The sequence below is a fragment of the Sebastes fasciatus genome, chromosome 2 (genome assembly GCF_043250625.1).
Source record: "Sebastes fasciatus isolate fSebFas1 chromosome 2, fSebFas1.pri, whole genome shotgun sequence".
NCBI lineage: Eukaryota > Metazoa > Chordata > Actinopteri > Perciformes > Sebastidae > Sebastes > Sebastes fasciatus.
The window spans coordinates 18549279-18693457 of NC_133796.1; the positions used below are offsets into that span (position 1 = coordinate 18549279).

Sequence of the window (144179 nt, forward strand, 5' to 3'; positions counted from 1 at the left end):
ATCTGGTAACTGCCTGGTAACTGTTAACTGGTAACTGCCTGGTAACTAACTGTTAACTGGTAGCTAACTGGTAACTGCCTGGTAACTGGTAACTGCCTGGTAATTGGTAACTAACTGGTAACTGGTAAATGGTAACTAACTGGTAACTGGTAGCTAACTGGTAACTGGTAACTAACGGGTAACTGGTAACTAACTGGTAACTGGTAGCTAACTGGTAACTGCCTGGTAACTGGTAGCTAACTGGTAACTGGTAATTGGTAGCTAACCGGTAACTGGTAACTAACGGGTAACTGGTAACTAACTGGTAACTGGTAGCTAACTAGTAACTAACTGGTAACTGCCTGCTAACTGGTAAGTGGTAACTTACTGGTAACTGGTAACTTACTGGTAACTGGTAACTAATTGGTAACTAACTTGTACGTAACTGGCAACTGGTAACTAACTGGTAACTAACTGGCAACTCACTGGTAAATAACTGGCAACTGGAAACTAACTGGTAACTAACGGGTAACTAACGGGTAACTAACTGGTAACTAACGGGTAACTAACTGGTAACTAACGGGTAACTAACTGGTAACTAACGGGTAACTAACGGGTAACTAACTGGTAACTAACGGGTAACTAACTGGTAACTAACGGGTAACTAACTGGTAACTAACGGGTAACTAACGGGTAACTAACTGGTAACTAACGGGTAACTAACTGGTAACTAACGAGTAACTAATGGGTAACTAACTGGTAACTAACGGGTAACTAACGGGTAACTAACTGGTAACTAACGGGTAACTAACGGGTAACTAACTGGTAACTAACGGGTAACTAACTGGTAACTAACGAGTAACTAATGGGTAACTAACTGGTAACTAACGGGTAACTAACTGGTAACTAACGGGTAACTAACGGGTAACTAACTGGTAACTAACGAGTAACTAATGGGTAACTAACTGGTAACTAACGGGTAACTAACGGGTAACTAACTGGTAACTAACGGGTAACTAACGGGTAACTAACGGGTAACTGGTAGTTAGTAGTGATAACTAATAGGTTTGATAAAAAGCTTGGCATGTTAACGTTAACAGTAGATGATTGTGGGATCAGCTTGGTCGCTATCGTTACGGTTGAAGCCTGTGCTGATTTAACGTTGACAGGCTTGTAACGTCAGTGATTCATCAGACTGCTGGTAAACGGTTGAATAGCTGGAGCTAATGCTAACGACTGTCCGGTAATACCTGACTCTAGCTAGCTGAACAGCGAGCTAACACTACGGAGACACTAGCTAACTAACGTGAGCTAACGTTAGCTGAGTGAGAGCAGACACATCTGGCCAGCGGAGAAAACCTCTCACACACAGCTTCATTTGCTGTACAGGAAAAGATGCTGCCTTTCAAATCCTTAGCTAGACCTTTTACAACTCCTGCGACACGAAGCAGTGGACCGGTACTCACGTCTGAACGGGGTGTCTGGATGATAGGAGACCGAGCATCGGACTGCTGCTCTGGGGATGTTGTTGTAGTGACTGTAGGTGTTACCGACAGACAGGCAGGGGGTTGTTGCTATCGCTGCTGTCATCAGGCCTGCACTGAGAGCTGCTGGTGGGCGGAGGGTGCACTGTCGCCATCTGCTGTTTCTACACCGTCACTACACGTCAGGAACATTTACTGCAAACCATTTAAAGGTCCCATATCATGCTCATTTTCAGGTTCATGCTTGTATTGTGTGTTTCTACTAAAAAATGTTTACATGCTGTAATGTTAAAAAAACAACTTTATTTTCCTCATAATGTCTGTCTGAATATGCCTGTATTTAGCCTCTGTCTGAAAAGCTCCGTTTTGACGGAATTGCAACAGAATTGCGTTGCTAGGCAACAGCTTGGGTCCATGTGTACTTCCTGTCAGCTGATGACATTCACATAGGTAGATAGATAGATAGATAGATAGATAGTAACTTTATTGATCCCGAGGGAAATTCAATTTTCCAGCATCAGAGTTCCATAGCGCAAAAACATGTTAGTAAAAAGGCAGTAAAAGAAGTTAGTAGTGCAAAGTAAAAACTACAAAAAAATATACCAGATATAAAAATACCAGGAGATGAAGAAAATTGTTAAAACTGAGTATAGTGCAGGGTAAAGGCTGTGTTACAAGATTTTTAAAAAAGTGAATATAGTGCAGAAGAGACGGTTAAAAATGAGTATAGTGCAGGGTAACTCCAGTAGCTTAGTCTATGAAAGTGCACTGTGTGCATTATTATCTGTCCTGGTTACATACACTGCAACCAGGAATAAACTGGAACACATTTAGAATGTTTGCGTTTAAAATTGTGTAAAGGGTCTAAATATTGTATATTCGTGACATCACGAATGGGCAGAAATCCTGACAGCTTGTTTCAAATGCAGAATTTCTGAATACGGGCTGTGTGTATTTCCCTGTGGATTGAATGTTCCAATACTTTCACAGTATTTATATAGGACTTAAGCCTGCTTTATAATAAAAAAACATGAAAATCTCACTTTTTTCTCTTTAAACTTGCAGTAAACAGAATATGTTTGGCATCATTAGGCTAAAAAATCCATAATAACCTTTCAGCATATTGTGATTCAAGTGCTCTGAGAGAAAACTAGACTTCTGCACCTCCTCATGGCTCTGTTTTCAGGCTTTAAAAATCTAGCCCGGGAGACTTTGGCCAATCACAGGTCATTTCAGAGAGAGAGCGTTCCTATTGGCTGTGCTCCGGATCGTGGGCGGTGCTTGGTAGTTCTTCAACTGATCAACATGGCTCACAAACTTTCTCATTTTACAGCTAAACAGTACACTACAAGATGTTTCTGAAAACATCTGAAGAGAGAAATAGGCATTACAGTAACAGAATATTGATTCATATTTGATCAGCGCTGCCTAGTTTGACCGTTTTTTAATCAGAGTTTGAGAGTGATTGACAGCTGCTCAGAGAAAGCAAGGCTCCAGCTCTTGCAGATGCCCGTCTCATGCATTACTGTCAGGATATAGTGACCGTTTTATAAAAATAACTTTCAATCTTATTTGCTCCATTTTTATCCACTGCAGCTTTAATCCAGTGTTCTCTAAAATGACCTATTTTCACTTTATGGTGTTGGTAAAGCCAATGTTTACAGTGCATTGGGGACAGTTGGATGAATTGAGATATGAAAAGCTTCACAAAATACTATGTGGAGAGTGGACTCCTCCAAGCAACCTTTCTCCAAAACCCTGTATTAATTGAAAAAAGGCAGACAATCAGATCTACCACATGGTCTTTACAGTAAAATAATTTATTCGAGAACCTATATTTTTGTTCAGATGTATTATTGCTTTGCACGTATGACATGAAGTCAGATAAATCAAGCTTTCATGACCTATATATGGGCACACCGTTCCAAAAATAGAAATATTTCAAAAGCATATGACCAACCTACTAAATCACCATGTTTTCAATGTATGCAATCAGGGAAGAAAAGTAGGCCATTACACCCAGACTCATCAAAATTAAGAGCATCGATGGTGCGAGCACTTAGTAAAACTGAAATCAATTTCTCCTCACACTACATATCAAAATTCTGATTTAATGATTTCTTTAAAAATCATATTACACACACACACAGCTTACACAATCCATAAGACATACAAGACATTTAAAGCTTATGCACGCACAATGGATGTACAAAAATATACAAAGACTTACAGTGAAAAAAATCATTCTTCCTGAACTGCTACGCTCGGTTTGGAAAATTATGCAATACAAGATACACGGACGATTGTGTTGTGACACCGCGGTCACAGTATACTGCGGTCACAGTATACTGCATCAGCAAAACTACAGTTATATTCATAATTTGAGTATATGCACATTTCTGAATTATAATATAATTTGCATGACCTAGTGCATCTATGAGGCATTTTTATTCAGCCCCCTTGGACATGCTGCTGTTGTCTTCATGCAGGGATTTTTCTTTTACAGAATGAAACTAAATCATAAGACCTTTATTCTACAACACATTTTGAATTTTTTTTACTGCAGAAACTCAACTTTTCTCCTCAAAAAGAACCATTTCTACTTCTGAGATTTTGTCTTAAATATCAACTCATGGGAATCCCAGTTCAGGACAACACAGAGGCTCATTTGAAGTCATTCCTCTTTTGACCTAAAGTACAGTAAGTCACAAACAGTTCAGTCACTCAAGTTATTCTGCTGCGTCCATTTCATGAACATTTACCTTATTATTACTATTTTGTGTGTTTCTGTATGTACGTATGCATCTTCGTATGTTCGTACGTATGTGTCCCCCCGTTTTACTACATCAAACATTATATTATTCTTATTACATTATTATACATGTGTTTTTGTATTTCATTTCTATAAAAACTATACACATGACCTGTATGTCTATAATTTAGCCCCAACCCTGCCTCTGTGTGTTCTCCAAAATCTCTTCATAAAGCCAGCTCTGTTTGAAGTCCTGACTCTTGTCCATCAGCTGGAACAGTCGAAGATACTCCTCTGGAAATACATGGCCTGTTAGTATGTCATCCGGGATGCCCAACTCCGATAACAGCTTACTCCCACTGTCTGGAGACCACAGACTAGGAAAAAAAACAAAGGAGAGGAGGAATAAGCAAGAGGAGAATAAGGTCAGAAGATCTGGACTGGAACAGCCTATAATACTACTATAGTATGGATGTACTTAGTGGAACACTTGCAGACACAGTGTAATGTGTTGACTACAGGTCTGACTCAATAGCTGTGTGTGTGTTGCTTACTTGAGCCTGTCTATGAGCTTGATCTTCTTCTTTGCCAGACACTGTTTGATCATCATCAGCAGCGTTGAAGCATTAGAAGGCGTGAGGCCTGCGGAGAACAGATCAGCCCGCGGACGCAGACGCACCAGGCACATGTGGTCGTTGGGAAGCTAAGGGGGGACGGAGGCAGAGGACGAGAGGAGACATTTTATTAATTAGACAAATTCCAATCAACTTTACATTGCGGTTATTGAGTCTGCTCTCTTCCTTACCCTGCTCTTAGGGATGGGTGCTCTCGATTTTGAAGACCTCACAAATGACTCCCAGGGCTCCTGCAGACAGAGAGGAGGAGGTTGACAACTAGAAGAGTCTTTCAATCAGATTTACCCTCTTTATGTTGAAAATGTGTGCAAATACAGAAGCTTTAATAGCACAATCCCGGCATTAGCTTCAAAGAAATATAAAAAAAAAAGAGAAACGCTGGCTATTTCCGAAATCATTCACTACTCACTATATAGTGAACTACAGTATATAGTCACTATATAGTGGACTATACAGTCAGATCACCATTTTGTAGTGCTGTCCGAATGTATATTGAGAATTATAATACCCTATATAATGGACTCAAAGTATCCCACAATGCATCATGAAAGGTAGTGGACAACGATAGTCACTAACCGAGCACTATATACCATCATGCGTTGCTCTGAAGTAAAAAAGGCAGGCGCGATTGAGACAAATCCATGAGTTGTGGCGCGAAAATAATATGATTAATGTGAGAAGAGCAGCGCATAACAGAGCAAACAGCCACAAAGTACTTTGTATTTATTAAATTTGGGAAAATACGCTTATTGCCCCCACTTTGACAATGGCTGTTCTTACCTTTCACAATAAACACATATGCGATGTTGATCTGGCATGTTTTAATTGTACGACAGCAATGACGTAATTAACGGCGCAGAGAAAATTACCTGCGTAGTGTCTGAAAGCGTTTTTTTAATTTTGCCAATGTTCTCACTATATCATCCTCTACATAGAACTCCCTGGATAGTGAGTAGGGACTGGGAGTAGTGAATGAGTGAATGATTTAAGACACAGCCTCTAACATGCTTTTAACTTAACTTAAAAATACTTTTTAGTTTTTTTGCTGTAAACAACTGCAACAATGTCAACCTTACTGGTTTTTATACATTTGCATAATCACTAGGGCTGTCAATCGATTCAAATATTTAATCACGATTGTCCAGTTAATTGCAAATTAATCCCACATTTTTTATCTGTTCAAAATGTACCTTAAAGGGAGATTTGTCAAGTATTTAATACTCTTATCAACATGGGAGTGGACAAATATGCTTGCTGTATGCAAATGTATGTACGGTATATATTTTTTATTGGAAATCAATGAACACAGAACAATGATAAATATTGTCCAGAAAAACCCTCACAGGTACTGCATTTAGCATTAAAAATATGCTCAAATCATTGAGGTCAGAGGTCAAAGGACCCCTTTGAAAATGGCCATGACAGTTTTTCCTCATCAAAATTTAGCGCACGTTTGGAGCGTTATTTAGCCTCATTCATATCAATCTAGCATGACATGGTTGGTATCAATGGATTCCTTTTGTTTTATAGTTTCATATGATGCCAGTGTCTCCAACTTTTGACAGCCCTAGTTTAAATGTCAACCTTACTGTTTTTAATATATTTGCATAATCAACTAAATGTTCTCTGTCACCCTCCCTCATACTGTACCTTGTGCAGTAGTTCGATATCACAGGCCATCTGCCAGAGGACACTGAATGCTATGTAGTTCATCATGTCACCTGGAGGTGACACCATTTTCTGTTGGAGAAATAATCAAATCATTTAAGTAACCAGACTTTAGTCTCTCCCAGCTTTCAACTAGTGACTGTGTTGTCAGCATGGATATCATCAGCAATTTTCAGGGCAGATCTCCAAAGCTGATGTTTATACTGAGAGGTGCAGCAGTAACTAAGTATAGATTGGAGCTGGTTTAAAGCCGTCTCAAATGAAAACAAGGGGTGTGAGCATGGGTGTAACCTGCTCCATCCTCATACAAAACAAACACATACCGGGTTATATGCTGTGATCAAACTGGTTCTCATTTCTACAAATGTGGAGAGGTTAAAATGCTCTTGTTCCTTTACCAGGTATTCCTTCTCGCTTATGAAGAGGTTGAGCTCGATTCTTCCGTATCTGTAGATGGACAGCCGTTCAAACAAAGCGTAAACCATCCTCAGCAGCATGCCACGCTCATTTCGCAGAGGCAGGATACCCACCACCTTCACTGGGACGTCTAGAGAGACACACACACACATGAACACATGGCACACGATACAATGCATAGTGTTCAATCAGTTTAAGTGTGTTATTGTGTAAAAGCTACATACCAAGTTATTACACTGACGCAATGTGATTTTTGATTCTAAAAACATTTAACTTAAAATGTTTGAAACCTGTGAGAAGATGGAAAAATTCCACCAATCAAATGGTTTTGGTACGTTCAAGGTTAGGACTCATGGAAAGCGTAAGAAAAATACTGTATGAACGAGTTGGGATTTGTTTGCAGCCAGAGAGGCTCAATTAAAAGGAGCGAAAAACCCTTTGTGTTTATGTTTGTGTGAGAGATTGATTTGCAGCATAGCTCACCATCAGTCCAGTTAGCCTCCGATATTCCCAGGTCAGTGAATAATTTGTCAGTGAACATGGCAGGTGGTCTAATGCTTCCAGTGCCAATGGGGTCCAGTTTAAAGTAGTCACAGTGAACCACTTCCAGCTGACCATCAAGACGACCTTCCAACTCCTACAACATGAAAACATTGTTTATTGGCTGCATAATGGAAAATGTATTAATTGTAGAAATTACATCGAAATGAAATAATAGCGTTATGGATACAAAATGTCATTTGACGCGTAGAGATTATTGTGTTACCTGTAGATCATGTAGGAAGAACTTATCCCCTTCAAGAGCCACAACCCTCTGAGCTCCAGCATTTAGCAGAGTCTTAGTCAACACCCCAGGACCTAAGAGAGACAGACACAAGCACAGCCCATCAATTCATTGTTGTTTCATGGACAAGACTTATATACTGTGCACAAACTTTAATTAGAGATGTTCTGATACCATTTTGTCATTCCTGATACTGATTCCGAAACGTGAACTTGCAATATCTGCCAATACCAGTACATACTGTACATAACGCTGTTTAACTTGTTGGATTTTCCACTGTGAAATATTGCCAAATGGCTGATATTTTCCTCACTCTGACTACGGTTACCGTTACACTCTCCACTAGTTGTTGTTTGCTATCGTCACGTAACAAACTACCTGCAATCAGTTCTTCTTTGCTGCTCTAAAACAGTAGTGGCCAGTGGCAGACATGATACATCCAGGACGACGACACAGTGAAGGCTACTGTTTTGGAGTGACGAAGAAGAACTGATTTCCGGTTGAAACAAGTTTTTCTGGGACAATAAATGATGGTATCGGATCGGTGCATAGACTGGCGTACTCGCCAATACCTGATACTGAATTTTGGGCAGTATCTGACACATTTCCAATACTGGTATTGGAACAAGTCTAACTTTAATACACATATTTTTCTTTATTTCAACCAAGTCAAAAATAAATTGTTTAGTTTGTCAATGTTTGTGCCAAATTATATTGAAGTTACACACCAAATGCACTCGCAAAAGTTTCGCACTGACTTTGACTGAAATTATACAAAATACATACCCGGATTACATTCGAAGATAACAGTTTTAGCATCCTCAGGTCCTACATGCTGTGCTACCAGTTCAGCCAGGTCTGGGTCCACTATGAAGTGTCGGATCTTTTTACAGGCCTGAGCAAGGCGTACGTTCTCCTCTACCTCCCCAAGGTCCAGGAAGTCATACCGGCAAAGAGGACGACATTGGCCCTGGAGAAAGACAAAAATGCACAGAGAGTGAAAACATTGATATCATATGTGAAAAAGCTCATAGTATATTGGGAACTACGGTCAATGTTTTTCGCTATTATTTTTTTAGTTTACTGCACAAATTCAAGATTTCTATCAATACTCTAATTTTCTCGTCACACAAAGTGGTTCAAGTAGCCAGGAAAACCTCGAGAATTACACAGTGTATTATGATAAAACCATAGAAATTGAAAAGTTATCATCCCTGAGGCAGAATTTAAGCATTGCAGCTGCAGACAGTAACAGAATACAGCTAACTAGAAAACAAAAGTGTCAACTTCCAGGCTAACCACTGTTGTTTGGGGTAAAACTTTTGGGCTGGGTGCAGGGTCAGAGCACATCTACAGTATGTGTTGCGCACCTCAACAATCCAGGAAAAACAGCTGCATAATGCAGGAGCAGATTCAACCACACAACTGCAACCAACACAAATGACTTGAAAATGGTGGATTAGCTGGACCATATGTGAAAATACAACATGCACATACCACAAAGACATTTGCCATAGTTACAAAATTCCTTAAAAGTGGAAATTTCCCCATAATTTCACATTAATGGGTACAGACTGGGGATGGGACGATATAAGATTTTATCACAGATCATGATTAAAAACACTCAAAATACTGTAAGTTGATTGTGTGAATCTACATTATCGGAATAATCGTTAATATCCTCAAAAGTGAATTGAAAAGGCTGTCTAGCTCACCGTCGTGGTAGACAAGTGAGCCCAACACAATGTTTAGCCTTTATTTATGCAGGGGACTTTATGATTTATGACTGTCTTATTTAAGATTGTTTCATTGATTATTTTTCACTAAAAAAAGATGTGTGTCCCATCTGTGATGCAATAAAAATATCTGTTCCTTAACTAAACGTAAGGTAAAGCAGACAAGTATCTCATTAGAACTTCACATACACTAGGCTGCAGTGGAAGACTAGTGTCTAAAATGAAGGAAAGCCAAAGACAACTGCCCACCTGTACAGTCACAGCAGACAGGTTCCTGTGTGTGAGCGCTAAGGAGGGCGATGTCCTCTCTGCACGAGGCTGCTGGGAGCTTGTAGGCCGACCAGGACCCGAAGAGAGAGAATCCAGGCTGTAGGCCCTTCTATGAAGCACAGGAGCCCCAGGGACACAGAGGCCAGAATAACCCACAGGGGCCAACACTGCCTTGTGCAAACAGGATCTTCTTCTGATGTTCTGGCAGCAGGCAGAGCGCGTCATCAGCTCCACCACTCTACAGATCTGGGTGGACATGGTGAACCAGTGGATCTGTAACTACAGAGGAGGAAGGGGGAGGGAGATTGGGGGACCTCCTCAAGAGGTCATTGTCTAGAGGGAATGGGGAGGAAGAGGGACAAGCGATGTTAAGATGAATAACAGACGTTGAGTGACACTAATTTAGATTTAAACATGTACTATCATTAAATGGTTAACCTGGTGTTTAACTAACGCATCTAAAAGGGTAGACACAGTGGATACAATTGTAAATGACTGGCTTCTTTTCTTAAAGCTGACTTGGTGTAAACTGCTCAGAATTCCAATGTACTTATATTGGGTGCAAATGGCAAATAAAACTCTTAAATCTTGAAAAAGACATGTGTGCCAAAGTGAGTACATTATGTTATACTAGCACGTGGGGAGGTAAACTACTTCTCCCTAACATGTGATGGCTTCACTGGAGAGCTATTCACTGTCCTTCAGCCTGTAGATTCACACACTTTGCTCATCGGATCACCACAAAGAGGAACAATATAACCTCACACACAGTCTGCTACAGGAAGAACAGTTTGATGATACAGACAGAATCAGAGTTGCTAGCCGTATGCTAACGTCGCTTACAACTAAAATGCTTTTAATGTCGCTTTATCTGGAGAAACACAGACATACCTTTTTGAAGATTATCCCAACTATATCCAAACAAACGACATTGGTTATTTAAGAGTGTCTCTTCTCTCTCTGTTGGCTGGTAAACCTCTGTGACATTGAGCCTCGTTGTTGTCGACCCCAGCACTTGTTTTGTGTAACTCACGTCGTGCTGCAGGCGCATCTGATTGCCGTCATTGACAAGCGACTACTGCGAGGACCAATCAGAAGCTTGAGGAGGTTGTCACGGTAACACCATGGCTACCATGGAAATGATAAAATAAAATATAATAATTATAATATATATATATTTTTATGTTGGTTTTGTTTCATTTCTGTTGTCTTTTTGTTTGGCACAGCTCTTTGTTTATGTTTTCGCTATACTTCTTTTGTATGTAAATGTTTTTAATGTTTTATGCTGTTACTATAAAAACTGTCATTTCAATATAATAATAATAAAAATAAAATTATTATTATTATTATATTATTCTTATATTATTTTATGATAAATGGTTTAAATAAATACTTGTGAGTCAGTTGTTTAATAGAGAAGAACTACTTTATAATTACTCAGAATTTCTCGCCAGGTACTAAATACCAATAACCCCAAAATCATTTTCTATAGTTTTTGATGCTATCCCATCTGGTTTGTACATGTTATTGAAGAATGCTGACCACTCTCCCCCCCTGACCCAATTCAATCTCCATCAGCTAAAGTCTGTTTCTCTGTTAATAGAGGTATGAACTCCAGGATCAGGGCCTTGTTTCAGAGCAGCATGGTTTATATTCTGGCAGCAACATTTTATTGGAGTAATCTTGTTAGTGATATTGACTTGAAGTAAGTTTGGTCCTTACCGCAAAAGTTCCTTCTAACAAATCAGGTAAAAGAGGTGTCATTTAAGTTAATCCACAGATTCTATCCAGTGAAACATTTTTTACAAAAGTTAAAGAGTGACATATAGATGTAAATTGTTCCTTCTGCGAATCACATCTTGAAACTTGCTCTCCTTTATTCTGATCCTGTAAATATACATTTGAATTGTGGAAAGATGTCAATAATTTTATACTTGTTAACATTTTCTCAGATTTTACACTGTACTAGAGAAATATTATATTTGGTTGCTATGGTTACAGTGACAAAGACAGTAATGCATTTTTTTCTTATTAATTTAATTTTAATTCTCGCAAAGTTCCACATTCAGTGTAAATTTACCCAAAAAAAGCCTAATTTCTTTGTATTTATGAAAGAAATGGATCTATATCTGTCAACAATTTCTTCCTCACAAAACAAAAAAGCAATGAAAACATGAATGTTTTTAAGTTTTTAAGTGAAATTATTGTCATACTCTCCTGTGGTCTTTTTTTATTTTATGTTGATTTTGTTTCATTTCTGTTGTCCTTTTATGTGTGGCACAGCTCTTTGTTTATGTTTTCGCTATGCTTCTTCTGTTTTTAATGTTTTCTGCTGTTATTATGTATACTGTCATTTTGAAAGAAAAAAAAAGAAGAAAAAACAGAGCCATGAGAAGGTGCAGAAGTTATCTCTCAGAACACCTTTGTAAATGAATTATCTTCAATACAAAAAAATAAATAAAAAATAAAAGAAATAAATAAAATAAAAGAAAGAAATAAATAAAAAATTTTTTTTAAATAAAACTTAAAAAAAAAAAAAAAATAGATAAAAAAAAATGTAATTTGCTATAGGTCACAAATTACTAGAAATAAAACATATAAATAAAGAAAAATTAAAAAAATAAACGTAATTTTCTATTGGTCACAAATTACTAGAAATACAAAAAAATAAAGAAAAAGAAAAAAATTTAATAAATTAAAAAATAATTACAACTTAAAAATAAATGTAAACAAAATTAAAAATTTAAATAAATTTAAAATTTAAAAAATAAATTAATGAATAAATAAAATAAATTTAAAAAGAATAAATAAATAAATAATAATAAAAAAAAACTTAAAAATAAATGAAAAAAAATAGATAAAAAAAAGAAAACGTCATTTGCTAGAGGTCACAAATTACTAGAAATACAAAAAAAGACTCAAAAACACACACTTAACGCAACATACTTCCTTTAAGTGTTGTATTAAGTGTTAAGTATGTAGCATAATAAAACTACCTCTGTTGTTAAATCAGTTAGCTTATTAGCATAATGTTGCTACGGAACCATTGCGCATCTGATTGTTGTCATTGACAAGCGACTACTGCGAGGACCAATCAGAAGAGGACGTTGTCGTCACGGTAACACCATGGCTAACATATAAATGCTAAAAAAAATAAAATAAACGTAATTTGCTATAAGTCACAAATCACTATAAATGCAAAAATTACTCAAAACACACACTTAACGCTACATACGTTCTTTAATGGTTTATCTAGCTCAAATGCTGTTGTTAAATCAGTTAGCATATTAGCATAATGTTGCTACGGAAGTAGCAGCAGAGAGCGCTGTCAAAGCTGCACGCCGCGCTGCAGCTCTCCTCTGTCAGTCTGTCAGTCTGTCAGAGAGGTGAAGGTAGCATCGCACTGAGCTCCTCCAGCCTTCTTCTGCTGTCACTATGGCTCGTGTTGAGACATCCACTAGCAGGCCGTACCACCTGGTGATCTTCGGAGCCTCCGGCTTCACGGGTCAGTTCGTGGTGGAGGAGGTGGCCCGGACCGTGTCCGAGGGGCCGAAGGGGGACCTGAAGTGGGCCGTGGCCGGCAGGAGCAAGCAGAAGCTGGAGAAAGTTCTGGAGCAGGCCGCCGGAGTGCTCGGTATGTATCTCAACTATGCATGTTAAATGTGTTTCTAATGCAGCAGGGATACAGCCTCTCAGCTCATCTGAGCAGCAACGTCTCTAATGCAAGGATATGTTGTGTTTGTTTAGCTTTTATCTGATTTTACTAGAGTACTTTGTATTTCTGAGGCAGAGGGAAATTGCTTAACTCCGACTCAGGAGGACTAATCTATCTAAGTAGGCTCGCTGATAGTTTGACATGACTTTGACCCTAAATCCTCTGACTGAACTCCAAAGTACAAGCGACGTTGCAACAAAAAGTTAACCATTTAATTTAAGCTATTGTTGTTATTATTATTATTATTATTAGGGGGCGCAGTTAATGGTGAAGTCATATCAACTAACCATAATGATTAAATCCATCCTTTACCCTGTTAAATGTAAAATATATATATAATATATATATAATATATATATATACATATATATATTTAACATTTAACAGGGTAAAGGTTGGATTTAATCAGGGGTGTATGTCTAGACAGTACTTGCTTACTTAGTCTAACCAGCTGGCAAAAAATCATGACATTGAATTGAGTATCTACTGTAGCAAGTTACTATTTGCTTTGGTAAAACAGTAACCAGGAAATGGTTTATATTTACACCCTGATACTGTAAATTATTAAACATTTAGTCAATATATTTTCTGATGTTTAGCTTTAACAGTAATAATTGTATTTGATTACCCCAAAGACAGAAATTAGGGCTGCCACTAATGATTAGTTTCATTATTGATTAATATCTTGATAATATTTTAAATTAATTTATTGATTTATCTATTTGTTGCTTGAAAATGGCAACAAAAAAAATGCCCATCACAACTACTCCATTAGAGTCCATGTTGACGAATAATTAGGGCTGCACAATTAATCAAAATTTTATCAATATCGCAATATGGCCCACTGCAATTTTCAAAATCGCAGGATGACGAGGAAATCACAATATTTGTTAAAGGTAAGGCAAAATACCATTTTAAATTAAATATTGTGGTGCTGCAGAGATATCCTCGCTTACAAATCACATTCTACAGACTTAAGAAAACATCTTTGTTTGATACAGATCCCCGCAAAATCACACCATAATCATTTTAATATGTTTTTCAATGAAAATGAGAATAATGATGTAAAAAGGACCAAACCCTTTAATATCGCAAATCATATCGCAGTTTCAATATCAGTCAAAATAATCGCAATTAGATATTTTTTCAAAGTCATGCAGCCCTACGAATAATTTCAGCTCTAACAGAAACATAAATATAATTCACCTGAATGCAATTACTATGTGGAATGTGTAACAAATATTTATTATTTATATTATTTACAGAATATATTTAGTATGCCAGTTATTATCCAAGTTGATGATTTGTATCCATGCAACACTCTAAACATGGAAAATTAAGTGACTAGATAAAGACCAGGGAGCTATTCTGCTGTCATGATAGTAATGTGAGTTTCCAGAGAGGATTAGATAGTTATTCAGTTTTCCCTCCTCGGGGAGTGAACAACAGCTGATGGAACAAACCTGCTCACTGTACAATCCCCCATCCATGACAGCACACATGCCTTTTCGCCCACAAGCCCCTATCAGTTAGTAGCACATTTAAAAACAGCTTGTATAGTTTTTGCATTGCAAAAGCTTCAGTACGTTATCTGTGTTCTTGGAGCCTATGTTGTGTTAGTCTCCATAATAGCCATTTCACATAATGGCTTTTTTTTTTACTCAGGAGGAACAACATCATCACACATGAATACAATTGGACTCATTGGATCCACAAGAGTCTCAGTGTTCCAGTGATACCCAATTTATGCAATTCCAAGACGGTTTAGGGACCCCAGTAAATGTCTGTAAAGGGGAGACTCGTGGGTACCCATAGAACCCATTTTCATTCACATATCTTGAAGTCAAGGGACCTATTTTTCCTGGCCAAAATTTAGCATAACTTTGAAGCGTTATTTATCCTATTATTTAACAGAATATCGCGATACTCGTGTGTATCGATATTTTCTTACACCCCTAAAATATACTGTAGCACCTATCCTTACAGAGTGTGCGTGTGTCTGTGTGTGTGCAGGTAAGCCCGAGCTGAGGTCAGAGGTGGACATCATCGTGGCAGATGTGGAAGAACCAGACTCCCTGGCCGCCATGTGCAAACAGGCTGTGATTGTTCTCAACTGCGTGGGGCCTGTAAGTAGTAGATGATTCCACAGACATTATTTTTCTTTAACACACAGAACAGAACTTGCTCCGTCTCATGATACCAACTATTTTTTCCTCACATCATCTCACAACATTGGCATGTTGGCATCTCCCTCTGGCATCGGTGTAGCTCAACCCATCCCTGTTTTTCTCTGTCTCTCTCTCTTCATCAGTCTCTCTCTCTCTCACTCTCACACACACACACACACACACACACACAGACACACACACACAGACACAAAGCAGCCTTCATTTACACAATGAAGGCTGCTGCGTTTCAGCACACAATAAGCGGTATTGTATTTAAGTCAGAATGTAAAATAGGTTTCCAGCACTGCTTTGCATCATGTGCATCATTCAGGTTCCTGTTTCAAACCAAATTCTTGTAATTCAGTATCCCACTATTATTGCACACAGCAGCAACACTTTCTTGGTTAAAATGGAGGCACACAGTTGAAGCCAAAATGAGATGGACCGGCTTGTCTTTCTTTTCAATTTCAGTGTTTTTATCTTGACATCACAAAGTCACTCCTTTTTCCCTGTATGAGTATGAATGTAATAAATCTGCATACCAGGGTGAGGAAGACAACTAGTATTCTGTAAAGCACACATCTTGCATAATAGTGTTAAGAACAGAAACAAGGAGTGTTGAGTAGGAAAAATGTACCTCGCTCTGCAAGTTGGTCTGCGTAGTATAACTTGAGTCAGCCGTGTACCGACCACAAAGACCACAAACAGAAATCATATGATGTACATGTAATATTGAACATGTATATAATATGAAACGCATGGCAGCACAATGAACAAGTTTAACAAGATTGGTCTAGAGAGAGCTAGGTCCTACAGCTGCATGGTTTCTGTGGGGGAAGCCAGTGAGGGCTCATAACTTGTTGCTGCACTGGCAACATTGTGTGAATCGAGATGGTTAACGTAGATACTGGCTTGTGGTAGAAAAATGAATTGGGCATTGTCGTGGTTTCGTAATCAAAAGGACCTCATACAACCTTCACACTTGGCCGACTGTGTGTGTGTGTGTGTGTGTGTGTGTGTGTGGAGGATTAGGCTGTCCGGTAGTAATGATAAGTGAAAAGACCTTTGAGGTGTCCAGTTGTCCTGTGATATGCAAGAGAAGAAACAGGTTTCAACCGTTTTATGACATGGTTACCCAAGACATTGTAGATATAAGCTGAGACTGAGTTCCTTTAAGGTCTCGACGTGTCGATGCATGCATGCTGTACCGTTTGCTTCTCTTGTATCACATAGTGCTGAATGAGCATATAATCAAACAAGTCAACGAAGGCTGATCGAGTTTTGCAAGTCTTCTTCAGATGAAAATAAGGCAACTCCCCCACCGCAGAGATTTAGCAGTGACAAGAACTACATTTTATGGGGAATAAGCCATCAACCACATTAGGAGAGAAAGGGGGAATAATTGAAACATTAATTAATTTGTGTATGTATCTGTCTGTGTGTGTATAGTACAGGTTCTATGGCGAGCAAATGGTCAAAGCCTGTGTGGAGAACGGAGCCCACCATATTGACATCAGTGGGGAGCCTCAGGTAAGTCCATAGTGCTGTATTATGTCTTTACTATAGTGTGTGCACAACATTAATCATTGCAAATACTGTAAGAGCATTATACTACACTAGCTGATTTAAAAAAACAAAAAAAAAAAAAACATACTCTTTTGAGGGCCTAAATCTTACACTCATGAACACGACAGATGCTTTTAATTTAATAATGCATGTTAAAGTTACTGTGAGGAACTTTTAAGTGGTTATTAAACAGTCTCGATTTAATACTGATGCCTCTATATGACCCACATAAGTAAACAAGACCCTCAGGGAGAAGACTGGCTATTTCTATATAGTTCTTCTTAATGCGTGTCATCAGAACCACAACCAGAACCACAACCAGGTCTGAGCGGGGCAGACGGTCGGACCCTGCTGCAGTAAAATGAGAGGTTTTCTAAAGGGACACTGGTGTTAGGGACGCACCGATACCCACACTGGATTGGATATCATGCCGATACTGACTCAAATTGCTGGATCGGGTATTGGTGACAATGAGGCCGATCTATTCAATTCAATTCTATGTTTGTATACAATATGATTATATCCTGGAATTTTTAAGTTTTGACCAATTTGTTGCTGCTTTAAAAAGGTATATATTTCGGACTTTAATCCCATTGCTAAGTAATAATTTAACTCTTGTGTCTCTATCTGCGTGTTATCAGTGGACATTGCATTGATCTTATCATGCAGATGTCCTAACAGTCAGACTGCGTGTTTGAATTAAATGGGAGACGTGTTGCGTGTCTCTGACTTGGCAGCATGACAGCAGTTTTCCCTCGTCATCGAATGCCGTTCTGTTTAATGCGTAGACACTCTGACAGCCTAACTTGAGGTTGTGTTTTGAGGCAGTCTCGGTTCCTAAAGGCTCTCAGAAAGCTACACAAAGCTACGCCGCCTTCACCACACCAGGACACAACATTAACAGGCATGTGCTTCTACACATTGGTGTGTTTCTGTCTGGCTTTATGCAGTTTCTGGAGGGCATGCAGTTGAACTACAACAGCCAGGCAGCGGAAAAAGGTGTGTACATCATAGGGAGCTGTGGATTCGACTCCATACCTGCGGACATGGGAGTCCTCTACACCAGGGAGCAGTTCAAGGGTATGCACACACTGAAAAATCCCCCCTCCTCCCCCCTCTGACACTGATGTGCAGTGGTCCACTCACTCTTTCTATTAATGATTTATTCATTATTATTATTAGCTTCTGTGCCAAAACATGGTGTATGTGTGTTCATCCACAGGCACGCTGACCGCCGTGGAGAGCTTCCTGACTGTCGGCGCAGGAGATGAAGTATGTGGCTACGTTACCAATAAGTCCAACTTTTCTCCTCATCTTCCCCATTTCTGTACACTCATTTCTTATATTTATGTGGTATCACATATTTTTCTCCTTATCTCAACGTGTCTTGTTTTTCCCCTTTCTCCTTGTTTATGTTCATCTCCCTCATTCATTTCATGCTCTCTTCACTTTCTCTTCCACATTTTCTCCCTTTGTGTGTCTATCTCCCTCTTATCAGGGCGGATGTATCCATGATGGCACTTGGCAGTCAGCCATCTACGGTTTTTCCGATGGCCACAAGCTCCAGAGTCTCAGGAGGAAGTTTAATCACAAACCTCTCCCTACTGTTGGCTCTAAACTGAAACGCAGGTACGTAGAGTAGGGATGCCTTTTACCTTTCTTCAAATTAAAGCAAATCCTTGATAAATCAATATTATATAGTAGACAGTATGTTTACATTCAGAATTTTTTTTGGGCTAATCTACACATTTGAAAACCCCTTTGGAGACAGCAAAGTCTTGAAAAAAGTCTTTAGTCTCTCTTAAAACAACAACAGTACGGAAACTCTGAGAAACACAAAGGGGACATTGAGCTGGAAATTTTACAGTTGAAAAACAAACTTGCCAGTGCTCTCTGGTGGACAAACCATGGAGTGGCAACACACTCTAAATTACCTCAAACATTTCTCTGGTATTTTGGTTACAATTTCTTGTTCCTTATCAGCCGACATACACGCTACAAACAAAAATGCTACAATAATGGCCCCATAAGAAACATCATTTTATCTGGGGTTAAAGCAGGGAACTTCAGTCCACTGAAGAACATGTACTACAGTTTGCCCCACACGTTTTTACGTCGTTGAAAATGTTCTCAGCGTGTATTTCTTTGTGTGTGTATTTGTAGGGGAAATTTGTTCTACAGTAATGAGATCCAGCAGTATACGGTGCCGTTTATGGGCTCCGATCCCTCCGTTGTGAAGAGAACTCAGCGCTTTCTGGTGGAGGAATATCAGGACAAACCGGTGAGTCTTTCATTTTAGTTTTCTCCACTCACACTTTCTGTGTGTTCATTTTCCTCTGATGATTCACACATTCTTGTAGAGGAGCATCATGGAGACCCTAGTGGGTTTAACTTCAGATCACAGATGTGACCAATGATGATTTTAGGTTTTTGGGCAAAGCTGGTTTTGAACTTGGGATTAGTGACAAACATGCTGCTATCTTGTTCCAAATTTTTTGGGCTTCGATGAGTAATATTCAAAGGTATTCGAAGCTCTGCGGCGCATCATAATGTATTTGTTGATTATATTATTATTATGAATCTGCAAAGTAACTTAAGTAATTAAATACATGCAGTAGAGTTAAAGAGTCAAATATTTACCTCTGCGATGTAGTTTAATAGAAGTAAAAAGTAGCATAAAATGAAAATACTCAAGTACAAGTACTTCAAAATTGCACTTTAGTAAAGTACTTGAGTAAATGTACTTAATTACATTCCACCACTATTAACATAAATTACATTTAATAACTGTTTTTCCAACTCTAATCAATAAATGTGATAGCAGTTGTACTCAATAGGCTACTAATACTAATTACTAACAACTACTAGGCCTAATACTGGAAGTAAACTGTTTTTGTGGTACATATTAAAAATCTTTCAATGATTAAGACATGCACATGTACTTTGAATGTAAACAAGGTGCCAGAGTGCATATAAAAGCATTAAAATAGAATTTGTTTATCGAAAAAAGTTTGATCCCTCTTACTGAGGTCCAGGCTAAACCCTGAATGTCTTGAAATGTATTGTAATATGCCTTGCTGTCAAACCAATAGCCATCTGGGGACAAAAATAAAGTTGAATGCACTCCGTCTCTATACTATGATATTTTTTATGGCATACTATAGCATGACTTTTTAATAAAATACTGTACTATGACATTTTATGCCGAGGCAATTATATTTTCGGGGTGTCTGTCCGTCCGTACCATTCTCGTGAATGCGATATCTCAGGAGCGCCTGAAGGGAATGTCTTCAAATTTGAACTGATTTAGATTTTGGTGATCGAAGGTCAAGGTCACTGTGACCTCACGTCCATCCCATTCTCATGAACGCGATATCTCAGGAGTGCCTTGAGGGAATTTCTTCAACTTGTTAGTTCTTAATTACGACCTTAAGAGTGATCACGGTGTTGGAACACTTCCTCAACAGTCTTGTTTTCAGGTTAAGATGGCACCAACATGGACGCAGCGTGTATATTACTGCCTCTGCTATGTTTTTCATCAAATAACCTGTTGTTGTTTACTGTAGGTCCAGTATGGCGCGTATGCAGGAATAGGAGGTATCGGCAACATTGTCAAGCTGATGTTTGCTGGCATGATGTTCTGGTTCTTAGTCAAGTTCAGTTTTGGACGCAACCTGCTCATCAAGGTAAACAAACATGGCACACGTTATATAATTCAATTTACATTTCACAACTGGCTATAACGGGACAGCTTTTATTGAAACAAAGAAGTCAGAGTACGCATGCTGTGTGCTGGGAAATGTTTAGATGCTTATCTGTCTGTCTGCTGTTTGTTCCCACCTTCTCAGCACCCAGAGTTCTTCTCCTTTGGACTCTTCTCCAAGGCTGGACCAACTAGAAAGCAGGTAAAGTGTTTATGCATTTAGTTAATACTCTCCTGTAGTTCTGTTCATGCGTATGCAAACAAATCCATTCAGTTTAGGTAGTAAAGTATGCTAAGAAGAGGACGCTCTGTTTTCTGATACGTGTTGTGTGTGTGTGTCCATGTGTGTATTAGATGGAGGCTTCATCCTTCCAGTTTGCTTTCTATGGAGAGGGCTACACAGAGGGACAGGACCCCTCCCACGGAAAACCTAACACCAAGATCCGCACACTGGTTCAGGGACCAGGTAACTAAAAATCCGGATCTGTGCTTGATGTCACAAAGAGATACTTGGGTTTCCTTTATAAAAGACTAGAAATGTTTTAAACCATCCATGAATGCAGAAATTAAACGTGAAAACAGTAATCTGAACATCAGCCATGTTAGTCGTATTCAATAGACCGTTTTAACTGCATTGCGAAGCAACAGCTTGGGTCCATGTTTACTTCCTGTCAGCTGATGTCATTCACATAGGCTTCGTCAGAAATTGCATACTATGCACTACATACTTAACAGGTGTACTATCGTTCAACATACTTCTGTGTGAATAAACAGTAGTATGGATCTTTTCGGATGCACTGAGCAGTAATTTACGTCATCACTTCCTGAGAGCCTTTGTGCCGGTTGGAGACGTGTAACCATGGTCTGAATTAATTTCAAATATATAATACGCCTAGTAAAGTGAAATCTTATACTTACAGTTAAATTGTCCTGTCCGCCATTGTCTGTTATGAAAGTTGTCACTACTACCGCATTGCATTGTGGGATATTAATGCCGCCGTAGTGTTCAGCATTGCATACTGTAATGTTTCACCGGAAATAGTATGCAATTTGCGTTCTATTGGTTTCATACTATGGTTTTGGACATACTTAAAAATCTCGCATACTGTTTTAGCGTACTAAATAGCATGTTAGTTTGGAATTTCGGACACAACCATACACTACAACAGGAAATAAACTGGGACACATTTGTATATATGTCTACAACTGTTAAGTGGTCTATAAATGGTTTCTGTCCAGGCTGGGTAATGAGGCATATTAGCCCAGGTACCCAGTCAACACCCTCTTTGTTGTGTCTAATGGTTATTTAATTGTGTTTCTGTTATTACTCAGAGTGTGGATATGTGGCCACGCCCATCACCATGGTACAGGCTGCCCTAACAATCCTCAACGAACCAACAGCCTTGCCCAAGACGTGAGTTATCACACCCCAAATCTAATGCCCGACATGGAAATGACTTTACACACAAATATAGCACACAAGATGAACTATTAAATCAATTTGTTACTTTGCACAATTCCCTGCTCCTCCCAAGTTAATCTCTATTTACTCGTACAATTCTCCGGGATGAGCCAATGTGGGACTTGACGCTGGGGCCACACATTTAGATGATTGAAATATCAAAGGTCCAGTCCACATGTTTGGTTTCCAGGTTTTTTATGAGAATGAGGTTATTCAATCCATCTATCCAGTCCATGTAAACGGGCACTTACCCTTAGTCCCGCAGGAATTTGGTGATTGATAATCTATGATAAACCAGATGGCAATTTAATGCGTTTAATTACGACGGCGTATTAGAGCCATTGTAGGTAAAAAAAAACAAATAATTAAAAATATATATAATTAATAATTAAGTCATAAATTTATGTAAAAAAAAGAATATTCTGAGATTAAAGTGGCTAAAATTTACAAGAAAGAACTCACAAATTTGCCGGATTATAAAGTCATAAATTTCCGAGAATACAAAAAATAGGAGTTCCTCGGAATATTACCCCCCTTCCCCGGCTCCGTAATTATTATATTAATTAATATAATAATATATTAATTATATATAATTTATTATTATATAAATATATATTATTTGTTAATTTTAATAGAGTTAAAACAGAAGATGTAGTACTGTGAAATAACATAACATAAAAGTTCCTTTAGGAAGTGAGGGTGAGTTTACCTGGGAACATTTTTGATCACCAAGTAGCAAATATAGCTACAGCACACAGCTATTGAGTTTTTATCATAATTTATATATTTATTTAATTTAATACATTTTATGAATTTAATATAATATGTATATAATATTTCATATATATATATTATATGTAAAATATATATTATTTTATATAATATATATATATATATATATATATATATATATATATATATATATATATATATATATATAATATAATATTTGTTTATATATTTTTTCTTATGTCAATTAATACACAAGCCAGAGAAACGATTTCTTGTTTTAACATCCATGGAATCCAAGAATGTCACTTAATAAAAATTCCTGAGACTTGGATATGAAATTATTTTTTTATCCTTAATTTCCAGGGGAGGAGTTTATACTCCAGGAGCTGCTTTCGCAAAAACCACACTGACGGACCGCCTCAACAAACACGGCATCCAGTTCTCTGTCATCTAAAGTCTGTCGTCCTCCCTGATGCCATACTCCAGGTTTCTCTCAGCACTTACTAACCTGCATAATAACAACTGGGAAGTTTCCAACTAGAAGAAAGAGCGCTATTTCATCACGAGAGCCTTGACTAGGGATGGAGCGCACTTTCAGATTAAGTTCTAACACCATTTTTGATGGCACTTTCTGCATTTATCTTTTTCATTTGGTCAGAAACTTGCCCGTCTCCCTTTGGCTTGAATGTACTATTAACCCTCCGCTTATAAGACAAATGGCACAGCTGCAGCAGCGTTTCCCAGCCAAGGACAGTAAAAAAAACACTTGTGTGTAAATGGGTTTTACATGGCCTTCTACTAACATGATTATAGCTAATGAAAGGAGAATTTGGTTCACTTAATGTAATTGTTATTCACATTTGTACCTAATTGGACAGTAAATGGTTTATTATCAGTCTCTCTACCACTATACACTAAAACCTGTAGATGGCCCTTTTATCATACCAAAGATTGGTTAGTGACATTTTGTACGGAAAGAAATTAAGTTATGATCCAACTTCATCAAATGGTGTATCCACATCATGTGGATAAAAATACTCACTCTCTCTTTTGCCACATCTTTAGGTGTTGATAGTTCGACAACAAATCAAATGTTCTCTTGACGCCCCCTGTTATTAAATAGCAACAGTACAGCAGGCTGATGGCTTCTAAATGTAATGATCCTGGACAATATTTCCCATGGCAGGATGTGAGGATTAGTAAAGTAGGTTGAAGTCAGTGCTACAGATGTAACGAACTGTATTAAAAACTGTCAGCTTTAACTGTGTAAGAAAAGTAAACCACAATCTTTATAAGTGTTGTCCTTGTGACATACAGTAGCTTCACATGCACTAGGTCATTACTCACTAAGTAGCACTAACATGGTAGCTGTACGTGTGCTGTTCTGGTTCAGTGGAGTAAAGCTGTCGACAGAGTAGAAACCTTCTGTATGTGTGTGTGTGCACGTACATGCTTGCCTGTTCTGGCCTGTTAGCTAAAAAATCCTGATTGCTTTGTGTTTTACAGTTACTAGTTGGACTATCACTAAATCATCCTACTTTCTTCAATCTTCTTTTGTAGCTGAATGTTGCAACAATTCACCTATCCGAACGTTTACTTTTGAGCCTTGTCAGAGAATGCATCCAGTTGTTTGTTTGTGCACAAAATGGCATGAGTTACTCCATGAGATTGAACGGATCCTCTCTGCTGTTCGTGAGTTAGGGTTAGTGTGTGATTTTCCTATTAGTTTTTTCGTTCTTATGGACTGGAATTGTTTTATCCACAAAGTGATAATGTTGATCCCAGTCCTTGTTTTCATGTTTTGAGTGTTTCAGCATTATGTGCACGTGACAAGAAATGTTTTGGGGTTTTGTTTTGTTGTGCTTTGCTTTGTATGGGCTTCATAAATAAAAAACAATTCCTGCTAATAGAAAGAAGTCTTTTGTCTTTCACTCACCGATTTATGGAAACATTTGCATAACGCATTTCCTGTGAAGTGGAGGAGGTTTTCAAGATCAGTGATTTACATTTATAAAGACTAGGGCTGTCAATCGATTAAAATATTTAAACGCGATTAATCTCATGATTGTCTATAGTTAATCATGATTAATTGCACATTTTTTATCTCTTCAAAATGTACCTTAAAGGAGATTTGTCAAGTATTTAATACTCATCAACATGGGAGTGGGCAAATATGCTTTCTTTATGCAAATGTATGTATATATTTATTACTGGAAATCAATTAACAACACAAAACAATGACAAATATTGTCCATAAACCCTCACAGGTACTGCATTTAGCATTAAAAATATGCTAAAATCATAACATGGCAAACTCAAGCCCAACAGGCAACAACAGCTGTCAGTGTGCTGACTTGACTATGACTTGCCCCAAACTGCATGTGATTATCATAAAGTGGGCATGTCTGTAAAGGGGAGACTCATGGGTACCCATAGAACCCATTTTCATTCACATATCTAGAGGTCAGAGGTCAAGGGACCCCTTTCAAAATACCATGACAGTTTTTCCTCACCAAAATTTAGTGCATGTTTGGACATGACATGGTTGGTACCAATGGATTCCTTAGATTTGATTCACTTTAGCTTTAAAACTGAGCCCACTACAACCTCGGAAAAATCATTTGCGTTAAAGAAATTAGTGGCGTTAAAACGAATTTGCGTTAACGCATTATCGCGTTAACTTTGACAACCCTAATAAAAACATATTTTGAAAGTCGACTAGTTATTTTACATCATTGCTGAATTTTAGAGGGAGAGGTTGTCATACAAGTTAGTTTATGATCTATTAGACAACTGTCTTGCATCAACTGTCATGCATCAGTGGTACGTCACCATGTACTATTGCAAGAAAATCACAGTACGTACTTTGTAAGGGCAGCTGCAGTACGTGCCAGAAGTAAAAAGAAAAAGTATGCGATTAGGAACATAGCCCCCATCTTTCATTTCCTGACATTGTTCTACTGTCATCTCTATAATAAAAGGTCCCTAATATATGAAAACAACAACAACAAAAAAAGACTGAAAAGCGAATGTCAATATTTGCTATATACAGTACCTTCAAATATATAGCACTGTGATGAAAGTCCTTAATTTTAGATAATTTAATCAAAGTATCTTCACTGAATGCTCCCTCTGAGTGTCTGGCAGCAGCAGACTTATCAGGCATTTATATGTTGGAAAGTAAGTTGTGCCTTTTATTTTTAAAATATTGATAATATAAATAATAGAGGTTAGTTGTAAAAAATGACAAATGAGTCATGAATGGCTATAAAATTAGGGAAAATCATTCATGCGTTCATGCAAATATTTTTTGTTTACACACAGCTTTCCACTAAAAACAGTCAAATCAAACTATTTGCATGCTACTGATTTGTTTTGGAGTGTGCAGCCAGAGAGTGAAGGGGCAAGTGGCACGCTATACTGGTTAAATGAGGTGAGCGCTGCCATAGAAGGAGATTTTGAGAGCACAAGTTGTCGAGACACCTCAATCGTTTTCACTACAATATCTGGACGTTCTACATCGACCTGAGGAACCGCAAAGAAAATGTCCACAACTCATCTCAACGGCTCTCTCTACTCAAGATGTGTATTCATGCTCGAAGATGATACACCAGCTGGTCTTTCTATTATCTCTGTCTTCCTGCTTGGTAACTTTATGGTGGGACTCCCAGCAAATGTGTGGGTGCTTTGGCTCATTTGTCATAGAAGCAGAGCGGTGTTTGCTTCAGAAATCTATCTCCTAAACCTTGCTGTTTGTGAGATACATTTCTGTTTGGGACTGCCAGGACAGCTGTACTGTATGTACAGCTTTGGGCACATCAGTAATGGCCTTGCAACCCTGTTGTATGAGCTGTGGACGCTGGTGGTGGTCGCCCGGCCCCTGTTCCTGAGCTGTGTCTGTGTGGAGCGCTACATTGCAGTGGTCCACCCTTTGATCTTCATCAGGTAAATATTTGAACAGATCTTCTACAGTCTTAAAAGTCAGACCTGTGACAATAAGTCATATTTTGTGCTGTGTTTCCATTCTCAGGTTCAAGCCCCTGAAGTACAGGGTGGCACAGTGTGCGCTGACCTGGTGTGTCTACTCTTTGACCACTACGCTTATGATGATGTTCCCAGAATCAAAGATTCGATTCATCAATGTTACCACGTTGTGCCTGCTTTTTTTCTGCTGCTTCTCAATTCTGCGTTCTCTGAAGCAGCCCGGTCCAGGAGAGAGGGAGGGCGAAGGGAGGAGAAGAGGTGACAAGATGAAAAGAAGAGCCTTTAACATCATTTTGTTTCACCTGGCATGCTTTTTGGTCAATTGCCTACCCTTTCTGACAGTTAAAGTTTTGAAAGAACTAATTAATATTCCAGGTATTGTTGAGGATCTCACATTGTGTCTGGTAGTAGTTTATGGCCTCGTCCAACCCTTATTTTACCTGCACAGGGCTGGGAAGACCTGAAGGTTAAATCAATGTATGGTAGATGTACAGAGAAACAATAATTCTTCTGACCCATCCTCTGTTAGACTTTAACTCTGACTTTGTATTTGTTGATGGAAATACCTGCCTCAGTCCATGTAACTGGAAATGTTGTCTTTACTGGTGTGTGTGTGTGTGTGTGTGTGTGTGTGTGTGTGTGTGTGTGTGTGTGTGTGTGTGTGTGTGTGTGTGTGTGTGTGTGTGTGTGTGTGTGTGTGTGTGTGTGTGTGTGTGTGTGTGTGTGTGTGTGTGTGTGTGTGTGTGTGTGTGTGTGTGTGTGTGTGTGTGTGTGTGTGTGTGTGTGTGTGTGTGTGTGTGTGTGTGTGTGTGTGTGTGTGTGTGTGTGTGTGTGTGTGTGTGTGTGTGTGTGTGAGTGTGAGAAACAAAACAAACACTAACTCAGGTTACCCCTGTGATAATTTGCCTTTGTGATGGGTAGTAAAATGATTTTGTATTAGTAAAATCACTTGTCACTGTATCGTCATGGTGTGATGACAAGCTGAGTTGCTGAATTTGTTGGACTTTTAGACCCTTTTGGGGTAAATTGTGTAAATAACAGAATATTAACTTGAAGTAGTTAGTCAAAGCAGAATATTTTCTACTGCTGAGATTAAAGATTTTCACGCGAAAATCTATCTAATCTCATCCATCTCCTATCCAGATCATGATAACAGTGATATCCTATCCTTTAATGCCAATAACTCCACCTCTTCTATGACTGTGCCATTAGAGTTGACTTAAATAAGATACTGGTTCATAATGCTTTGTCTTAACCTAAAAGAGCTGAACTGCCTTGTTGGTTTCCATGGTGACAGGGGCTATAACCATTTTACTTGTATATATAAAGAACATATTAAAAAAAGTTGCTGTGCCGTGACCTTGTTTTCAAAGTGAGATTATAATGTATATATTATAGGACTGTTAAAGTTAATGCGATAGTATCGCCTTAACGCAGCATTTTGCCCACTCCCATGTTGATAAGAACATTAAATACGTGACAAATCTCCCTTTAAGGTACATTTTGAACAGATAGAAAATTTTGCTATTAATTTGCGATAAATAAATGTTTGTGTAAATGTGTAAATAGCCTTTGACATGGCAGGAAGTAGAATTTAAATAAAACAATATATATTTTAACAAAATTCAAATATTTATTCATAAAAATACAGTGATTTGTACAAAACAGACAGGAAATTGTTCATGACTAAAAAATGGCAGGAAGGTGAATTATTTTCCCCACGCAATTTTTCTTGGCAGTTTCCTTTGTTAAACAAGAAATTTTTACCATTTGTTGGCTCCACACACACTATTATATACAGTACTGTATCCATTGTTTTCATTCTGTGTTTTGGCCAAAGAGCTGGTCTGATTAGCAGTGGCTATCCACCATAAGACATAATGGCTTTTCCTATGTGTGATTTAGTTCACACTAGTACAGTCTTTGACAATTGCTTTCAAAATAACAGTGTACTACTATGTTTGCCATTTGATTCACCATCCATCCCACAGCGTCTGTTTTTCATACGATCTCTTGGTTCAGCAGCTGGTGAGAGTAGATGGCATCTTCATAGTGGTATTTCTCTGCTATCGCCATGATGGAGTCATTGCACCGGATTCTACTCAAAATCTGCAGCACTTCAACCACAGAAGACCTACAGTAGACGGGGGGGGGGGCACACAAGAGAGTTAGAGAGTTGTGTGTTGGTATAAATGTTTGAAGAAAAATCGTGATATCTGCATGAATTTATGAAGACAACCACTAAATTAATTCTGTCACATTTTGTCACCTGTGTCACTGAAGCTGCAGATAGATGCACCGATACCAGATCGGATACCGGGCCAATACTGACTCAAATAGCTGTATCGGGTATCGGTGAATGGGGCCGATCTATTCAATTCAATTCTATGTTTATATACTATATACATTATATACTGGAGTTTTAATTCCTGTTTAAGTTTTGAGCAATATATAATTGAATAAATAAAAATAAATAAAAACTTTTGTACCAAGTTGCTGGTGCACGATTTATTATTTTAATAATAAATAACAATTCACTAATATTATATCTATGTATTTATTTGTTATATTTTGTTTTACAAAGTTAAGAAAGCAATGTTTAAGTCAAGCCGGATGTTGCCTTAGACATAAAGAATGATCCCAGTCACTTCCACACAGTGAGGCATACAGATTATTAATTAACGACTGGTATCGGATCGGTACTCGGTATCGGCTGATACCCAAAGCCCAGGTATCGCTATCGGTATCGAGACTGAAAAAGTCGGATCGGTGCATCCCTAGCTGCAGATGTCACAGGATGGGGCAATAGGGAGTCAGCTTTTATGTCCAACTGCTGGTGCATCGTCATGTATCCATAAACATACAATTTACAATAAATAAAAGTATCAAAAGTAAGATTTTGGATTTTAGCAGTTACTTAGCGGTTTAAAGATAAACTTAATGACATGGTACAAAACAAAGGAGACTTTTTTTTCCATTTTACTGTGACCAAGTTGACCTTACAACAATTCACAAATCTTTTTCTTTCTTACGGAAATGTGTTGTTTTTATTACCTGGTGTTTGGATCTTCAGCAGGCTGCTGTTTGCAGAAGGTGTGAACTTTCTGAACTAGGTGGTTCCTGAAATTCTGGAGCTGAGGCAAACAGGTATCCTCTCCTTTGAACCAAGAGAGCGGCAGACTATCTGCTATCTGGAGGAAGAGGGACAGAGAGACAAGTAGTGTGAGGTTAAGCAAGAAAATGTGAAGTAGTCACGCACATCCAAAACCAGAGTAGGTCGGTGCTGGACCAGTAGAAGACAGCAATGAAAACTGTAAAAGAAGGTCCGCACACTGTATTGGCACATCTTAGTAAGGGACGTTTCGAACAGATGCTCTTCTTCAGACTTAATAAATCTGCACAGAAACAACATCTTAAAAGTAAACCCAGATATCCCACATATAATCACAGGTAATGTTACATGTATATTAAGAAAAACACATACAGTACATACATAATATACAACAATATATACAAAAATACATATACAAACATTTATCAATCAATAATATAAGAACCTCACAGCTCATACGAATAACATCAAGCCGAGCGTTTACTTTTTAAGATGGCGTCTCTGCACAGATTTATTAAGTCTGAAAAAGAGCATCTGCTCGAAACATCGTTAACTAAGATGTGCCAGTAAATTGCACTTAAAGAGAGCTACAGTGTGCGGACCTTCTTCTACATTTTTCATAGACGACAAACAGCCAGACCATTATCAAGATCAAGCATAGAGGGGTACCAAAAATGCACATTCAACATTAAAAATGATCAATTTAAACACCTTTCTGCATGCATGGACAGCATTGTGGTCGAGTGTCTGACTGCACGCGGTGATCATCAGGTATCGGTTCAGCAGTTTGTCCAACATCAGTTCCTTCAATTCAGACTCAGGAAGCAGCAAATCCCATTTTCCCATGTTACCTAGTAGCTAATATAAACACAAAACAACAATGATTAACAAACAGCAGCCTGGAAAAATGTAACTCCCCACTTGGAGAGACTGAAACAATATCAGGCACAGAAGTGTTTTTTAAAAAACAAATTTGTAAGAGAGCAGTACTTTTATGGCCGTCCAGAACTGTTGATCCCTGAAGCGACACTGAGGAGACAACCTGTCTTCTAGGAGCCTGGTTAGAAAAACAAACAGCATAAATAATAGATTGAAAATACCATTATAAAGTAATTTGACACCCTTTTGATTGACCTGATCTTTGAAGAATATATCAAAGTTAAAGGTCGACAATTTGATCTAATGATTAAGCAGAAACACACTGATAGTCTGTACTGTATGCAGGGAAAAGAAGAGACTTCATTGTAGTAAACGTGTAAGAGCATGGGCTAGTGGATAGAGAAACGTCCTCAACAAGGATGACACAGGGGTGAAGTCATACCTGCTTTCTCCTGGTTATTCATTCAAATAATAACTTAATGTTTAAACTAAAAGATGCAAGAAAAGAAACTGACTTTTTGGGGTACAGAGGGATGAAGACATCTTCATCTACGCAGCTCCTCAGTCGGCCGATCAAAGCCTCTTTCAATGCCTGCATGGGACATAAATATACATCGTTAACACAGACATTTTCATACGCTGTGTATTTGACATGCACGTTATTGTATTTTTATACATATTGTATGTTAACGTTTTTCATATTATATGTTAATTGTTAGATGTTAGGGTTTCTAAAATCACTGTAGAGCTTGGGGCTTATTGTTTGAGTGTTTGACAGCTATGTGTCAGTGTTGGCCTTACCTTGACCGGTTTACTCTGCTCTCCTTCAAAGATGGAATAGTCCTCCTTCAGTCTGTGACAAACATCAGAGAGACAGACTGACTGATGGCGGGACATGGGATCCCACACCAGCTCCACGTAGGCTAAGCAAAGACAGAGCAAAAAAAGAAAAGAGAATGTGATGTTTCTGTAGTTTGACACATGTGTGGCCTAAACTGACTGATGAGGTTCAAACATGATAAATCACTAAGAAGAACGGGATGCTAGCCTGCTTTCCATTGTGGAGAAGCACCCTGTTACTTGAACAGGCAGCGGAAGAGCAGGAAGCAGAGGGGATGAGGGAGATAAGAAACATGTTGCTCTTAGAGAAAGAGGATAGAAATAAGGAGCAGGTACAGCAACTAGTAAAAATATATATTTTTTTCTCCAAGAAAATCATACAGCCTTTACCAATCACTATGTGCTCTTTCATTTGCATTTTTACTAAGGCTGTCAATCGATTCAAATATCTAATCGCAATTAATCGCATAATTGTCCATAGTTACTCAAGATTAATTGCAAATTAAACACACATTTTTTATCTGTTCAAAATGTACCTTAAAAAGGGAGATTTTTCAAGTATTTAATACTCTTATCAACATGGGAGTGGGCAAATATGCTGCTTTATGCAAATGTATGTATATATGTATTACTCAAAATCAATTAAAAACACAAAACAATGACAAATATTGTCCAGAAACCCTCACAGGTACTACATTTACCACTTTGAAAATGGCCATGCCAGTTTTTCCTTGCCAAAATTTAGCGCAAGTTTGTAGCGTTATTTAACCTCCTTCTTGACAAGCTCCTTCACTCTACTTTAGAACTGAGCCCGCTAGAACCTAAAATTCGCAAGTTGCATTAATGCATTAACGAAATTAGTGGCGTTAAAATGAATTTGCGTTAATGCCTTATTATCGCGTTAACTTTGACAGACCTAATTTTAACATATTACTTCTTATTGAAAATATGGCTCATTTTGGTGGTGGATAGGTACAAGTGTGTGAATGAGAGAGGGAAAAGTCATGTAGCATACATAAGTGAGTGGGTTACCTGTTATTTTTGGTAGGACAGTCTTTTCTATGACATTAGACAGTGTCTGTCTGTCTATGTGCTCCAGCTCCTCATGGCCATGCCCATGACAAAAGGTCTCCACGGCTGTGAACCACGGGAGGTTTTCAAAGTCCCCACTATCTTCCTGAAACACACATATTACATTGGACACATAATGTTAGAAGTTGTGTTGTGGCATCTGTGTGTACGTATGTGCTAGTCTCTGTGTTTGTGTCCACAGTGTACCTTTAGGGGGTCCCACGCCAGTAGCTGATGTCTTATGATGGGGTTCAACAACTTGGGCAGACACAGAGAGATGTAGGCACTGTGGTAAGAGTCAGAGTAAGAGCCTCTCCACTCTTCAAACCGGGACAGAATCTTCTTGACGTCGGAGAACTCGGCCTGGACGTCGGAAAACACGGCCTGGGACGTCAACAGGATATCAGCTGGAGAGGGAGCAGAGAGGGAAGGAAAGAGAGTCAGACAAAAGCAACCAAGGGATCAATTAATTCAATCTTGACTTCTGTTTTCTTCTACTTAGGATTTTAAAAAAGTACACTTTATAATATTAAAGCTGTCTGGTTGGAGCTTTTAGCTGAACAGGTGTAGAGCTGAACAGATTTAATTCCTTCTCACCCGTCTTCTTCTGCAGCTGCTCCTCCTCTTCTGCTGAGGGCTGTGTGTCTTCAGGAATATCAAAATCTTCTTCAGCTTTAACACCAGAGTCGGCCTCGCTGCAACAGGTCAGACAAATATACAAATATTTGTGTAGAGTAGAGTGTAGTAGCTATTTCACCTTGTACATCCCTCTCATTTTGTAAGCATTTCTAATGTACTATTACAGCAATCTTGTTGTTTATGTATAGAATATATTAAATATATGAACAAAGTAAATAAACAAAAAAAAAAAGACATGAACAAATGTTATTTTTATGACACTCACCCTTGAGTTTCTGGTCCATTGGTTGAGTTTCCACTCTGCTCATCTGTGCTATCTAAAAAAATGGGATGAAAAAAATCCAGTTAATGTCAATATTCCTTCTGGAGACCATTTTGAGACATATTGTATGAATACACAAATGCAAATACAGACACATGGACACACAGATGTTACTCACAGCTGAGCTGCTGTAGGCGGTCAGCCTGCTCCTTGATGCTCTGTCGTCTCTGCGCTAACAGTGCATCCATGTGGTCGGACAGCAGAGCGTGTAAGTCAAGCTCCAGTGAGTTGATCTCAATAACCTGTCAACAAATTAACCTCAGTCAGCAAATTACCATGGTCTGTCTTCAGAAGGGAGGTAATTCTGCAGCTTCCAATTGTTTTATATTTTTGCCAAGAAGTAGAGATAAAACTGTTCCTGTTAGACAAAACTGTCTGATTATGACAGAGAGCGTTAAATGAAGAGAGATCAAACATGTGTATTATGTAAAATGTGTTTAAAAATTCTTACTGTCACTTGGACAAGTACAATTTAAGATTCTATTATATCAACTTTATTAATTATTTGACATTTTTGCTTTTATATGATAGTTAACATCGGACATGGACTGAACAGATTTCCTAATTTCTGACCTTCTCCCGTAGACACTCCACCAGGTTGTGGATATAGAGGGTCATGGCTCTGTAAAACTTCAGCTGTCGCTCTGAGGAACTTTCCTCCAGAGTCTCCATGGAGGTTTTAGCGCTCTCAACGTCAAACTCCATCCTCCTCAGCTCTGCCTGCCGTGCACTGTGCACCTCCTTCAGGGAGTCTAGTCTATAAATCAGAAAGAGGTGAAGTGTGAAGAAAGGAATACACAGGTACTTGTTTGATTAGTGTAAATGTGTAATATATAATGTCTAATTGATGCTGTGGTGCGACATTAAGGCAAATAAAGCTAGAGAAAACTTACTTTGCAGTGATCCTTTTCTTGACCATTGAGATACTGATGGAAGGAAGAGTTGGGATTTTGACCCCCTTTGATCTCTTCTTTTGTTTTCGTCTGTCTCGCCTGCTGCTACTGCTGCTGTAGCTGTAGCTGCTGGATTCACTGCCAGATGGGCTCTGAGAGGAAGAAAATAGAAGGATGAAGGATGTCAACGCTGCCGTACTGAGGGGAGTAGTTACACTGATGGAAGGTTTGAGTCTTCAGAAAAAGATTCTGCCATTTGAGAGCACCAGATTTTACACTACATGGGACAAAAGTTCAAAACAGAAAGAGCGACACAGAAAAATGATACTAGAAAAAGAGGAAAACTTAAACTTAAAACATAAAAAAAATAATCTAAGAAAATATGGGAAAAAGATTAAGAGGGTAGGGCTGTCGCCGTGAAGGAATTTCCCCTGCGGTGATAATGATTGGCTCAACAGTGTGATATGCGGTAATAGTGCAACTTTTTTGCTTCACTTATCCTGATTTCAGGGCTGTATAAATAAGCTTATTGTTGGGCTATTATGAGGTATATTGTTGCATTTTATATGACAAAGATGACAGTTTTAAAACAAATTAAATAATGTTATTGTTAAATGCAGAACAAAGGAGGGCAATGAGGCGCAGCGGTTTTTTGCTTGCCATCTCCTGCGGTTGGTTTGAAAATATTGTGGTTATTGCGACAGCCCTATAAGAGGGCTATTTCAATCTCTTCCTACCTGTCCTCCTGGCCGTCTCTTGACTCCCTTCTCAATTTGTGTCTCCTCCCAAAGTTCCTGCTCGTCTTCTTCAGTTCCTGAGAAACTGGCATCACTTTCTCCTAGATTACACACAAACATACAAAATAGTACACTTGGTGCAAACAACAGGCCATTTTACTATAATTCTGTTGCTACAATAGTTTGACAGTTATACTAATTCACACGCTTATAGAAAAAGCAGTCACAAAATGCCAATTCCATGTTAAGCTAGATGTCACCGATACAATAATCTCTCCCTGCCTCTCATACCAAGTTTCTCAGCAATCCTCTCCCTAATGCTCTTCAATCTTGGGGCGAACTCGATTCTTCTCTCATGATCATCTGGCTCATCATCATCATCATCATCAACTCTGTCCTCTTCATCTTCCCTGCTGTAGTGTTCCGGGGTGCTACCAGCGGAGCTGTGGCCGTCTCTACCCAGAGAAATGTATTCTTTTGGGGCTCGAGTGCCGTGACGACGCTGCCACTTGGCTGCCTTGATCGCTTCTGCATTAGGGATGACTACTGTAAGACAAATCGAAAACAAATAAATGCAGGTATACACAAGGAACATGTATGGACAAACCAACTGTTGACACAATCCTATACACACACTCACACCAAACAGACCAGATGCAGGTATATAGCAAGCAGGATACTACTTATTATAAACAATAATAAAAGCAAATCAGTAGCAACAGAAAGTTGGCTTCTTAACACTGCTGGAAATGATGACAAAAGATTGTGTACTGTATGTTTTTCTCACTAGTAGTAATAATAGGACATTCAATGCATACGGAAAATAAGAAGAATGCTATTATTTTTATCTGTGCTGTAGGAACCTGTAGCCTCTATACTGTATGTAGATTTTGTCTTTTCTAAAACCTTTATCATCCACACACGAACAACCATCTGTGGCTTTATAAAAGAATTTTTTTTTTTTTTAAATCTCTGACACACAGTACACACATACAGTATACACACACAAAAACACATACCTGGTTTAGTAGCAGGGCAGCTGGAGTCTGAGGCTGAGCTAGCTGTGGGAGACCTGGCATCACCTTCATCACTGTCATTGTCATCATCATCGCTATCGTCATCATCATTATGGTGCAGAGCACGTGGTGAAGCCTGACTGTCATCATCTTGCCTGGGAGAAGCAGATGGTGGGAAACCTCTGAGTGCTGGGGCTGAGAGAGAAGAATGGGAGGCCAACATTATCACATTATTATCTAGATAATTACTGAAGTAAAATCAAAATCTTAACTATTACTTCAATGACTAAGACGTGTTAAGTTTGTAGGCTGACACTCCTAAAACATTTTCAACAAGTAAGAGTTTTGTATAGGCACCTTTTCAAAAGCAATATACCTCTACACAAGACCTTTGACTATGCTGACATGCTAATGCTTTTTCCACTCTTTTCCACAAATTCATAAATAAGCATTTGTCAAATTATACTACAACCACCTGTATTTCATCTGAATATACAATTACTTACACTGATTGGTGTTACAACATGTAGTCTGCCCTCATTTATATAAATGGTGTGGACAAAATATTAGAGAATTAGAGAGACAGAATATCGCGTGCCTCCAACTTGTGCAAAATGCTGCTGCTCGCTTTTTAACTAACACTTCCAGACGAGAACACATCACCCCTGTACTTTACTCGCTCCATTGGTTTCCAGTTCGCTTCAGAATCGATTTTAAGCTCTTGATGTTTGTTTTTAAAGCCATTAACAGCCTCGCCCCGCCTTATCTGTCCAAGATTTTAGCTCTCCGCGAGCATAACAGGGCTTTGCGGTCATTGGGTCAACCTTTTTTAGAAGTCCCAAGGTCGAGGTATAAGCTGTTGGGTGATCGTGCTTTTGCTGTCGCTGCTCCTAATCTATGGAACAAGTTACCCCCTGATATACGCACCATCACTGACCTAGGACTTTTTAAATCTAAGCTCAAGACTTTTTTATTTAGATTGGCTTTTAATACCTAGTAGCACTGTGACATTTTTCCTGTGCTTTTTATGTACCTTTTTATGATTTTATGATATGTTATGTTTTTATTCCTGTTATTTCTTAATGTAATTGATTGATAGACATTAGATTTCATTAGTGTCAGCTAGATGTACTTAATAAGCTGGCACCTGACATGTATTTAGTGTACGTATACTGTATTTTAACCTAAGATTTGTGTACGTAATGCAACATCTATCATAGTGATCTTCTAGAATGGTAGTCTAGTCAGGTTAGGTACCTACCTGTGCTTTTGCTGGTCTTGGCAGGTGAAGCCTCCTTCCTTCTTACTTGGAACAGCACAGCTTTATCAGAGGACTTCTTCAGCTTAAATGTTGGTTCCTCAACTAAGACAGTACAAACAAAATCAGAGATATATGAGCAAAACTTGCTGTTGAGCCCCTATTGACCCCTCAAATACAGAGGTGATGGAGACAATGTAATATCGCAGGGAAAACAAAAGAGCTGGTGGATTTCCACAGACGCACACACTCCTCCCCGACACCGGTGAACATCCAGGGAATGGACATTGAGATGGTGACATCTTACAAGTACCTGGGTGTTCACCTGAACAATAAACTGAACTGGACTGCCAATTCAAATGCACTCTACAGGAAAGGCCCGAGCACACTCCACCTGCTCAGAAGACTGAGGTCTTTTTTTAGTGCAGGGGGCACACCTGAAGACCTTTTATGACATTGTGGTGGCATCAGCCGTTTTTTTATGGAGTGGTCTGCTGGGGCAGCAGCATCTCGGCTGCGGACAGGAAGAGACTAGACAGAGTGATCAGGAAGGCCAGGTCTGTCCTGGGATGCCCCCTCGAAACAGTGGAGGTGGTGGAAGATAGGATGATGATGGCTAAGCTGTCATCCATGATGGAGAATGACTCCAACCCCATGCAGGACACCATCTCAGCACTAGAGAGCTCCTTCAGCGACATGCTGCTCCACCCAAAGTGTGTGAAGGAGCGCTATCACAGGTCCTTCCTTCCTGCAGCTGTCAGACTCCACAACCAGCACTGCTCCCAGTAGACCACTTACACACCAAAAACTGACTTTAACCTGATATTTTCAGGTGGAATTTCATTCATTCTCACTGTGCAATATCATTTTCCACTTGTGCAATTTTGTTAATAGTCTGTTTATTGTCAATACTGTATATACTGCTCCTATTGTTATACTTCCTTCTATTTAAATGGTTCATATTTTGTTACACTTTGTTTAGCTCTTTTTTTACTTGTTTTTTTGCACTATCCCCTTTGCTGCTGTACACTGCAAATGTCCCCACTGTGGGTCTAATAAAGGAATATCTTATCTTATCAATTGATCAATATATCAATATAATATCCCTGTGAACTGGCAATGAATGACAAATCTGGTTAAATGTATTCTGTCAATACATCTTTTCTTTTGAGCCTCATTCCTGCTGGCAACTTCAGGCAAATGTATTATTTACTTTCGTATTACAGCTCGTTGAGTAAACGTCTGTTTGGGGTCCGTCTTTGAAACATATTGACTTTCAAAACGTCACATTTACAGACTTATTTACCTTCTTTGTCTTCAGAGAAACTGAGGATGGAGTTTGTTTTCTCCTTAAACCCATATTTGTCTTTATCTTCTCTGTCCTCTGTCACCTCCAGCGTCTCCCCGTCCTCTCTGTCGCTGCTGGCCGGCTCAGGAGGCGTCTCTTCCCGCTTGGAGCTGCAGGTGATACCGCGGCTCTGGGACACTTTCAACGGCTTATTTACCGCGTTTACCGGAGCTTTCTCATCTTCCTTTCCGTCTTCTCTGCTCTTCGGCTCGTCCTCCTCGTCGCTGGAGTTATCTTTTCTCTGCCGGAAGTTCCTCCGGGGCTTTTTATTGAACATTTTCCTCCACTAACTAAACTTACATGAAGAAACGCTGGTTTGTTGCTAGGACGGACTGAACCGCGGTACGTCACGTCAGAAATCGCTTGACAACGTCGCAAAAAGGTAAAGCAGCCGCAATGTAGTGATGGGAATTTCGTCTCTTTTTAGTGAGCCGGTTCATTTGGCTCAGCTCACCAAGAAGAGCCGGCTCTTTCGGCTCCCAAACGGCTCTTCGTTTTACCACTTCTGCCTTTTATAATTCAGCCAAATTTAGCGACCTATGATTAGTATGTGTGCACATATATCACTTAAATTATTCAATATAACTATACTAAACCTTATAATTTCCAGAATATCGTAATTTTACATGCTGCTTCGTTTCCGACTGTCACTCAACTTGTCTGCTATTTGCGCACCGCACCGCACCACAACTCACCTCAGCGCACCGCAGCGACACATCCCAACGCACCGCAACGCACCCCACCGCACCGCACTCCTCTCTCTTTCTCTCCTCATCTCCCTCCTGCTCTGTAGCTGTAGACCGCCAGTGCGGCGCGCACCCCCGCCCGCCCCTCTCGCCCATCCCTGCTTGATGGTGTGATCCTCGTATGTAATAACCTGATCGGTTGCACGGCGTCAATAACACAACATTCAGTCACAGTCAGTGCATGGAGTGCCCGTGGTGCGGAGTAGATCGTCCTATCATTCTGCCTTGAATTAATTAATTAAAAAAAATTTAAAAAACGGCTCTCAGACGGGAGCCGGCTCTTATCGTTCACTTAAAAGAGCCGGCTCTTTGAACCAGCTCGTTCGTGACCAACACATCACTATGAAGCAGCCGCAATGCACTATGGGCTATGTAGTTTGCGTATAGGGGGCTAATCAAACTGTGAAGAAAACTGAGTCCACTTTCATTTAATTTGACATTATTTTGGAAAACATTTTCACACACAGTGAACTGTAATGTAGGCTCTACAATTTACTAGCTAGGCCCTTCTTATCGAGACTACATCTTCTAAATAGGAATAATATTCAGTTGAGACGACGGTTAGAACACATTGTAGCCTAGGCTACGTTCCAAATCGCATACTTTTTCTTTTTACTTCTAGTACGTACTGCAGCTGCCCTTACAAAGTACGTACTGTTTCATGCAGTATACATACAATTGGGACATACTACTTCGTCATAACATTGCAACTTGAACTTTGACCCTTTTGCTCATATATCCCTTCTGCACAGGTGATTGTGGGTCAGAATAGCCAGAAAAGCATGCTGGCTTGCATACTGCAAAATAAGACTGGATGTAGTAGGACGTCCTGGTAGTTTTGGCATACTGCATTTGACATACTATGTATTGGGACATACTAAATCTTTTTCTGGCATACTAAATAGTAGGTTAGTATGGGGTATTGGAACGCACAGTACGTACTAAAGGCGCAATGTTATGCATATTGCATGCAACACTGCACAGCTGCAGTATGTACTAAAAGTAAAAATAAAAAGTATGTGATTTGGAACACACCCCTAGGTGATGTTAACGGAAGTCAATGTAGGACTTCAAATGAGGAAAAAAAAAAAGACTACAGTTCTTGTGCTGCGTCTTCCTTATCTTTCTCCCATCAATTCTTCTCCTTCTTCTCCTTCTTCTTTGGTGTTTATTGGAGATGCATTACCGCCACCATCTGGACTGGAGTGTGGAACAGGAGATTGTGCAGAAACAAAAAATAAATAAATAAATAAAAATAATAATAATAAAAAAATAATAATAATAATGAGGAAAACTCGAGATTCGTTTAACTAAATCAGTGTCTCTTAAAAACTGAATAATTTCACAGTATATATGTTATCTGCTGTATTCCCCCAAGAGACCTGACAATGTAAAGTCCTGATGTTTTGCCTTCCTTAGTGACTGTAAAAGGCGATTCCTCTGGATACTGTAATTCCTGCAGTGTATCAGTACATGTTCGACAGTTTCTAGTTGATTACATTACATTGATTACATTCTCATGTGCAACATTACTGTTCATTGTGTGCAATATTAATGTCCAACATGTGCAATATTACTTATTTTTCTGTTTGTTAGCTTACTTTACCTTTTTTATTTTACTTACCTTATCTTATTTACTCATTTTACTAAATGTATCTTACTTAATTGTTATTCTATTAGGCACTGGTGCTAGAAATAGTACTTTTTCTATTTTATACAATTGAACTTGTTGTAATGTTGTTGTATTTTTGAGCAATCTCTGGCACAAGAATTTCCTTCGGGATTAATAAAGTTCTATCTTATCTTATCTTATCTTATCTTAAAGGTCCCATATCGTGCTCTTTTTCAGATTCATACTTGTATTTTGTGTTTCTACTAGAACATGTTTACATGCTGTAATGTTAAAAAAAAACTTAATTTTCCTCGTACTGTCTGCCTGAATATGCCTGTATTCACCCTCTGTCTGAAACGCTCCATTTTAGCTAATTTCAAAGGAACTGCAACGGAATTGCATTGCTAGGCAACAGTTTGGGTCCATGTGTACTTCCTGTCAGCTGATATCATTAACATACACTGCAACGGGAAATAAACTGGGACACATTTAGAATGTTTATGTTTAAAACCATGTATGATCTAAATATTGTATATTTGTGACCTCACAAATGGACAGAAATCCTAACGGCTTGTTTCAAACGCACAATTTCTGAATACGGTCTGTGTGTATTTCTCCATATATTGAGCCTTTTGATACTTTCACAGTATTTATATAGCACTTAAACCTGCTTTATAGTATATAAAAAACATGAAAATCTCACTTTTTACAATATGGGACCTTTAAATAGGAATAATATTCAGTTGAGACGACGGTTAGAGCAGTTTGTAACCAAGGCGACGTTAACTGAAGTCAATGTAGGACTTCAAAATGAGGGATAAAAAGACTATAGTTCTTGTGTTGCCGTCTTCCTTATCTTTCTCCCATCAATTGTTCTCCTTCCCCATCTGTTCAACTCGTATTCCTCCCTCTTTCTCTCTCTCCTCCCACTCAGTGGAGACGTTAACAGCCTCGCAGCTCACCGCTCACTCGTCTGTTGTCAGCCATGTTGTTGGTGTGTGACACACACTGAGCTGTCAGCAGCAACAGGTTCTTCTCTCTGAGTTTACACACGCTGCTGGCTCAAACTTTAACATTTATCCAGCAAATAGTGCTCTCGTTTGGATAATAAAGCGTCGCAGAGTGTCCGGAGAACCGTGAAGAAGGGGTGGATGATAACTTCAGGCCCAGAGGAAGCGAGGAAGTTGATGTTTGTGTGGCCGCTGTGAGAGACAGAGAGGCACGCGAAGAGAAACTGCTTATCTAAGCATGTAAGTTTAATACTGTTACGTTAATGCTTCTATACACGACTTTTAGGATTCACGTAAGCTTTTTGGACTGTTTCGTCTGTTAATATGTGTTTAGTTTATCTGATATATATCAGTATTTGAAGGGCGGTGATGGTGCTCTGCTGGGATGGGAGTTAGGTTAGCTAGCTAACGTTATAAGTTATGGTTTCACTACATGTTAGCTGGTCTTTCTTCTTGTAAAGGCAGATTTGCAGGTGTCTCTCGGTTGAAACGAGTTGAGCAGGTTGCAGGCAGGTTTTTACACCGAGCTGCTGGTGACAAGTGAGCTGGGAATGTTACTCTATCAGTTTATGGTTCAGGTTTATATACTGTCCAGACAGACAGAGGGAGGGTCCAGTCACTTTCAGTTTATAAATAAAGTCCCAAAATGACCCAAAAATCAAGGAGCTGGTATCATTAAATATGTTTAAATCTAAAATGAAGGCTTTAGAAGCAGACTCTATGGCATGCCAATGTTTTTAGCTTCCCTTGTTGTACAGCTGACTCCCAGAAAAGTTCCTTTTTGTCCCCCCATTTGTCTTTAGATAGTTCTCTTTTAATGCAAATTTTAGTGCTTTTAGTGTTTGTGAATTGTATTTTATCTCTATTTGTGTCTGCAACTTTGTGTTCTTGCTGCTGACCGTCTTGGCCAGGTCTCCCTTGGAAAAGAGGTTCTTAATCTCAATAGGACTAACCTGGTTAAATAAAGGTTACATAAAATACAAATAAAAAAATAAAATCTGTGGTCCACAATAGAGAGAAGCAGTGCTCAGTTATATTAGTTTTGAAATTTTGGCCTATTTTGGATTGTCCCATAAGTGGGTTTCCTGTTCTGTCACCAGTAACTAAGCATCACTTCCAACATCATTAAATACACAATTTTTTTTTTGTCAATATTTGATAAATAATAATTTACAGGGTAATTTCAGCGATTACTAATATTTTTTTTATTTTGTTGCAATACCACCAGTGGAGTTTACATACTATATTTGTGTGGCTTAAAGGGACTGTTTGTAAGAATCAGAAATGCTTGTTAACAGCGACACCTGTGGCCGCTAAGTCAACGAAAGTAAGCGTCGGGCACGCGCTTGTAATATTTATATATAGTTATTTCTGCACAAACGTCCACTGTACATTTAATAGATATTCTCAGAGCTACGAAGTCTTCTGCAGTGTGTAGTGTGCACGCATGCACGTGAGGTGGAGCGAGCTGAGTGAAGGCAAGCAGGCAGGCAAAGGAGCAGAGGAGCAGAGGAGCAGAGTACAACAGAGACTCCAGCACTGGAGACCAAAGCTACGGTCTCCCCCTTGTCCTCCGACTGCGGCCAACACTGTTTTGCATGACGGGCTTCACTAGATATAACTTTGAGGTTTTGGTGCTTCCGTGTAGTTTGTGTTGGGAGTCTTGTCTGAACAGCGTAGCCTCACGCGAGCGCGCATATGCGAGGAAGCATATACGAGCACGCATGGGACACCGACTCGGATTGATTTATACGTGTTAGAAGTTACAAACGGTCCCTTTTAAAGCAGCAGTGGGTAGAATTGGAGCAAATATGATTTAAAAAAGTTTTTTCTTTTATAAAACGGTCACTATATCCTGCATGAGACAGGTAATCTGAAAACAATCATGTGCCTCTGTGTCCTCCGGTGCTCCTAATGGCGCCTGCAAGATTTCACAGACCGGAGGAAAACAACCAATCAGAGCCGAGCTGGAGCCTTGCCGTCTCTGAGCAGCTGTCAATCCCTCGCAAACTCTGATCAAACGGTCAAACTGTGCAGCGCTGATCAAATATGAGTCAATATTCTGTTTCTGTAATACCTATTTCTCTCCTCAAATGTTTTCAGAATCATTTTGTAGTGTACTGTTTAGCTGTAAAATGAGAAAGTTTGTGACCCGGCAGCCATGTTGAGATCAGTTGAGGAAATACCAATCACCGCCCACCAGCCGGAGCAAACTTTGACCATTTGATCGGAGTTTGCGAGTGATTGACAGCTGCCTCTGTTGAATGAACAGCCAATAGTAATGCTCTCTCTGAAATGACCTGTGATTGGCCAAAGTCAGGCTTTAGATTTTTTTAAAGCCTGAAAACAGAGCCATGAGGAGGTGCAGAAGTCTAGTTATCTCTCAGAACATATATGCTGAAAGGTTATTATAGAATCTTTGCCTAATGATGCCAAAAACATTCTGCCTACTGCAGGTTTTACTGCAGACACCCAAAACTGCAGATTTATTATCACCTCTCCTTATTTTATTTTATTTTTCATCAGTGCCAAGTGTCTGCATTTACTGCAGGAGATGAGCACAAATCACTTCATTTTAGATGAGGAAAAATCTTAAATTTGACTTCACTCTGCATTTTTCTACACAGCAGGCTGATGCTTAAAAAACATCCAGTCAAGTGCAGCAGCAGCACAAAATGAATGCATCATTGATATTAACAGGTGTAATGTTGATGTCCATTGGCTGACACTGATAAACTGACTGAAAAGTTGCACCTCTACAGTGAAGCTTAGGGCCATAGAGCCACTTGTGTGAGAGATACAGAGAGAATGGATGTTTCGGTACAGTGAGCAGGGTAATAATTCAGTTGGACAATACATGTTGAAGAGACTGCCACAGGATTGGGAGTATCCGCTGTTCTGTGGAACCTTACTGTAATTATGTTATTATTGCATAACACAGTAGTGGAAACTGATCAACCTGGTTTTGATCTCCATGTTCGCATACTTTCCTTTTGCTGAATCATCCTCAAGGCAATATGACAAATGAGTTTCACCTTTCGCCCAATGTCAGCTGGGATCGGCTCCAGCCCCCCCGCAACCCTGAATAGGATAAGCGGTTACAGATGATGGATGATTAGTAATATTATCAGTATGGCTATCATAAGCTGAATTGCCTGTTTTCTTCATCGCTGTCGTGTTACTTGAGATAATCACCACTCTTGCATGTGCGATCTGCAGCCTTTGCAGCATTACAATAACAGAGAGCACCTCTGGACAGGCCCAGTGTTGGTTTGGTAGGGAATTTATTCATCAGATTTAAGGTTTAACCAGCCTTTCAACTCCTCCTCCTTAATATCTTCTTCATTGAAGCTTCAGTGAAGATGATAGAGGGGAAACACACGCGCAATACTACCAGAAATATCCTGTTTTAATTCTAGTTCACGCTATAAATTTAATTTATCAGAGTACTTTCTCCAGTCCTGCCACATCCTCCTGATTTATTAGGGCGGGTCAAAGCAGACTAAAGGAGGGAGAGGCATGCCTTGCCTCTTAAGAAAACAAAACACAGCACTGCAAACAGTGTTAATCAAACCCAATCTGAAACACTCCAAACTGCCTTTTGCAGCACTTTCTGAATGTGTGAGCGTCAGCTGAAGAGGCCAGCTGAAGAGTTAGCTGTACGGTGGGAAGCAGTCAGAAAGACAGGAAAAAGTAAGAACATGGAAGAGAGGGGAACGAGTGATAAAGGTGATGGATAGGACTGGAGCATGGGTAATTTTACTGTACATGGAAACAAACACACAGAGAGAGGGAGAGTCATCTGGATGGAGTTGATGTCATTGGTGTGAGGTCAGCGAGCGAGCTGGCTGAAAATCAATAATTTCCTAGAACAACAGACAGTGCTTGTTTCAGAACAGAGTAGTGATGAGGACAGGTCAGGGACACACAACTGGAAGGGAATAGATTCAGGGGCATACATGGATATATAATAACACATGAAGAGAGAGAGAGAAAGGAAAAAAGGACTGTCCAAAAGAGATTTAGGGAATGAGGAAGTGAAGGGATTAAGAGATGAGAAAAGGTTCATTGTAAAACATCCTTTCCTCAGTGTCATCCATCTCTGTCTGGATCTTCATTGTGTTCGGTGTTTCCTTCTGTCAATGTAAAAGTATACATGGCAGCAAGGTGCAGTGTAAAAAGTGCACACTAACAGACACATACAGATACTCTGAGTGAAAGAGAGTAAGCTGCTACTGAAGCAGCCAGTGTCAGGGACAGGACAGCCGGGCTATTTATCCAACAGTTTTCAGTGTTGTATATACTAACGGAGAGACAGAAATGGCCCAGACTTTCAGCAGGAACCAAAGCAGAACTGAAGCAGGTGAGGTCTGACCGACATAGCCACACTCTGAGGAAGTGTGGTGTTTCTTTCTCTGGATAAGGACATCCGATCTGGTATTAATAAGCATTCTCATTATCTTAATTCTGCCCGTATTGTGATTAAATTCTAAATATGCAAATTAATTAGGCAGAGCTGGCGGACTTGTCAACAAACATGACGCGTCTCAGGTCAAGGAAGCAAAGCCATGGACGCGAGTCATTCATTATTGAATCTCTTTTTGTTTTTGCGAGGGAAGACTTGCGAGCTGCTGCTTCTCCTTGTAGCTTTTTGATGGGCTTGCTTGAGCTTGTGGGAAGAGGCAGAGTTTGTTGACCTTTCAACTTCCTCTGTGGATTTTTTTTTTTCTCTTAAGAATGTGGTCACGTTGTACAGATTGCATTTACACCTGGCTGATGTCCCAACACCTCCCAATGACTGCGGAAGAGCTGTTTTATAAACTACAGGTTAGGACCCAATATGAGTCATATATCTATTTATGTATTCAACCATGACAACAGTTATGGGACTACTGTGAGTGTGCATGTGTGGGCACCAGGATGGGATTATATAATTCAGCATTGGGCCAGACCTTGAAAAGTAGGAAAACACAGTGCAATCTTAGTCTTATTCTGTCCAAGAATTATCAAACTGTATTCCAGTTTTACAATACTGATAATACAAAAGTCTTGCTTCCAGTTGCCGGCCTCTATTCATTACAAGGATGTAGTGTGCTGACTACATAGTGTGTTTTGAAAAGGTTTTTCTCACTTAGCCAATTTGGCGATCATGCAAACCCTTATGTAAAAAATTAAGACTTTGTGTAATCTGTAAATGCGTCACTTATGTCTCCCTCCCTATGGTGCCGACTGTAACGCTATCAAAACAATGCGTCAGGCTTTCATTCACAGCCACTTTCCTGTCGCCTGGAGTGTATTTTATAACCTTGTTTTTAGTGGTTTTTAATAGTTCCTGCATGCATCACAGGTGAAGTACAGCTGAAGTAGTTTCTAGGGTAGGTGGAACCCTCAGAAAGGATTTGCATGAGGTTTGCAAAGCTGAGTGAGTCTACCACTGAAGTCAGTCACTTGCAGCAGCCAAGTCAGTCGGTCAGTTGGTCAGGCAGCCGTCCAGTCGGGAAAAGTCAGACTCCTCTCTGTCACTCTGGAGTGTTACATTACCAGAGGTTACACTCCACAACTAGAGCCTGACCAATACTGAATGGCTGATGTCAGCTTATCACTCATATCCTTTATTGGCAAATAGTTGTGTTGGGCAATATGCACAAAAAGAGCTCGAAACAGCATTAGGACTCAATACAGTTTGTCTAGCAAACTCCACTGTTTACACTACTGTACTGTGCAACACCTGAGATGTCAGGCGTCTGTTGAGATTAACATGTTAATCATGTCAGGGGTCAACATCAGAAATATACTTGCCCAAAGTCAATTTTTATTTTACAGTTTTACATCAAATAACAACAAGGACTAAAGTTAATTGTCATGTTTAATCTTTATTTAGGTAAATTAATCTGGAGTTTCGTCCACATCCTCTAACGCCACCCAACTAAACTCCTCCTTTCCTGGATAATTGAAATGCCCGCTTGTACTTCAGCTCATAAACTTTGTCTTTACCCATCGCCATTTTCTTGTGAGTGCCCGATCGATACTGCGAATGTGCAGCTCTCAACAGAGATGAGAAGGAAGCAAGATGGCTCTCTCTTTAGTTACTTCCATCATCAGCTCCGGAAAAAAAACAATGTGTTTACCGGTAATTCTTTTTTACCGCTAGCCCAATGGGAATTGCTAGATTTACTAGCCCAAGGTGGCATTTTATTTGCCCCGGACAAGCTGGCAATCCTTATTGTTGAGCCCTGTATTTAAGTATAAAAAAAATGCAAAATAATTTTGCTGCAACTCCTTGATGACCAAATGTGATGGATCCTTGCTAAAAATGTGTGTTTATGTTTAGTACATAAAACAAACTGGTCGGTCAGTGTAGGCTCTATATTTCACATGATGGTAAATGTTAGTGCAGTGCAGGAAATTGTCTTTAGCTGAGTTCATGGCCGTGGCATTTGCTCCAACTAGTTCAATAATCCATGTACTTAACTAAATGGTAACCTGACTTCTTTGTTTTTCTACTGCAAGTAGTGCAGTCTTGCTGTATCTCTGTTGGGACTGCTGCAACATGACTTCTTAATGGGGGAAGTCTCCATATGTACACTCTCATACTGTAATAAGACTGCAAGTGAAGAACAAGAATGAAAGAGAATAAGGCAAAGCAGGCTGTAGGAGGAGGATGAAGCAGGAGGACTTGATCCAGGAGGAGTGAAGGAGAAGGAGAGAGGGAGAGCGCCAGATGGCAGGCAGTAGCTTATCCCTCCCTTGCTGTTCTCTGCCCTTGTGAGAGTATTGATCCGACCACGCTCACAGAAACTAAACACTATCACTCTCTTTGATTCTCTCTTTATGTCATTCATGTTCTCTTTCATGAGCTCATATCAGCAGACAAGTCAGCGATCAGTCATTTATCTTCTTGAAAATCCCTCTTCAGTCTGTAATTCCCGTATTGCCCCAGTTCCAACCCTCGCTCTGACTCTAGTTCATATTTCCTGGGACATCAAAGCCGCCGCTTTGCCAAAAATCCACGATCACTCCCTGTAAACTGACGTAGGACGAGGAAATGCTTGTGTCTGTGGGTCACCGAGCAGGAAGTGTTGAGAAGAAAGATTGGAATTTCTTTCCTCCTTTTCCTCCTCCGACTACATCATGTGAGTCTGACTAGCTGATGGTCGAGAGATAGTCGTGGAGGAAGCAGGTGTTCAGCACGCCAGTCATGAAATGAATGTGAAAGAATCTGATTCACAGCGTCCCCAACTAAGATGCATGAAAATAAATTTAGTTTTGTTCTTGATGTTAGATTCCATACATTCAGTTGTTTAAGAAATAAATGCTTAAAATGTAGTTCTCATTGAACACGTGGCCTTTTGCTCTCTGTCCTGTATTGAAGCAAAGGTTCATACTTTCCATCACACGCTGAAGCACTGTTTTAGATCTAAACAAGCCAGTTTGTGTTGGCTGTATTTCAACAGGTTGAACAGCGCTGCAGTCACAGATGAGACCTATAAATATGCAGGCAAATTGGTCTTTTGTCAACACAGAGCCCATACAGTATATGGTACATTTAGTCTAGACACAAAGTCTAGTATATTTACCATGTTGTGACCAACCACAATCCTCCTAACCATCCCAACAATGATGCAAAGAAAATGTGTTCTAATTACTTGACAGAAAATACAAAAATTCATAATAAATCGGCAAATTTCTCTAGCTTACTAGTTAACCGGCTTTGTCATCTGACCACACTGCTGAGAAATCTTTATTGCAGTAATCTTGACAACAGTTATCAAAGAAAATTGAGAAATACGGAGACACATACACGTCCACCCTTGCACTAAATGTAGTAACTAATCACTTAAAACTTACAAACTGTTAACCCTGCAGTAGAAGTGAGCCCTCCCGCTACATAAAATAGGTTAATACGACAGCAGCTGCTTTCCCACACTTGCTTTGCATGTGCTTGACTCAACAAGAGTAGGTTTAAAGCATAATGTAATATACTGTAAGAAATGAGTGGTCATGGGTGACAGGAAGGCAGTTATGAAATCATTTAAACTGTCGGTCTGTCTGTCCACCACTTTGGTTTAAACTGAAACAACTGCTGGATGGATTGCAGTTTTGATTGAGATTTCTCAACTATTGGATGGACTGCCATGACATTTGTTACTACATTCATGGATCAGTTGAAATCACTGTGACGATCCTCTGACTTTTCATCCAGCACCATCATCTGAAAATGTCAATTTGTCCAATAGTTTTGTTTATGACCAAATAGAGTGGTATACAGTGATGATGTATTTTTGTGGGCCAACCTGGAAGTTAGCATCACCCTGGTCCCTCGACAAAAAAAGCGTCCAGCGTTCCACACTCAACGATCTGACTGTTTTGAGTGCAACATCCGGGTAAATGCACTGCCGTACTTCCCAATTGGAACGCACTTATGCACTCAAAGTAGTGAGTGTAAGTACAGAAGTATGCGGATTGGAACACACCATTAGTCTTGTACTAAGTTTGCAAACTCAAAGCTTTACAATGAATAAATGATAACCCAAAACAATTCTTCAAAATCTTGCCCACCACAGTACAAACTATAACATCACAATGCTGTTATGAAGTAAAACTGATGTCTGCTTAACACCAGGACGCTACCGGTATTTTTTTAACTCGTCCAACATTGTACTGAACAGGGGGTTTACATATATCTGGGTAGTGAGTGTAAATGCATTGTTATGAAGGTTTATCAGTCCGGCTTGTGTAGTATTGGTGTCTGTCCACTACTATGGTCTGTGTGGATAGTATTGGAACATGTCCCAGTAGTTTAAAAGCTTTGGGACGTGGCCCAGAGTGCTCCTGACTGAAGAACAGGAGGAGCCCTGTTTGACTCTGCTGACTGACCAGAATCTCTCTCTCTCTCTCTCTCTCTCTCTCTGTCGCTCTCTGTCGCTCTCTCGCTCTCTCTCTCTCTCTCTCTCTCTCTCATTTTTCTCTCCCTCCTCTCAGTGACACCACTGTCCAGTCTTAGCTGCAGTACTGACTGATGACTGGGCTGTGACTGTGTGTTTTGCAGATGGCCGCGAGCAGTAGCTGAGTACGCCGCCGGGAGTTCCCCCTCTCTGACTCTGCCACCTGCAAATATGAATGGTAAGACCACTGCAGTGTGTGTGCGTGTGTAGAGTGCTGTGTGCTTTTTGGCTCTGCAGATCTGCTGAGGCCAACACATTGCTAGTTCTAGTAATAATTCCCAGTTCGATGCGTACGTATGGCTGAACACACACTATGTCTCTCACTGTTTGTATGACTGAGGTTTTAATCTTAAAAGCTCCACTGCCCTTCCCTGGACCAGTGTACTTTTAGTCCTACATTTAGGACATTTTGTTGTGGTCATTATTAAGTCCATTTCTTTCCATGTTTTGACACCAGCCGTGTTTATGGTGCCAGTGACAGGACTAAAGTTACAGGACCTGTGTATGTTTTGTTATGATGAAGTGAACTGTCCATTCACTGCGTCCGCTGATGGACCGTGGACTAAACACTGATGTGTAGTCAGCCTCAGTGACAGTGTTGTTCTGCCCTCCTGTCTGAACAAAGTGACACACTAACACCGCGCTTCATTATCACTTTGTCAATATCAGTGCATTCCCAACTCCTGACTGCCACTGAGGCTGGCCTCTGGCTTCTCTCTCATCTCATCTGTGTGTGTGTGTGTGTGTGTGTGTCTAACATGTTTGTAATCATGTAACGTGTGTGCTTGTCGGCTTTGCTCAGATTTATGTGTTGTCTGTGTGATTTATTTAAACTGTGAGAAGGTAAAACAGCCGCAGGCCTGTTCAAGGAGCAGGTTTACTCAGTCTAACCCAGAATTCCCTCACATACGCATACTGATATAAATAGATCTCCTTTTATTCATCAAAGTGAGATAATTCTGCTTCTTAGAACTAGGGCTGCAACTAACGATTATTTTCATTGTTGCTTAATCTGTCAATTATTTTCTCGATTAATTGATTAGTTGTTTATTCTATAAAATATCAGAAAATTTGGAAAAATGTTCAAATCAGTGTTTCCTAAAGTCCAAGATGACGTCCTCAAATGTCTTGTTTTGTCCACAACTTAAAGATATTCAGTTTACTGTCATAGAGGAGTAACGAAACCAGAAATTATTCACATTTACGAAGCTGAAATCAGAGAATTTTGAGGTTTTTTTCCCCTTAAAAATGACTCGAACCGATTAATCGATTATCAAAATAGGTGGCGATTAATTTAATAGTTGACAACTAATCGATTAGTTGTTGCAGCTCTACTTGGAACACACCAATGGTGACAGGGCTGACATTCATCTAAAGAGAATGGCTATGTCTCATGTTTGATGCTTCACACTTTGACACTTGGATCTTTTTCTCTCTAGGTGGTCCAAGTGTATGGGCGATCTCTCCAGAGGAGAGGGACAAACATGATCAGACGTTTGACACCCTCTCCCCATCAATGGGCTATGTCTCAGGTAGACAACACCAACACGCACGTTATGATCACACAGACTGTTGCTGCATCACGCTCACAGTGATTTCCCTGCCAGTACATTTCATAATGCCGTTTTACCAGGACACATCCTTCAGCCAATAACACACAGGCGCATGTAAATAGAAGTAGCTATTCTAACAAATGTTGTTGACATGCTCAGGTGATAAGGCAAATATATACACACATGTACAGGCACACAAATACTGTAGGTATAGTGATAATGATGTATTGTATGCAGACACATTTTTCCGTTTTGCATGCAGGATAATCTCAATTTTCTTGTGTTTCTTCCCTTTCTGTCTCTTTCTGTAGGGGAGCAGGCAAGGAAGTTTTTACTCCAATCAGGGCTACCTCCTTCAGTTTTGGCTCAGATATGGTGAGAAACACACACACTCTCATACTCACACAAACATTTCTGAGTGATGGGAAGTCTCTGGAAGTTTTCACTTAAATCTATACTTGAAGCACAAGATCTTAACTGGTAACTCTCTCTGTTATTCCTCTTGTCTCTCAGGACTCTGGCTGACATGAATAAAGATGGGAAGATGGACAGGTTGGAGTTTTCCATCGCTATGAAGCTCATAAAGCTAAAACTCCAGGGCACACAGCTTCCCTCAGCACTGCCAATCATCATGAAGCAGCCTCCAGTGCACGCTCCCAGCCTCAATAACCCCACCTCGTCCTTGACCAACCCAGCCTATGGTACAGTATTATTACTATTATTATAAACTGTATGTGGAAGTTAGTTAGCGAGGAACTTTACTGTCCACAATGAATGTTTCATTCGCATCAACAGGCACAGCCTTGAACACAAAAAGAAATGTGTAGATTAAAAGATGTAAATGCATTAGGGCTGTCGTATTCGTTTTAACGCCGCTCTAATTTCTTTAACGCATTAACGCAACCTGCGATTTTTTGGTTGTCGCGGAATCAGTTTTAAAGCTGGAGTTAAGATACTGGCATCATATGAAAAAAGAAAACCTAAGGAATCCACTGGTACCAACCATGTCATACTAGGATGGAGGCTAAATAACGCTTCAAACTTGCCCTAAATCTTTGCGAGGAAAAACTGGCATGGCCATTTTCAAAGGGGTCCCTTGACCTGGAAATGGGTTCTATGGGCACACTGACACACTGACAGCTGTTGTTGCCTGTTGGGCTTGAGTTTGCCACGTTATGATTTGAGTATATTCTTTATGCTAAAAGCAGCATATTTGCCCACTCCTATGTTGATAAAAGTATTAAATACTTGACAAATCTCCCATTAAGGTACAATTTGAACAGATAAAAAATGTGTGATTAATTTGAGATCAATCGCGATTAATCATGGACAATCATGCAATTAATTGCAATTCATATTTTAATCGATTGACAGCCCTAAAATGCAAATACGAAAAATTAATTTGGGGATTTTAACAAAGCTAAGTATGTGACTGATCTCCATACATGTTTGTGCACATGCATTTTGACTGCTATGTCATCTGATTGGTGTACCTATTATTGTGGTGTGTGTGTGTGTGTGTGTGTGTCTTAGGCATGGCTTCTAACATGTCCATGATGTCCGGGACAAACCTTGCTATGTTGACCCCTGTCTCCATGGCAACCCCTGGACTCTCACCTATGACACCAATGATGGGCCTCACCCCTTTGGTTCCTACAGCAACAGGCATGAGCCCTCTAATAGCCTCCACCTCGCCGAGGCCCCTGATGCCCACCGGGGGAAGCGCCACCCTGCCAAACGGCACCATGGGAATGCTCCATGCAGGACTGGCTTCTGGTACAGATGATTTTTATTATTTCTGGTTCCTCTCCTCTTTTTTACCTCTGCTGTGGTATTGTGTCATAATTAGGGTCTCCTGTATGATTAAATACATTCATCTGTCCTTTGGTTATCACTTGAAAGTTGCTTATTTTTTCACCATGCCCTGCTCTGAGAGTAAATATTGTGTATGTTTGCAGCAAAGTGCAGATGATGATATATTTCTGAGGGGAAAAGGACTGAATCCTGGCCTGGTTTTGCAGAGTCAGATCTCTCTGTCTCATCTCCATACTAATAGCCTCCCTGTCCTTGGCAGTATATTACTGACCCACTGTAGGGCTCCCCTCCCCTTTCTCCCTTTCTGAAACTGTAACAAAAAACATCAAGATTTTATGGCAGTGGTTAATGGCTACTATAAAATGCCATCATTATATTGCAGATAATTATATGGAAGTATGTAATGGATATGTGTGTGTGTGTGTGTGTGTGTGTGCTTTGTGTTATCAGGCATACCTCGCTCTATATCCCCCTACTCCTCTCCGCTCGGATTCTCCTCTTCTGGTATGAACAAGGCCTCATCGCTGATGGACTTAGCATCTATCAGGTAAAACACACAAGCACTAAGCAATTTCCCCTTTTGCACAATCAGTGCCTCATTTGTCATACGCTGGACTTCCTGAAGTTTGGTGCATTGAGCTTGTATTTTTGTGTCGTCTCTGTTTGTCTTTCAGCTCCTCTTCCTCATCCCCCTCTGCGCTGTCCCCCATGGTTACTGTTCCCAGCGACTGGGCCGTGCCACATGCCTCCAGACTCAAATACAGACAGCAGTTCAACGGCTTGGATAAATACATGACAGGATATCTCAGTGGTACGAACTGTGTGTGTGTGTATGTGAACAGTGTGGTGGCCTGTAATGCAGGCGTGGATCTTCATGAACAACAGTCTGATGATTTCATAACGGTTGCCTCCCTCTTTCTTTCTATGTGTGTCAAGTCATAAGTCACTCTAAGGAAGTGGAGGCTGTGTCTGCCCCAGCTGTGGGTGTGTCAGACACAGGGGCAATTTCTCAACACACACACACAGCCAAGTATGCATTTGCCTTTTCGTTCTGTTACTGCAAGCCTTGTTGGACCTGTTTTTTTGAAATAGCCATGATGCAGTCAAACGGCAATCATGCATGCATGCGTCCAAACACACTCACTCACTTCAGACACACTTGCAGATGATTTCCTCACAGTGTGACTTTGCACATTATGTGCACTCCAGCACATCAAATAAATGACTCGAATGGCTTTTTAGCAGTTTTTTGAGCTATTGGTCCAATCTCTTCGTAGATTATAGCATATTAGAAAAGAGCTTTCTGTTAAATAAACCTTGACCTGTTAAAAAAAGGCTGACTGTTGTTCATACTTTCTGTGCTGCCATTCACATATTTTTATGTACATTTTGAAGTATCGCATTAGAAAACAACTATTGAAACACGGCTACTGTCACAGTCCTTTTGATCCTCATCTCATGTATGATCTCTTATATGTTAAAAAGGTTCTAATTTCCTATTTCAACATTAAACCTTTTTTTACACTTTTAATAAATCATGGAGAGAACCTGAAATCTGTCTTGGAAACCAGTCGTGAAGTTGCATGGGACTGCCCTCTTTGTTCACCTGCCACATTTTAAATTAATGAGTAAATGGGCACATACTGTACAGGTCATTACACACACCCTTGACGCTTTGTCCACCATGCCGACACATCATCTGTGCCATACAGGTGCTCTGACATGTGTCACTCTTGTTGCCAGGTCAGCAGGTGAGAGGTGCCATGGCGACCACGATGCTGACTCAGACACAGCTGGCTTCCATCTGGTGAGAATATGTTTGTGTGTCTGTACATGTCCTGTGGTTTGCTACAGTGCTGTGTTTAAGAGCCAAAGCCAGGTTTGGCAGCCAGGTGTAAGAAACTTCATTCCACTGTAGCTGGTATGACAAAAGGCCATTGTTTGTTAAGGAAGCATTTGTTTACAAGTCAAGGCTGCTCTTACTATCGATTACCAGTAAATACAAGGAAATAAAGTTTGTTATAAAATTTGTTTTAAGGGGAGACACCCCAAGTGAATAGGGTAACATTTGTATCAAATAGATAACAATAGTGAGCGAGTACTGAACAGCCTGTGGATTCTATAGGGATTGTAAATTTCATACATTTTGCAAGACAAAATGTTAACTAATAGATATCACCATGAAACTTCCCCAGTTGATTTCTTACATTAAGACAATCATTTTTTTAATATTACAAGTTTTCTGAAATTGTATGTTTAAATATACAAATCAAGCATTATCTATTGCTAACTTTTAGTGAATTTAGGAGAAATTCTGCTGTGATTTTTTTTTTTTTTTTTTTTTTTTGGTTTTAACTCCCCAAATCGTTTTTGTATGCCAATGATCCCTATAACACGTCCCTATATCTTGTGCCTCAACTTATATGATATGTCAATGTAGCTCAGAATCCATAAGTAGCTGAAAAAGTTTAGTCGCTAACCTTAACTAGCAAGTTCAGCCTAACATAAATGTGAAAACAGAAAGTTGTAATCATTTTGAAAACCTTCTCTAATGGTGCAACAATATTTCCTAGTTGGCTTAAAGTACATTCCTATCCTGTATGTAATTGTCAGTATGAAATCATGTAAAAACCTTGCACCCTCCCACAGGACTTTAGCTGATGTGGATAAAGACGGCAAGCTAAAAGCTGAGGAGTTTATTCTGGCAATGCATCTCGTGGACATGGCAAAGACTGGACAACCGCTGCCGCTAACATTGCCAACTGAACTGGTACCACCCTCACAGAGGTATATGCAAAACACATATGCCGCAATTTAACAAAAACATTGCAAATACGCTCTTACAGTAAATATACGTTTTTTTCGTAGGTTAAGTACATTAAACATGGACTACATTAATGTATATGTTTATTTAATGTTTTGATTATTATCCATGTTCCAGGGGTGCAGTGAATGGATCCGGCTCTTCTCTCTATGCAGCTCTGACTGATAACTTGGACATAGAACCTCCACAGAAAAACAAACCCAACCGTGAGTACTCGCACTACGTACCAACCCTAAACAGTGTTTACAGAGAGTCTAACTGCTGCATTATGTTCAGTCTTGTTCTCCATTACTAAGAGAATGCAAGGCCACATCAATACCTACTAACCAGATAAGATCACTCAGTATAATCAGTGGCTATGGCTCTCATAACTTAATAGCATAAACATACATACTGTATATTGTTGTGACATACACAGTGGCCACTTGCAGCAGCCTAAAGTCTAAACTGTGGCCAGTCAAGGGCAGCCAAGTGACTCTAAGTGTAGGGCAGCACCCTTTGGTGTTGGGTTTGTCCACACTATCATCTTACACACAGTCACACGTTGGAGCAGCTAGAATTAAAGGTTGCATCAAGTGTTTTTAAATATTAAGTTAACAGCGAAATGCTATTTTAAAATCCCCTAAATCTCCTAAACATCAATTACAATCTCATAACCCTGTCTATCATTATTTTTCATTGGCAGTTTTACTGAAACTACAAATCAGTTTTAAATTTACACACATTTCTGTTTTAACTGTCCATTATCCTCCTTTTCAAACACACAAGCTCAAATAAGTCATCAGTAATTATTCAAATAAGTTATTAACATGTTCTCAAAAAAATGTGTTGAAGTTTGTGTACCCATTGAAATGTATAATGGGCACATTAGCAATACTGTAAAAGAGGATTCATCCCGGGGTATATTTAAAACATTTACTGCTTAAACCTAATTAAGATAAGTCCTTTATTCATTCAAACAATAGGGGAGGGGGAAAAATCAATACAGCATAGTAACGCAATATTTTGCATGGCAATATTGTATTGATACACGGATGTCAAGTATTGATCTTTTATTATATAAACTATTAACCTCTTAACAATCTGACAGACGCTATTCTTGGCTGCTATTCTGTATTTCAGAGGTTTTAGTGGGCTCAGTCTTGAAGCTCCAAAGGTAGGCAAAATTTTGGCGAGGAAAAACTGTCCATTTTCAAAGTGTCTTTTGACCTCTGACCTCAAGATATGTGAATGAAACCGAGTGATGTTGACAAACTACATAAATTGCAAAGGTAATAAATCGCAATATATCGCAATTTATCTTATATCCATACTAGCAATTGTAAAATGTTTAAAATCTCAGTAAGATCACATCATGACTTAAGTATCGTGATATCATATCGGGGGGCTTCTGGTGATTCCCACCCCTACAAACAAGGTAAATGTTTTGACTTTGATTTGACTGCTTACTCGCAATCATCATTAAAGAACACCGACGCAGACTTCATCATTTTTATTTGTCTTTGTTCAGTGTCATTCGAGGATAAATTCAAAGCCAACCTGGAGCGAGGGAACGCAGAACTGGAGAAAAGACGCCTGACGCTGCTGGAGGCGGAGAGAAGGGAGATGGAGCGACGCGCTCAGAAGGAGAGAGAGGAGCGAGAGATGAGAGAGAGGGAGGCTCGGGAGGCTGAGGAGAGGAGGAAGAAAGAAGAGGAGAGGAGGCTGGAGCGACAGAGGGAGCTGGAGAGACAGAAAGAAGAAGAGCGGCAGAGAGAGATGGAGAGAAAAGAGGTGAGGGACTGTAGATACTGTATTTACAAGTATTAATGCTTCCTCTTTTATAGTCACAACAGAGACTTGTTTTACTTCAGTGTCTGTGGGCTCATTCCAGGTGGCACAGCGGGAGCTCGAGCGGCAGAGGAAGGAGGAGTGGGAGAGGAGGCGACGAGGAGAGCTCGAGATAAAGAAGGAGCAGGAGCAGGATGATATCATCAAATTGAAAGCTAAAAAGAGGAGTCTGGAGATGGAGCTGGAGGCTGTGGTGAGTGGTGGAGAGACATTGTCTTTGTTTGTCCAGCTGTCTCTAACCCATCATGAATACTTTAGGAGAGTTTGTAAAGTTTCTCTCTCTGTCTCTCTTTCTGTCTCTCTTTCTGTCTCTCACTACCTCAGGGTAACAAGCATCGTCAGATCTCAGACAGGCTGCTAGACTTTCAGAACAAGAAGAAGCATCAGAAGACAGAGCTGGATCTGACCAATCACAGGAAAGACACACGGCAGCAGGACATTAACAACCTGCAGAAGCAGCTAGAGGTGTGTCCTCTGTGTATTTTTTTTAAATTTAACTCACTTTAATGTGTTATCTGTGATTTATTTGTCCAGTCATTGCTTTGTTGAGAGAGAATGCATAAATGTTTTCCCAAATATTTTCCTCCAATGACACATTTCTTGTTGCTTCTGATGCATTTCCTCTTGGTCAGGAGTTCCAGAGGAAGTTGTCCCAGATGACTCCGGAGCAGAGGAGACTGACTGAGAAACTCCGAAACATGTCTGTGAATAACCTGCCTGGTTAGTATTGATGGATGAAATGACAGAGCTCAGGAACAACAACATATTATAGCAGTACTGATGGATGGATGTTTGATAAAAGAACTAATTGATGGGCAAATTGGGTAGTATTATCAAAGGAAATGCAGAACATACTGTATATATGAATACAAAATATGGAATTATTTAATATAATGCAACAAACCACTGCAAAAATGAAAATACTACATAAGGAAACATATGAATGGCTATATCATTATATATTTTATCACTTTATAAACATACCTGCTGGTGTCATAGCACTATTTTTTTCAGTGGGAAGATTCTAGCTTATTCAACTGTATTTCATCTGTTTGTAGGGTCGACCATGTCCGCCCTGAAGGTCGCCGTTACAGAGAAAAAAGGGACAACTGTGAAACTGCAAGAGCAGCTGCAATCTCTGGAGAAAGACACCGCTGCCAAACTGTCTGAGATGGACCAGTACAACAAAGACATGCAGGTAAGAATTAAATATATTGTAATTTTAATAGAACAGAAAGGTATCAGTTAAAACAACATTTCACGTTCATATTGAGCCTGTTTTTATCCAGGAGTAACATGGAGCATGTGTACAGGTTTGCTGGTCCTTTTTAAAAAAAAAAACTATGTCAAAATGTCTTAAATCATGTGTAATCATATCTTAATCATATTTAAACTTCCAGCGTGATTTTTACAGCCAGTTTGGAGGTTAAACCTCTCTGCCAGTTTCTGCTGCCTCACACCTCCTTATTAGCAGATGCTAATCCAACTAAATAAGCTAAATCATCATTCTTTGATAAGTATCAATAACTACAAATGGGATAAATTACTGGATTAAAAGTATGATGCAGGACACAAAATTTAGTTAGTACAGTATGTGAACATAAAATTGACAGGGTGGTGCTGGCAATGTGAAGCTTTGCTACAGAGCTGGCTGTTTTCCTTACAAACTAAACTCATCACATCTTTATATCTTGTTTGCCTGATTTTATAGCACTTGTATATGTAACAGATTTGCATTTTTTCTTCTAAGTTAAAACATTTAAAAAAAAATTAACACATTTTTTGGAGTGTGCAATGCCTGTTTTTACGTTCCACAAGTTTTACATATTTACTACTACAGCTTGGCCCTTGATGCGTCTTTTCTCTCCTCCAATCATCCCTTTCCATCATAACCTTCTTTCTTACCTTCTGATACTGATTTCATCCCTTTGTTATCTGTATCTTTGAGTTCTCTCTTCTTCTCTTTCTTCTTTCCTTTTTTTCCCATGCTGGATGCCTTCCCTCTTTTCTCCTTTCTATTCCTCCTTCCTCGTTCTTCCCTCTCACCCATCTCTCATCCCTTGTCCTCAACTTTACAGTATGTGGGTGATGAGGACTCTATGCTTCAGGCTGTCTTCTGTCTGCTGGCCTGCCTCCGTAACCTCTTCTACCTACTAAAGGTTTTCGCTTTAGGTCTCTTTGTTGTTCTCCTCTTTTTCTGCTCTTTTCTATTGTTCATTGCTCTGCTCATATTTCTCATCCTCCTGACATCTTGTGTCTGTGCTGTTTTAGCTCTTTTGACATATCTCTTTCTCCTCTCTGTCTCTTACGCCATCCTACAAATTGCTCACTGTTTAGGCACCTATGCATGTGTTTTTGCATGCTATGTGTGCTCAGTCCTTAGCCCGTTAATGTCTTTTAATTCAGTCACACATCTTTCACTCTTCTAGTAAAGGTGTGTTTTTGTGTGCATCAGGAACTGAGAGAGAGCCAGAGAAAACAGCAGGGGGCACTTGAGAAACTACGGAGCGTCAAAGAGGACAAACGGCGTGAGCTGAGTCGAAGGAAAGCTGAGGAAGAGGAGAGGAAGAGGAGAGAAGAGGAAAGGAAACAACAGGAGGAGGAGAGGAGGCGGAAGGAGGAAGAGGAAGCCCAGAGGTATTTTGCTTTCAAAAAGATTTACTTTTAGATTTCTTAACACTCCAATGTCTCACGTTAAAGCAAAAGATATTATTTCTCGACCTACTCTAAAAATTTAAAAACTTACTTTTTCACCTTGTTATACATACTTATAGAATAATGTTTGCTTCCCACTCGTAGGCGTATTAAGATGGAAAAAGAGCGGCAGTGGCAGGAGAAGCTGAAGAAGGACGAAGAGGAGCGTCAGAGGAGGCTTCAGGAGGAGAAAGAGGCCAAAGAGAGGGAGGAGGAGGAGAGAGAGAGACAGGCTATCATCCAGGCTACCAAAGACCAGGCCGAACGAGAGCTCCGAGCAAAGGAGGAGGCAGAGCGGAAGAGAAGAGATGCGGAGGAGAGGAAGAAAAGAGAAGAGGAGGAACGGCAGAAGCAAGCGGAGAGACGGAGGCAGGAGGAGGAGAGGAGAAAGCTGGAGGAGGAGAGGAGGCAGCTAGAGGAAGAGAGGAGGAAACTGGAGGATGAGAGAAGGAAAGAGGAGAAGAGACGGAAAGAAGAGGAGGAGCAACGCAAGAGGGAGGCCGAGAGGAAGAGGTTAGAGGAGGAGCGGAGAGAGGAGGAGCGCCGTAGAGAGAGGGAGGAGGAGGAGAGGAGGAGACAGAGGGCGGCCGTGGCCGCCGTCCGAGATGCGGAGGAGAGAAGAAATCGAGAAGAGGAGGAGAAAAAGAGGAGGGAGGATGAAGACAGGAGGAAGCTTCAGCAGCAGCAGCAGGACGAGGATAGGAGGAAGCGTGAGGAAGAAAGAAGGAGGGCGGAAGAGGAGCGGAAGAGAAAAGAGGAGGAAGAGGAGAGGAGGAAAGCCGAGGACAGGAAGAAAGTCGAGGAGACGAAAAAGAGGAAGGAGGAGGCGGCTCGTCACCTGCAGCAGGCGAGTGGAGGAGGAAAGGTGGATATTCAGGGGAAACTGACGGCTCTGCTGAAAGGACTGGAGGAGAGGAAGGGTGAGACACATGCATGTTGTTATACTTCTCTGTAGTCTCTTCTTGTCTTCAGTGTGTATTAAAACCACATTATGACCCCTTTAGGTGGGCAACCAAGGGCCACACACCACAGGAAGTCAGCAGCTCTCACATCCTTCAAAGCTCTCTACCCGTTCACTGCCCGAAACAACGAAGAGCTCGACTTCAGTGCAGACGATATGATCGAGGTAAGACTGACAATGATGTTTCATGAGGGCTTGATAAAAGATACAACTGCAACAGAAAAGATAGAACGTTAGCTGACCACTTACTCATGTTCAAATGTTCTTCTCAAACCTTCCTGTCTCCTCCTGTCAGGTTGATGAGACGACAGAGCGGGAGGAGGGCTGGTTGTACGGCAGCAAACAGGGGAAGATGGGCTGGTTCCCAGAGAGCTACGTGGAGAGAGTGGCCCCATCAGATACGGCTAATAATACTGCTGCTGCTGCTGCTGCTGCTGCTGCTGCTGCTGCTGCTGCTGCTGCTGCTCCTCCTCCTAAAGTCCCGATCCATTCACAGCTGTCCAATGCACTTGAGGCCGTCAAGGCAGGAGGAACAAAGTCTGCCTTCACACCAACGCACTCTCCACACCCTGCACCCTCTGAGACACACGGACAGGTGAGAGGTTTATACATTCATACAAAAGGTCCTTTTACTGCTGTACTTTGATTACCAGTGTGATTATTGTGTGGACATGTACAAATACTCAAATACTGTGTGTCTGTGTGTCTGACAGCAGGTGGTGGGTAACCTGTTGGCCCAGGCCTTGTGTTCGTGGACAGCAAAGACAGACAACCATCTGAACTTCAATAAGGACGATGTGATCCAGGTGTTGGAGCAGCAGGAGAACTGGTGGCTGGGAGAGCTGAACAGTGAACGGGGCTGGTTCCCCAAAACATATGTAACACTGCTGGGAGAAGAAGAGAGTTCAGAGTGAGTCTTCACGCACACATATTTGTTCCCCATAATCACTGAAACGCACACAGCCGTGTATTTCACTTGCTTTCAACTGCTTGGTGCAGAGGGAGAGACCAAGATACTGCGTGAGGTGAAAGGGACAGGTGTGTGCCGGTGTTATTGTAGTTTGTCCCGCTGATCACAATGGGCCTCATGCAAGAATCACTCGTACGAACAGATTCATTCTTAAGTGGTTGTACGTGTGATTCCGGAGAACTTGCCGCATTCACCAATTTTCTCGTATTATGAGTTTCCTCTTAGGTACGAACACAATTTACGAGTGGTCCAGACCGGTCGTAGGAGTCATGTGCAATTGCTGTCTGCTGCTATCCAAACCTAAGCTTTTCACTAATGGATGTATATTTCATGACTTTGAAGCAAATTTGAGTTTGAAAAGACTCTGCAATTTGAATTATAATATAATCATAGATGTATTCATATAGCCTAAAGATATAATTAATTAAAATTGTTTGATCATTGATGCTATTGTATAACACTACAATATCAATATGAACATATCAAATTGCAAAACGACTTAAATTACGCACTAATTGAAGGTTAATTTGTCTGTATATAATAAGGTCAACAGGAAGTGTAACAGGCGCGTCATGGCTGACTTACTTCTTTTGGATATGCGTTAGACCGCATATTGCCAAGCTGATATATTGGCAGAGACAGATGAATCGGACATGACCGGAATGCGTAGTCTTATATGGTGTCATTGGGCTTTAAATATGCCAATGTACAATTCTCATGAACGTGCGCTCAGGTGGCATTCATCATGTTTACGCAGGTCATATACACAGTTATCTGAAGTCAGGAGCGTTTGCCAAATCTGACGTGGCACACTCGTACAAGCCCACGGCATGAAAAAAAGTTAAGACAAGAATACGAAAATGTCCTTGCATGAGACCCAATGTGCGTCAAAAATAACGTAACTGAGTCAAATCTGAACACACACGATGCACATATCTTTAGATTCAGTATGATTTGCACCAATGTCATTATCTCTGATATCATCGCAAATACATTTCCATGAATCTGCTTAGAAATCCATAGGAAACAAGTTCCTTTACAACTCCAGAACTTGCTTGAGAATCATCATGTTTTCCTCAGTATCAAAGTAATCCAGTAATAGCTGTCTGTAAATCAACGGGTGCATTGCAAACAGGAACTGCTAATAGCTAACTTTTAACATACTTTTAATAGTGCCAATTTTCCAAAATGCAAACAAATATACACAGCGCTCAAGTTGTAGCCCATAGCTAACTCTGTCATATTTCATTTGTAAACATTCGAGGTTCAAGGTTAATTTATTGTCACAGTACAACACAGGGTTGTACAACAAAATGCAGTTGTTGTCCCTTTATGCTACACAAGAAAAAACAAAAACATGCACATAAACTCAGCACATAGCTGTCCACTATCCATACAAACATATTTTGTGGCATCTTATCTCAGGGTAAATCTGTGAAAACATGCATCAGTCACATGGTAATAATGTCTATGTGTCAGTGAGTCTAAAGGTGTGGTAACTATTCCAGTATGTCAGGTATTTACAGCAGCAAATGACTTCTTCCCTCCTCTGTGATGAGGAATCTGCTGCTAAGTGAGTCTCACACACTTACAAATCACACAGCAGCATAGAGTTATAAATACAGTATGATTACAGCTGGTGTTGTACCAGAACTGTTGCGGTGAAGAAGAAACTGAGACTGAAGGTTGAAGCTCTTGATTTACCAGTCAGTCCAGTCAAGTGGACGTTCCAACATTCACCTCCGATCATGAGGTTTGGCTAATAACCCCAAAGAATGAGAGAGAAGAGTTGAACCACTGCTCCTTTGTATTGAAAGGAGCCAGTTAAAGTGTGTTTGAATAGTATGACTCCCTACTCATAGACCCCAGGGTTGAACCAGGGACGCAGCAGGGGTTGATGCCCCCATCTGGCTTAAGAGTGCCCAGGAGGAGCTGGAGGACGGGGCTGGGGAAAAATGTTTAGGCACTTCTGTGATCCAGATAAGCGTCGGAGGATGACTGGATGATGGATGAATAAGTATGGTAATGTGGTCTTTCTGTGTTTACAGCCTGAAGAGCTCCTCTCCTGATGCTTCAGAGTCTGGCGACAGCCAGCAGCATGAAGGTACAGTAAAATATCCTCTGAAATATCCACTTTAACTAGCCCTAACTAGGGCTGCAACTCACGATTATTTTCATTGTCAATTAATCTGACGATTATTTTCTCGATTAATCGTTTAGTTGTTTGGTCTCTAAAATGTCAGAAAATGGTGAAAAATGTTGGTCAATGTTTCCCAAAGCCCAAGATGACGTCCTCAAATGTCTTGTTTTGTTCACAACTCAAAGATATTGAGTTTAGTGTCATAGAGGAGTAAAGAAACCAGAAAATATTCACATTTAAGAAGCTGGAATCAGAGAATTTTTATTTATTTTTTCTTTAAAAATTATTCACACCGATTAATCGATTATCAAAATAGTTTCCGATTAATTTAATAGTTAACAACTAATTGATTAATCAGCTCTACACCTAATGTAGTTCAGTTAATATTTGATCATCATACATTACATATCGTACGTTAATGTGTTGCTGTTTGTCTGGTTCATATTTTAACATTTGATGTTGGTTTAAGGGACAGAGATGACATTTCCTTTTAGTTTTATCTTGAATTGTGTGTCATGTCTCAAGTTTACAATGAAATCTGTAGCTGTAAAATGAGAAAGTCTGTGACCGAGCCGGTGAGCGATGCTTGGTTTTGGCTTGACTGTTTTCAACATGGCGGCCTGGTCACAAACTTTCTCATTTTATAGCTAAACAGTGCATTAAAATAGGTTTATGAAAACATTTGAGGAGAGAAATAGGCATCACAGTTACAGAATATTGATTCATATTTGATCAGCGCTCCCTAGTTTGCTTAGCTTAGCGAGTACATTGCTGTTCATTGATGTTCATGTATTCTTTTCCTTTCCAGAATACACAGCGTTGTACACCTATGAGTCTCCGGAGCCTGCTGATCTGACCTTTAGTGAGGGAGATGTGATCTGGGTGAGCAAGAGAGAAGGAGAGTGGTGGCACGGCTCTATAGGCGACAGCACAGGCGTCTTCCCCAGCAACTACGTCAAACCTAAAGAGACGGATGTAAGAACATATTCTATACTTGCCGATATATACAGGGGAAAAAACTGTATCCAGTCCATTACTGTGTAACACTGTTTTGGTATTTGTGGTGGTGTTGGATTGCAATATATTGCAAGGCGTTCCTGATAATTTCTTCACTCCCTGTATATGTTTTTGTAGTGCTTCTAAAGGTTTGTAATGATGATGTAATTGTAATTTTTCAGACATCAAGTATATCTGGAAAGAAGAAGCCAGGTAAGATCACATCTCGTCTTTTTTGTCTAAACTCTCTGACCTACATAAGAACACAATACCTGGTTACAAAGTTGCATCATTTGTGTCTTCAGAGATTGCCCAGGTGACCAGGGCCAAGCCCTCTACCAGCCCTGAAATGCTGAATCTGGAGACTGGTCAGCTCATCCTCGTCCTCGGCAAGAACGCTAATGGCTGGTGGCTCGGAGAACTGCAGGTCAGTTTTCATCTGCAGTTCACAGTGGGTTTCTGTGGGTCCTTAATACTGTAGATAACCAGGGGGGTCAGTGGTTCTTCACATTATACACTAGTCAACCTTTTTGGCCTGTAACCCACTAGAACAAAGCCTTTTGGTATATATCGATTGTGACCAGTTCAACCACGTTTTTTTCCTCTTATTTTTTATGAATCATTTTTAGTGGTGTGTTGAGGTCAAATAATCCAGCAGTTCACAAGAAAAAAAGAACAATTGGAGACAAGAATCTGTGTTGGCAGTGATGACTCCAGCTATTCCAAAAATGGGCAAAGAGGTGGATGGAGCTGAGGCGGCCACAGCAAGCCATATTATTCATCCGATATGTGCATGAAAATATCTCCAAAAGGCATCAACATCACAAACACGGCCCAGAGGTTAAGTTCAGTGACTCAAATTAGCTGAGGTGACATCTAGCAGACGGCTAACGGCTGTGACGGCACCCACCTGTCACTCAAAGCGCCCCCCTAATCATTCATAAATTTAAGCACTTAATATAATTTAAACGGGTGAGTTATAGTTCTATGGGGATTGACTCCCTTTTGGAGCCAGCCTCAAGTGGCCATTCAACGAACTACAGTTTGTGGCACTAAACGCATTGGCTTCACTTCTCAGCACTGGAGGTTGACGCTTGGGGTGCCTGACCCCCTGGTTGGAAACCACTGCACCTGAGGTTTCTGGAGAACTCCATGTTCATGGATTTGGAGATAAATGTTGACCAGCATCCCTGCTGTCTGATTAAAACTTCATTCTCCACGTTTGTTGGTGTGGTCTTTCTCTAGGCTCGTGGTAAAAAGCGTCAGAAGGGCTGGTTTCCTGCCTCTCATGTCAAAATATTGGGATCCAACAGCGGCAAGTCCACACCAGCACCCCAATCAGGTAACACACACACACACTTCTACAAGTCAGGTGAAGGCCAGGAGTAACAAAGTACACTACATAAATAAAACAATGGTGTAGTAAACTCTTCTTCTTCTCCTCTCTCAGTCTGTCAGGTGATAGCCATATACGACTACACGGCCGCCAACGGGGACGAGATGAGCTTCTCCAAAGGTCAGCTGATCAACGTTTTGGACAAGAACGACCCGGACTGGTGGAAAGGAGAGATGAACGGGGTCACTGGTCTGTTACCCACCAATTACGTTAAGATGACCACGGCGGATTGTGACCCCAGCCAGCAGTGTAAGTAAATCCCGTAAACATGATATCACGACTAGACATGAAAGGAAATATGCTTGTTTAAAACACAGAGATGCTCTTCTTCCATGCTGCTTAAAGACTAATACTTGTCCTTCTATGCAACCTCCATCTACCATCACCGACAGTTTTTCATCCACCCACCTCTTCATCTGTATTTCCTTTCTTCTCACTGACTATTTCACCTTTTCCCCTGTTTTTCCCCACTTCCTCCCTCCCTCCCCAATCTGTGTTTCTCCTTCCCTCTCTCTCTCTCTCCATTCCTCTTTCTCCTTCTAGGGCGGTAGAAAGTCCTCTTCCTCCTCCACCTCCTCTTCCTTCTTCCTACTCCTGACTTCAGAGAGACCCACTATTACACACTGCTCTGAAGGGGGAGAGTGTCTGGACTCCCTGTCTACTAACTTGAGCTAATGTCACTGCGTGTGAGAGAGTGAACAGGTGTCTGTGTGATAGAGGGAAACAATGAAAACAAGTCATGTGTTGCCTGTGAATGAATCAGGAACTGAAACAACTTTCTCATGACTCTCAATGCTGATTCCTTGAATTGTTAAAGCCTCGGTGCCTTTTGTGATTTCCTCAATCCTTGTTTTGATTGTGAACCGACGATTGCTGTAATGCATCTGAAGCAGAGGGATAGTGGGTCTCTCTGTGGCTTCTTTCCTTTTGTTTCTCTTCACAAGACTCTTATTTTTCCCCTCTAGTCATGCTGCATCACCTTCTTTTTCTTTCATCTCTTTTACTTTGCTTTCCCCTTTTTCTCAGTTTTTTTTCCATTCTTACTCTCCAATTTTGAGAGTTTAACTCACACAGAGCCCACTATTTGTCTCTGTCTGTCCTCAGAGCTGTGTCTATATTCAGATACAATGCGCAAGTTTTACTGTCACTTTCTAAGCCGTGTTCTCTATACTAACAATGAATACTGTACTAACCCTCAAGCGAAGCCTGTGGGTATTTTGAGAAATAACGGACAGCACAGCACTCCTGCACTCCACTTGAAATTGCTTGAAACAAGGCATGATGGAGTGGCAGTTTGTAAATTCATCAGAGAAATATGTTCTGGAAAGAATAAAGTAATAGATATGTTCAAGAAAAACTTGTTTCTACTAAACAGATGTTTGGAGATGTAGCATTACGTTTTGCTTTCAACCTTTTTGCAGTGGGCTTTTGATTTAGTGCCTTTTGAAAAACGTTTGTTCAACTTAACTTGGACAGGAAATAGTACAAGCAGAAGCGTACAGTTTGTCCTCTACATTTAAAAGCCATAACTGGGTCAGCTGTTAACACTAAGAGAAGGAACATAAATAGTCACCATATGGCGAAGTGCTTCAAAGCTATTGACAGACACAAACTTTGCCTCCAGGGGGTGATATCAAGAAACTGCTGCTGCACCTTTTATATTTACTGAGTGCTGTTTTGCTGCTGCTCCGAATGTTTCTGTCAGTGCAGAAAGTGAATGCTTGCCTGCTCACGGTGTTCACCACAGTGAAAATAATAGTCATTATTGTTAAGATCATGGATACATTTCCTTCAGGTGAAAAAAGTGAGAAGTCTATGCAAGCTTCTCAACTGTGATTCCTGTCTTGATAAATACTGCGGTGCACCGACATCAAGGTTCGTGAAAGATGCTTCACTACAGTTCAGATGTATTTGGTGCACCACCATCAAATTCACTGTAATAACGAACCCTCATGAGAGGAAAGCAAATGAACCACACTGACGACATACTGTATACAGAACATTTGTGGTACGAGATGGTGTAACTATTTTTGAAGACGTATCTAATATATTTTCTGATTCTGACATAAAATATAAAAAAATAAAGATTGGTTTGAAATGACAGTTAAGTGTTTCATTATTGTTTAAAATCAGTTTCCACCTCTGCAGGGTTTGTGTGTGTGTGTGTTGCATGCAGTGTTTACATTGTCAACACAATACACATGATTAAGATGGACAGATATACAGTATATGAACAACTGTTTTTGTAACCTGTACTCAGCGTCAAACATCCATGTGTCTTCCTTTTTTTTGTGGTGGTAACTGTAGTAATATTAGTTCTATCTGATCTGGACATCTTTAAGAAAAAAAGTCAAAGTCTGAAAATTAGAAAAAGACAAATCTCTTTCCACTCCGAACATGCGTCACATGATGAGAAAGACAGAGAGAATCCCCCTTCCTGTTTTGGTACTAACAGATTTAGTCCAGGAGAAGTTTTAGTCTGATATCAGCGACGAGAAGATAACGGGACAGAACAGGAGAGACGCAGTACAGTCAGACAAACGCAACAGAAGACAACTAACTAAAATACTTTGAGAGACATAATCGTAGCGATGACTTTACAGAGCAGCTTTCACTTTCTAAACCTTTGGGATGAGACAGACGATGAGGGAGAGGAAAGACAAGGGTCAGCTATTGTGCGACCTTCACAATGGGCTAATGGGCTGCATGTATCAGGTAAGTGTGTATGTCTTCCCCGTTTCCCTTTCCAACCTCTTCCCCCCCGCTGCCGTGTCCCCCCTCCTCTCTGAAAACTTCAGTAACGTATGCATGGACTTCAAAAAGTGCAGCAGAAAGAGTCTAAAGCAGCATTGTGTTTTTTTTGTCCAACTGTCCAGCAGGAGGCAGTGAATGCAGTGAATGCAGTGTTAAAGTGGTTGCTGTGGTTTAACTAGTGGCTTGGTTTTGTTGCACTGGTTGAATTGTTGTTGTGTGTTGTTCCTCTCCTGCAGGGTGTGCAGACCTGAACAGCCTGGACTCGCTGAGCTCCCAGGAGAAGAAGAGACAGGGTTACATCCATGAGCTGATCCAGACTGAGGAGAGATACGTGGAAGACTTACAGATAGTGCTGGAGGTAACGGACACATGTCCTGCTTAATAACTCATGTATCAACAGAGAGTTTCACTCTCATATATAGTAAATCCATCCAGTATATCATGAGAATGAGATGTGTCTGCATGATATCCTGATCAAATACCTGTCCTCATGCGGAAACGTTCTCTTAAATTTCTATTATATTTTCTCTTAATTTTCCGTTAAGAGATAGAATAAGAGAAGTTAACTCCAGATGCACCAAACGTTCTTAACCATCCAAACCTGCTCTTACCCAGGTGTGCTGAATGATGAACCCCACTTAATCATAAATTGGAGGCATATGGCCAATTGTCTATTATTAGCATAGGTAACACCCCCTAAACACTATATAAGGGCAGGTGTTGTGCCGCGTGCAAATGCTCTGGTACATGTCCAAGATTTGGAGAGAAAAAAATGCTGCAAGAAGAACTTAGATAAGATAAGATTAGATAAACTATATGTTCCAATAGTATTTATTTAGCCCTCAAATTTAATAATCCAATCATTATAACTACTCTAAAACATATAATAATCTAAATTGATTATATGATATTCATGCTTTTTTTTTTTTTTTCTTTTTTGTTCCTCAAATTTAAAACTTGTTTCCTTGTGTTGGACAAACAATTTGTGAACTGTGAAAACAATTTAGTTTTTCTTATCTTGGTAAGAGTGCTCTCGTAAAATGTTCTTCTACCTAAGAGAAGAGCAAAAAAATAAGAAAACATTGGAGAATTCCAGAAATCAAGGGGTACTAATAAAATAAGAGCAAATCGTGGAACAAAACCTAGAGAGAAAATAAGAGAAGATTTGTTCGTATATCGCTTCCTGCATGAGGCCCAATGTATGCAAATCCATCATTTTAATCCGTCTTGTCTCCTGTCTTTTGTGTGTGTCTCTGTGCAGGTTTTCCATAAGCCTATGTCAGAGTCGGGCCGGCTGAGTGATTCAGAGATGGCCATGATGTTCGTCAACTGGAAAGAACTGCTGGCCTGCAACTCTAAACTTTCCAAGTAAATATCACACGGACAGAGTGTTTGACATCTAGAAGGGACTGTCTGTCTCATGGAGTGATACCATTTTATATTATATTATTATAATACAAGTGTAGCTTATGTTTATTGTTTATGTTTATTTATTCTGCACACATTAAGACTACACAAACGTAACACAAATAAATAATACGCAGTGCAAAATGAGGCAAATAACCCACTGATCTGTTTTGAAGCCTCCACCTAAATAGTGTTAAAAATGTACAATGTTATAGGGAACACAAGATTCATTTACAGAAATAAAATGACTACATAATAGTGATGACAAACATTAAAAAAAATATATATATAGAAATCAACAATAACAATGAATATATCAAAAAAGGGGGATATTGCTTTAAACATCTACGTTGACTTCTGAGCAATTGTAATCATACATAACACTATGAGTGGAACAAATAAAAAAACAGATACATGGACAACATGGGGAAAAGCAGTTTAAAAAACAGCAGATAAATGACCTTTTAAGCATCTTTAGAAACATTTAATAGATGAACAGTTTTTTGATGGATGTGAAAAGCCACTCCATAATTTGGTACCCCTAAATCTTATCGAAAATTGACCTCTACTAATGAGAAATTTAGGAGGTTGAAGATCTAAAGATTGACGAGTTCAGTAAGAATGGACCAGTCATTTTAATGTTGTGTCTGTGGATTCTGTCTGTACAAAAATACAGAGCTGCTTGCGTCATATGTGTACATTTCTGTGTGTGCAGGGCACTACGTGCACGTAAGAAGATGGGCGGGGAGAACATGCCGGTGCAGATGATCGGAGACATCCTGGCCGCGGAGCTGTCCCACATGCAGCCCTACATCCGCTTCTGCTCCTGCCAGATCAACGGAGCGGCGCTGCTCCAGACTCGTTACGACAACGAGCCCAACTTCAAGGACTTCCTCAAGGTAGGAGAGCGAGGGAGGTAGTGAGCAAAGAAAAGAAGTAGGTCATAAATGCAGAGTGACAGAAGAATAGTGGAGTTGTGTTGAAGGGAAGGAAGAGGTGTGTGTTTAAACTGACCTAGAATCATTCTCAAACAGATACTCAGTTACAACTGTACAAGATTCGTAATGTGTTTATTAACATTGTCTTTTATTCCCATCAGAAAATTGCCACAGACTACAGGTGTAAAGGCATGCCGCTGTCCAGCTTCCTGCTGAAACCCATGCAGAGGATCACACGCTACCCGCTGCACATCAAAAACGTAAGCCATCTTGTTAATGAGCGCGTCTGTGTTTGAAATCCTCATTAAGTGGTTCAAATACTGACCTTACTGTGTGTAATTTGAAAAAAAGAGTGTTTTGCCATTTCGTCTCTCATCTGTGGGTGTAATTAACTTGTATTTATGTGTGTGTGTTTAGATCCTGGAGAGCACCGCAGAGGGCCACTCTGACCGAGGTCCTCTGAAAGAGGCTCTGGAGAGGGCGGAGGAACTCTGTCAACAGGTTCATTTCTTCACTGATTCTCTCATTTATGTCCTCACTCGTTACTTTTATTACATTTTTGGGGTTTATTTTTTACTGCATTCTGTGTGGAAAAGGTTTGAATGATGTTAATGTGATGAATTGTCGTGTTAATCAGGTGAACGAGGGCGTGAGAGAAAAGGAGAACTCTGACAGACTGGAATGGATTCAGAACCACGTACAGTGTGATGGCCACGCAGAGGTAGTAAACCTACTAATTAACTCGCAGTATAGTATGAATCAAGTGCATTATATATAAAACAATTAATTCAATTTGTATTACCTTATAAGTTGGTATCAACAGAGAATATACAGTATATACCTAATTCTAAACAAGATATGAGAGATCCTTCTAAAGTGACTGTCTTTCAACAGAACATGGTCTTTAACGCTCTTACCAACTGTCTGGGCCCCAGGAAACTGCTCCACAGCGGCAAGGTGAGTAACACTGTCTGAAACTCTGGTAACCGAGGTCAGTGAACCTCTCTGGTGGGTCTTCATTTTCTAGAAAAATTTCCATTTTCCATTTCACCAAATTAATATTTAAAATGTTAAAGAGAGCAGACAGGCTGCGGAGAACAGGGAGATGAAATGTGAAACAGTACCGGGTCAGAGCCCGGGGTGTCGCGGTCACATGTTACAAGCCAAACTTTCACAGTGGAGATCAGTGAGCCGGTTCATCTGAGCAGAATCCCAACTGAAGGATCAGGCGGTGGTATTACAGCACCATGAATAATATTGTTATATAATTAGCTTTTTGGCTTGAGAATGAAATGTCTTCTGATGGTGAACAGTTGACTACAGTACCACCATCCTCACTGAGCAGTTACAGAAGTAAAAATGTTTTTGTAATACGTGTAAATACTGTTTAATTATTGTTGTAGCGATTATAAATAATATGAAACGTATATATCGCTTGCTTCTTTTCAGATGAACAAGGTGAAGAGCAACAAGGAACTCTGGGCTTTCCTCTTTAACGACTTTCTGCTTCTGACTCATACGGCTAAACAGTTCACCTCGTCTGGGCCTGATAAACTGTTCAGCAGCAAGAACAACGTACAGCTCAAGATGTACAAGCCGGTAAGACACACACACTTTGGCCCAATCCCAATCTCCACACTCACAGACTTTGAGGCGCGTTCCTGCTCAGTGCGTGAGAGCTCAGGGCTGTCCCACTTTCAAATCATCAAGTGCATAAGGGCTCTGATGTGGGCTTTTTGACGCCATTATGCATCCTTGCTTGAGGGACACTTCAAGATTTATTGAACCAATATGTTATTTTCTTATCAGGGCTGGCCCCTCATAGTCGATTAGTCGACTAATCAGTCATTTTGGTCTCAGTTGACTAACATTTCTTTAGTCAATTAGTCGTTTTTTATGCTTTTTTTTTTATGCGGAATGACTTATTTCCAAGAAACTTAAAAGCACATCATCATCTAAAGACACAAATTAAAGAGGTGCTTTTGTGTGATTCTTTGTGGAGAATCTCAGTTTTACAGATCTGTTGATTAAATCAACGAATCAATTAGTCGTCAAAAACGTATTAGTGTTAGTCGACTAAGAATTTCTTTGGTCGAGGACAGCCCTAATTATTATATGCTGAATGTTTAATAATTCATCAATTATTCATAAGATAGAAAATACATATCTCAAAATACCGCAAAAAATGTTGGGTATACAACACTATACTGACACTAGGCCTATTAGCCTATAGCTATTATAGCTATATTTGCTTATAGTTTGTAAATTCATTAAGTTCTAGAAAACAAATGGGAAATAATGCGTTTATCACTTGTCCACTCTGCAAGGCCAGAGTCTGGATGATATGAAGATCTGGCATTCAGTCTCATAAACACCTTGATCGTCTTTACATTAATAGATGTAAAATAAAAAGTCCTACAGCGGAGATTGTCAGATACGTACTGGAGGAGTGGCTTTCTTTCTTTCATTCTTTCTTTTCTTTATGCGTTGTTTTAAAGCAACATGTGAAGTCAATCAAGCTCATGAGGGTTTAGTGATTAGGCATTAGTGGAGATGGGACCTTTTGTGTTAAGTTTCAATGTGTTTTTTTGAGGCAGCATGACACTTGTATTTTCTTTTTAAAACTCTACACTTTTATAATATGGTGTTTGACCGTGTCTAATCTTTTACTTCCTGTAGCCTGTGCTGCTAAATGAAGTTCTGGTGAAGCTGCCAGATCCGTCTAGCGATGAGCCCACCTTCCACATCTCACACATCGATAGAGTCTACATACTCAGGACCGACAACATCAATGAACGGTAGCTGCACACACAAACACACACACACACACACACACACACACACACACAGATGTGGTGTGTTTATTGGTGACCTGTACGATAACTGTGTGTGTGTTTGTGTTTTCAGGACGGCTTGGGTTCAGAAGATCAAGGCTGCGTCTGAAGAATTTATTGAGACGGAAACAAAAAAAAGGGATAAGGCCTATCAAGGTTTGTCTCTGCACTCAGGCAGACGTTCTGATGGTAACCAATGTGATGATCTCTGGATTAATCAATCTGTGTCTGTGTGTGTGTGTGTATGTTAGCTGCACGATCTGTGAAGGCTAGTGGAATCGGCAGACTTCTCGTCACCATCTTGGAGGCCACCGAACTCAAGCCAGGCAAACCTAACGGTGAGCATGGATGCACTCGTGTTACAGGGTGGTCCTTACAGTTCAGTGGACTAAGAAACACACCATGAATTTAAAACGTTGTGGTAGAATCCAGATTTTAATCCCTGCTGCATGCACTGCTGCATGGATACCTAATGAAGCCAAGATAAAGCCACATTTAATTATGGTGATCTGTCATCCCTTTTTTCATCAGTTCACTTTCAGTTAGAGGCCTTTCTGTGTACTTAAATGCTCTTTCTTCTCTTTCTTGACTCTCCTCTCTTCTGTTGCTCCTCTATCGTCCCCTCTTTTCCATTTTCTTAATCTTTTTATTGGCTCTCTTCTCCTTTCCTCTCCCTGCTCTGACTTACACCCTCTTCTCACCTGTCTTCATGTCCTCCCCCAGGTAAGAGTAACCCCTACTGTGAAGTGACCATGGGAGCTCAGATGTTCACGTCCAGAACGCTCAACGAAACTCTCAACCCCAAGTGGAATTTCAACTGTCAGTTCCACATCAAAGACCTTTACCAGGACGTCCTCAGCATCACCGTCTATGAAAGGGACCTGTTTTCACCTGACGGTCAGTCACCTGCTAATGTCCTCCTTTCTTCTTCTTCGCTCTCTTTGCTCTCTCTTCTTCTTCTTCTTCTTTGCTCTCTTCTTCACTCCCTTTGCTCTTTCTTCTTCTTCTTCTTTGCCCTCTCTTCTTCTTTGCTCTCTTCTTCGCTCTCTTTGCTCTTTCTTCTTCTTTTTCTTCTTCTTCCTCCTCTTCTTCTTTAGCTCCTACTGCTTGCAGTTGTAAACTTTGATACAAAAATCTGAAAAATCTCAATTTAGAATTGTATTTTTCCCTAATTCTCACCTTTGTGTCACTGGATACCTAACTATCACATTTTCCGAGGTCTTTTAAAACCCAATTAAAATGCTCCTTTCTATTTCTTCTCTTATGTCAGCCTTTCTGGGTCGGACAGAGGTTCCCGTGGCAACCATAAAGAAAGAGCTGGAAAACAAGGGGCCGGTAACGCGCCGTCTTCTGCTGCACGAGGTTCCTACAGGGGAGGTGTGGGTCCGCCTCGACCTGCAGCTCTTTGGCAACAAATAGACACGTAGGACGAACTGAAATAATGATGGGGTCTTCTACCGAGACATCCAAATAAGGATATTTTTAACCAAATAAGAAAGGCTGCTTTTTGTCACCTAAACAATCGGATGGTTCCCCACACATATCAAACAAGACACCCCTGAACTGAACACGCAACACGCCTTAATATTTTAATATTAACCAGCACTAATAATACCTCTTCTGATGTCATCTGAATCTTCCAGTAGGGTCTGAGTGACATCATGGGAACCCACCAATAGGAGTCAGATCTGGCTCATGACCTCAGATAAAGAGGGCAGCAGGACTGGTGCAGCTGTTTGCATCTGAACAACATGTACTGTACTCTCTGAAGGATGTCAAAGGAACAACTACAGCCTGACTTCTTAAACAGTGGAGACGCAGCGTGTCAGGAAGCGGAATCTGCTGTAATAATTTATAGCCTTCAGACTGGGAGGTAGACCTGGACAAAAATCATATAATATTAATAAATCAATAAGATATAAAGGGTTACATCTATTATCTAGACTCTTAACAGCTCTGTATCCCAGTTACAACAGTTTCAGTGTTCAATTATTGAGACACACCTTGCCAAGTCTGGTCAACCAAGGCCATTTAATGAGTGTTTTTCTCTTAACTTACAAGATATAAATACGTTGACTTCATGATGAAGTTGTGACTGATCTGTAACGGCTTCTCACAGCGACATTAAGCGCATCATATACAGTAGACGGCAGATGACGGACTCTGTCGGACAAGAAGTTTTTGCTCTGGTCTGGAGTCAGTTTACTACTGTAGATAGAAGATCTCAGGATACGTTCTGGGTTGAATCTGTGTCACTGTAACTATGTTGTGTGTGTGTTTTTGAGTGTGTGTGTGGAGTGTGGAAGTGTTAGTTGAGATATAGTACATACAAATATCTTCAGCTGAGGGCTCTTGATGCTGCAACTTTTTGGAGTTAGCTGATAACTTCTGGCCTTAATGCAAGTCTTCTTTTTAGTCTTTTAAAAATCTGTCCGCTTCTAAAACCATTTGAATTCTTTGGGATGATGTTGGCCTTGATGCTGGTCTTAGGATGGACGTATAAGCTTTTTTCTTCCGTGTGCAAAAATCAGCCACGGCCAAGTAGTTTGAGTGCAAAACAATTTAGGTGACAAAATGAAGCAGGTATGAAAAGCTGTACTGACGAACACCTTGAACTCAGTCAGCTCTTCCTGCCTTTTCACTGTGGAGGGTTTTGAGGTTGTCAATATTTTGAGGCAACACAGATTGGCAGTTTGTCAGCAATAATTAACAGTATTTGCTCACTTGTGTTTTTATTCTTTACACTTCCACCCTGCCAGACAGATTTTTTAAGTGTCATCTCCAATCCTCGCCTCACTGACGGAAATATTGTCCATCTCTGTCGCCTCAAAAAGTTTCCCTCTATAAATATCTGCCATTACGATGATGTAGTGTGTAAAAGCTTTTTTATTTATGTTTTCGGTTGATTTTTTTTGGGGGTCTTCTGCCTCATTTTTACTCTTCTGTCCTTTGCATCCAGTTTCTTTCCTAACTCTGAGCGCCTACTGATGCTCTGGATATTAACAAAAAAAAAAGTGTTGTATTTATTTCTTAATTTATGCGTGTGTGACTATCCAAAGATTTGGAGCGGCTTTGCTTGCTGTGTCATCTTGGATAATCAGTTGGTATCCACTGGGTTTGTTTTGTGTGACGTCAGATAGTAAAAATGGGTTTATTGGACACACGTCGACGATACTGTTTTGAAAGGCAATATAACATCTTAGATGACTCTCTGCGATTTGAGTTTTACTGTAAGTAGACTAGGTCACTAGTTGTTTTGTTAGGCCTGCTGTTTTTATATTCTATTAATTTGTTTTATTCAATCCACAAAACTCTGTTTTTAAGTCCTGTATTAACGTTGATGTTTCTTTGAATTTGTGGAAAATGTGCAAATAGGCTGGACTACCTTCCTCGTCTGTGTAGGGGTGTTTTGAAGTTTGTCTTTTATTTTACTTTTTTATTTTCCGCGGCCTTCTGCATTGACTGCTGCTGTGCTAACTGAGTTTAAGGCCTCTCTAACCAGAGTGTCTGGAGTCTGTAACCTGCTGTTTGTACTCACTTTGGCCTCCATGTGGCGCTCTCTGAATCAGGGTTTCTTAAGTCAAATTAAAGACATTAAAAGTGAACAAACTGTCAAATTATTGTCTGGTTAAATAAAAGTGACATTTTTAAACGTATGTTAACGAGTGAGACTAAGGCTGATCTGGATCTTATGTGACACCTGATCATTTTAAATGCAACACTAGCTTGATGTGGTTTCTTTTAAAAAAAAAAAATCAGTCATCTGAGTAACTGCTCAGAACACACACTTTCAGCCTTTGTACATACACCGATCAGCCATAAAATTAAGACCACTGACAGGTGAAGTGAATCTAGTTATTTAGTAAAATATAGTCAATATTTTGTTGAATACATCATAAAACAAGGTCCAAGTTTAAAGATATTCATGGAATTTAAGGGTCTTATTGATAAAAATTTTATGTAGACGAATATTTAAAGAAATAATATTAATACATCCACAGAGCTTTTAGAAAGATGCCAAATAAAATATGGCTTTTTCTGAAAATATAATATGATTTTGAATTAATCATTTTAAAAATGTAGGCGGGTCCAAAATGAGTGTTTTGTTCACATCTGTGGAAGATATCTGACATTTGATTCCCACTTCTAACGAGGCTTGTGAGCCAATAGTATAACGACGTTGATATCATGTGGTTTCTCTGGGTCGTCAGTTAGTGTGGAAAAAACGGATAAATGCCTGAGATTGACGGTAAGTGCCTGACAACGACTTGTTGTGAAGTGAATGCAATGGAACGGGGGAGTGAGAAAGCGACATGTAGTGGCTGAATGTTATCAATATAGCACCTTTAAGATTTGAATATTTCTTATTTTATTATATTTAATTTTACTTCACTGGTTTCTGTTGGTGTGCAGCCACAGAGTCAGTGAAGTTGAGTGTGGAGTTGTCAGTGCACACCAATAGACCTCATTAAGTCCTTCTTCACCCTCCACTGGCTCCGGGTCCACAGGAGCAACAGTCATTATGTAACCGCACTGAGTGGCCCTACGATCGGCTGACAGCAACACACACAGCTGCAAAACTGAGTCGACCAAGTCAGCTGAACTCAACCTTCTGCAGCAGCGTGCTACACTGGGAGTAATGGATTTAATGCGGTGGGACTGTGGTGATATAAATGGCGCTAACTAATGCTAACTAATTCTGTTACACTCACATCTCTTGATCATGAGAGGACTTCAAAGTTTTAATTTTACACAATTTGAAATGATGGCTCTGAATCATAATCTTCAATGATACAAAGCTACTAATCACAGATAGATGTCTATATTCTATATAGACTGTCTATATGTCTATGTCATACTGTCTATATAGAGACTATGTCTATATAGACAGTATATGTGTATATATACTGTATATACATTGTATATATGTATGTATGTCTATATATATGTATTTATATATGTATGTATGTGTATATATATGTATATAAATGTATATATATATATAAAATGTAAAATACTTTTAGATGCCAAAAAAAATCCTAATAACCTGACATGACTGATTGCAAGAATAAAGTATAAAAAGTAAAGTTAAAGTAAATTCTCACTGTAAACACACTGCTAAGAGGATGCATGTGGCATGGATATAATACTGCACCACGTTTAGAAATACCAGCAGTGAAAAGACAGAATGTGTCTTTTTTAATATGAGTGTGAAAGTTGTAATAAGTAGTAGCAGTGTGTTGTATTAATTTAATTTTGCTTAGTACATTAAGTGGAAAGCTAAAATTAGATATTGTGTAAAGAGATGAATACGTGCAGACAGCTTAAAAAAAAAAAAAGTCGCCTGCCGCGATGTCTGCATGCCTGTGTTATATATGTGTAGTCAGGATAAAGGTCACGTACGTCTGTGAGTAATATACTGTATGAATGTGTGCTGCTGGCTGAGTGTCAGTGTGAACTCTCTAGTCCCTCAGGAGACAATATACCGGTTTGGAGCACAAGAAATAAACTCTGGAGAAACAAATCAACCCTCAAACATTTACATTTAGTGAAGTGGACCTAATATTAAATTAACATACTGAAAAGCTTTTAACATGCTCTCATAATCAAATATTTAACATAATTGCAATCCATGAATGACAGAAAGAAAATAATGCTATTTCTGATTTACCATTTTTAGAAGAACCACACTTACATTTTGATCATTATCAGGGTGTATAAAGTAAATCCGAGCAATGTATATAAACCAGGTTCAGGCTATTGGCATTAGTCAGTACAGGAAAACAGACCAAAAACACCCCCGCAGTACAAAGGAAGTGTTGGTCAGTTATAAACTACGGCTGTCAATTGATTAAAATATTTAATGGCGATTAATTGTATGATTGTCCATAGCTAATCTTGATTAATCGCACATTTTTAATCTGTTCAAAATGTACCTTAAAGGGAGATTTGTCAAGTATTTAACACTCTTATCAACATTGGAGTGGGCAAGTATTCTTGTTTTATGCAAATGTGTGTACATATTTATTATTGGAATTCAATTAACAACACAAAACAATGACAAATATTGTCCAGTAACCCTCACAGGTACTGCATTTAGCATAAAAAATATGCTCAAATCATAAGTGTGTTGACCTATGACTTGCCCCAAAACTGCATGTGATTATCATAAAGTGGGCATGTCTGTAAAGGGGAGACTCGTGGGTACCCATAGAACCCATTTTCATTCACATATCTTGAGGTCAGAGGTCAAGGGACCCCTTTGAAAATGGCCACAACAGTTTTTCCTCACCAAAATTTAGTGCAAGTTTGGAGCGTTATTTAGCCTCCTTCTCGACAAGCTAGTATGACATGGTTGGTACCAATTAATTCATTAGGTTTTCTAGTTTCATACATTTCATATGATGCCAGTATATTCACTCTAGCTTTAAAACTGAGCCTGGTACAACCTACTATTATCCTACAGCCCTATTATAAACGTGTCATCTTCTCAGTCATCTTAAAGCTGCTATGGTCAATATTTTTATATAAACAATGGATCACATGACTACTTGTAATCTGAAAGGGGTCGCTCATAGCAACAAACCCACAGAGAGCTGTTATTGAGAGACTTTGCAGTGTTCTTCAGCTCTACAGAGCCTTTTAGCATCTTTCAGCTCATTGTTTTTGTTTTTGGTCCTGCAACTGTTTCTGTTTTGGTTTAGTCATTTTTGGACACAGCAGGCAGCTGTTTTCAGCTCTAATTAACCCACTGTACTCTACCTGCCCAGCACCGAACAGCAGACAGACACAGTTAGCAGCTAGCTGGTGAAGAGAGTGGAACATTTAGCAGCTAAGGAGCCAGATATTTCCACGTCCACGTTTGTTTGGAGTGCACCTTTAAGTAGAAAATGAACACTTCTCCCACCACGGCTCAAATTATAATTCAGTGTTGATGAGAGTCGTTATATTTTTCATATCCTCAATATTAATGGTTCCAACTGTTAAATGAAGAAACCTAGGAGTATTTTACTTTCTTTTTGTTTGTAATTTAACAATAGGAGGAGATGACCCCTTCTGTGAGTTTCTTTTGATATGGACTCTCTCTCTCCGTTGCTACAGGCCATCTTTGCTCAGTGTAGGTTTTTTGGCCAGAACACAGACCTCTCATTATTTTTGAGTCCTCTTTGTGTGTGTGTGTGTGTGTGTGTGTGTGTGTGTGTGTGTGTGCGCGTGTGTGTGTGCGCGTGTGTGTGTGTGTGCGTGTGTGTGTGTGTGTGTGTGTGTGTGTGTGTGTGTGTGTGTGTGTGTGTGTGTGTGTGTGTGTGTGTGTGTGTGTGTGTGTGTGTGTGTGTGTGTGTGTGTGTGTGTGTGTGTGTTACGTAAGACAGCTGTTCATGTGGTGAAAATCAAATCATTCCCATGACTGAGTCTAGTGGAACTGAGGGCCTCTCAGACTCATCCTCCATGCACATGTCACTCTCTCTCTCTCCGTCTCTCCATACTCTCTTTCTCCGTCTCCATATGTGTTTGTTTTTTTCTCCTTCTGCCTCTAAACTACTCTCTTCTTCTGCTTTACTGCACTTTTCTTTTATACTTTATCTCACTCACTAGTTCTCTCTACCTGTCATCCCCTTTGCTATTTCTGTCTTCTGTCTGCCTCTAAACGTACCTTTATTTATAGGGAAGATCCTTTAGGATGATGATTTATGAGTCATCATTTATTTTTACATGAAAACTATAAAAAAAAATACGGTAACACTTAATTTTACAGGTCTGCAAATTTCATGGTAATTAGGTGATAATTAGCAAGTAACCTATTTTATATTTTTGGGGAATTACTGCCAAATTACCCCAATATTTACCTCAAAATGTATCGAAAATTACTTTATTATAAACATTATTTAATAATTATATTCTGCTATTTCCCAATAGCTGGTAATTTATTTAATACATTTCCATGTCTGCTGGTAAATAGAGGATAATTAGCAAATAACTTCTTTGAAATTTCTTAAAAAAATCCCTTAATCATTACATTAGCTACCAGGTTACATTTGTGTAGACAATAAGTCACACAATGGTGAGTCCACCTCCGATGAAGAGCAGCGCATTAGTGTCTTCAAGTCAGAAAGTATTGAGAGACTAGAATGGCACTCGGAGAGCGCAGACCTCCGCCCCCCCATCTTTGTTCAGCTTGCACCATCATCCGCGTGTATTTTTGTTTATGTTGAGATCAGCTGTACGTAGCGGAGCATCGTAAAACCCTTCCTTCAAACTGGATGGAAACAAAATAAGTAATGCCAAGTAATGCTCAGGCTGATCGGAATTCTTAAAAATATTCCTGAATCTGGATCATGATCCGGATCGCCACCAAAATCTAATGGATTGTTCATTGTACCACAGCCCACTCCTCTAGAAAATGTCATTCAAATCCATCGCTGACTTTTGGAGTAATCCTGATAACGGACAAACCAACTAACAAACCAACAAACCAACGCCAGTGAAAACAAAACCTCCTTCCTAGGCCTTCGGCCTTGGCGGAGCTAATTAACTAACACTTTGTTTTTTGTCTTTTCATGGGATAATGGGAAAATTAAAGTATAGAATATCACCAGCTTTTTCCTGTAAGTAATGTACTTGAGTAAATACAATAATTTACATTTCACCATTTCATTTTGGTGAAGCTGGGTGTTTTATTTTTCTGATGGACCTGAACTGAGACTGCCCACACTCACCTGAAGGTTCAGCCGTTGGGTCATGAATAATGAAATGGCATACCAATGGAGCAAAGACTGTACTGTTATGCAGTCCAGTGTTCCCACCCAGCATCTGAAACTCACAACTCCCGTCCCTCGTTGTTTCAGAGATGACTGACAACGATTCCTCACAGAACACACTGCTCACAGTAAAGAGTGTTAATATTTCAGCACACTGAGCAGGAGGTGCAGAAATGGATGCATTATGGATGGTAAGTGGTGCATGTGTTGTGCATTCTGCATGTAGAACAAGGTTTTTACATCTATTTGCATTTATCAGTAAGGATGGTGATGACGTGATAATGATGGGATGGTGTCAATGAGGAATAATTTGGTTTTCTAATCACATTTCGCCTCAAAGGATATTTTGAGTTTTAAATGTTTTTCCTTTACAAGTTGCTTGTTTTATCATCCTCACTTTCATCTATAGTGTATTTTCTTCTCAAAGATTTGTTGGTCCAAACTGATATATATATAATTTATTTTGTTTTGTCCATTTGGGCAAGCTCCAACTTATCTCTCAGACCTTTTAAAACCACATCTTTTATCAAGGACACTCAGATCCACTGATCAGTTCCTTCTGACTGTCCCTAGGTCTAGGTTGAAGCTCTGCCTCCACAAAACGCACTTTTATTCCTTGGCTTTTGGCTTGGCATGAGAGTTGCCTTTTTTAATAATTGTTCCTTTCCCATTGATCTTAACACTTTTATTATTTTATTATTTTAATGTCCTGTTGGTTTTAAATTGGTGTTTTATTGTGTTGTTTTATGTTTTTTATGTTTAATTCTACAGCACTTTGGTCAACTTTTGTTGTTTTTAAATGTGCTTTTTAAATAAATTTGGATTGAATTTGCTTTAATTTATCTTTTGTTATTACTCAATCCTCACCTATCCTATCTATTTATTCTATTTTATTTTTCTACGATGTGGTTTTGTGTTGTTGAAAATTTGAAGACATAAAAAAAAATATATTCGATGGATTGCCATGAAATTTTCTACAGACATTAGTTGTCCTCAAGAGATGAATCCTAATGACTTTGGTGATCATCTGACCTCTAGTGCCAGTATAAAGTTGACATTTGTGATATTGGTTCAGACATTCATGTCCCCCTCAGGATGAATTATAATAACTTACTGATCTCTTAACTTTTCTTGTAGCACCATCATCAGGACAACATTTCAGTTTGCTCAGTATTTTGGTTTATGACCAAATACCTGAAAAACTAAACTGTGTTTAATGCTACTTAGCAAATGTTACCATGATAAACTAGGATGGTCAACGTGGTAAACGTTATATCTGCTAAACATTAGCATGATAGATTTGTCATTGTGAGGATGTCAGCATCTCAAAGCACCACTGTGCAACCTCATAGAGCGGTCATGTCCCGTTCTCCTCTAAGATTATGTTTCCTTGTTTCCAGTTATTATTTCCTGTTTTATTTATACTCATCTTTGTCTCTCGTTTCAGATACTTCACTTTATCTGCCCCGCCCTGATTGTTTTCACCAGTCCCTCGTTATCCCCGTCCTTTCTTTGTGCATTTAGTCTGTGTGCTCCACTTTGTCTGTGCCAGTTCGTCTTAGCTCTTCTTTGTTAGCGTTCCAGCCTTGTTTCCTTGTGGGATTTTTTTCTGTGACTCTGCCTTATCCTAGCATTTTTGGATATTGCTTGTTTATGGACAGACTTCCTATGAACCGTACCTGTTTCTGGAAAGTAAAGACTGTGTTTTTTTTGGAACTCAATCTCTCCCTCTGTGTCACGCGTTTGAGTCCAGTTCCTTGTGGTTTCACCTGACGTTACAAGACCCACTAATGTGACTTTATAGCCTCTTGTTTAGGCTGTAAAAAAAATTAATTTCCTCAAGTTTGAGTCCCACCCACCTGGTCTTTGAGCTCCACCTCTCCCAAGGTCAGGTGCGTATTTCAAATATACTCAGTTACCAGTTTGTCAAATACAGTCTAATACATCAAAATACATCCTGCTCAGTTGACTTTAATTTAGCGGTATTGGGTTTGAGAAATGTTTGTGATATATTCTGAGCCCTTATGTTTGTAAATATGGGTGGACAAGATATAAGAAATACCTACAATGTGGTAGACAGAGTAGAACTAGTGTAGATGATGAAGATGTAGAGAGGAAAGGAAATAAGTAGGATGATGAGAGGACTGAGGAAGAAGATGGAACATTTTGGGGTGGATTTTGAAGACTATTTGCAGATGACATTGGACTATTTCTTGTGAATGTGCGATACAGTAACCCTCTCACAGAGTAGAGGCCAGAAAAGAAAGATGTGTTTTCTACCGTTGCTGGGCAGAATAAAGACCTAAACAACCTTGAAGCAATTACTGTAATGTCTTGTAATGTTCTCTTGCCAGTAATTATGTAATCTGTTGAGAGACGTGGGCTAAAATGTGCTGAGATTTCAGACTGACTAAAGCACATCCAGTTTCACGATGCTTTTGAGTAATATTAAATATTGTATAAATAGATCATTAATAACCTCTACAAAAGCACCCAGGTAGTTCACCCAGTTGCTTTCATTGTATTCAAAGCTGACGGGGCTGAAAGCAGTAAAAGTTTGGGTAGTTTTTTATCTCCATATAGGCTACCTGTTGAGAGCTGTTGCCCTGGATAACTCTGTCAGCGCCCGACCAGCAGCAGGAGCTTTCTCAGGCGTTTCCTGTTGCGTAACATCAGCACGAAAATAACCTGCCAAGATGACAGGTTGGCTGATAAATATTACATAGACGGTATGTGATATTAAGTTATTTTTAGAAAATTGTTGATTTAGCTCTGAAACGTCATTCCTATTCTTCCATAAAATTCAGTCAAGCACACATACACACATATATACATTTACATATATATATATTATACATATACAATATATTTATAAGGTCCAAATAACAGCAGCAGGCATCTATGTGCGAGAACTTGCAGTAAGAATGAACACGGCTGAATGAACCCTACCATTGTTATAACAATACTCTACGTCTCTTTTTCTGATTCATTGGCATTCATTGTCACCTCTGTCTATCCATACAAAAATAGAATAGAATAGAATATATCTTTATTGTCATTGTACAAGTACAACGGAATTTAGTGCAAGAAACATAGACAATAACGTGCCTCTAAAACTATAACAAATAATAATAATAATAATAATAATAATAATAAAAACACACATACCACACACAAAAAGGTATAAATCCCGCACATTTTAGATTTTTTATATAATGTTTCACTAGTTTCTGTATTGTTGATTTTATTCCTGAGTGCAAAACACTTTGTACCACTAGTTTTGAAAAATGCTATATAAACGTTATTACTATTACTACATGGTTATCACATATGGAACATTTCATTTCATGTGATAAATTGATAAATTCACATGGTATAGGCATGTGTGATTTTCAGATATTCACATGCGGTACATTTACATATATAGGCACGTGTGGTTTTTCAGCATTACGCGTGAAATGCATTTTCATTTTCCGATTTAAAAATTTGAATTTCACATGTGATTTTTTGTTTTTGTGAGGCATTATGTCACTCTGTCCCTCCCTCTCTCTTTTTCCTCTCTCCTCCTGCTGTTGAGCATTTTGCATGAAAGAAAGAGACCAGAAAGGCAGAGGCAGCTATTCTGCATTTACAACTACTGTATGTGCATGAGTGTGACTGTGTGTGTGTGTGTGTGTGTGTGTGTGTGTGTGTGTGTGTGTGTGTGTGTGTGTGTGTGTGTGTGTGTGTGTGTGTGTGTGTGTGTGTGTGTGTGTGTGTGTGTGTGTGTGAGTGTGTGAGTGAGTGAGAGAGAGAGAGTGCGAGAGAAAGGGATGCAGACGTTTGGCAGAGAGAGGAGAGGGATTTGGCCGACTTGTCGGGGTCTTTCATGTCACATTTCTGCCCTGAGGACCTGACCTCTGTCTCTCTGTCTGGAAAATAACCTGCAAAAACTAAAATGGAATATCGGAAATCTCCACTCTACAAAACAGTCGGAGCAACATCCCTCCTGCTGCCTCGGCATCAGAGAGAGAAGAACAACTGAAGGGGGGAGAATGACTGCAAATGTTAATTCATATCAAAGTAAGAAAGTGAAGAAGAGAGGAGGGCTTGTGTACGTGGGCCTATCTGACAACTGGGGGAGGAGAAGAAGATTTATTCATATAATTATACTGTTAGTGTTCTTTTTTTTCTTCTTTGAGGGAAAGGCAAAGAGCAGAGAGAAGATAATAGGAAAGGGGAGGAAAGGGGAGGAGAGAGTAGAGGAGTACAGAGCAGAGAGAGGAGAGGACCAGAGCAGAGAGGAGGAGGAAGGAGAGGAGGAGGAAGAGGAGACGAGAGTGGAGGTGAGGAGAGGAGAGGATGGGAGAGGAGTAAACACACCACAGATGGGATCTTGGCATTAATGACATGTAAGTGTAAACAGTGTGTTTGCATGAGGTGAGAGTTGCACATGTTGATGCTTGATGTTATTGTCTTTGTGGATGATGTGGATGATGTCAAGAGTAATATGTCTTAGGGAGTCACTTTCTTTTCCTCCACACATTGCTCTTTCTCCCTCTCGACTATCTTTACTTTCACCTGCTCTAACTCTCTCTCTCTTATTTCATATCTTCTAATTCTGTGTACATAGTGTGTATCTCTGTCTCCTCTCTGCAGGTCATGTTAGATACTAACAGTGTAGCAGCAGAGGGAAAGGCCAGTGTCACATTGCATTAGCGTTACACACACACACACACACACACACACACACACACAGAGGGTGAAATACGCTTAAAGTGTGATGAGCACACGTGGATGATGTGTGTGTCTCCTGTGTGTGTGCGTGTGTGTGTGCTGGTGTACAGCGTGAGCAGAGCAGAAGCAGGCGTAAGAACCATACAGTCCTCTTAACCACATGGAGAAAAACAAAGAGCTATTGTGCCACATAAGAATTTGGCCAGACTGCACAGACACAGAGAGGAAAAGTGAGAGCTGTCTATAAAAATAGGAGGAAGGGAAAGTCTCTTGCACTTCCTGTTGGCATGTTAGATCTAGACTTTGGTCATGTAGCAGAAACAAACACATTGGATGATACAATATGCACCAAGAAAGCAGCCGTTTTGACATGTCCAGGCAGGGTAAAAACAGGTGTAGCCCTAATCAATAACATTAATTGTGGCCCTGTTCCCTTTAGGTGGGCCAGGGTCCTGGTATTTTGCATGCTGGACCATAATTAACATACCTTGACATGTCAGAGAGTTTAGAAGCAAAGAGACGAACTCCGGTGTTTTTTTGTTTTTTACAACACCAGCTGCCACTATTTTGGACTGAAAACACTTATTATATTTATAATATTTCATTGTTCAACACATTTTCGGTAGGAATTTAACAATAGAATAGAAATAATTTTGTCTTACTTTTGTATGGCTCTCTTTAGGCGGACGTTTTACTGGCGTCCAGGTAGTCGCTTTCAGTCCAAAATGGCGAAAGCGTAGCTTTGCTGCTGGCCGCTTTTGTTGCAATGGAACGAACAATTGACTTTTTTCTATTCTATTGTCATATTCTATCGAAATGGCCTGTGTTGAACAATATAATATTTAAATATAATAAGCGATTTCAGTCCAAAATGGCAGCTGTTGTCAAAAAAACACCGGAGTTTCGTCTCTTTGCTTCTATACTCTTTTTTTATAGTTTGGCATGTAACCCTCCTAAACCGACAAATAGTAGTTTTTACACTTCAGTTAAACAAACGGTGTATAATGCGTTAAATGTGAACTTTAAAGGTGTTAGATTTTGTTACCTTTGGATAGAGCCAAGCTAGCGGTTTCCCCGTTTCCAGTCTTTATGCTAAGCTATGCTAAGCTAACTGATGGTACATTACTAACACAAAAGTGGTATCCATCTTCTCATCTAACTTTTTAACTCTCATCTGATAAATAATAGATTTCTTTTGCAAAAAATAAATCCTCTCATGCGTATATATATATCATCAGTGTAAACAGCTCCTGTTGTCTAGACGGCTGGACAGAGTGGCTGTAATGAGCTGGCTGCAGGCCAACTGTCTCATACTAATGTCTTTACATAACTGATGTTCAGCTGCCTGATAGTAAATTCACTACACTTACCTGTTGAGACACTGATTTTTTTCTTTTCATGTGTTCTCTGCCCGTACTCGTTGTATAGACGCCGTCACTTCATGAAACAAAGCCGTTTTTTTATTTTATTTTATAAAAACAAGGCGTGATTCATCAATGCCAAATAAAAAAGCATGCTGGTAATATACTAAACTATGAATTACTTGTGATGGCACGGTGACATGCTTTTTCCTGTAACAAACAGTAACCCAAATTGACCAATCCAAAAGACAGAAAGAGAGAATAAGAGCAGGAGAAAGAGAGGGGCAGTCACGTCCTGCAGCATTTACACACAACATCACAAAATGACCCTGACAGTCAGTGGATTTAGAATTGCTCGGAGGTTGTGTTGTGTTTGGTTGTGTTATGTTTCACCGCAATGTCATGCGATCTGTTGCCGTGTTGTTTCTTCTTGCACTTGCTGTGTTGATGCATTGCTTTTTGACTGTTTTGTAACATAATTACAGGCCCGAGGTGTGTTTTTATGCTAAAGAGACATAAATGCATTTTACTGGGCACATATTAATGTGACAGGCGAAATGCAGATTTGTTCTTCAGTGTGCAGTTTTTACTAAGAGGTCAAGAGTGCTGCGCCGTCTGTTTTATAGTTTTTACAGCAGAAACATACTCAAAAATTAGGTCAGTTTGATCTTCTCTGAGAGCATCATCTATTTTTTATTTGTTCAAGTTTAAACGTCTGCCGTGTCTTTACAGCCTCACAGCATGAGAGTACTACATGCAGGTTGTGGCTTCTTTATACTTCTGCTCAGTTTTAGACTTCACTTCTTTTTTAAAGATTGTGTTTTCATGGTACGATACATTAAAAGTTGTTTGTCATGTAGTCTGGTCTGTCTTCATAAAGTGATTAGGCTTGTTTGCAATCATTAATAAAAGGTTTAATGGAGAACAAAAAGCTCATAAACACCCAGAACGCATTCACATGTAATGATATGTGTTTACAGCTGTCAGCTGGGGAAATCATAACACGTTCATGAAATTAAAAAAGCTCCACAAAAAGAGAAAACCAATGTCACTGTGTCCTTTTAACCCCGCTGCACTCTGTTTGTACTTTCATAACAGGATTAACGCTAACGGCTAGAGAGCTTCATTTCATTTGGGAGAAGAGATTCAAAAGTTTTAGACGAGAACATTACAACATGTTACGGAAGAATGTCAGTCCTGCCGATGGGGCTTCACAAATGTTCTGAGTAATTATAGAGTCACGCTTCAGGCACAGTTCACAGATTTAAAATGTCACTCATACGTGCAGATATTGCTTAACTCAAGTGTTTGCAGATAAAGAGAATAAAAGTAATGTAGGACACAGACTTTCATTTATCTTTCAAAATGCTCAAAGGGGATTGTAAGTGTTTGCAGGATGTGAGTGTTGGTGAATAAGTGGTGATAAAATAAACACTCTTATCTTATTACACAAGACTGTAGCTACAACGAGTGATAGTTGCTCATTTGCATTATCCACTGCAAGAGGAGGGAGCTTTTTATAATTGCTGGACAAGCTGATGTAGTCAGGTTTATTTCTGGAGCAGTATAACTCAATCAGTCAAATCACATTATGCAAAGTCAACGTCCAATACTCTGTCAGAGTTTTCACATTTCAAGCAAAGACAGATTTTTACCTCAGATTGTTAAATTTGAACATGTTTTAATGTATGAAGATGGAAAAAGATCTAGTATATAACAAGTAAAAAGCAAATACAAGAGAAACGTCATAGTTTTATGTGGCAGAATATGTTTTTTCTTTTTTGTTAATCATCTTGTAACCCCTCAGATTTATTGTGTGGATTGTTTCTGTTATCATCACTTACATGTATATAACAGCAGCTGATTGAGCCATTGAGCCAAACTCCTCAAAACATGATGTATTTGAAATATTGAACTCTTGTAAGTTGAAGCGTAAAGAAACGCTCAGGGAAGTAAAGCGTTCCATAAGATAAAAACACGATCACATAGACCGTGGAGCCTTTAATCTGAGCAGATCAGTTTAGAAAGAGGTTAAGAAAGACAAGCAGACACAGTGGAGTCTCCTCTTGCTCGCCTTGTTTCCCTCCCGGTTCTCCTCTCCTTTCAGAGGATGAAGGATCTTGCTGGATCCTCTCCAGGACTTCAGCTCTGTTACGCCTTTATACCCACTTCCCCTCCTGATCTCTCTCTACCATCAGACAGTCTGGACCTGTCAAACTAACAATACTGTATATTTAGAATCAGAGCCATCAATAACTAACACCAAAGGTGTGTATGGGGGAGTTCCAGCCTGGGTGTGGGGCTACATGTCTAAACACAATACCGTATAGAACTATTTGTCTCTACTCTACATTTAACTTGGTGTTGTAAGTTAATGTGGGCAATAAAACATGGTGTGGTATGTGGCACTGATTGATACTCTACTTGTCCCTGAAACAAGAACATAACACGTCTAGGCCCACGGCAAATGTTTGCATTTTACATCCACGTCTCGGCTTGGTCTTGGCTTATTCCATGACACCAGCTTGTCTGTGACAGCAGCATCATATCTGTGCTGTGTGTCTGTGTAAAATGTGTTTGTGTCCACCAGCAAGGTCAGCTACATGTTGATCTGAGTGATTATATTTACAACCTGCTGAGAGCAAGTTGGCTGACGGCTGTTTGTTGCCACCTAGTGGTTCTCCCCAGAGACACACTGGTGACCAACTACTTTACCTTTACGTGAGTCAGTTCTACTAGTAGCCTCACCATTTATAATCAGTAAAATGATTTGCATGTGTGGGCAGTTCAGACTGTCTAATCTAACATACAACATCCACACAACGCGGCCAGGAGGTCATGGCAGGAAGCTGAACTTGTACCTTATTACTGTGAGGTCACAGTGTTGACTACTGATTATAATGGATGGGTCACTTAGTACCTGATGCTTGTGGGAGAGAGTAGCTATAAGGAGAAGACGATGTGTCACTGTTTGGATAGGCCTACTTATAATGCAGAGACTGGTCTTATTAATCCTCTCATATCATACATGCCAAATGATGACATAGTTGTGTACCCCTATAGCACAATGGGATTTCAGTCTAAATGTTAACATCCCATAGTGCAAGAAGAACTACAAAATGTGTGTCACAGGAGGAAAAAAGGTTTAAGGTTACAAAGTTTTCAAATCTTATGTAAATTGTTCAAGAATGAGGTGTATATTACTCTTAAACGCACAGTGTGTGCACTGTCCAGAGACATGCCAATTGCGAAAAAGTCTTGCAAAATGCTCTCCTCTTGTGTCAGACATCTATCTTACCTTAGTTCTGTTTTTTTTTATTATTATTTTCTATTTTGTGCAAAAGTACTTACAGCTCATTTTGCAATCAACCATTTTCCTTTCCCTCTATTTCCACACTTGGTGTAATTTTCCCCCGCAAAGAATGACGTTTTCTCTGTTTATCGCTGTATTTTTTCTATACTGAAACAACAAAACCTGTGAATGTATCATACATGAGTGTATCAAAGTACGTGTTTTTTGTGTGAATACTTGCTTTATTACTTTCTGTAAGTGTGCAATCTTAAATTTAAATATTGGCATGTGCCTTTTCTTCTCAACCCTGCGGGCGAACAGCAGCTCAGGCATGTTTATATCGAGGGGGAAAGTGAGAAACGATGTATACATAAAGGTATAAGGCATCCATGTTTCCAAAGTACTATAATTATATTATAAGTAACTCGTCTTCTCACCAACAAGAATAGTTCAAGTTCTGGATAAATATAAATGATTGATGATACTTTTTCTACAGGAGCATATTTCTTAAAACTCACTTCAATAATTCAACATAGAGTCATTTTAATGAGCGTGGTTGGTTCACATGAGTAACAATGACTGTGCGTCCCAGATCACAGGGCTTCAAAAACCTCTAGAGAGTACCAAGATTATTATCATTTCAAAAAAGATAAAAGATCATTTTTTATATCATACTAGGTGATTACTTGTTGAGCCACTGTTTGGTTTGTCCGTTCTGGGCTACTGTAGAAACATGGCGGAGCAACATGGTGGCCTCTGTGAAGAGGACCCGCTCCCTATGTAGATATGAAGGGCTCATTCTAAGCTTACGAAAACACATTTCTGCTAATAGATCCCCCGAAATGCCACACACTGTTCCTTTAAGGAGAAGGATAATTTGTAGACCAAAACTGTCCCTCATGCTTCTCCCTTTCTTCTCATTTCTAACCCGCTATCATCTCTTACTTCTGTCCTCTCTCCTCCACCCCTCACACCTACAATCTAGGGGAGTCATGAAGGATGACCTCCACTGACCTCTGCAGGAGAATACGATAAGCTGTGATATCATGAGCGCTGCGACGTCAGCAACCCCAAATATGGAGGTGGTCTCCCAGGAGATGGCATTGCTTAGCAACATACTGGCAGCTTACACCTTTATTGCAGGTAGGTCCCATCAGCAAAATGGCCATGTGTGACTGTGTGTGATCACGAGGTAGACTAGTGGACAGGTGAGGGATGACAGTGTCATGGAAAGAGCAGAGAAAGGGAAAGAAAAAACTTTTAATATTTATTTTTATTTTTCTCTTAGACCAACCCGAGAGGACAGCCTTGGTGTTTCTGGGCGGTGTCTCTGTCGGCCTTCTTGTCACACTCTGCGCCATCGTCTTCCAGATTCACTGTCGAGCAGACTGTCACTATGGCAACAATAAGCACCCTCACCATCGCCACAGGAACAGGCATCATCACCGTCGCCATCACAGCTGTCCCCTCCATCAACCCATTGACAGTAATCCAGACAGCACTGCTGTGGTTGCCTCCGGAGGGACCGGGCCTGCTGGGGACAGTGAATCAGAGGACTGGGACGACACGTCTGACCTGTCGTCACGGAGGCGAAGACGCTTCGAGAGAGCTCTGCTGCACGCCAGCATGTTCACATCAGCTGAGGGTATCTCTCGCACAGACACACACATGTGACATACAGATGAAGAGTCATGCCTCATATCAAGACCATTAAATCCAAACATTAAAGGTGCTATTGATACATTGATAACATTCAGCCACTAGATGTCAAACTCTACCTCCCCCGTTCCGTTGCATTTACTTCACAACAAGTCGTTGCCAGGCAGCCATTTATCTGTTTTTTTCCATACTAACAGATGACTACTATTGGCTCACAAACCAATGTTTGAAGTGGAAACCAAACGACAGATATCTTCCACAGAGATAAACAAAACACTCATTTTGGACCCGCCAACATTTTTTAAATGATTAATTCACAATCATAATTTTTTTTTCAGGAAAAGCCCTACTTTTATTCGGCACCTTTCTAAAAGCTCTGTGGATGTTTTGTTTTGTTTTTTTCTTTTTTTTAAATATTTGTCTACACAAACATTTTATCAACAAGACCTTTAAAACAGCCATCATCTCAAGCAGTGCTCAGGTAGCAGAGAGGATACATTACATTTAAAAAAAAAACTCAACAGAGATTGATCCATTATCTGTAACCGCTTATCCCATTCGAGGTTGTGGGGGTGCTGGAGCTGATCCCAGCTGACATTGGGCGAAGGCGGGGTACAACCTGGACAGGTCGCCAGACTATCACAGGGCTGACACTTAGAGACAGACAACCACTCACGCTCACATTCATACCTACGGGCAATTTAGAGTCAACAATTAACCTGCATATCTTTCGACTGTGGGAGGAGCCCGGAGAACCCGGAGAAAACAGGAAACAAAATACAGTGATGGAAAGTAACTAAGTAAAATTTTAAGGTACTTGAACTTTACTTGAGTATTTCCATTTTATGTTACATTATGCTTCTACTTCTCTACATTTCTGTTGCAAATATTGTACTTTTTATCCACTTCATTTATTTGACAGATAGTCCTATAGTTACTAGTTACTGTGAACATCAGGATTTTATAGCACCACCTCGACCAGTTAAACATCCAAATGCTTGGGTCATTCAGCTTGACGTTCACTGGTAAGGGAGTATTTTTATAGTGTGGTACTTTTACACGAATAAAATATCTTAAAATAAGAGTTTGTAACATTTTGGGGGATCTATTAGCAGAAATGGAATATAATATTCCTAACTATGTTTTCATTAGTGTATAATCATCTGAAAATAAGAGTTGTTGTTTTTTTTGTTAGCTTAGAATGAGCCCTTCATATCTACATAGGGAGCGGGTCCATGTTGCTCAAACTAAACACTGAGTGAAACTGCGGTAATGTGAGCCACAGAGTGCAAAACCGTGGTACCGCCAGCTGCCGTCTGACTTTCGTTGCTCATAAAGTAGTCTTATTATGGTAAGGATGGCCTCTGAGTGAGGTGAACAGCTTTACCACGGTTTTGCACTCTGCGGCTCACGTTATCGAAGTCTTGGAAAGGGAGGAGTGAGCGGAGGGGTACTCAGTTGGTTGCAATCTGCAACCACACTACTTGATGCAGCCAAATCCTACACACTGTCCCTTTAATACTTCTTCCACCACTGGTCAATTGCAATCAGTGTCCACATTTAATGTTTGGCCTGAATATATTTGAGAGATATTTGATCATGTCCTCAGGTATTGTAGTGATCTTATGTCCAAAACAGATTAAAAAACAGTAGACAAGCAGAGTCAAACATTGCAGAACAGTTAAAACTGTAATGTGAGTAAAATATAACGTTTTAATTTGAATCTTTGTGTAAAAATGTTTTATACAATTAATTTACCTAAAAGATGAAATAGACTCATTGTGAGAGGCAGTGTTAAAGAATGAGTTTTCATTTTTAATGTTGCCTAATAATGTGTCAATTTACATTTATACACACTCATTCACAGATTCTGAACACTGCTGTCAGAAATACACATGCTCATACATACTTTAAAATAGAAAGTCTTCTCAACGGTGATGTGAAATTTGATGGTTATGTGGATGGACAGTGTATGGGCATGCTTTAATCCTTGTCTGTGTGTGTGTGCGTGTGTGTATCATCAGAGCTGGATCGGGCCCAGAGGCTAGAAGAGCGAGAACGGATCCTCCGAGAGATCTGGATGAACGGACAACCAGACATCAGTACAGTCACTCAGAGCCTCAACAGATATTACTGACGCATAATCTAATAGGCAGATAGTCAGAAGGACATGAAGATAGACAGGCGAGCACATGGATGAAAGGTGAATAAAACAGATAAACAAATCAAATAAAAAAAAACACTGGATGAAATTAACTTAAACCATCAGATGGGGAGTGCTGTCTGCTCTGCACCAAAGAGACTCTTTACAGATCAGACTATTAGTGACAGTACCGCCGGGAGCAGTCGCCTCCACTCTGTAAACAACAAGGAAACATATGAGTTGTGATGGCTCAGTCCTCCAATACAAGATGACACTGAAGTGTCTGGAAGAAGAATGACATTGTGCCCCGAAAAGTCGACAAGTAGAGACACAATGGACCTACAGACTCTGTACAGAGCACACACTGCGATATGTAACTGCTGTTAGTGAAAACCGTACAAGGGATTTTATAACTTTTCAAATGTTTAACAGGTGCTTTTGAGAAACATGGACAGAAAAGGAACAGGAGGCAATGTGGAGGCTGAAATGCTGATGCAGCTGTTCTTAAGTGTATGGATTCAAATATTATTGTGTTGCACTTTTCTCAGCTCCTAATTGGAACCTAAATTAAAGACAATAGAAGATACAGAAGAATGAAATGGGGATAGACGTTATCTGCCAAGATACATTTACACATACTGGTGCTTTTAATCCCCACATAAAGAGAATACTTACAGGAAGTATGGCTGTGGTGGTTGATAAAATATGTAAGGTATAACCTGACAAGTGTGTTAATTGGTTGCATTTGTAGGCTGGAGGCTTATCAGCTACAGGTGTTGTTGCACATGAGACAGCAGGTCATCATGTTTGAGAGGATCATGCTGCCTTTATTTCTTTGGCTCATGTGGTTTTGAGCTGAAAAAAAATTCTAAACTTTCATTCCAGGAATTTATGAAAGCTGTTTTCTGTACATATTATTGAGTAAAGTCTCGTATTAAAATGAAATATGGTTGCTCACATTCTTTTGGTGTGCTGTACATGTGTCTCATCCACTGGGAGGAGAGATTATGGACTGTGGTGGGAGCCCAGAACAGACCGTATATCCAGGGAATGATATTGTTGACAGCATTAAAAAACAATATTGAATTTTTACCTAACCTAGCAATAACAAGGTATCTGTAGTCCAGGTGAGAGGTATACACAGTCCCTTTCAGAGTTTGAGGCAAAAACTTACCCTAAACACAAGGAAAGGTCTACTCTGTGGACAAAACAGAGTGCCAAAGTCAGTGTCAAAAACACATAGAGTATTGTGGACACACACAAACATGACCATTTGTGTTTGTTGGACGCAAAGCAAGCCGGCTCTTTGCGGTTATGGACAAAGACCTGTGTTAACTCTATCATTTACTGTATATCCGTGAGTATGATCAGTTGTTGGAGTCAGACTCCCCCTGGTGTTCATAATGTGCCCCTCCACTCTGTACACCATGTCTCAGTATATTTACATACAGCTTGAAAAGCCAAACGGCAAAGAGCAAAAGCAACACGGAGGGAGGAAAATGAAAAGACAACAAGACAACTTTCAATCAGATCATTACAATTATAACACATAGATGAATAAGTAATTGTGGTAGCCAAGATAAAAGCAAACATGTAGTGATAATAATATTTGTGGAGACTCAGTAACATATCATATATCACTCATTAGTTAAACCTTCAAATTAATCATCATATGCACCACAATTATCCACACAATAATCAGTAACTTTATCCTTATTGAGAATAAGTTAAAGCTCAGCACTGGTGCTTTAATTTATGAACTATATATTTCCCTTAAAAACTCAGTTTGGTCACTTGAATCTTCAGGATTTTACTCAGTTCAACTACACTCTTCTGCAAAGGGCAGAAGATATGCTCCTCCTGCCCTCTAATGTTCACAAGGTGACATGCCACAAGTCAGCTAAATAACATGACTACCAGGAGTGTTGGGACTTTGGTCAAATTGAGTCGGAGTAATGAAAAACTATTAACTACTAACAAAAAAATGATGCAATGATTGCTTTAAAGGTACAGTTTGTAGCATTTCAGGGGTATATATAGTATAGTATAGTAGAGTATAATATTCATAACTATGTTTTCATTAGTGTATAATCATATCTTAGCTTAGAATGAGCCCTTCTTATCTACATAGGGAGCGGATCCTCTTCACGGAGTCCGCCATGTTTCTACAGTAGCACAGAACGGACAAACCAAACACTGGCTCTAGAAAGAGGCTTTAGCGTTTTTACGTTACCTGTAGGCCACCGTAGTTGTTCGTCACGCTTGTGAAATTGCGGTAAAGTGAGCCGCAGAGTGCAAAACCGTGGTACCGCCAGCTGGCGCCTGACTTCCTTTGCTCCTAGAGTAGTGTTATTATGGTAAGGATGGCCTCTGAGCGAGATGAACGGTGTTCCCACGGTTTTGCACTCTGCAGCTCACGTTACCGCAGTCTTGGAAAGGGATGAGTGAGCGGAGAGGTCCTCAGTTGGTTGCAATCTACAACCACACCACTAGATGTTGCCAAATCATACACACTGTCCCTTTAATTCAACATTTCAAACATGGAGTTTTCTTCTCAGTCCAAAATCAAGTTTACAATCTCACAAGTGCTTACTCGCTGTGAGCATCTTTGTGACTAATAAAATATATTTTCTGTTTTGGTAAAGGTTGTGCATCAACAATGGAATTCACAACGGAGTGCTAGACCCAAAGTCCATAAGCATAAAAATATATATTCTGTTACTTAAAGCTTCAGAAGGCAGAAAGTTTTTGGCATCATTTGGCAAAAATTCCATAATAACCTTTCAGCACTTTGTAATTCAAGTGTTCTGAGAGAAAACTAGACTTCTGCACCTCCTCATGGCTCTGTTTTCAGGCGTTAAAAAAAATCTAGCCCGTGACAGGAGACTTTTGCCAATCACAGGTCATTTGGGAGAGAGAGCATTCCTATTGGCTGTGCTCCGGCTGGTGGGCGGTGCTTGGTATTTCCTCAACTGATCTCAACATGGCTGCCGGGTCACAAACTTTCTCATTTTACAGCTAAACAGTACACTACAAGATGTTTCTGGAAACATTTGAGGAGAGAAATAGGCATTACAGTAACAGAATATTGATTCATATTTGATCAGCGCTGCCTAGTTTGACCGTTGGATCGGAGTTCGTGAGTGATTGACAGCTGCTCACAGACGGCAGGCTCCAGCTCGGCTCTGATTGGTTGTTTTCCTCCGGTCTGTGAAATCTTGCAGATGACATTATAGGAGCACCGTAGGACACAGAGGCACGCGATTTTTTTTCAGATTACCTGTCTCATGCACTACTGTCAGGATATAGTGACCGTTCTATAAAAAATACTTTTTTAAACTCATATTTGCTCCAATTCTACCCACTGCTGCTTTAAGGTTTAAGGTCAGTTGAGACACACAATATGCATATTTTGCATCTATAAATACAACTTTTTATGATTGGCCTTGTTATAGTCATCTTGAAGAAAAATTATAAATAAAAAAATATAATGATGAATCATATTTGCTCCATTTCTACCCACTGCAGCTTTATATTAAGTAGCTTAAAGTCATATTTTGTTCCATTCTGTCCTTATTACACTCCTCTAGTAGGCTATATAAGGCAGTAACATATTAAAGTCCTGAATATCCATAATTAATAATAAGACACTGAATGCAAACCAAACTCTTTATGACTGATGAATGTTGCATCAGTTGACAGTAGCATCTCTCAGGTGCTGGTCTGGTTCTAGGTCCTCTACCACCAGTGCTGTATCTCTTTAACGGGACGGGTGGTGACGTTGGGACGTAGACAGAGCAGAGCTGCTGCAGCAGCTGGACCGACCGGGACCAGAACAACACAAGGCCTGTAGACTCACCGACTGTTATCTCACTGTAAACCGTAAAAAGTGTCTCCACCTTCTCCATCCGCTATGAGGGACTACTCAGCCACTCCGAGCCGAGGAGGCGCCTGCATGCCGTGCTGTCAGGTGTGCGTGTTCGCCTTTACCGCATTCCTCATCGTTGCAGAGAGGACGGCGCGTGAGTCTTACCTGGGACACACACACACACACACACACACACGCCATCACACACACACTTGACCGCCCTGCGCACAAATAATGAAACTGAGTGCAGCATCACTACATGTGTGTTGGGTGATGGTAATGTGGTGGCATCATGTGTCCAAGCACGCGCATCCCTGTTTGTGTGTGTTATTTGACTGTATTGGCGTGCGCGTGCATGTGGGTGCGTGCCTTTTTGGGCCACACAGTGTGAGGATGCACAGGAGAGGATGGAGGAGAGATGTTGTAGATGAGACAGATGGATTTTGGGATGTCATGCTGGTGTAAATGCGTAAAACTCTCCAATAATCCAACATACAAAGTTGGACATTATAGTTTTCTCTTTGGCTTCTGGCTGTCTTTTGTTATGTTGTCATGAATAATAGAGTCAGACTCTGCAGTCAGCACCAGTGCGCCTCTCCTCTCCTATTTTTATATGCTGCATGACATCCTGCAGCAAAAACTGCAGACTCATGCCAGAGTTTTTGCAGAGTTTTTCTCATTTAAAAACAGCTGTGTGTCATTTCAGCTTCTATATAGATCTCTCCTGGGTAAAAACAGAGAGGAGCCATGTTGTCAGATTTAAGCGCCCTTTTTTTTGGAGGTGCATGAATGGACGAGGGGATGGGCGTATACCCCATGATGGGGCCTAGTCCTGCCAGGACAGTCCGCCTGTTTGGCAGCTAAAAAGGGTTCAGATTACATGTGTGAAGGGAGGGAGTGCTGCAGAGCTCAGCCAGGCTGCTGGGATGTGGAGAGATCTGTAATGAGCAGTAAATATGCACTGTTAAGAATTTCCCAGTAAAATAACAGTAAAGAACTGGCAGCAGGGTTGCCTTTTTGTTACTGTAAAATTAACATTATTATACTGTCGCTGAAATTTACAGCTTTGTACTGTTAATGAAAAATACAGTTTGAACTGTTTTTTTTTATTAATTTCACAGTATTTTACAGTTAATTTACTGTTTAAAGATACATTATATAGCTGTTTTTTACCTTTCTTTTACATTATCTTACTGATTTGTTTTAATGCACTATTTAGGTTGTATTTTTTACATACATTTTAATAAACATTATTTTTTGCCTAGATGACTTAGCAGGTTACAGACATAGGAATAGTCAAACTAAATACAATTAAAGGCACTTGTTAGGAAAAAGGCTATAATAGACTTGTTGACACTTTTCCCAAAGTGTCTGTCTATAGCTGGCTACAAGCACAGAATGCAAACCATAACAACATGTGAGTGAAGAACAATAAAGCTAATTCACTGATTTTACAATCATGTACAATGTACAAGCCTCACATGTGCAGATCAGGTCCCAGAATTAAAACAATACTGCATGAAACTGTTACTGATGATACTTTAGACAGCTGATCAGCAGTAAAGTGATGTTTTTTAAGAATGCATTATAGTTCAGTTAAAAAACGGCCTATGAGCGTAATTTAACAGGTTTTCTTTTGTATTAACAGTAAAGCACTGTTTTTAGCAATAACAGGTTAATACTGTTGAAATCCTGCTGTAAATTAACAGCAATTGTTTACAGTGTGAATTTAATTAACCATTATATCCATTTCAATGATAATAATAAAAATATAAGTTAAAACTGATAATAGTAATGAGGGAAAAGTAAATAATAAAAAGAAATACATGGATTGCAGGCATTTCCTACAAAAAAAATATCAAAACATTTTTGTTTTCAATAGATTTCACAGATTGTATTTGAAGTTAAAGGTCCCATATTGTAAAAAGTGAGATTTGCAGGTCTTTTATATTATAAAACAGATTTAAGTGCTATATAAATACTGTTAAACTATCAAAACGCTCAATATATGGAGAAATACACGCAGCCCGTATTCAGAAATTGTGTGTTTGAGTCTGGCTAGTGAGGAGAGGAGGCACGTCTCTCGATGTCAATAAACCTTAGATAGGATGCAGGACAGAGGTCATAGGAAAAAATTGTGGCCGCTCACAAATTATAAATTGCTCTGGCACACTGATGAAATGCTGCTGTCCTGATGTAAACACTTCTATTCTAAGCACTGCAATATAAACAGCATCATACAAAACACTGATAGTCTGTTATTTACACTTGGTTAGAGACACTTGGCTCTGTGTGTATATAATACAGTGATGTTACAGAGATATTGTGCATGTGATTTATGAAGCTGATCTGTTTTATGTCCAGGCGAGGTTCGTCCAAATATGCACAATGTGATTTACCTGTTAATCTGTATGTTTTTAGGATTCAAACCATATTACAATTTTCTATACAGTCATCATCAGCAGACTCAGCTGACAGCAACAGTTTACATCCTGATCACAAATAATAATTTAAAAAAAACACAGTGTATCATTATTAACCATTGATGTGAATGCTTTTATGATTTTGTCTTGTAGTAATCCGGTCTGGTCAGTCAATTGAAGCATCTCTTTGTGTTTTTGGACTGAGTGTACTGTACATGTGTGTGTTTCCCTCCTCTCTTTCCCCAGTGCTCTATTGCTTTGGGTACTATCTGTGGTCGGGTCACAACTACTGCTATGCCTATCTTGCTGGCTTCACTGCACTGTTCCTGCTGCCAGGTGAGACAACAACAACAACAACAACAACAACAACAACAACAACAACAACAACAACAACAACAACAACAACATGTCAATCTATATTTACAACAAAAATATTTAAGTGGGGGGCGACAGATAGAATAATGAGAATTGAAAGATTCTGCTTATCAGTATTTTAGTGTCATTGATCATTGACAGTAGATAGATAGATAGATAGATAGATAGATAGATAGATAGATAGATAGATAGATAGATAGATAGATAGATAGATAGATAGATAGATAGATAGATAGATAGATAGACAGATAGATAGACAGACAGATAGATATTTTATTTATATTTGTTTCATTCTATGTTTGCCAGGTTGGGGTCCTCAGTGGCTCAGTTATCTGTGGTACCTGTCAGATGGACGCATCCGCAGGAAGTCTCTCACCTGGACACACATACTGCACCTTGGTATCTTCAAAAGGTGGGACAACCTGCATGTGCATCTTACTCTAAAACTTGTTGAACAAGGACAGTTTACAGTAAAAGTCTGACACACTGAACATTTGTTGTTAAGTTTGATGATGATGTCTATAATGATGTTTATGGTTGCATTTCCTTTTTCTATCTAGTTCTTTCTCTTTCAATCTATGACCCCATTTGCCTCCCCTTCATCCATCTCTGTCCTCCACAGGCTGTGGGAGTGCATGTGTCTGCCAGACGAGGATGTGTATTGTGAGATCATGCAGCAGGCTGATGCGTCTGCCTTACGTCTGTTTGAGGCCCTGGTGGTCACCCTCCCTCAGACGTTGCTGCAGACCTATGTGCTCATCTGCACTGATATAGGAATCAAATCTCCAGGTACAGTGAGACTGAATAGAATGAAATGTAGAAAGCATGTGTGCAAGGGTGATTAGGTCTGAAATAGTACGTATCATTTTGTGTGTTGCTCTGTGTCTGCTTGAAGTGAGCAACTGTTTGCTAACATGTTTGTGTCTATACAACTTTATAAGGTGATAATATGTCAGATGTTTCATTTTCAGATTGTTCTGCTGCCCCCTAGTGGCCACAAAATGAATAGTACAGCTTTAAATCCATCCAATTTCTCTGCCGCCTATTTTCCAATGTGCATGTGCAGCAGACTTGTATTTGAAGTACAGTATATTGCATTACAATGCATCAAAGTATTCACATTTCTTCTTCGTTTCCTCTCCCCTTCAGCCTCGGTGTGTTTCGTGGTGTGTTTGTTATCTCTGGCCTGGGCCTTGGTCCTCTACGCCAGAGCCTGTTCACTCATCAGACCGGGACACCTACAGATGACCCCGGCTGCCATCCTCTGTCGACTTCTGTGGAGGGTGGGCATATTTCACAACGTTATGCACAATATGCACCCTCAATATAACAGGCTCAATTTAATGAGTGGCATATTTATATTCCTGTGTTTGGCTTTGTTTGTGTGACGGCTATATTTTTCTCTGTCCGCAGGTCAGTATGTTGGGATCTCGGTTTGCCGTTCTCATGCTCTTCACACGTATCTTCAAACAGTGGATCCTGGGAGTCATTGGTAAGTCTGGATGCCAAGACTTCATCCCCAAACTCATATTTTTTTTCAACCTTATCTGCTGGATAAGGATGTGAGTGGTGTGGGTTTTTTTTCAGCAGAACTATTGTTGGATGAGTCTCATTGAGGACACACTGTTATGGTTCACCTCCTCTACTCAGGTTGTCTGAATTAGTGTGTTTATGAATTAAATGTTGAATATTTAATAGATCGTGTGTGTGTGTGTGTGTGTGTGTGTGTGTGTGTGTGTGTGTGTGTCAGGTGTGCACTGGCTGGGTGCAACTTTCTGGATTGTGTCTCAGCAGAGCGACATCATACGTTCAACTAGTCGATGGAGAATCTTCAACCTCTTTCTGGGAGCCATTCACATCTTCCTTTTCCTCAATGTGAAGTACGGTCAATCCAGATACCGCATGGCTGGCTTCTACCTGGTATGTGTGTGTGTGTTTGTGGTCAGTTCATGCCTGTGTGCCACACTTTTTAGACAAGGTCACTGACAAAATAAGAAACGCCGACACACAACATTTAAGACCCTTCAAATAGAAAAAAAAAACATTGTATTGAATAAAACAACAAAATATGAGGTAAAATATATACAGTCCAATCCCTTCTGCAAATGAACTGTAATGTATAAAATGTAAATTTGAGAAACTATGAGTCACATTACAGCCATGAGATAAGGTATGAGCCTATACAAGCACTGAAAACATGTTAACTGCATACAAGTGTCCACCAAATGGCATATATCTGGGATAATGCTTAGTAGTTGATAGTATATAGTTGATAGTTGTTCAGATATACAGTAAGCTGAATAAAAAACTGCAAGCGTAAAAGTCAACTGTGAGACAATATGGATTTGAAATGTTTAAAAAGGTAACCACCTTCCTCTGTTTCTGTTCATTCTTTTTCAGGCCATGTTCTTAGAGAACGCTTTTCTTCTTCTGGCCTCCTCATGGTTGTTTACCATGGTGTCCTGGCATACTGTGGGAATCCCAGCTGCAGTCTTCTGCAGCTTCCTCATTGGTGAGACACACACTGTATACTGTAGCTATACTGTAGCTCTACTGTACACAGCTACACTGTATAACAGGACTTAGAGTCGACAGACATGCTAGCAGCCTTGTGTGGCAGTAAACAGGCTGATGTTAAGCATGTGAACTGATTATCATGTTCACCATCTTAGTGTAGCAAGCTAACTATTGCTTTTAGCATTGCACACAAAGTACAGCTGAGGCTGATGGGAATGTCATTAGTTTTGCAGGGATTTTGTCATAAACCAAATTGGACAAATGTAAGTTTCACCTGATGGTGGTGCTAGATGAAACGTTAAGGTATCACCAAACTTATAACAGTTCATCCTGAGGGGAAGATGAATGTCTGCACCGAATTTCATAGCAACCAATAGTAGACAGTAGTAGACATTTCACTTGAAACCATAAATATCAACCTTATGGTTGCGCTAGAAGTCAGATGATTGCACCCGAGTCGACTGTTATCAGGCCATTAAATCGACATTATCGGTCGCTATGAGCACCATACATGTGGGTCATTAGGGGCCTACTACACCTACTGCATTGTAAAAGTGAAAACGGATAAAGCAACACGTCCTAACATGTAAAACTGAATGAAACATTACATTTTTAACACAAACAAAAAGGTTTCTTTAGGTTAGGGCACATGACTACAACTTTTTTAGGGAAGTTTAGGGAAAAACATTGTATTCTGGCTTAAAAATTACGTTCAAAAGAGAAAAGCGAAACTTAACGCTTGTGAACACAAAGACTATCACATGTTGTCGGTTCCACGCGGGATGCAAACCCTGGCCTACTAGGTGAAAAAAAACCTGTGTTTTGTGTCCCGTCCATCACCCCCAACACCCACCTTACATAGAGTTTCACACTGTCTATGCTACAACGCCTGAATTCTGCTTCTGTTCCTGTCATAATTACTACAGTCGCTAGAGGTCGCTTTTGCATTATTTTATACCTTCTTTCGACATCTATGGTGCTTATAGCGGCTGGTAATGCCTACACAGGGAACCATGAAAGTCTGTACACACGTTTGAGGCAATCCATCCAGTAGATGTTGAGATATTTTAACCTGCTGATGGAGCTACAGAAAAAGTCAGATAATCACCAAAGTCTGTAGGTTCCATCCTCTGGGGAACACGAATCTCTGTACAAAATTGCTGCCTGCATGGCTAAATAACCTAGCTCTATAAACATTTTTACACACACTTCAAGTCCTTCATGTTTTCCTACTATTCACCTGTCCCCCTCTCTCTCTCCAGGAGTGATAGCGTTGGTGCTGTACTATCGTTTCCTCCACCCTAAGTCCTTTGAGATTTTCCAGAGTATTCGCCACAGGGGGATCGGTGGAGCCTGCACAGAGCGTGGATCTACGCTGTCATTGGAGGAGAAAGTCACACCCACTTTCAATCGCCACTCAACACTGTCTGGTCGGTGAAAGATCTATCTATCTATCTATCTATCTATCTATCTATCTATCTATCTATCTATCTATCTATCTATCTATCTATCTATCTATCTATCTATCTATCTGTCTATCTATCTATCTATCTATCTATCTATCTATCTATCATTATGACTATGGTTGTTAATCTAAACAGGAGGTGGGACCCTCATGGATCTCCCTATCCAATGGGAGGGCTGGAAACATCACCACTGGCTGCTGATTCGCCTGGCCATGAAGACGGGGGATGTAACTAAGATCTGGTCGTCGTATGGCGAGGGGGGACTGGCTGGACTGATGGGTCTGTCTGAAGAAGTTCACTCCCCTGATGAACCTCATGTCCCTCGGGTTTGTCAAGTTCCTGTTGTTGAATGTCCTGCTTAGAAGAGCTATTGGTTTTAGTAGCGAGACTTCCTGCAACTTGATCCTTTAAAAGAGTATGCATTTCATTACTATTAGTCATAATGGAGAGACTGAATGTCTGCTTCCTAAACCTGTTCTTCCTGGCATGCAGCCTAATGTGTGATGTCTTTCACTGTAATGGGTTTCTTACTCTTATTTGTGCTGTGATTTGTCAGGCTCCACTTATTCCGCCGCAGGTTCCTCAGATCTGTCAACCGGCTCCTCAACCTGCTCCACCACAGGTCACCCAGGCTCCACAGGCAAGATCTTTCTTTAATTTATCCCCCTATCCAATAATATAAACTAAGACTACAGTAGATGTAAACTTGAAGCGACTATGTATAGGATTTGAAGATAGAGACAAATACAAATACAAACAAAAACTTGTGCCGTTAGACTATTTTTTAAAAGATGTGTAAAATGAATGCTCAGCCACCAGGTTGGTTACTACTTTCAGTTTATGTGTCTGCAGTCTGTCAGCTGTCTGTCTTGTCTCCAGGTGAAAGAGGTGGTCAAGCCACCACAGCCGGCTCCCTCCAGTGTCATAGCCAGACCAGTGAGAAAAGCTCCACCAACATCAATCCATGATGTTAGAAGTTTTCCAGAGATCATCCCGGTCCAGGAGGTCATCTTTGAAGAGTCGGGAGAAGACTTGTCCAGCGCTCAACCCTCAGAAAAAGGTTGGATGCCTGATAAACACTGAACCCTGCTGGTGCTCACACTCACACACTCAGTGAGCACAGAAATGTACACAATAATCATATACATCATATACACAAGAAGCAGTTGGCCACTTTGGGGCAGCAGAAACAAGCTATTTTATGAAGCTGATATGGCCAACTTGTTAGCAAACATTTACCTATTTACACATCCAGCAAATATGGAGCAATACTAGCCTTCATTTGATTAATGTAAGTCCAATATTCACTCTCTTCCATCTCTACTTTTAGTCTCCCTGCCAGAGAGAAATATCTGGCTCTTTAACTGCTACATGCTCCAATATGTTCACCATGTAGTTGCTAACTGCGTCTCTCTGTTGTCAATGCTGAACAGGTAGTGTAAGAGCATTTCCAATGAAAGCCGCTGCAGCTGAAATCGCCTCTATGAGTATCTATGCGGTGAGAGTGAATCAAAACAGTAAATTTGTTGGCCAGACAGATAAACAATGAGCCGACAGAACTGAACGGAGAGGAACTGCAGTTAGGTGATCATTCTCTGTGAGTTATCAGCGCCCCCTTTCACAAAGACGTAGTCGTGATCCATTGTTACTGTAATATAAAAATGTTGATCATAGCCGCTTCAAGTTTGGTAATTTGAGGTATTTATTCACATACAAAGTGTTGAAATGGCATTGCTTTTGGACAAAGGTGTCAATGCATCAACACATATACAACTATGCTACTTTCTGGTCGGTGCATACACACACTGAACAAACCATTGCTACTTTACCTAATCCTACAATCTTAACTATGAAATGTTAATACTAGGAGTTGCATAGATGTTAATTTATTTTTTGATATATAATGATTTGTAGTAAGCATTCAAACACATGTATTTTTTGCCCTTTTTATTTTTTAATGTTATAATACAATCATTGCACCTAAAGCATGGTTTTACCTGTAGGAGATGTGTACTGTTTTAAACATAATAAAATTTTTAATTCATTGTGATTTCCTTATCAAAGGTGACGAGGAGTTTCAGAGTGCTGCTTACGGCTCACCATCACCTTCATCTCCGCGGCTAACAGGCAGCCTCCGCCACGTTGACAGCAACGCTGCGTCCATGACCGAAGTGTCGTCCTCCGTATGTTCCCTGGACATCAAGACTCCCGGCTGGTCGCCTGAGCGACATTCCCCCTACCTGATTGCATCCCCAGAGAAAAAGCCATCGCTCCCTGGAGAGTCCAGCACCACACTGTACTTCAGCGCGGATGCACAGTCTCCCTCCAGTGGGAGCTATCTTGGCTGGGGCTCCGAGTTGTCGCCCATCTCCACCTACAGAAGTCCCTACCGGATCAGGGAGGCTCGTTTTATCACGTCCACCCCACGCCTGGAGCCTCGAGCTGGGGCTGAAAGTCCAGGTCCGTCCCCTATTGTTATCATCCCTGCCACTCCTGGTACAACACCAGGCCCCACCCCAGGTGGGAGCCCTGGTACGTCCACCTCTGCTGCTGCTTCTACGCCTGGAACTATCACACCTGCTGCTTCAACTCCTGGTGCTTCGACTCCTGGTGCTTCGACTCCTGGTGCTACCACACCCGGTATTCCAATTGTTCCACTCACTCCAGTCATCTCCCACGCTCGCAAACAGATGGTCCAGTTTGTGGGCAGTAAAGAGAGAATGGTGTAAGGAGGATGGGGGGTAAAGGGGAAGAACAACTGGGTGGGCTTTTTTTAGTTTAGCAGTTAAGGATATACATGAATTCATTCATTAACTAACTTGGGGAAGGTTTGGCGGGGAGTTCATTTGAATCAGTCATAGAAGGATATACAATATACATTATTATTTATGTTTTTCCCCTGACATGCAGATACAAAGGTTACATTTGCAGAAAATTAGGGTGCATAGGTAGCACACTTGCCAACCCCTGCAGGGAGTTTGACTCAATTCTTAATAGTTGTACCTCTGACCTTGCCGTATGTTCCAATAGACAGATTTCGCAGTGTTTATAGAGGGAAGTCAGTGATGGACCAGGTCCTTGTTGCTGCATTAGCAGCTCCTTGTTGGTTGGAGTGCCTGCAGGGAGGAGGATGTGATAGTATGAAACTCCTTGCATGACCCTGTAAAAAGGGCGGAAAAGGGAAGCGTCTGGCAAATTCTTGTCTATGAGGCGAGGCACGGGGTTGTCTGCTTCCTATAGATGCCACCACAGGAGTTAGTGACACACATGGATGTACAATACAAAGGAATCGGCCATTCCAAATTGGGGGATTTTTTTCAGTTCTTTAAACCATTTGATGAAAAAAATAAATAATCGCTATACAGTACAGATCATTATTTACAGGAAATGACATCTGGGTAACTCATCAAAAGAAAACACAGATACAACTTCACAGGTGCTAATGCTAATGTCGGGCATCCCTTTCATTCATTTAGATAAACCCTTACTCTTGGTAATTTTTAATCATTAGAAACTAAACACTGAAAACCTAATGCAGTTAAGGCTTATTCAGGCAGTGGAGTCAGCTGAGATTACTGGAAATTATAAGCTGTGATGAAATCACAAAGCATAAACAATCAAAGCATAAATGGATGTTGGATCTCAATGAAGAATAACCACCAGTTTACAAACACCAGACATGCTGAATCTCTCGTGACGCCACTCGCCAGTGTCTCTTTTCTTTACACTGTTGAAACAATGAAACCAATGATCTGTTATGAAATATATAAATAATGCAGACTTAATGTAAGTCCAAGCATACCTTCAAATGCTTTGATGTTGTTATGCTTGCAAAAGCTTATTATTATTTTGTACAAAAGATGACCATCCCGTCCAGTTTTAAGGAAGCCACATATTCATCCAATCAGTTACTCGCTCTCTGAACAGTACGTTACATAACACACATTACTGACATATACAAAGAAACAGAACTGTAAGATAGTCATTCTGTTAATGGATGTCTTTATTTTCATGAAACTATCAGATAAGCAAATGACAAAAAGCAAAGGTTTGAGGGAAAATCATTTTATAGATTATATACTCTGCTTTCCTACTTTGCCAAGTGTAACTGCAATCATTTCAGTCGGCACTTTACAGCAGAAAAGGTCCAACTAAAGTAGCATGATATTCTGCAGACTACACTATGATTATAACATGAGAATATGTCAAAGGAGTATCAGATGATGTTTCTGTTGTTACATGCATTTCATTTTAATCGTCTAATATTTTTTTTAATTTGTTGATGGCTTGTTTTTAACTATTTTAATGATCAGCTATTTCATATAAAAACTTATCTTTTAATGTGATTGGTATAAATGTGTTCATGACCTGCAGAAATGCCTTTAATCTCTAAATAAATACATAAACGTTTCCATAATTAGGCAATTTCCCCCATTTGGCCCTTTCAAAGAAATTGCAAATAAGGGATGAAATTAAACTGGCAAGTTTGGTAACAAAGAAAAGATGAAGTACAACAAAAAGATAACTTCTGAACGACATATTTAATGAGTGTTCGTTCTTGTCTCTAACAGAGAAGAGGTCACTTTTATGAACACCTGACAATCACATTTTGTTTCTTTTTTTAGTTGATGAAAGAAGGGAAGGGCACAAAAGAGGATAAGATATAATATATGATATATGACAATGAACCGCAGTAGCAGCAGTTCTGTGCACTGTTGCTATGAGAGTTGCTATGGTGACCAACGACCTATATACTGTATGTGTGCAGGGATGGAAGTTCACTACCTATTGTGTTTTTTCTGACTAAGTATTACATTTATAAGCTTGTGCCCTAAATTCTTGTAATCCCAAAGAGATTTAATTTTTAAATTTATACTCATATATAATAATCAGCTTTTAGCATTATTTTGGATTGTTGGCATCCATTTATTCACGTTGGTTTTATTGAAGAGCACACAGTGAGCAGGCTGTTGGCGGCATATGTTCTTGTGAAATACAATGTCATCAAAGGTGACTATGTGCACAAGTTATGCCTGAAACCAGCTGCTCTTTTACAATTGGCAATGTCAAGGTTAATTCCTGTAGCTACAGGAAATTATTGCCATTCAGTTTTGTGCTAAACAAAAACTTTTTTCAGATGCTGATAAGCCATATCAGTAAACATAAAGGAGGACATTTAATGTTGACATAGTCTTAATGAACAGCTATAACTCTAAATGTCTTCGGTATTCTTTTGTAAAGCCCACTAACTCACAAATACGCGTCGTCCTTCCGCCTATCCTTTAGTTTAGTTGAACCTCCTACCTCAGTAAAACTGAATTTCAAAGTGACAAAACTGGTTTTATTATCTTTTTATGTTGCAGTGAGAAAATGTACTTGCTCACTGTATGACTGGAAACACCTTTGTTTAACTGTATAAAACATTTTTTATATTGTAGCTACCAGAAGGCGGGAAACAAGGAAAGGGGCATAGAAATGTTGCATAAAGGTAAATCCTGGGTAATACCCAGTGGCTATAATGTGCTGCTATGAGATTCAAGTTCGGTCAATGTCGGTATTATGTAATGTTATGAATATTATTTATTTTAATATGTGAAATCTGATTGTAATCACAGAATTAACAATATCAGTCTTCCATGTATCTTCTATTTTAACTATGCTATATTATTTTACTTTCTTTCTATCTAAACAAATATAATAACTATAACATAAGGTCTATATCTGTAATGAGCAGCAAAATGTTTGGTGATAAAACAAGGGCAGCACTTTGAGAATATAAATTGGCGTTAATGGAACAAAGTAGAGAAAAACAACTGTGTCAAACTGTTTTCCATATACCTGCTGATAGCTAGATAAAGGAGTCACTGCATGTTACTCGTTCATCCAGACAACTGTAGAAAGCACCTACTGTAACTACACACACATGCACACAGACACATTACAATAGTTAACACACATGCTAGAATGTATGTGTACGCAAAAGCAATAAGCCAGCTAATAAAATGTATCTTAGTGCACTAATTCAAAAATATCTTGTATAAACACGCTTTAGATGGCAATGATGCCTTGGCTTTGATCATCATGAATCAGCGCTTTGCCTTGCTTGTCTTATATATGTGTCTTTATATTAGAACAATATGCTTTGCTTTGTGTACCAGGTGTGTGTAATAACCTTCACTTGTGTTTCTAATTTGTCTCATTTTGTATTTTTTAAAAATGTCCTTCTTTTATATTTGGTCACATGTACTGTTATGAAATGTGTGGGCAGCCACGGTGCAGTGTGTCAAGGTTTTGTGCTGAAGTTTCACATGTGAATTGTTTCATTAACAGACTGAAATTAGTTTGCTGATTGAGCGTAACGTCACTTTGTCACCGGACGGCCTCCATTTATCAACATGCGTCACCTCGTCTCTGCAAGGATTTCCACAGAGCAGCTGTGGTTGGTGATAGTGAGTCAATTGCTGTGCTATTGATGTGACAAAATAAAGTCATTAGTCATGATCAAAGCTTTATTGATCATCCTTGATTCACAATACAGTCAGTGAGCTTTAGACACAGATAAGTGGAAACGCATAATCACAGTGTAAATGATACAGTAATATATACATTTTAAATCGAGCATAGTCACAGCTAACATACTTAATTGTTTACATTATTACAGGGCTGGATGAACCTGTTAAGGGGGTCTGGGGCATTACCATTCCTTCACTTTTCTGTACATTGTGTAAAGTATTTTCATGCTAACTCACTATGTGAGCCCAAGTTTGTTATGAGTCACTTTATTATTCCGGGTTGTCCGTCTGTCCGGTCCCCTTGTGAACGTAATATCTTAGGAACGCCTGGAGGGAATTTCTTCAAATTTTGGTCAAAGGTCACTGACCTCACAAAATAAGTTATTGGTCGTAACTCGAGAGTTCATATGCTGATTATGACAATTTCACACAAGTCTCTAATAAGATGAAATGATGAAATGATGACATTTTGGACAGACATGGATGTAAACTGCAACTTGACTGGCGGAGGCATACAACCGCGAGGCGGTAATTCTAGTTAAACATAAATAGAAACTTGCAGCATGTCAGCATAACATTAGCTAAAATAATCTTGAACAGTCTTGAACCTTGAACCAAAATTAGGTAATAAAGCACAAATCACCTTAATGCTCTTATTATTTTAGCTGATATTGTGCTTTAATTAATTCAATCCAATGCAACTTTATTTATCCCTGCAAGGGAAATTGTATGCAGCAGCTCAAATACACCCACAATAGGAAGAAGAAAGAAAAAAAATATTATTAATCACAAAGCTAAAAAAAATAAAAGGCTATAAGCTTTAAAACTATATTTGCAATAATAAATCAATATAAATATACTGATTAATTTATATATTTATAATGGTTCGTTCGCCTGGTTAAGAGAGAGGGTGCTTTTGGTCACTCATGCTTTACTTTTAAATGAGGATCTGCTCTTATGCAACTTTTTTGGTTAACAATCATTAATATTGGTCTGTTGCACATACAGTACTTTACCCATCTAATCATTTTGAAAGTCAGATGACAGACTCATAAAAGGAAGAGAAAGCTGCTGGATGATCATCATGTTCTCTGTGGTCAGTGATCCACAGCACAATACCGCTTGAACACCAAAAAAAAAAAAAAACAGTTACAAATCACAAGATACTTCTCTAAATGCAAGTCATGCATAAACAAAAATAAAAGTCATCCGCATTATGCTTCATGCCACTGAGTAATCTCTTGTCAGTTGACTTGTTCAACTTTATGTCAGAAAATATCATTAGAACAACCTCTTATAGCAAAATGTCTTAATCAGATAAATAACAAATGACCTTTGACCTCGAGTTGTGTCGAGGTGTTTTAGAGACATTAAAGCCCAAAAACAAATATGAAGCACTTTAGACTGACTAAAGCCAATCATCAATAACTAGGATGTGATGATGACCTTTTTTAGATAATTTAAAGGTAATTTAATCATTTCTCATTGGACAGTGGCTCAGTCAAAAAGGGGAAGTCCTGATCACACTATTTTACTCCTGATCTGATACTAGTATTTGCCAATACAAATCTCATCTGACGTTTCTTTTAATTATATTTTTGTTCAAAATGTTCCCACAAAACACAACTGGTAGAAACAGTACCTATGGTTTGCTGTCTCATAATCCTTCCATTACACTTTCAAATTCCAAATTTTAATACCTCTCTGCATTTACAATTACATTTGTCATAAATCAGGAGAAATACAGGAGAACTGTGACCCCAGGAGGAAACCGGGAGAGGGCCATGAAAAACGGGAGTCTCCCGGGAGAAGGGTTGGCAAGTATGACAATGACATGCTATTTCTCTCCTCATCATGATGAGAGTGAGATGAAAAACAAAATAGCAATACAGACAACAGACTTTGATATCAATTTAATAAACCATTATATCCATTTCAATGATAATGAGGGAAAAGTAAATAATAAAAAAAAATACATGGATTGCAGGCTTTTCCGATGAAAATAAATATACAAAACATTTTTGTTTTCAATAGATGTCACAGATTGTATTTGAAGTTAAAGGTCCCATATTGTAAAAAGTGAGATTTTCAGGTCTTTTATATTATAAAACAGATTTAAGTGCTATAGGAATACTGTTAAACTATCAAAATGCTCAATATACAGAGAAATACAGCCCGTGCCTCTGAAGGACCTGAGGTGTTCTCTTCTTCTGCTTTCTCGGTAATAGAAACAGGACATGCCTGAACAGGTGTGCTGATTTTACAGATGACTAATGAGACAGGGTATTGTTTTTCCAGAGAAAATCTATGTAGCAGTGTGCCAATTTACAGTAAGCACTGTGGGTGTATAAGTCTATTAAGCTCCTACACATGCCCATATTAAATTGTGTTTTTGAAACAAGCCGTTAGGATTTCTGTCCATTTGTGAGGTCACAAATATACAATATATATAGATCATCACACGGTTTTAAACATTAACATTCTAAATGTATCCCAGCTTATTTCCTGTTGCAGAGTATTTGAATAACATCAGCTGACAGGAAGTAAGCAATTCCATTGAAATGCACTAAAACGGAGCGTTTCAGACAGAGGGTAAATACAGGTATATTCAGGCAGACAGTATAAGGAAAATAATTTATTTTTTTAACATTACAGCATGTAAACATGCTCTAGTAAAAACATAAAATACAAGTATGAACCTTAAAATGAGCATGATATGGGACCTTTAAAGTGGTGTCAGAGAGGGTGAGTTTCAGCAGCACCTAGAGGTCAGACTGAAGTAGTGCAGATCTCCTCACTGTGCCACTGCAGCAACTCTCTCGTCGTTAAGTGTTTTTTAACCAGTTAGAGCCAGATTCAGATCACTATTTTCCTGTAAAGAACACATCACTAAAAACCAAAGACACCCACAGAGCGGAACGGGAAAAGGAAGAGTGAAGAGTGTGATGACTCCTACATGATCACATGAGCTGCTCTCATGTGATCTGCTCACCACGTGGTCTCAGCAGGATAAATACAGGAGGAGGATCGTTTCACAATCACAGCTTCTTGTTGACCAGACTGTCGGACAGTTATAGAGGGGGCACCTGGAGCTGAAGATTTAAAACAACAAAGATCACACCTTCAGCTGAGCTATACGAGCTACAGGTAAATGATTTACTTTGTTGCTTTTGTCCTCAGCTTGTTTCTAGTTTCCTGTTATCAGATGTTGGGTAAGGAACTGATTTTCTACACGGTGAGTTAGCAGGTTAACATAGCTAAAGCTGTTACACTTCACATAAACTAAGAGAAATATGTTTAATTTGTTTAATATTTTTGGATCATTTGGTACAAAAAAAGCAGTTTAAGTCCAGTTTTCATAGCTCAAATGGTGGTTGTTGTTTATGCCTTTTTAGAGGTGATGAGATGTTTGAAAGCAGCTGGGACTAATTAGTCCAACCACACCTTTTACTTATTATTAATGGTTAAGAAACATCTAAATGATGAGTGCAATCTGGTGTAGGCAGCTCCTCCCTAATTAAAGAAAGATACGAACTTAAAACCTGAAGTTAAAATGCATATGAAACACAATACTCAGTCACATTGATACAGCAGGGAAATGGAAAGTGAAACTATGTGTGTTTGTGAGAGCAGGAGGCAGCCAGTCTGTTCCCAACAGAGAGGGGCTGAGACTTGTTTACAGAGTTATAGACATGTCTGGGATCAGAGCCAGTAAAGCTGAATGAACTGGAATAGATAGGCTTTGTGTAAAAATTACATACATACACTTTTGCTACAACACATTTTCCAGTCCAGACTGTGCAAAGGAAGGAATAAAAACAGAAAAAGAGAAGACAATGGAGTAGAAGCGCTGCTGGGTCTCTGTGGTAATCACATACAGGTGCTCTTTGGATCCTTCAGGTGTATTGGGCTCATTCAGTCTTGTGACGGGCTCATTGCATGGGTGGAATATGGTCTCACCTATGTTGGTCATTTTAAACAATTATTGCCATGTAAAATAAAGGCATTTTAATTTTGTTCAAACACTACAGTGTGCCTTGGATTATTTTTGAGGGAGATTTGCATTTTGTACTTTTTTGAGACCATATTCCACCCACGCAATGAGCCCTTCACGTGACTGAATGGAAAAGAGAAGTTTGTAAATTTGCAACCACAAGCAAAACTGCCATGGACCTTTTTTTAACAATTGAGTAAATCAAGCATCGGATTCCCCGTCCTGTCAGCATTGTGACCAGGGATAAGGAAATGATTTTTGTTTTCTGTCGGTAGACTAACAGAGAACAAACCAACCAGATAAGATTCATCAGACTGTGTGCCAACATAAGATAAGATATTCCTTTATTAGTCCTGCAGTGGGGAAAACAATATTAAAGTTTGTTTTTTTCAAAACAATAACTTCAAATATTTGAACAATTAGTTTGTTGTTCACAACAGATTTGAATTTCTCGTTCATTCAAGCAAATTGCATGTGTTTTCGCACATATGTGCAAAACAATTGTCTACAATTTGCACAATGACTACTTGTACACGTCCTGCTGATCAAAACTGATGAGTTGACTCAGTGAAACCGTCGTCCTCTTCACAGCTTCTAAACTTCCTTTCATCGTTTGAGCCATCACATGCAAAATGATACGTTCAATTATAATCTGCCAGACATACATGTATATTCCATAAATATCTATGACATGGTGTTACATACTGTGAGGAGGTACTATTAGTGTTTTGTTTTTTCTTAATGAAGTATTGCAGGCTCTTTCATTGTTGCAGGGTTTGCTTGTTTTCTGGCATCATTCTGTTCAATGTATGACTTTACATGAAAGCTCAAAGGTGACTTGTATTCTATTTATAATACATGCAACACATTGCTACGCAAATGCATTTGAATACACAAATGTGCATATCCTGTTTCTGTGTATACAGTATTGTAGCCTAAAGTATCGACTTTTCCTAGTTAACTTTTACCTAATTTTGAATCTAAACTGCTCAGTGCGATACACAGTCAGCTAGACAAAACTGGCACTCTTGTATAGTTCAGTAAGCAGTCAGTGTCAACAAAAAGAAGAAACATTTCCAGGGTTGAGTGCTGTGGTGATAAAACATCTAATCATTTTGACCAGTACGGCTCACACAATGACAAAGCAACTTTTCATTTTGGTGGCAATTTACTGACACAATAACTAGGTTTTGAAGCATGAATTAAGTGTTTTGGGTGAGTTACTACATTTTGCAGACATGCAATACAGTTGTGATGTCCCATGAAACAGTTGTGACAATCGCACTTACAGTTTGGAGGAAGTTGAGACTGTTTGAAAAATTAGCCAAAGCGAATGACAAAAACTATAATACCGATCAGCATCGTCCTGTTTAGTGTAGATGTGAAAACCAACAAGATAAGAATATAAAGAGAAGATGGAGTAGCTGAATACAGTGTTTGAAGGTCTCCTCCTGCTCAACTCAATGCAGTGTTTTATGACGTATCACGTGAAGATCATTGGTTCTACTTATAAATGAGAAGGTGCGAAACTTAAATGTTCCGTCCGTCTCTGTGGCTTCGGCGCTGACTCACCCATTTCTGTCTTGACCTCCCACGTAGGGGAACATTTTCACAACGTCTTCACCTTTTAAAGATCTGTTGGTTAGCATCATGTAGGATGCGGGGCTGTTTTTATTTCAGAGAATTTGACATTTTGGAGATGAAAGAGCGCTGCCAAAGAAAGGCCTCACAGCTTTCCACTGTGACTCAGCAAGTTAATGTAGCCTCTGCAAGTCTTGCTATGATAACGGTGTTGAAAGTAACTGACATGAGATTGATTTGTTGCAAGCAGGTCAGCAAGTTGAAGGTTCACTTCCCCAAATCACATCCAAATCATTGTATCAGCTAAAAGTCAGTTTTGTGTGGTTAAAGCACTTCTCTTAAAAACTGAAGAAATAAACTTGTCTTGTCATTTAAATTTTTCTTGTGGCCCAAATGTGAATTTTTCTGGGTTTTTCTATATTTTTAGTTAATAGCTTGCACATCGTGTACAGTAATGGGTTCACATCTATATATAAATCATATATAAGCTGTTTACAGCACATGCAGTAGAATAAAATGTAACCCGTTCACCTCCAACAGCTGGAGGACCCGTTGAAGTCTCTCTACAACTGTAACCACAAACTAGTGTTTGAAAATACACTTCTAATGAATTCACTACTGTCTACTACTTGCATTACATAATCTGATGTAACAGTTGCTTGTGGTATTAAAGAAAGTTGAGTACTCACAAGAACCTGGTTTAGATTTTAGAGAAAGAAAGACTAGTGGAGATGTCATTCTGTAAAGGGGAATTTTCTTACTTCCTTCGGTGTACTTTTTGCTCATGATGTGTCATTGGCCTCAAGTCATGTGATATCAGACCAGTTTCACTGGTATTAATATTTTCTCTGTCCTTCACTGCCTCTGAAGGACCTGAGGTGTTTTTCATTGGATTCTCTTCTTCTGCTTTCTCGGTAATAGAAACAGGACATGCCTGAACAGGTGTGTTGATTTTACAGTTGACTAATGAGACAGGTTATTGTTTTTCCAGAGAAAATCTATGTAGCAGTGTGCCAATTTACAGTAAGCACTGTGGGTGTATGTCTTTTAAGCTCCTACACATGCCCATATTAAATTGTGTTTAGCAAACACACACTAATTTGAATCAATCTGTTGCCAGTCCTACTTGGAACACACAATACAAACACTTATCAAAATAGAAACAGAATATTTGAATCAATATTTCCTGTCTTTTATTTGTCTAAAGGCTTTTGTTCTCCACTCTTGCTGTTCAGGTTTTAAAGATTGGCTAACATCCTTGATTGTCCTTTTTTTAAAAATGTTATAAGGGTTTGACGCTGCATCATCCGATCATGTGTCTGCTCTGGTATTTATCTTGCTGGGCTTGGAGCATCCTGCTTACCCTGAGCCCACTCCATGCCTCTATTTAATAGGCTACATTATGATCTATAATAGGTTCTTTTCTGGAGCTGATCTCAACTCTTATCGGTGCATTTCACCTCTTAGAGAAGTGGTCTAATGTGGATTATTTGAGAGCGAACGTGGACCATTTGGGGCATTACTTAAGAGCGCACACATTTGCATTTGTGGGGTGGTGTTTCCTGCCGCATGAGGAACTATGAGGGGAACATATTCACATTTGTGCTTTTTAAGAGGGAACTGATACCCAGTCATCTAGCCTTGAAAAGCTATGCAATCTAAGGTATTGGTTGAAATCGCAGGACTGTTTACTCTACGTGTGTGTGCGCCTGCTGACGCAGCGTGTTTAACCAATGGAAAGATGACTGAGGATAAGAGGTTTTCTCTGCTCTTTGTGTACTCTGTGTGTGCATGTTCCACTTGTAGCTGCAACCAGAGTGACGACATCTAGTCAGCTGTGACCTTTTTTTATTTTATCAGCCTAGTTTCAAGACTCAAGTTTCACCAGTGTATGTAAGTGTGTTTTAAGCATTTCATTGCATTGTTTCAGGCTTGTGTTGATTTACAAATGTGGAAGACTTTATCCACAATAGAGTTTTCATAACTGCTCCATTATCCTAATGATGTAGCCTCTCTCGCCTTTTTTTTCTGAGTTTTCAGTAAGATTTCCAACCTAGACTACTTGATGTACTCATAAAGTCACTTGGTTCAGTACTGCATGTTTGTTCTTGTAGCTTTTTTTGTGAGACATTGTTATCCCTGCTGCCTTCACAGTTTAAAGTTAGGAAAAATGCAAATACACATTTTGCCTGGAATTGAAACGGTCCGTGTTTGTTAGATTTACAGTTGTGTAATCATTTGTGAGGGAAATGTCTTTAAACTTTGAATTTTGGGTTGCTGGAAAAAAAATTAATAGATAATGCCTAACAATGACTGATATATTTGACTTCAGGACTTCTCTGACTACATACATGCTTAATATCAAACATTTTTACTGTAGTCATTTATATATTTTCCAAAGTAAAAGTCCCTAGAAGTGTATGATTCAACTTTTCCCCGTGGTCTAGTGTTAAAGAAGTTAACAAATACCGCAATAAATTGTAATTTCGAATCGCAATACTTGTAGAATCATATACATATTGAATCAGCACCCAAGTATTGTGATAGTATCGAAGTGGGAGATGGGTGTATCGTCCCAGCCCTAGAAATCATGGTAATGTTTATTGATTTAAGCAGAATTTATGCAATGAAATTCCCATTGCTGCTCAAGTATAATTTGTAATGTGAATAACGAACAAGCTTGTCCTCTTCATTTTGTATTTTTCAGGCAAAATGTGGCGTGCAGCTTTCCTGTTATTGGCTGCCAGCTTGTCGGTGAGCCTGGCCAGACCCCGCCTCCCACCACTGTCCAGTGAGATGGTCAACTACATCAATAAGATCAACACTACCTGGAAGGTGAGGTTTTTGTTTGTTTGTTGTTCTTACCTTGGAAGTAGTTCTATTTGACTAAATCTCCCTCCTCTCCTACAGGCTGGTCACAACTTCCATAATGTCGACTACAGTTACGTCCAGAAACTCTGCGGTACGATGTTGAAGGGACCTAAACTGCCAGTCATGTGAGTCTCACTCGTGAAACACAGATTAATAGCCATTTGCTTACATATCAGTGAGTGTTGTACATCCCCAAATTAAACATGCACCGTGTACATTTGTATGTACAAAAACAAGCAGTGGTTTCAGTGATCAAGTCTGTTTACACTGTAGTTGCAAGTTGTAGTAGCGCACAGTAATTCTTGACTCTTTACCACTGTTTTCCTCTGCAGGGTTCAGTACGCTGGAGACATGAAGCTGCCTAAAAACTTTGACGCCAGAGAGCAGTGGCCCAACTGTCCCACTCTAAAGGAGATCAGAGACCAGGGCTCCTGTGGATCCTGCTGGGTAAGATAAAAACTCACTATTCAAAAGATGACCACATTTAACTGAGGTGGAGGATTAATATCTTTTTATGTTGAAGGAACGGATTATCCAGAGAATTTTATTTACACTGTATACAGCAGAGTAGCACCCTCTATCCTGAAACCCGCAATAATTCAGATAAAGAAAAACTCCCCCCATATTGTATTTTATGTGTCTGTGACATGTCTTGTTTGTTCTGCCCACAGGCGTTTGGCGCTGCAGAGGCCATTTCCGACCGTGTGTGTATCCACAGTGATGCCAAGGTCAGCGTGGAGATCTCCTCAGAGGATCTGCTGACCTGCTGCGAAAGCTGTGGCATGGGGTGAGAGGCAGTAATGTGTGAAAAGTTTCACTGCTTTGCTTGTCCCCAGTAGATGATTGCAGTGACCTACTGTATATGGACCATCATCCAGAGCTCAGTAGCAAACCATATGATTTGAGATTTGAATTACTGGGAGGAGAGAATGAATTAACTCGATACAAGCTCTCCAGTGAATGATCTGATGGGAAGATAGAAATCTGATAATGTATAGGAATGCACCGATTCAATACGCAGAATTAGTATCGGCGCCAAAACTGACCGTATTAAGTGGATCGGTCCGTGACATGACTGATCCACATGAATACAGTGGCCTCAATGTGACCTTACATAAAGATGATTCTAGTGAGATCCACACAGTGACTACATTTACATGCACAAAATATTCAGTTTTTTGTCCTTATTCCGAAAAAAACAAACGATATCCCTACTAAGCTGTTTACATGGCTAATGAAAATTAATATTCCACAAATATTCCTGTTGACATGCAGCCATGCATATCTGATAAACAAATTTTTCTACCGGCGGCAAACTTGTTCGACCGTTTAAACAGAGCCTCCTCTTTCATTCGTTCAACCACCTTCTTGAAAAGGTCAGCGTTGCGGTATTTGCACATATATCCAAAAACCTGTTGATATTCAAGTCTTAATAATGTTTAAAAGTCGGTGTGTTTCATCTTAAGACCAGAAATGTAGGGTTTTCTTTTGGCCGTGTTTCTCTATATCAAACTTGAAAACTGTCGGCTAGTTGGTTTGTGTACAACGCATAGAGCTAGCCGTAAACAGATAAAATGCTGTGTATCGCAAACTGAAATGCGTATTCCGAATGCGCTGTATACATGTCCAGAGAATGCTCCTTAAACCGAAATAATATTGGCATATCCATCGTCTTAATGGAAAATGCTCCATTTTTAAGAATAAAGCTTAATTCGGAATATCCAAATGGAAAATGCTGTTTACATGACCCATATCATATTCAGAAATATATTCTTATTCTGAATAATAGTGGAATACTAGTGTGCATGTAAATGTAGTCAATGAGGTATACATATTTGAAAGCGAGCACTATTAATGAATCAGTTCTTGGCATCAGCAGATACAGTACTACTACTGTGAGAGGCAGGATTCAGAATCTGTATTCGGTGAGGAAAAAGTTGAGTTGGTGCCTCCCTAATATTGTGCAGGGTGAACGTTTGCAGTCGGAGATGGGGAGTGCATAGTGGATGCATGTAAAAGTGGATTTTGTTTTTTCAAGTATTTTTTTTATTTGTCTCTCTTTAGATGTAATGGTGGCTACCCTTCAGCTGCCTGGGACTTCTGGACCAGTGAGGGGCTGGTCACTGGCGGTCTCTATGACTCCAACATTGGTGAGTTTTATGTGTTGAGACTCTCACAGCAGTAAGCGTGTGTAGTGTCTACAGTTCTGACCTTTGTGTTACGCTTTGTCTACAGGTTGTCGGCCTTACACCATCCCCCCCTGTGAACACCATGTGAATGGCAGCAGACCCTCCTGCTCTGGGGAGGGTGGAGAGACACCCCAGTGCGTCTTGAAGTGTGAATCTGGATACACTCCCAGCTACAAAGTAGACAAGCACTTTGGTAAGAGAGGCAGAAAGAAATGCTTCATAAACAAGTGTTTGGGAGGGATTAGAGTTAAGCATGCTAACATTAGCTCTGTGTCTTACTGTATACTCGCCAGTATTTGGTATATAAAAGGAGAAATTGAATCCAACATTTGAACTGTATTATATTTTATAATGATAATATATTACAATTATATTTTGATGTGATTAAATGTTGCTCTGTTGATAAATGCACTATGAAAAACAAAATGGTAATTATTTGAATAGTAAACAGAATCAGTCGAAGCATGATTTATTATCTTGAAATATATAAGACCATAGTGCATACATACAAAAATGTTTTTGTTAATTTAATTAGAAATTTGTATTACTCAGCAAAGTTGGGTATTATTAAATGTTGTTATTAATCTATCACTAACAGGCATGCATTTATTAGATCTTTGATAAAGACGAACTGTTAATCAATGTATGCAGTCATGCCCCATAAATTACTTTTGTATGTGCCACAAGCACTATGTTTATGTCCTAAAATGAGCCTAACCCTAATCTTGGTGGACACAGCTGTGTATGTACACACACACACACACACATCCAGAACAGGATCCTAACTCAAAGTGTGTTGCAGGTAAATCGTCTTACAGCGTGCTGTCAGATGAGGCGCAGATTCAGAGTGAGCTTTCCAAGAACGGCCCAGTAGAGGCAGCCTTTACCGTCTATGAAGACTTTGTGCTGTACAAGTCTGGTAAGAACACGTGCACCATTAACAGTATTCTGTGTGTTTATACTACATTTGTCTGAGTATGTGTACACTCACAACCTGTTGAATGCAGGATAAATGCTGATTCCAGATTTTGCTCAGTGATTCTGTAAAATGTTGTTTGTGACATTCTCTCACACACTTGAACTCAAGCTCTTGCTGTTGTGTTCATGCTTTGTTTTTTTTCTCGTCTCCAGGTGTGTATCAACATGTGTCAGGGTCTGCTGTGGGCGGCCACGCCATCAAGATCCTGGGCTGGGGAGAGGAGGATGGTGTTCCTTACTGGCTCTGTGCCAACTCCTGGAACACTGACTGGGGCGATAACGGTGAGCAGAGACGCATGTTTTACTACTTTTAAGGGGACACCACAGGTGAATAGGGTTAAAAAAAAAAAAAAAGTAACCAGTGGATATCGCCATGAAACTTCCCCAGTTGATTACTTACAGGAAGACATTTATTTTTTTGTATTACAAGTTTTCTGAAAATGTATGTTTAAATATGCAAATGAGACATTATCTTATCAAATTTGTGCTCATTTGCATACATTTCCAGAACATAAATTTGAATGTTGGATAAAGCCAGGTTCAAAATTCTTGTTTCATTTTGTTGACATTAGTCAACTTTTTTTTTTTGGTGGGAATTTTAGATATCTCTTTGTATCACTCCATAAACCAGAAAATACTGTCAGCAGTTGTAAAAAATCAATTTTAGAATATGGAGATATTTGATACTTACAAACATGCACTTGCTGGTTTTGGGTCAAGGCTATTCTTTTTTCAATTTGTGTGAACTGGTCTGTTTCTGGTCTTCAGGATTCTTTAAGTTCCTGCGTGGATCGGATCACTGTGGTATTGAATCTGAGATTGTGGCGGGGATTCCCAAATAAATTCTAAGGTAAGACAACAAAACAACATGTATTGCCTCAAACAAACCCATCTTTACTGTGTGCCAATACAATACAACTCTGCCATTCTGTTGCAACCTCCCTAATGTAACATCATAAACCAGACTGGAATGGATGTATTTGTGCACAAGCCTCATAGCTCTAAATTGACTGTCGACCCTGTATCACCCTAGTAGCTCCCATTTTGAGTCTGAGAGGCTACTGTCTTTGTGAAATCCTCAAAAGTTTAAAAGTATGCATGTAGCTTGTAGTCTGTGCCTTACTGACTGACTGTGTTCTCTCTTGCAGGTCGTGAGCTGCAGTGTCATCACATAATCACTAGAGGGCGACGCACACAACTTGTCTGCTCTACAACTCTTAACAGCTTTTAGTCCTTTTAGATAAATCCCACTGATCACCTTGCACACATGGCATGTGGTTTTCTTTTGACAGCAGACAGAAGAAAAAAAACCTCAAGAGCAACCTTCACCTCATTTAGGTGGATTAGCAGATGGAATGTGCCTGAGCACAAATCAGCATTGTTGAATTGAAGGTGTTTTTTGTGAATGAGCTGTTTAAGGTCTTGTACCTTCACCTCCTAGAGCAATGTCAATCAAAAAGTTGCACAGGAGGAAAATGTTTTTAAAGATGCGTACGTGCATTTAATTTTGTCTCAGGTGATTTGAAGCTGATTGTCACTGTTGTAGAATTGTATTTGTTCCCTGTGTCGTCACATTTTTTTCTGCACTGGTGGAAAGTGTCTTAGAGCAATACAGCCCATGATTGAAAGAAATTACAACACTCTGCCTAATGCAGCAGAGAAGGTCAGTTTGTTTGAATGCGTCAGCTTTCACATTTGATATTTTTATTCAGAATTATTCCTCAATGCCACAAATACCACTCCATTATGTTAGGACACACTCATTGTGATCTGTGCCTGTTAGTGTTTTTAAATTGAGTATGGGATGAGAAATTGAATTTTTTTTTTTTTTTAATATGGTTGATAATGGGATGATTTGAATTGTCTGCCTGTGTCGATGAAAATATTGACTTATAACTGTTCTAAAATAAATAAAACAATATTTGGTTCCCGATATGGTGTTGTTACTCTTGAATACGCATGCTGGCATTTTAGATCACTTTGCATTTTATCTGACTGATTTGCACATTTGATGGATTGACTCACCATGAAAATGTGGGTCAAGATCTGATCCATGAATGGATACATATGTAGATGTAAGAACTATTCTGAAGGTAGTTGATATACGTTGTAGGTTTCTGCTGCATCAAAAAATGTTAATCCAAAAAAAGGGTAATAGATAGATGGATGTACTTTATTGATGCCAAAATGAGAAATTGTGTTACAGCAGCAGGTTATCCAGGCAATGCACCGGAACAGTAAATAAAATGTAAATATCAGCACTGGAGAAATATATCTATAGAATATTGGAATACACTATAAATATCCCAGACTACTACCACTAGCATAAAAAAGCTAAAATATATACATAAGCAAAGTGTGCAATAACACACTATATACATTAGCAAAGTAATAACCCTGATTTACAGCAAAAGGGTGGTAGTTTTGTCACAAAAATTTGATCTTAAGCAGTTACCAATGTTTTTGTCATATGAGCAAGACCAACTTAGAAACAAACATTTAATGTTTCTACTTTAAAATATTTTAAGGTCCCATATTGTAAAAAGTGAGATTTTCATGTTTTTTTATTATAAAGCAGGCTTAAGTCCTCTATAAATACTGTGAAAGTATCGAAACACTCAATCCACAGGGAAATACACACAGCCCGTATTCAGAAACTCTGCATTTGAAACAAGCTGTCAGGATTTCTGCCCATGTGTGATGTCACGAATATACAATATTTAGACCCTTGACACAATTTTAAACTAAACATTCTAAATGTGTCCCAGTTTATTTCCTGTTGCAGTGTATGTGAATGTCATCAACTGACAGGAAATACACATGGACCCAAGCTGTTGCCTAGCAACGCAATTCCGTTGCAATTCCGTCAAAATGTGCTAAAACGGAGCATTTCCGACAGAGGGTAAATACAGGCATATTCAGGCTAACAGTATGAGGAAAATAAAGTTTTTTGTTTTTTTTTACATTAAAGCATGTAAACATGTTCTAGTAGAAACACAAAATACAAGTATGAACCTGAAAATGAGCAAAATAAGGGACCTTTAATATTTAAAAGTTTTGCTTCCACTTCCGCCTTGTCAGCACAAACAAACACTCCCCCTTCATAGTAGAATGAAAGTTGTTTGCTTTGTACACCGGCGTCTACCCATCGTCCAACCTGGAGGGCGGTGCTTGGTTTAAAAACACAAAAACAAAACACAAATAAAGAGGCTTCCTTCACAAAATATATACAGTAGAAAGTAGTTGTTTACAAAAGGCTGAAACACAAGTCGAAGTGGGATGTTTTGAATCAATAGCTTAAATAATATCTGCTCAGTATTCGTACACATGGACCCAAGCTGTTTCCTAGCAACGCAATTCCGTTGAAATGCGCCAAAACGGAGCGTTTCAGACAGAGGGTGAATACAGGCATATTCAGGCTGACAGTATGAGGAAAAGAAAGTTGTTTTTTTAACATTACAGCATGTAAACATGTTCTAGTGGAAACCCAAAATACAAGTATTATCTGAAAATGAGCACGATATGGGACCTTTAAAATATTTAAATGGTTTGCTTCCACTTCCGCCTTGTCAGCACAAACAAACACTCCCCCTTCGTAGTAGAATGAAAGTTGTGTGCTTTGTACACCGGCGTCTACCCATCATCCAACCTGGAGGGCGGTGCTTGGTTTAAAAACACAAAAACAAAACACAAATAAAGAGGCCTCATTTACAAAATATATACAGTAGAAAGTAGTTGTTTACAAAAGGCTGAAACACAAGTCGAAGTGGGATGTTTTGAATCAATAGCTGCAATAATGTCTGCTCAGTATCCGCCCAGTTAAGGTACATCCGGGACACTCTGGCACCCAAAACAAACAAACGTTCGGCTCTTTAACCGGTGTAACGGGCGGAAACGTCTAGTTCATTAACTGCCTGCCTTAGCAACCGTAGCTCAGTATCCAGCCAGAGAGCGATGGAGGGAGGAGGTAACTCTCCGTGGATGATGAAATACGGCACAGTTGTGTCTCTGTTTGTGGTCGTTTTGGCCTTCTGGTTCCGGGCACCACCTAATGAAACCCTGGACGAGCGGCTGGACACCGTGCTGTCCTCTCTGCTCCGGGCGGAGGGCAAGGTCGGGATGAATAACGTCGTCAGACCGAGAGTGGCTGTCGGTGAGTGAGAGTGGTGTGTGAGCTAACTAGCTAGCGTTGGCTAGCATCATCTAGAGGTTTATGAGGTTTCTGGGTTAATAGTCGATTAAGTCCGGGGTTTAATCGCATCTGTAAAGCTGCTCCAGATTAAATAACGTTAATTGATCCCACTGGCTAATGTTGCTGTTTGTACGTTAACCTACAAGCATTTATTTATTTATTTATTTATTTATAGTAACAGCATAAAACATTAAACACATTTACATACAGGTGAAGCATAGCGAAAGCATAAACAAAGAGCTGTGCCAAACATAAAAGGACAACAGAAATGAAACAAAACCAACATAAAATAAAAATAAAAAACACAATAAAAAAATAATAATAATGATAATAATAATAAAAAAGACCACGCGAGAGTATGACAATAATTTCACTTAAAAACATTCATTGTTTTCATTGCTTTCTTGTTTTGTGAGGAAGAAAGAGTTGACAGATAAAGATCCATTTCTTTCATAAATACAAAGAAATAGGGTTTTATTTGGTAAATTTACACTTGTGAATGTGGAACTTCGCGAGAATTAAAATTAGATTAATAAGAAAAAATGCATTGCTGTCTTTGTCACTGTAATCATATTCAGCATAATATAAATTTTCTATAGTACAGTGCAAAATCTGAGAAAATGTTAACAAGTATAAAATTATTGATATCTTTCCACAATTCATATGTAAATCTACAGGACTAGAATAAATGAGAGCAAGTTTCAGGATGTGATTCGCAGAAGGAACTATTTACATCTATATGTCACTCTTTAACTTTTGTAAGAAAACTTCAACTTAAATGACACCTCTTTTACCTTACTTGTTAGAAGGAACCTTTGCGGTAAGGACCAAACTTACTTCAAGTCAATATCACTAACAAAATTACTCCAATAAAATGTTGCTGCTGGAGAAGAAACCATGCTGTCCTGAAACATGGCACGTGACGTTACAGGAAGAACTTTTGTTTTTGTGAACTGACCTCTGTATCTAGCTAAGTTACACATTTATGTTTTTAATGTGAATAGCAGAAGATTTGTCTGCAAATGACTGACCAAGTTAAATCAGTTAGATCTGAGCTAATGTTTATGTTGAAGCCAAACAAACAAAACAGTGGAGAGTAGTTTGGTGAAGGAAAAGAGGAAGTTAAAAAAGGGGGGGTGATTGGCCATGATTGCACAATCATTAGCTAGATCTCAGTCCACAGTTCAGTTCTGAGTAGAGACCCTCCTTAAACCAACAGGAAGCCACAGAGAACTGATGAGCAGTTTTTCAGGTGAGACAAACCGCTTCAGACTGGTTTCAGCAAACAACATTATTAGCGTGCATGACCCATGTCTTGACTGTCATGATCTAATCCTAAAATCTTGTCCTTTGAGTCTTGTTACAAACACACAACAGAAGTGATCACGTTATCTGTCCAACCTTTACCCAGTTCAACAACAGGCTCAGCCGTGCCGTCGGACCAGTTGCATTTTTATTAGCTATAATAACATCACATGTAAGCCTAGTCACATCACAGATTGTTTGATCTAATCCTCATGTATTGCTTTTAGGTGCTTCAGGTGGTGAAGTTTTGGGGAGTTTAGCACTACAACAGAGTGACACATTTTGTTGTACATTGTGCAACGATATAAAGAAATAAAGGCTTGCTATTCTAAATACTGGGCTGTTGAAATTCAACCAAAAGCACAATAAATATGCACCACTAGTGCTGACCATATGACCAAATATACACAGGTATTTTTTTTAATTTTTATTTACAGAAAATTATCTGAAGAAAATTGTAGATGGCTAATGGATAAGAGCATTGAAAAGCAATTGCAAACCAAGCAGCTTGGAGTTGAGCTACTGTCAGACTGAGTTAAATATTCAAAACTCATTCAAATGTGAGAACAAACTTTTGCCTTTTGCCTTCTCTAACAGGTTTCCTACACATGTAAGCCATCTGGCGTTATTGCACAGCATTTTGGCCTTTGCTCAGACTTGCCGATGAGAGCTGGGCGTTGATGAAGTTTGATCCTGCAGCTGAAACTGCATCCATTTGACCACGGTGGCAGAAAAAATTACGCTGCATGTTGTGTAGATGTCTCTCTGCTCAGTTTACTAAAGCTGCACACTGGCATTACCCCTCTATTTTCTCTTTTTATACTGTTCAGTTTGACTGCAGTGTTTAAAGGAAAATGGGTTATACATAATACTCTCCCTGTCATTTTCCCCTGGTGGCCATCTCTTTATCTTCTCCTTCTTGCCGTCCCCAGACTTTAAGCTGTATACCTGCTTCTGGCCCTGTTTTTTATCACATATTTATCCCTCATTGTCTTTCTTTCTCTGTCCCTCTCCCTCATCCACAGGTTTTGGAGGTTGTGTTGACCTGATAGTGGATGGAGTATCATTGCTTAATAAGATTGGCCTGCCTCCCACAGACCAGCCTTTACACCATGACTACATAGAAAATGAAGCACAGCTGGCTCAGAGCTTTGCCTACTTCTTTGCACCGGGAGCTGCAGCAGAGTGAGTGTTATGCTAATCCTAAATTCACAGTTTGGTGATATAAATAGATGTGTGCGTGAACAAGTTCTTGCACAAATATCTGAATACTTTAGTCTTCTGTGTGAAATGACTGGTTAGATCAGTTTTTCTGTTTATATATGTAAGGTGTGTCTAAGTGTGGTTTTGTAATCTAACTATAGACTCTATAGGAGGGACAGACAGACAGAGATGCCTTGCTCTAAAGTATAGAGCAAGGCATCTCTGTCTGTCTGTCCCTCCGTGTGTTATTCACATATCTCGAGAACCGTTCATCCGATCAACTAAACACCTGGCGGGTCTATTGCTGGGGACTCAATAATGTGCAGTGTCGAATTCGGTGCAATTTTGACACGCGACATGTTCAATATTATTAAACTGAACAAACAAGCACACAGCACTCTGTGCTGCAGCAGGAGAGGGGCTTCAGGGCTCTGCAGACAGAAATGAGCATGTTGTCTACAGCGGGTAGACCGCGCTCCGTACGGGTACGAGCCCCCGACAACGCTGCAAGCAGCAATACCGGGAGCAAAGCAATCGTTTCGAACAGCCGCGGCTCATTGACTGCCGTTCACTTTTCAACCGAACACTTCTTCACTTCCCTGGAGTTGACACAAGCGAATAGCCAACTGGAAGCGGATTTAGTGATTTGGGAGCCCCGAGGGCAAACGTTCACTTGCTTTACTTTTCACCCTCCCTAAGTGGGAATGCTGTTTTTTTGGCAGTGGTAGAAGTAGATCTACTCTAAACCTTTTTCCTGAAGTAAACTATTAACAGTAAAACTATGAATACCGCACAGTAAAAGTCCTGCATTCAAATGTTTAATTCAAGTGAAGAGTGAAAGAGAGGTATTATCAGCACAATGTACTTAAATTTACTTAACGTGTGTTCAAGGTGAAACGTTCAGTTCTAATATGATGCTGGAGAGTTTACTGAATAATAATGCATCATATTTTAATTGTTATATTTTGTGGGTAAAATCTGAATCTATAACGTAACCAGTAACATTTCTGTCAGGTAAATGTAGTACTACAGTGTTTTCCTCTGAAGTAGAGTTACACAGTCAGTAGTATACAGTTGAGTTGCATATTTTTTTAAGTGTTTTGGGGGGCTTTTTTCTAAGTTATTTCGGGGTACAATTCAGGCCACGCATTCGGCCCGTTCTGAACAGGCATGTTTTGAACGGGCACCGCCGTAGTTGAATAAGAAAGAGGGGGAACACAAAGTAGATAGATAGTTTGTGAGGCTTGAGCCGAGCCAAAAGTAAATATCTTCGTTGCTCGCCTCAGGCTTCTGTGCTCCTGACTCATTCTGTCTCCCTCACATGCTCTTTCACAAACACACTCACAATCCACCATTATTGTGTATGGGTTTATTTTTAAGTTACATACAAATATATACAACCACACACACACTTTTCCTCTGGCCCTTTACTTTTCAGATTAAAATAGACTAACCAAGTAAAAGGTACAAGTAAAAAAACCTTGATTTGGTCAGTGCATATCTGTATTTTTCGGGGTTTGTTATCACTGTTATCACTGTCTTCATTGTTACTAAAGTGTTATTTTATGCCGTTGAACTCGTCTCCCCTCTTCTCATTCATTGGCGACTGCTCTTGCTCTAGTTGTGGCGCCTGTGAGCCCTTGTTCATTGTCTGGAAATAACACCTAAAGGCAACATGCTTACAAAATCATCATGGACAGAAAGGGCAAGATAATGTGTGTATGTGAGAGGTTGAATAAGAATAACGAATTTTGCCTAAAAATCTCAATTAGACACAGAAATTAGGGGCCGTATTAATAAACGGAGAGCTCCTAACTTAGCCTAAATTCCAAGGAGTCCAAGTTTAGGATTGATTTCAGAGCAACTCTGAGCAAGAAAAGGACAGAAACGTTTACCTTAGTGAGGAGGTGTGATTGACCCCGTTGCTACGTAGGATGCATTCTTTTAAAAATATGTGACTGGTCGATGAAAAAAATACAAATGCACTCTTCGTGACAATGGGCATAGAATGGACTGTGAAATCGATAAACCTAATCATATAATTTAGTCTTTATTAAGACATGATGTAATTGATATAATAAATAAATTGTACGCCATATTTTAAAAGTAGCCTACAAAATGTTTGAAAACACAGGCCTACGTGGGCAGTAACCATAAATGCACGAGCATGACAGACTTTAAATAAAACAGAACATATTCCAACGATATAATCCATGAAATTACACTTCAGGATGTTCTTAGTAACGATTAAATTCAGCGTGAAAAAAACTGTTTTAATAAAAACGGCATATGCAAAAGTAGCTGACAGATGAAAATCACATCATTAACTCCGACTTACAGTGAGAAACCTTTCACTTTCACTTTTCTCTTTCAAAAAATAAATGATTGTTAGTTTAGGTTAGATCTTCAGCTCCAGATTTCTTTATTAATTAGGCCTACTTTGGGTTTGATGTTCAGTTCCAAATGTATATATCTATTTAGGTATTTGTTACTTTGAGTTTGATGCTAAGTTTCAGATGTATTTATTTATAGATATTTATTACTTTGACTTAGATGTCAGTTAGTTATATAGTTTGTCAGAAAAGAAATATCATTGATTTTATTACAGTGTCGGATTAATTTCGCGGTTAGAGGGGGGTATCGGCCGATTAATCGGCTATAGGCGTTTTCATGCTCCAAACTATCGTTATTATATCAGTCTTTATAAATCCACTATCAGTCGACCTCTTCTCTTGATATGCTTTACGTGTGTATTTTTTCAACAAGCTAAGGGAAGAGAAACACACTGTTTCACAGTATTTCAGTTTCACACGTTAAATATCTGCGAACAGACCAGGTGAACAAGTCTCTCAGCTTTAATTACATCGGTTAAGTAAGGACACGGTTGTTATTGTTTGTGAATCTGTGTGGGTGTGTGTCATCCTGGCAAAATGTAGACCTGGACACACTTCCAGGAACTTTGCCAGGTGTTCATATTTCATTTCAGTCACGAACCTTTACAGGTGTGTAGTTGAGATCAAAATGAAGTTTGAGTTCGAGGATGGTGTGGTCGTGACTGCGCACATTTCGTACAGTGTGGCAATTCAAAATGCTTTAAAATTGCATTAAAGAACTAAAACATCAGAATAAAAGAGGAGGAGTTTTGAGTAAAATAATGTTGGTATTTTCAAGTTTTAACATTGTTTCACTATTATTTTGCTTTTTTTTGTCTTGCAGGCGTTTTGTGCTAAATGATACCCTGTTCAGTGAGCTGGTCGAAGCGTCCCGTGATTTACCTGGAAACAGATGGGCAATAGGTGGCAATGCCCCGGTAATGGCTAGCCGCTTGGCAACCGAGGGATGTGATCTTTTGCTAGGGGGAAGTTTCAGCCCCGATTTTATTGATGTCCTGTCCGAACACATTACAGGTACACACCCACCTCCACCTCCTCTGCCTTCTATGTATTTTACCTTCCCGGTCTTCTTCACTTCCATGCCCCTGTACTAACCTACCTCTGTCTTTCCAGTGGCAGGTAACATAGTTGAAGAGCCAGACATTCATCTGATTCTGGAGTATTCATCTGGTGCTAGCTGGGGTCACTATACCTCACGCAGAGCCAACAGGTATGTGTTGAGCATTTGGTAGATATTTTGAGAATCTTGAGGGATCATTAAGGTGAACTGTGTATGTGAGAGTATTTAAGCCAGAGACACGTTTTTCCACCATCCACAGTAGGCTGGATTTAATGAATGTGAGTAATAGGGTTCTATGTGTGTATGTACATGCGTATATATTTAAGCCTCTACGGTATTTGAAGCAGACTTTGTTTGTCTCTGTAGATATATCGTCCACAGCGATGACCATAACCCCTACCTGGACTCCATGGCGGAGTTTGCTGAGAAACTCAAAGACTTCACACCAGATCTGCTGGTGGTGGGTGGGCTGCAAATGATGGATAACTTCCCCTTCCAGTCCGGTAAGAGCAAACTGGAGACAACCTTTTTATTAGTCGCTGATTTGGAACCTCTCCCGGCAGCAGTGTCCGTTGCTTTGTGTCGCACAACTGAAATGGGATAGCGTGAACGTTAATTGAAGAAAGCTAACCGTTGAAATAATTATACAACTATTAATAATGATTTAACTTTACATTAAAGGAACTAGTCTATTCAGAGTTACGCTTAAAGGTGGATCAAGGCCTTGTACTTATTTGTAAATGTTGAGTTTAATGTAGCTAAGAGAAAGGGGTGCTTGTTCCACAATACTCCACTTTGTCTCTTCTCTACTCTTTGTTTCCTTCACTCCTTATTGTCTGGCTACCTTTTGTCTGAATTGCTTCTCTTTCCACATATTAATTTCATCATAACAGGTGAGCGGGACGCTCTCCTCTCCCGCCTGGCCAACCTCCTGTCCTCCTCGTCTCCACAGATTGGAGTCCATTTTGAGATGGCCAGTTTTGTAGAAGAGAGTATAATGGAAGACCTTCTTCACTACATCATTCCCCATGTATGTATGACTGAACAGTTATTAATCAACACATTAATTTACACGGCAGGAGACTAGAACAATTACACAAACACAGGGGTGAAAAAACAAAATGTTCATCCCAGAAAAATACAGTGATGTAGTTAAAAGACACAAGGTGTCTGACAAATAATAGCAGGTCATTTGAAACTAGATTTGCTTAGTTAAATGTGTTGTATACATTTCAAAACAAAACAGCCTGTCACCCGACAGAAACCGTATTTGCCTCCCTGCTTTGTATTTGCATGTTTATTTTAGTTTGTTTAATGTCTTGCGCGCTAGTGTCTTTCTGTATTAAAAAACACATGTAGTAAACAAAAGTGAAATAGTGTCCGTGTAGCCACATCCTGATATTGCTAATATGCTGCCATAGAACTCCATTGTTGTCCAGAAACTTCTAAAAACACATGAAGATCATATTGTTGCATCGGTTTCCTTGATTGATTTATGCAGTCAATGCAGCCAGTGTAGTTAATTCCTCTCAGCCCTGCAAAGTAACAGTCAGACAAGTTAAGACAACACAGAAGTGAATACCTGAGTATAGCATCTGCCTGATGCAAAACTATGTTTCGAGATCAAATTGTAGACACTAATTGACTTTTTCCAGAATAAACTGCACTTGCCATGTTGATCACAATTTCAGAAGATGTCAGTCCATGCAACGTTGTAGCTGCTGTACTTTTTTTGTAATTTTTTTTTTTATTGCTGCCTTCAAATGGAACTCGTGAGCTTGTGGTTACAACATGGGAAGTTGTGTAAATGATATGCTTGGCGTTCAAGTGGTTAAGTTGTGAGCCCACCGCTGCTAGGCAACAGCAATAATAACTTTACTGTCGGCGTCTAGAAGCCACCGAGGCTAACAATTTAGCAAGCTAGCGCGGGTAACATAATGTAGGAAATGCAAAGGCATAATGTGACAGAGGAAAAAGATGAGGTCGTTGGGAATGTCAACATTTTCCTCAGACATATAAAATTACGAAGAAAAACGAAAAGATGATGGCGGAGGATTCTTGTCAAAGCGAAAAGCAAAAACGCCTATTTGGCAATACTTCGGATTTAAAACCAATGCTATGGGAACCATAACATTAATGGGGCAATCGTGCGGAGGACAGAGCGGTCACAGCTGGCTTGCACGGCGCAGCGTCTCCAGGTGGAAACCTGGAGTAAAAGCCAGACCGGAGAGGCCAGACACACAGTCATCCGACGGTAAAGATCAAAGTAAGCGCTCGCCATATATTGAGCGTCATCTTTTTTTGTAAAATGTCTGGTGTAATCGGTAACACCGATGATGTCACAAGTTTATTAACCGATGGGAAAATGTCCTCACTGTGGCATCCCTATTTGGAGGTTGTGAATACTAAAAGAGGACGCTGTTCATATGGACTCTTCTCATGTACACAGTAAACACGACCCCATTTGAAGGCAACACTATAAGATGCACTGTCCGGTAAAGGCTGGTCCTCAGTTTAATCACTCATCCTGATTTTGGTTTCCCAGGCGGACTCTTTAGGGATGAATGAACAGGAGCTTCCTAACCTGCTCAGTCTGCTAAAAGACTCCAACATCACAGTGTTGTCAGACCCAAACCCTCGTGTAGCTACTGTCCTCGACCAGATGAGGGAGGTCTATCGCATTGTGAACCAGCGCTCCAGGAATTCAAGTGCAGGAAGTGACAGAAATAGTGCTGAAGCTTTCACTGAAGCTAAGCCGCTGACTCGGCTCCACATCCACACGCTGGCCTTCCAGGCAATGATTGTGACACACGGCTCCCAGTGGAAGAACACCATGTCAGCCACCGCCAAGGCCTCTCTCACAGCTAACCGCCATGTCTGCGGCTCTGACGACATTGACACCAGCAAGGCGAGGCTCATCATGGACGACTCCTTCTCTATTAGCCGGCGGGAGGGCAGCCAGCGTATCCCTCTGCAGGAGACCCGGCCCGTCAGCTGCTGGGATGAGGACGACTACGAGATCTGCGTAGCACCAGTGCTGGTTTGCACTGAGGTTTACCAAACTGCAGGTGGAGGGGACAACGTCTCAGCCGCTGGCCTGGTGCTGCAGATCTAGAGAAGGACTTTATGGTCTATCTGTGTGTAGTGCTAGAACAATTTGACTCTGGAAACTTGATCTAGGTGTGATGCAAAGTACCCGACAAACACGTGTACTGATGGTGAAATGTATCCGGCTAATGCTGTCACCCTAACAGCTCATAGCCCAGATGGACCATAAGGAAAACAGATTATCATTCGTAGGAGTCAGATGATGGGGTGCAGTGGTTATTAATCAGGTTAGATCACCAGATTTGAAATATATGGGCTCAGTTTTACAGTTCTCAATTTTGAGGTGGATGCAGTTAAAACTAGTGAAGTCAAACATTACAGTTGTGTTACTTGAATGAAGTCCATCCTAACCAGACTTTCTGCGGTTAATTCTCAGTTAGGTATGTGTATGTTTACATTAAGTTGGAGGGCACTATCACTGATTTCATCCGTCTTTCCCTAACATTTAGTACATATAATATGTATGTTCACTGTCTTTGCCTTAGTGCAAAGTGCTTTTGCATCCAGTTTATTTGATTTCTGAACCAAGACTTTGAAAAGAGACACTGCCCTGCTCTGCCCTACTTTAATCCAACACACCCGACATCTTTGCCAAGTCATTGTTGCCCATCACCTGACTCCTGTCCGCCTCTACTTCTCCAAGGCCTTACAAGACTCGGCCTTTAATCAGGTTTAGATAAAGAGGGATGAGGTTTGGATAAAGTCCATAAATACCAAGTTGTGTTTATGTTAGTAGTAACCGACAAAGCTGCACAACTTCAGTTGTAGGATCAATTTTCTTTTTGTGTAATTTAAACCTGTGACTCCACTATGCACCAGAGTTGTCTAATCACTGAAATAGCTGAATCTTCTGTTTCTGGGGAGCACGTTTATCAGGTGTCACCTACTTAAAATCTACAGTTCACACCAGTAAGCGGGGATTTGACCACCCCTGCCTTGCAGCATATGCAGTTTCAACCTAAAACTGAAAAGTTAGCTACCTGTCAGCAGTGGTGGAAAGTAACTAAGTACATTTACTCAAGTACTGTGCTTGAGGACCATTTTGAGGTACTTGTACTTTACTTGAGTATTTCCTTTTGCTGCTACTTTATACTACTACTCAACTAAATTTTGCAGGCAAATATTACATTTACTTGCTAACTTTAGTCACTAGTTACTTTGCGGATTCAGATTATCAATACAAAATATAACTCCGCTAATAAATTATAATATATATTATTATAGGTTAAGATACCCAGCAGTCAATAAGGCAGAGCTTCACCAGCTGCAGAATTAAAGTGATTCACACATTAATGCATCACTAATTATAATTCAGTGATATAATATATATGATTCTGAAATGGGTCATTTTGCATAATGAGTACTTTTACTTTCAGTACTTTGAGTATATTTTGATGCGAATGCTTTTGTACTTTTACTTAAGTACGATTTTGAATGCAGGACTTTTACTTGTGACAGAGTATTTTTACATTGTAGCATTGCTACAAAATATCTTAATACTTCTTCCATCACTGCCAGTCAGTTTTAAAAGGCCACATCATCTGAACCCTTTTTAATGAGAAGGCTCCATCCTGCCTCTTCCCTCTATCTCATTCCCAAAGGTAAAGAAAGATTCAAAGTAGAAAGCTAGTTAGGTTATTACCTCCTGTTCTTCCTAATATATGTGAAAGATGTGCATACTGGTTTGGGTGTGTTTGATTTGTTTTAAGATGGTCATTCCCCTGTGTGTGTGTGCGTGTGTGTGTGTCCCATTGCAGTGCAATAATGCAAAAACAATGTTAAGAGACCACTGTTGGTAGCTGGATATGATGTCAAAAACTTCCTCTCTACCTCCATGCTATTTTTGTTTCTCCCCTTTTTCTCCTTCACTCTTTTCTCTGTAACTTTGTCAAACTTTTCTATTGTCATATCTGTCATATCTCTTCTTGTGTTTGTTTAACGCTCTTTAAGGACCAAATAACCAGTGTGGACTGCCCATTGCTGCAAAGAAGACATTACTGGCAGTGGCCGACAGTTCTCACGTTGTCTATTGATATGGCTGCTTACAGTGGAACACAATCTCATCTCTAGTTTGTTTTTTTAAATTGACCTGAAGCTATGGTGTTGCTCACCATTAATCCCCCTTAATCTGTGGAATATTGGACCACACAGTTAATATATTCATTTCAACTTACTTGTAGTAGGAATTGTGGAATTATGCAATGTTTCTTACTATGTACAAATCAAACATTCCACCACAGATCCAGTTTCAGTTATTTTCTCCATACAATATACACATATATACAATATATAAGTATGTTTGACAAGTACACTTCAACATGCAAGTGGAGTAATTTATTTTCTTGATTACACAATTCAATTTCTTTATTAGGTTCTTAATACATGCTCGTCAAAGCCCCTTTAACTGTGGAACATATTTATTCATGTTGCGATGCAACAAGTATGAGCTGAAGAAATCCATTTAAAACTTTCCTCTGTTTCAACACCACTGATTGGGTGATGTTTGAATATGCTTAAGGTAAAAAAAGCCTTATTCTGTTTTGGTCTTTTGTGTTTAGTGAAAAGGGAATGTTTAATACAGACTTTTTCTATTACGGTAGACTTCTGTTTTATTTTCTGATGACTTTGTCTTACACACTGATTGGAAGACGAGAGTAACGGGTCGTGTTTTTACTGTGAAATGAATTTGTTAAAAGCAGAACTTCAGCATGCATTCATGTTCGGATAGAGAACTGCTTGTGTTTGCTACCATATCATATACTTATCTAAGCTTTAGATAAGTCATGTCATCCATGTTCCAAAACTGTGTTTAACTGTTTCATGCATGTTAACTATTCAGTGCAGAATCACCTAAGATAAAATGCTACGCTGATAAAGCAGTCATTGCTTTGTTTATTTTCTCATACATCATTTATTGATAAGATACACGGCCATCATGGCTGCAGACTGCAGTTTTTTAGGATAATATTTTGGACAAGTAAGCACTTGATTTTTCTTCATTTAGTATTCTGAACTCAAGAAGTCTTCTAGACGAGTACTATTGATCGTCACGTCATGGCTTCTTTGTCGCAACATCATAACTCGTCATGATGAAGGTTGTTTACTTTCTTCACACTCCCAACATTGAACACATTTCATTTTTTATTTCCCCTATTGGTCCATTGGCTGCATGTACTGTCTAACCGCCTCGTCAAATAAATAACTCGATTAACTCATGTTTATCATACCACCACTGGGACCAGATATAATCAGCATCCAAGGAATATTCTCAATAGATTTACAGAGAGTTTCTAATATAATCCTGTCTGTCAGACGTCAGATTACTTTTAACTTTGAGATTTTATATTGATAGGCTTGTACCGTGCAGCTTCAGGAGGGTTTGGATCAACACTTTTAAACTACATAAAAAACTTATTTTATTAATGTTGTATGTCGTCTGTACAGTATTGGAAGGAGTCCTTGACTAACTCAAATTATTCTTAGAGACTTTAATAAGAAATAAGCCCTTTGAGAAGTCTAGCTTCACTTGCATGAATAGTGCACTGCATGTTTGTGAAGTTTTCTTTTGTTCAAAAAACAAAACTAAACTTAATTGAAGTAATTACTAGGTTTTAATTTAGTT

The 144179-nt window shown here is 39.6% G+C and overlaps 9 protein-coding genes across 11 annotated transcripts in view; 6 read left to right on the forward strand and 3 right to left on the reverse strand.

Annotated features, from left to right (window-relative positions):
• The window catches only part of cnsta (consortin, connexin sorting protein a), a 23895-nt gene extending 22311 nt beyond the window's left edge, over positions 1-1584 (reverse strand). The window contains exon 1 of the mRNA XM_074612544.1: positions 1446-1584. The gene's annotated coding sequence lies outside the window, so the exon portion shown is untranslated. The remainder of the gene's footprint in view (positions 1-1445) is intronic.
• A 1683-nt stretch (positions 1585-3267) lies between these two features.
• On the reverse strand, positions 3268-10764 carry tfb2m (transcription factor B2, mitochondrial). The gene is made up of 10 exons (XM_074612558.1): positions 10617-10764; positions 9705-10058; positions 8506-8689; positions 7702-7793; positions 7419-7572; positions 6917-7065; positions 6501-6590; positions 5021-5080; positions 4770-4918; positions 3268-4592 (listed from the first exon to the last, which is right to left on the reverse strand). Exons 2-10 carry the CDS (start codon positions 9981-9983, stop codon positions 4403-4405), a joined length of 1347 nt encoding a protein of 448 aa, XP_074468659.1. The 5' UTR covers positions 9984-10058; positions 10617-10764; the 3' UTR covers positions 3268-4402.
• A 2053-nt stretch (positions 10765-12817) lies between these two features.
• On the forward strand, positions 12818-24987 carry LOC141753903 (saccharopine dehydrogenase-like oxidoreductase). Its single transcript, XM_074612573.1, has 12 exons — positions 12818-13359; positions 15454-15566; positions 17058-17138; positions 18125-18254; positions 18397-18446; positions 18673-18803; positions 19338-19455; positions 20741-20860; positions 21023-21079; positions 21232-21343; positions 22210-22291; positions 23435-24987. Exons 1-12 carry the CDS (start codon positions 13161-13163, stop codon positions 23523-23525), a joined length of 1284 nt encoding a protein of 427 aa, XP_074468674.1. The 5' UTR covers positions 12818-13160; the 3' UTR covers positions 23526-24987.
• A 3679-nt stretch (positions 24988-28666) lies between these two features.
• Positions 28667-39545, reverse strand: gcfc2 (GC-rich sequence DNA-binding factor 2). The gene is made up of 18 exons (XM_074612586.1): positions 39129-39545; positions 37826-37927; positions 36568-36759; positions 35840-36094; positions 35549-35649; positions 34812-34963; positions 34492-34675; positions 34037-34160; positions 33862-33913; positions 33555-33652; positions 33165-33364; positions 32919-33063; positions 31848-31969; positions 31562-31638; positions 31158-31224; positions 30879-31025; positions 30110-30246; positions 28667-29189 (listed from the first exon to the last, which is right to left on the reverse strand). The coding sequence occupies exons 1-18, from the start codon at positions 39445-39447 to the stop codon at positions 29057-29059; spliced, it is 2607 nt and encodes an 868-aa protein (XP_074468687.1). The 5' UTR covers positions 39448-39545; the 3' UTR covers positions 28667-29056.
• A 2950-nt stretch (positions 39546-42495) lies between these two features.
• Positions 42496-80204, forward strand: itsn2b (intersectin 2b). 2 transcript variants are annotated; one of them, XM_074612598.1, is made up of 40 exons: positions 42496-42778; positions 51588-51661; positions 52923-53015; positions 53348-53411; positions 53550-53737; positions 54570-54812; positions 55302-55398; positions 55526-55662; positions 56595-56658; positions 57501-57638; positions 57793-57881; positions 59186-59448; positions 59549-59698; positions 59830-59970; positions 60138-60225; positions 60564-60703; positions 61961-62142; positions 62305-63119; positions 63204-63325; positions 63456-63755; positions 63874-64070; positions 66179-66234; positions 67079-67245; positions 67449-67479; positions 67572-67693; positions 68512-68608; positions 68717-68911; positions 71653-71774; positions 72678-72784; positions 73539-73722; positions 73923-74021; positions 74179-74262; positions 74399-74482; positions 74656-74718; positions 75211-75360; positions 76441-76559; positions 76669-76751; positions 76847-76933; positions 77319-77492; positions 77866-80204. In XM_074612598.1, exons 2-40 carry the CDS (start codon positions 51655-51657, stop codon positions 78012-78014), a joined length of 5691 nt encoding a protein of 1896 aa, XP_074468699.1. In that variant the 5' UTR covers positions 42496-42778; positions 51588-51654; the 3' UTR covers positions 78015-80204. The 2 variants fall into 2 exon arrangements, with proteins under 2 accessions (XP_074468699.1, XP_074468706.1); XM_074612605.1 differs by having other exon boundaries at positions 63877-64070.
• Positions 80205-88999: 8795 nt separating this feature from the next.
• Positions 89000-99470, forward strand: eva1ab (eva-1 homolog A, regulator of programmed cell death b). Of its 2 annotated transcripts, none has more exons than XM_074625798.1 (4): positions 89000-89742; positions 95706-95863; positions 96009-96365; positions 98404-99470. In XM_074625798.1, the coding sequence occupies exons 2-4, from the start codon at positions 95767-95769 to the stop codon at positions 98514-98516; spliced, it is 567 nt and encodes a 188-aa protein (XP_074481899.1). In that variant the 5' UTR covers positions 89000-89742; positions 95706-95766; the 3' UTR covers positions 98517-99470. The 2 variants fall into 2 exon arrangements, with proteins under 2 accessions (XP_074481899.1, XP_074481905.1); XM_074625804.1 differs by having other exon boundaries at positions 89000-89413.
• Positions 99471-102292: 2822 nt separating this feature from the next.
• On the forward strand, positions 102293-115669 carry xkr5b (XK related 5b). Its single transcript, XM_074612618.1, has 13 exons — positions 102293-102544; positions 105060-105149; positions 105495-105600; positions 105811-105977; positions 106338-106471; positions 106602-106680; positions 106939-107108; positions 107589-107700; positions 108968-109135; positions 109307-109497; positions 109728-109811; positions 110051-110231; positions 111236-115669. Exons 1-13 carry the CDS (start codon positions 102436-102438, stop codon positions 111898-111900), a joined length of 2256 nt encoding a protein of 751 aa, XP_074468719.1. The 5' UTR covers positions 102293-102435; the 3' UTR covers positions 111901-115669.
• Positions 115670-118688: 3019 nt separating this feature from the next.
• On the forward strand, positions 118689-129229 carry ctsba (cathepsin Ba). The gene is made up of 11 exons (XM_074612643.1): positions 118689-118830; positions 123966-124093; positions 124169-124254; positions 124462-124576; positions 124801-124916; positions 126194-126279; positions 126365-126511; positions 127121-127237; positions 127450-127578; positions 128065-128146; positions 128445-129229. The coding sequence occupies exons 2-10, from the start codon at positions 123971-123973 to the stop codon at positions 128136-128138; spliced, it is 993 nt and encodes a 330-aa protein (XP_074468744.1). The 5' UTR covers positions 118689-118830; positions 123966-123970; the 3' UTR covers positions 128139-128146; positions 128445-129229.
• Positions 129230-131157: 1928 nt separating this feature from the next.
• Positions 131158-143433, forward strand: adpgk2 (ADP-dependent glucokinase 2). Its single transcript, XM_074612631.1, has 7 exons — positions 131158-131449; positions 133819-133978; positions 137213-137403; positions 137503-137599; positions 137816-137952; positions 138343-138479; positions 139995-143433. The coding sequence occupies exons 1-7, from the start codon at positions 131251-131253 to the stop codon at positions 140562-140564; spliced, it is 1491 nt and encodes a 496-aa protein (XP_074468732.1). The 5' UTR covers positions 131158-131250; the 3' UTR covers positions 140565-143433.
• Positions 143434-144179: the final 746 nt, after the last annotated feature.

Coding starts and splice junctions, on each gene's coding strand:
- LOC141753903 (XM_074612573.1), top strand. CDS start 13,161: ATGGCTCGTGTTGAGACATCCACTAGCAGGCCGTACCACCTGGTGATC. Junction 17,139..18,124: donor ACATCAGTGGGGAGCCTCAG/GTAAGTCCATAG, acceptor GGCTTTATGCAG/TTTCTGGAGGGCATGCAGTT. Junction 18,447..18,672: donor CTGTCGGCGCAGGAGATGAA/GTATGTGGCTAC, acceptor CCCTCTTATCAG/GGCGGATGTATCCATGATGG.
- xkr5b (XM_074612618.1), top strand. CDS start 102,436: ATGAGGGACTACTCAGCCACTCCGAGCCGAGGAGGCGCCTGCATGCCG. Junction 107,109..107,588: donor GCATGGCTGGCTTCTACCTG/GTATGTGTGTGT, acceptor ATTCTTTTTCAG/GCCATGTTCTTAGAGAACGC. Junction 107,701..108,967: donor CTTCTGCAGCTTCCTCATTG/GTGAGACACACA, acceptor CTCTCTCTCCAG/GAGTGATAGCGTTGGTGCTG.
- ctsba (XM_074612643.1), top strand. CDS start 123,971: ATGTGGCGTGCAGCTTTCCTGTTATTGGCTGCCAGCTTGTCGGTGAGC. Junction 124,917..126,193: donor TGCGAAAGCTGTGGCATGGG/GTGAGAGGCAGT, acceptor GTCTCTCTTTAG/ATGTAATGGTGGCTACCCTT. Junction 126,512..127,120: donor CAAAGTAGACAAGCACTTTG/GTAAGAGAGGCA, acceptor AGTGTGTTGCAG/GTAAATCGTCTTACAGCGTG.
- adpgk2 (XM_074612631.1), top strand. CDS start 131,251: ATGGAGGGAGGAGGTAACTCTCCGTGGATGATGAAATACGGCACAGTT. Junction 137,404..137,502: donor CCTGTCCGAACACATTACAG/GTACACACCCAC, acceptor CTGTCTTTCCAG/TGGCAGGTAACATAGTTGAA. Junction 137,600..137,815: donor ACCTCACGCAGAGCCAACAG/GTATGTGTTGAG, acceptor TTGTCTCTGTAG/ATATATCGTCCACAGCGATG.
- eva1ab (XM_074625798.1), top strand. CDS start 95,767: ATGAGCGCTGCGACGTCAGCAACCCCAAATATGGAGGTGGTCTCCCAG. Junction 95,864..96,008: donor AGCTTACACCTTTATTGCAG/GTAGGTCCCATC, acceptor TTTTTCTCTTAG/ACCAACCCGAGAGGACAGCC. Junction 96,366..98,403: donor CATGTTCACATCAGCTGAGG/GTATCTCTCGCA, acceptor GTGTATCATCAG/AGCTGGATCGGGCCCAGAGG.
- gcfc2 (XM_074612586.1), bottom strand. CDS start 39,447: ATGTTCAATAAAAAGCCCCGGAGGAACTTCCGGCAGAGAAAAGATAAC. Junction 31,225..31,561: donor ATCCCTCTGTACCCCAAAAA/GTCAGTTTCTTT, acceptor TTTTCTAACCAG/GCTCCTAGAAGACAGGTTGT. Junction 30,247..30,878: donor CTGTCCATGCATGCAGAAAG/GTGTTTAAATTG, acceptor CTCTTCCTCCAG/ATAGCAGATAGTCTGCCGCT.
- tfb2m (XM_074612558.1), bottom strand. CDS start 9,983: ATGTCCACCCAGATCTGTAGAGTGGTGGAGCTGATGACGCGCTCTGCC. Junction 7,066..7,418: donor GGAGGCTAACTGGACTGATG/GTGAGCTATGCT, acceptor GTGTCTCTCTAG/ACGTCCCAGTGAAGGTGGTG. Junction 6,591..6,916: donor TAAGCGAGAAGGAATACCTG/GTAAAGGAACAA, acceptor TTTCTCCAACAG/AAAATGGTGTCACCTCCAGG.
- itsn2b (XM_074612598.1), top strand. Junction 59,449..59,548: donor GAGAGATGGAGAGAAAAGAG/GTGAGGGACTGT, acceptor GGCTCATTCCAG/GTGGCACAGCGGGAGCTCGA. Junction 76,560..76,668: donor ACCGACAACATCAATGAACG/GTAGCTGCACAC, acceptor TTGTGTTTTCAG/GACGGCTTGGGTTCAGAAGA.